This window comes from Pieris brassicae, chromosome 4 (assembly GCF_905147105.1).
Source record: "Pieris brassicae chromosome 4, ilPieBrab1.1, whole genome shotgun sequence".
Classification (NCBI taxonomy): domain Eukaryota; kingdom Metazoa; phylum Arthropoda; class Insecta; order Lepidoptera; family Pieridae; genus Pieris; species Pieris brassicae.
In genome coordinates, this window is record NC_059668.1 from 260867 (window position 1) to 404326 (window position 143460).

General features: G+C 34.6%; 12 protein-coding genes across 21 annotated transcripts; 6 read left to right on the top strand and 6 right to left on the bottom strand.

The window, feature by feature from the left end:
* Positions 1–1443: 1443 nt before the first annotated feature.
* Positions 1444–4123, bottom strand: LOC123708753 (elongin-B). Its single transcript, XM_045659617.1, has 5 exons — positions 4033–4123; positions 3820–3913; positions 3365–3509; positions 3136–3238; positions 1444–3055 (listed from the first exon to the last, which is right to left on the bottom strand). Exons 1-5 carry the CDS (start codon positions 4033–4035, stop codon positions 3041–3043), a joined length of 360 nt encoding a protein of 119 aa, XP_045515573.1. The 5' UTR covers positions 4036–4123; the 3' UTR covers positions 1444–3040.
* Positions 4124–7621: 3498 nt separating this feature from the next.
* LOC123708911 (zinc finger protein 585B-like) lies at positions 7622–11907 on the top strand. Its single transcript, XM_045659920.1, has 5 exons — positions 7622–8176; positions 8574–8701; positions 9174–9306; positions 9383–9667; positions 10768–11907. The coding sequence occupies exons 1-5, from the start codon at positions 7888–7890 to the stop codon at positions 11265–11267; spliced, it is 1335 nt and encodes a 444-aa protein (XP_045515876.1). The 5' UTR covers positions 7622–7887; the 3' UTR covers positions 11268–11907.
* Positions 11908–16904: 4997 nt separating this feature from the next.
* On the top strand, positions 16905–17562 carry LOC123708279. Its single transcript, XM_045658935.1, has 2 exons — positions 16905–17136; positions 17204–17562. Exons 1-2 carry the CDS (start codon positions 16905–16907, stop codon positions 17560–17562), a joined length of 591 nt encoding a protein of 196 aa, XP_045514891.1.
* Positions 17563–17574: 12 nt separating this feature from the next.
* Positions 17575–21559, bottom strand: LOC123708278. 5 transcript variants are annotated; one of them, XM_045658929.1, is made up of 3 exons: positions 20403–21559; positions 19925–20155; positions 17575–19587 (listed from the first exon to the last, which is right to left on the bottom strand). In XM_045658929.1, exons 1-3 carry the CDS (start codon positions 21451–21453, stop codon positions 17636–17638), a joined length of 3234 nt encoding a protein of 1077 aa, XP_045514885.1. In that variant the 5' UTR covers positions 21454–21559; the 3' UTR covers positions 17575–17635. The 5 variants fall into 5 exon arrangements, with proteins under 5 accessions (XP_045514885.1, XP_045514886.1, XP_045514888.1 ...); XM_045658930.1 differs by having other exon boundaries at positions 19925–20042; positions 20403–20510; XM_045658932.1 differs by lacking the exon at positions 19925–20155 and having other exon boundaries at positions 20403–20528.
* A 472-nt stretch (positions 21560–22031) lies between these two features.
* Positions 22032–22536, top strand: LOC123709007 (transmembrane protein 258). Its single transcript, XM_045660081.1, has 2 exons — positions 22032–22133; positions 22202–22536. Exons 1-2 carry the CDS (start codon positions 22128–22130, stop codon positions 22439–22441), a joined length of 246 nt encoding a protein of 81 aa, XP_045516037.1. The 5' UTR covers positions 22032–22127; the 3' UTR covers positions 22442–22536.
* A 4-nt stretch (positions 22537–22540) lies between these two features.
* LOC123709006 (potassium/sodium hyperpolarization-activated cyclic nucleotide-gated channel 3-like) lies at positions 22541–28031 on the bottom strand. 2 transcript variants are annotated; one of them, XM_045660079.1, is made up of 12 exons: positions 27944–28031; positions 27665–27860; positions 27158–27388; positions 26814–26988; positions 26505–26619; positions 26306–26440; positions 24736–24834; positions 24534–24607; positions 24344–24461; positions 24043–24266; positions 23758–23885; positions 22541–22793 (listed from the first exon to the last, which is right to left on the bottom strand). In XM_045660079.1, exons 1-12 carry the CDS (start codon positions 27975–27977, stop codon positions 22637–22639), a joined length of 1686 nt encoding a protein of 561 aa, XP_045516035.1. In that variant the 5' UTR covers positions 27978–28031; the 3' UTR covers positions 22541–22636. The 2 variants fall into 2 exon arrangements, with proteins under 2 accessions (XP_045516035.1, XP_045516036.1); XM_045660080.1 differs by lacking the exon at positions 27944–28031 and having other exon boundaries at positions 27158–27252; positions 27665–27801.
* Positions 28032–28493: 462 nt separating this feature from the next.
* On the bottom strand, positions 28494–44658 carry LOC123709101 (cadherin-23-like). Of its 3 annotated transcripts, none has more exons than XM_045660231.1 (34): positions 44416–44658; positions 42933–43010; positions 42242–42400; positions 42007–42115; positions 41787–41934; positions 40903–41139; positions 40588–40786; positions 40108–40400; positions 39852–40025; positions 38751–38944; positions 38548–38665; positions 38194–38295; positions 37513–37682; positions 37090–37265; positions 36825–36999; positions 36545–36734; positions 36334–36475; positions 35485–35676; positions 35057–35178; positions 34385–34618; positions 34191–34316; positions 33944–34064; positions 33752–33849; positions 33552–33684; positions 33362–33466; positions 33014–33183; positions 32836–32934; positions 32564–32756; positions 32300–32409; positions 32012–32169; positions 31726–31932; positions 30930–31094; positions 29649–29745; positions 28494–29559 (listed from the first exon to the last, which is right to left on the bottom strand). In XM_045660231.1, exons 1-34 carry the CDS (start codon positions 44480–44482, stop codon positions 29467–29469), a joined length of 5154 nt encoding a protein of 1717 aa, XP_045516187.1. In that variant the 5' UTR covers positions 44483–44658; the 3' UTR covers positions 28494–29466. The 3 variants fall into 3 exon arrangements, 2 of the variants coding, with proteins under 2 accessions (XP_045516187.1, XP_045516186.1); XM_045660230.1 differs by having other exon boundaries at positions 33552–33687; XR_006753680.1 differs by lacking the exons at positions 28494–29559; positions 29649–29745; positions 30930–31094 and having other exon boundaries at positions 31792–31932; positions 32012–32152; positions 33552–33687.
* A 6141-nt stretch (positions 44659–50799) lies between these two features.
* On the bottom strand, positions 50800–60319 carry LOC123709062 (putative transporter svop-1). Its single transcript, XM_045660160.1, has 11 exons — positions 60233–60319; positions 58705–58866; positions 58061–58223; positions 57400–57521; positions 56949–57193; positions 56585–56736; positions 55633–55759; positions 53745–53879; positions 53518–53663; positions 52802–52929; positions 50800–51792 (listed from the first exon to the last, which is right to left on the bottom strand). Exons 1-11 carry the CDS (start codon positions 60279–60281, stop codon positions 51728–51730), a joined length of 1494 nt encoding a protein of 497 aa, XP_045516116.1. The 5' UTR covers positions 60282–60319; the 3' UTR covers positions 50800–51727.
* Positions 60320–66218: 5899 nt separating this feature from the next.
* LOC123709059 (chorion peroxidase) lies at positions 66219–80759 on the top strand. 2 transcript variants are annotated; one of them, XM_045660155.1, is made up of 16 exons: positions 66219–66432; positions 67008–67175; positions 68546–68691; positions 68844–68973; positions 70008–70154; positions 70586–70759; positions 71053–71246; positions 72237–72423; positions 72650–72847; positions 73010–73154; positions 73483–73636; positions 73854–74009; positions 74303–74507; positions 75186–75300; positions 78447–78554; positions 80738–80759. In XM_045660155.1, exons 1-15 carry the CDS (start codon positions 66324–66326, stop codon positions 78508–78510), a joined length of 2292 nt encoding a protein of 763 aa, XP_045516111.1. In that variant the 5' UTR covers positions 66219–66323; the 3' UTR covers positions 78511–78554; positions 80738–80759. The 2 variants fall into 2 exon arrangements, with proteins under 2 accessions (XP_045516111.1, XP_045516110.1); XM_045660154.1 differs by lacking the exons at positions 78447–78554; positions 80738–80759 and adding an exon at positions 75486–75610 and having other exon boundaries at positions 66220–66432.
* A 3811-nt stretch (positions 80760–84570) lies between these two features.
* On the top strand, positions 84571–98805 carry LOC123709060 (synaptic vesicle glycoprotein 2B-like). Its single transcript, XM_045660156.1, has 11 exons — positions 84571–84675; positions 85209–85286; positions 88446–88607; positions 90843–91010; positions 91717–91833; positions 93790–94022; positions 94580–94752; positions 94887–95112; positions 95784–96064; positions 96889–97016; positions 97782–98805. Exons 1-11 carry the CDS (start codon positions 84642–84644, stop codon positions 97892–97894), a joined length of 1713 nt encoding a protein of 570 aa, XP_045516112.1. The 5' UTR covers positions 84571–84641; the 3' UTR covers positions 97895–98805.
* A 71-nt stretch (positions 98806–98876) lies between these two features.
* Positions 98877–112250, bottom strand: LOC123709061 (organic cation/carnitine transporter 7-like). 2 transcript variants are annotated; one of them, XM_045660157.1, is made up of 10 exons: positions 112015–112247; positions 107218–107376; positions 105381–105543; positions 102900–103021; positions 102166–102410; positions 101583–101731; positions 100831–100975; positions 100466–100746; positions 99944–100071; positions 98877–99811 (listed from the first exon to the last, which is right to left on the bottom strand). In XM_045660157.1, exons 1-10 carry the CDS (start codon positions 112064–112066, stop codon positions 99753–99755), a joined length of 1503 nt encoding a protein of 500 aa, XP_045516113.1. In that variant the 5' UTR covers positions 112067–112247; the 3' UTR covers positions 98877–99752. The 2 variants fall into 2 exon arrangements, with proteins under 2 accessions (XP_045516113.1, XP_045516115.1); XM_045660159.1 differs by lacking the exons at positions 98877–99811; positions 99944–100071; positions 100466–100746 and having other exon boundaries at positions 100856–100975; positions 101572–101731; positions 112015–112250.
* A 13339-nt stretch (positions 112251–125589) lies between these two features.
* On the top strand, positions 125590–138779 carry LOC123708895 (synaptic vesicle glycoprotein 2C-like). Its single transcript, XM_045659893.1, has 11 exons — positions 125590–125977; positions 127010–127171; positions 129752–129914; positions 130297–130418; positions 133184–133422; positions 135743–135885; positions 136702–136825; positions 137124–137265; positions 137617–137773; positions 138120–138247; positions 138342–138779. Exons 1-11 carry the CDS (start codon positions 125833–125835, stop codon positions 138419–138421), a joined length of 1605 nt encoding a protein of 534 aa, XP_045515849.1. The 5' UTR covers positions 125590–125832; the 3' UTR covers positions 138422–138779.
* The last annotated feature ends 4681 nt before the right edge of the window (positions 138780–143460 follow it).

The following is a 143460-nucleotide window of genomic DNA, read 5'->3' on the forward strand; positions in this document are numbered from 1 at the left end:
AACAGGGATTCCTTGAATTTTAGTGTAGTCACGGTACAAATTAAACAGCACATTTTTTTTAAACAATAATTTGATTCACTTACTCGCGTTCTAGTACGAGGTGGACTTTTTTTGAAGTACTAGTTGTCTTTTTACGGCAGCGATTGAAGTTTTCCGGGTTACACCCGCGAAAACTTACATATTACAATATACATATTTTTCTGCCAACCACGTGTATTGTAATGTCTTTTTGAGTTCTTAAATACTCAGTAAACTCATCGACACTAGTCTCGTTTAAAGTTGAAATTCCACGATCAACCACAACCATCATCTTCAGTTAAAAGTTTATTGCAAATGAAGCAAAACTGGGACATTTTTTCGAGCTATTAAATAGCACAAATAACCGAAATGTTTATTGTAATAATACGTATATTCACTTGAACTGAACCTTTAGCACTAAAAGGAGCAGGTATATAAGCGAGACCTTCAGAAAGCCAGATATTTTCGTAGGCGACGTGGGTAGAGGGGATTCAGTTAGAAACTGACTATCTTTTGAATAAATGTCTTCAGAATAGTATAATATATATAAAAGAGACACAAATAGGTGTTTATACTTGTCTTAAGTGCCCGATTATATACGTGTCTTATATGTACATATCATGTATGTGACTCTTAGCATCGCGATAACTCAGAAATGGTAACTCTTAGGAGAAAAATTGTGAGTACCATTTTAGTAGAGAATATTAAGATCTATAACTTTGGCACGTTTTTTGATAAAACTTACCGTTTTCGAGAAAAATTCAAAAAACCTCAAATTTTGACCTTTGACCCCGAATAACTTTTGTAGCACACATAGGATCGAAGGGGATTTTTAAAACTATATTTGTAATAGGTAAACCCCAGCTCTTCACCAAAATGCAGCATTCCGGGAATTTTTTGGCACAGCATACGGTTTGCCCTAAGAGATCGAAATGGGGTGCTTCAACAAACCCGAAATTAGACAAGTTAGAGGTCAATTTGTGATTTTTTTAGGAACTTATTACATATTTTGTTTTTTATTAGAGTCAACCATTGAAATTATAGTGTTCAACACATATTTATTGATTTTATTTCAAACTTCACATACTTAGATCAAATCAAATCGACCATGAGTGATTTTGGTTAGAGCCCGCTCTTAAAAGCATTTTCGAGCATTCTGGCTGAGCGAGTGCCCATGGGCGGCAAATATTACTTAACATTAGGTGAGCCTCTTGTGCGTTTGTCTACTATTACATTTAAAAAAAAACGTGCTTCTCGTGACCGTTCGCCGTATATTCTATACAAAAAATGTGCGTCTCTGCCATTGACCTAGAGGGCGTAATAGTAGTAAAGTAAGTAATTTTTGATGCAAGTAATAAATCAAATAAACTACATACATTTTATAATAATAGTTAAGGTATAAGGTTAAGACAAAAAAGGTCCAAAACAAATCAAAACAGCTTTATTTTTTGCTGATTCTTATTACATCCCATACTTGCACATGACACTACCTAAGACAGAATAGTCTTTGACATTACCAATTTTCGCAAGTCTTGCCTATTTTTTCATCTTACATGCAATCTAGATAAAAATTTAACAATTATCGCTCATATATATATATTTAGCTTAGTTTAATAAACAAACCAGAACCTAAACCAAGTTGCTTTGCTGCTACTAAAGAAAATACTTAAAAGGGAAATTTTATTACAATATTATTTTAATGGCAAATCAATATCATTTTCCTACTCTAATAATATACCACATTTGTCGCACATCAGTACAAAATATGGAATGGTAATATGTATATATTTTAAATGACTTTTATCCCGATTACATGTAGTTGACGGATATGAACATAGGTTTTTAGACCTCTCATTAAAATAAAGTTCAATGCAAGACTTAAAATTAATGTATTTGCACTGACATAGAGCAGAATTGGTTCATGTTTTATTAAAGTGTCCAATAAACATTTTTATTTCATACAATTATGAGTTCTCATGTAAAAGTGAATTCTAGAATTAGAATTTAATAATCAAACCACAAAGATCTCTTAATACAAAGGTATAAATAAACAATAGCTTTAAGTTTAAACAAATTTTCAACCAATAAGACATCTTCTCATTAAGGAACAAGTATTTTTGGGGCCTACAATACATTTCAATTAAAAATATTATGTATTACGCTAGATTTTAAATGAGCTTTTTACCAAAACTCTTCTTACTCCTCATTCTACATGTGTAAAACTTAAGTAAGTGTTTTAAATTACAAGCCCCAAAATATGTTTTACGCCCTGTTTTAACTACTATCTATAGATTGTCCTATACTAATAGTTATATACCATATTAATGAATTAAATTATAAGAAAATCAAACTACTATGCCCAACTTCCTTCTTCCCCTAGAATTGACTAATTTCTGAGTTGAACTATTCCATAAAACCAGAACTCTGCCATTCTTTAGGTTTTTTTAATTTTATATCAAAAATGTATATCATACTTAAACAAAACAATGTCATGTTGCCATTATAGATAAGTTTAAAATCATTTTTGTAATACTTAACAGAGTAAAGCGCGACATTTATGTAATAAGTTAATTGTTTGTGTTAGTACAAAAATTTTGTGTTGTGAATAAGCCAAGGACTGGTGATTTGAGTAAAGTAGAAGATACACCTACAAAAATATCACGAAACACTTCAACCCGTACTACATACTACACATGACTTGTGTGTCAGTGAGCATGATCTAAACATGAACACGGTTGCAGTGGTGTGATCCTCAATACTGACAACTAAGATAAAATTTTATTATTTTTGGCATTATGTAAATATTAATTAATGAAATGAATGAACTCTAGGATAGTATGTTAGATAAATTTTGTGTATATTGCCAGTAATTGCTTCATGACTAACAATTTGAGTTGCCAAATATAAAAAAGCAACTTCTTGTTGCTGCTATACCCAAACCATAATGCATTAAATATTGCTCATGTATTTACAGTGATACTAAGATGCTGGTTGTATCGCAAGCTTGACATTTGATGCTTATTTAGTGTTGATCCATCTGAAATAAATCCAACATAATTATTGTGCTATTGTTCTCATACTGGGCATATTATTTCCCAGAAACTGCTAATTTTTTACCTGTTCCTGTCCATTGGCTTCCTGTGACTTCATTACATCGGGCAGATCTGGTGGTGAAGAATAGGGAGTGAGATCCAGAGCTTCAAACTCACCATTTTCTTTCCTATGATCAATAAAATAATAAGTCACAAATTATAGAAGCTCAGATTACAAAAAATTATTACCTTTCAGGAAATGTTTGTTACATGTAGAAGAGTAAACAGCAATTAAAATAGATTTCTAATTGTACCTGAGAGCAAGTCCAATTGGTGCGGGGCATTGTGCTCTAGCAGTAACTGAGGTTAAGGCATATTCTGCTAGGGTTTTTTCATCTTCCATCAACTGACTGTCTTTATTAAACAACATCTGACTAGGTGGTGGAACTTTTAGAATGCCTGAAAGAGTTACAGCATTGAAAAAGTAAATTAAAATATTCAAATTGAAATTTTTAAGTCAATTAGATAAATAAGACTATATAAAGGTATTTAATCTTGTTGACAAAAATTATGAATGCTAGACCCATGAACCCTATAAGTTTTAATATTATATAAAGCCCTTAATTACTCGTAGAATTCATGTGCTAACAAAAAATAGTTTTCTTTGAATTAGATGATAAAAACACTGAGTATTACATTAAGAACGCATAAGTTGAAACTCTTACTACTATAAATAGAATTATTGTACGTCAATACATAAACATTTCACCTTCAATCATTTTCTTAAGTTCTAATACAGTAGTAGTATCCTTGGCATCCGTGAAGATGGTTAATTTTTTTCGCCTAATCATTAAAAAGACATCCTGAAAACAAAAAGCGTTTTGAGGTTACATATAAGATCGCATATCAAGACACCCACACCAAGTGAAGCATAAATTTTTTATACACATCCTTAATAAACTTTAAAAAAGGGATTTCTCACCATGTTCAAACTATAATTAAAAATTATAAACTAGATATTTTATAAAAAAACGTTTCAAGGAGTACAAGTAAAATTAGTTCGTATGACAATTTAATAAATACAGATCACAGATCAAGAAAAGGTAACAGATATAATATTTTTGTCAAAGGTTATATTTGTATAGTAAGGAATAAATAGGCCGCTTACAACCAGTGGCATAAAATTTTTACATGGAACTTTAAGAGACAGCGTAATTGTTTGTATTTGTAATTACACGATATTTTTTCTGAAAATGTTAATTGTAATTAAATTTTTACAGTATAAAATATTATTAAGTATGTATGTTTTTTATGCGTACATAATTCTTATTAGTAATGAACGTTCACTTAACCGCGTCCGTCTGTAAACATCAAAATTATCTTCACTGGTATTTGGTATTGAATTTTGGTTGAGGTTCAGATTCTCGGTCATTTAGATAGAAATGATAAGTGGCCTCAAACAAGTTTGGCGTGCTTAGCCATTCGGGGCGACACTTTACTCCGGGCCACCGCTTGCAACTTTATAGAGCGTCAATTTGGTCACACATGGAGTACTGTTCTCTCCTCTATTCAAGAACTCCCTTGTACCAGCTCTATACACTTGGCCCTTTTAAACGAGTGACTGAAGACCAGTTAATTTCTGAGTGGCTTGATCCTTTGGCGTTAAATAAGGTCATTTGGGTAAAAGAGCGTACCAATTTTTAAAAGGCCGGGAACGCACTAGCGAGCCCTCTGGTATTGAGTGTCCATGGTCAGCAGTATCACTTAACATCACATGTTAAAAACTTTAATAATAGAACTTTAGATTTAGTATTCACAAATGTGGCTAACGCAACACTCGAGAGGCCAGTGGATCTTTTAAGTAAGCTGAGCATCAAGCTTACTTACATCATCACCCTCAGTTGTTTGTTGTTCTGGATTTAACAGTCGCGTTTCTGCCGAAGTTGCCGCACATTGGTTTTAATTTTTACCGGGCTGATTATTCGATGATATTTAAAGAGTTGCGTGGGATCGACTGGCGTCTCGTTTTCTCTGTAACAAATAGTATTGAAGAGATGACTGAAATCTTTTATGAACATATTAATAGTATAATCGAACAACACGTTCCTAAATTTCATCGTAAATCTCATAATTACCCACCCTGCTTTAATAATTCACTTCGAAAATTATTCTCGGAAAAGAATAAACTTGGCGTCGGTCACGTAAGTACAATAACCCCCGTGATGAATTTGAGTACAAAATTCTACGCGAACGATGTAATAAGCATTACTCAGAGTGTTACTTGGCCTATATACGTAACACAGAGGATGCCATAAATAAAGATCCCAAAAAATTCTGAAAGTACCTTAGTGAAAGACGAAAATATTCAAAATGCGTTGCCATCGCTCATGAAACATGACAGTGGGACTGGCTCAACGGGCAATGAAATAGTAAATTTGTTCGCCGCACACTTTTCATCGACTTTCAATAACCATGTCTACGAAAAGAATAATAGTACTACCTCTGCTTATACTCATCCTGATTATATCATGGCTCACCTATTATTAAGTTTTTCAAGAGGCAACCATACTAAAGGCTTTAAAGAAACTGGATTCTACAAAGGGCGCTGGGCCAGACGGTCTACCACCCCTTTTCGTGAAGAGGTGTGCTGCCGAGCTCGCTTTCCCTCTCACTCTTATTTTTAATTCTTCCCTGGACAAAGGAATATTTCCTACTATTTGGAAAGAAGCACGTATTATCCCAGTATATAAAAAGGGTGAAAGGGAAAGCGTAAAAAACTACCGACCAATCTCGATTCTGAGCACGTTTTCAAAATTGTTTGAGTCAGTTATATGTGAAATTCTCACTTTTCACGTTAAACCTATGATAAGTGTGAGACAGCATGGTTTCCAGCGTGGCAGATCTGTGTCTACGAACCTGGTTCCTTATGTCACAACTCTCATGGAGCATGTTGATAAGCGGATACAAGTAGATGCGATATATACTGTTTTAGTAGCGCCTTTGTCACCATATATTATTAAAAAAATTAATTACATTTGGTATTTGCGGATCCTTACATTCTTGGTTTGCATCGTACCTTAAATTCAGATCATCAACAGTGGTGACAAATGGTTATGCATCAAATCCATATGTGGCAATTTCGGGCGTGCCTCAGGGCTCTCACCTCGGGCCAATTTTATTTATAAATGATATAGTAGATCATGTTCATTATAGTAAATGTTCATTGTTTGCCGATGACATGAAATTGTTTAAGGCAATAATTTCAACGAATGATATTGCTCTATTGCAAAAGGACTTACTTGCCATACACACTTGGTGTAAAAATAACCTCATGATTTTAAATGCTTTCATATAAAATTTACTAGGAATAAAAACTTATTCCAATCTTCTTACTCAATTAATGGAGTTGCTCTTGAGGAGGTTGACCGTATACGAGACCTTGGTGTGACACTGGATAGTGTCTGTAGTCTGTACAATGCATTGGTGCGCAGCCACCTTGAGTACGCTAGTGTTGTGTGGAATCCCACATACCAAACACACAAGTATTAACATTCACACGGTTCCTAGCGTACAAAACTCCTAAATTTTGCTACAGAAGTGATTATGTTGATCGATTACAGAAGTTCAATTTGCAAACACTCGAGGATCGTCGTATGATTGTGGACCTGGTGTTTTTGTACAAATTGATGCACGGCACGATTATTAGTCCAGATATTTTAAAAAAGATTTACTTTGTAGTGCCTAGAATCAACGCAAGAAGAAGACAGACTGATACTTTTGTCGTTCCACAGTCCTTAACCAATCTAGGTAAACATGCGCCCCTCAGTAGAATACTTAGGAATTTTAACCAATGTAATTGTAGATATTGTCTTGACGTGTATTATGACTCACTTCCTAGTTTTAAGAAAAAAATTCAGTCATTTCAGCCATAAGTCATGTAATATTTTCCACGTTTCAATTTATTTATGTTTAAAGATACAAATACTTAAGTAACTCTGTCCGCTATCATTTATTAGAGTCAATGTTGTGTACACCTATTATTAGATTGCATGCTAGAATAAAACCCAATATTGTTAATTAGAAAATGTATACATGTAATTTGTTGGTGTTCCTTAATAAATAACTAAATAAATAAACATCAGTTAAGCTTCCTGCCCGTTTGCCCCCTGTAAAAATCCCTATTTTTTTATTTGTACACTCGGTTTACAAATATGAATTAAAACACATTTCACATTGAAGAAGAAGAACAAGATAGCTGTTGTAGGTCTAACCGTTAAGCTTAGTTATCTATCTTGTAGTATAAGCCACGCTTAGGAATTATATTTGGTTTAGTTTGAGCATTAATATAAAATATAGACGTTCGTTTTTTTTTTAAAACTTCGCCCTATATTAAATTTTACTTTCGCATCACTATGTGAGCTGTATGTGGATTTTCTTAGCATCTCTGGCCACAGCCACAATTATGTCTATTAATTTGTGATTTTGTCAGTCTGACTTGTTGCCATTAATGTAAAAAAAATCTGTCACTCTGTGCCATTAATAAGATTTGAAGCAATCTGTCCTTTGTTTATTGTCCCGAAATTGACAAACATTCTTAATTCACAAAGTGTTCCTAGTTTGTGATCTTCACTTATGACTATTATGAAATCACAGATGAGTTATTCTTATAGTTTATTTCTTAAACCTCTACAATTATGAATGTACCAATAATTTGTAAAATTCTGTGCCGAGTGCCGGCTACTGTACAAATGCGTTCTGTTCTGTAATCCGTATAATAATCATATTTATTTTTGACAATATTATTATAACCTAGGAACGCCAAGTTACAAAACTCAAAATGAATACACATATATGTATTAATTGCAATAATAGAAAAACAATCAACCGAACTGATAATAGACTAGTGACAGAGAGTTGTGGTCATGTAAAGTGTATGGATTGTCTACTACAAGAAAAATCTGGTTGTGTCGCCTGTAGTGAGTCTAAGATAAGTCAAGTACATGGTTCCAAATTAGAAGCAACTGAACTAATAGATGCGTCTATTGGTAATCCAGAAGAGAAAAAATCTGAATGTAATGATTTAAATAGGATAACACCAGAAACTGCTCATATCAAAGTTGAAACAGGTTAGAATTATATCAATCATCTTTACAAATATTACTAATAAAGTTTGTTTTTGTATAGGGGTATATTCTCAAGAACTATAAAACCTATTCAAATAATTTACCTTTGAAATATTACATCCTTACACTGTTATGGAATAAAAAATTTAGATTTACATTGTAAATGCTGTTGCAAAAAAAAATTGTAACGACATTGTACCATTCTTTTGTATATTTCTAATATTTTAGGCACATTATAAAACACTAAAACTATCTATCCTAAAAAGTAAATGTCTATGCCTCATGGAGATCATAGGTATATGTATATATATTTTTTTTTATTTATTTATATCATATAATGGTACTATAGGTTTGTAATGGTACATTGGGCTTAATACTGAAAAAATATATCTCCTTACAGATATGTCTGGCATAAAATACTATCTGTGTACCATTTGCAATAAAAAGTTACAGACTCGTAAACACACCATTTATCATGCATACTGCAATGGACAAAAGAAACCGTACCAATGTGTGGAATGTAATCAGGTACGTCAACATCATCTGATTATAATGTTTTGAATTACTCACTAATGTACTCCATATATAAATAAATGATAAGTTCATTTTTTATCTGTTTGAAATTGTTCTCTTCTGTCTCATCTGTTAGGGTATTGTATAGGGAAGCTCTATGGGGATAGATAATGGAAAAGACAGTGGGGTTCCATGAAAATTTACATATGTAAGAATATAGTATATACAAGAAAATAAAGTTGAATTGAGGGGTTTGTTAGGCTGCCAGTAGCAGTTAAACAGTAAAGTAGGATGGTATCACTTTTTTGACTTTGCTACTATAGCACAATCAATTGTCAATGTTTTTTTCGAAAACTATTAATTCATGGTTAGCTGGTAGTTCTTGTTGACTGGGCATATGCTAGAAATGTAGGTGCACCGGTCCCCGAGACCCTGCAAAATGGTGAAAGTGGTCTGTGAATATAAATTTTGCTAACCTCTGTTTTAGGGTTTTGTGTCTCAATCTCATTACAAATATCACATGAGGGTTCATCGGAACGAGAAGATATATCCGTGCGACGTGTGCGGTTCGAGCTTCGTGCAGATGTCTAAATTGAAACGCCATAAGCTGAAACATTCGAGTGAGCATATTGTAACATAACGAGAACCGCGGACTTTTTCAAAGGTAAATCAATACCGGAATTATCCAAATTTCAGACGAGAGAACGTTTTCGTGCCCTCAATGCGGCAAATCTTTCAACAACGCGACCGCTCTGCGCAAGCACAGCCTGACCCACTCGGAGGAGAAGCCCTTCGCGTGCGAGACTTGCGCCAAGAAGTTCCGAGACAAGTCCAACTACCGGAAGCACTTGATGCGGCACCGAGACGCGAGCGCGGCGCAGGACGGGCCCCGCGGCGCCGGCCGGAGCCACCAGTGCCCGCGCTGCCCTCGCGCCTTCCACTCCCGCAAGGACATGCGTCGCCATCTCGCCGTGCACACAGGTGCGTAGTCCGCTTTCCGCTCTCCGCTTTCCACTTTCCGCTCTCCGCTTTCCACTCTCCGCTTTCCGCTCTCCGCTTCCCACTTTCCGCTTTCCACTCTCCGCTCTCCGCTTTCCGCTCTCCGCTTTCCGCTCTCCGCTCTCCGCTTTCCACTTTCCGCTCTCCGCTTTCCACTTTCCGCTCTCCGCTTTCCACTCTCCGCTTTCCGCTCTCCGCTTTCCGCTTTCCACTCTCCGCTTTCCGCTCTCCGCTTTCCGCTCTTCGCTCTCCGCTTTACGCTCTCCGCTTTCCGCTTTCCGCTTTACGCTCTCCGCTTTCCGCTTTCCGCTTTGTCGCGTTGAGAGCGCGCCTAATGCTAAATTATTATATAGTATAGCCCGCTAAATGTACGCGTCACGATTTGCTGAAATAATATTTAAAATTATAATAATAATTTAAAAAGTTTAAACTATAATTTAGTTTTCGTTTGTCGTTTCGATAATCACACAATGTCTGTAAGTTGTTTTATATATGCCAACAAACAAATTTATATATATTTTTAACCATAGTTAGTATTATTGATTGTTTTTATCTATTAATTGACACGTGACAACGGCAAATAAACTTATGGTATCACGCTAAATAAGTAATATAGGTATCATTTTAATTTACGTACGCGGTTTGATTTGAAACTTCGTCGATCCTTTTTTTTAAATTAAATAATTACGTATTATACATTCTTACTAATATTATAAATGCTGTACAGTTCAGTTTTTATTTTACTCGTGACAATTACACTCTCGTCTCAATAGAGCGAGATAGTAGGCGATTCTCAAGTGAAACAAACATATTCCCGAAAGTCGCGTGAGATGAGACGGACGATACAGTGTTGCGCGATACAAAAATGAAAAAAATGCTTTTCATTTAAATAACTCGTAAGATCGCTAGTGACAGCCCTCGGCCGAACTAACGGTTCATAATAACCATGGTTGAATTTATCGTAAAGGATCAATACATATTTATTGTTTTTAAATTTAAATGAAACTTCTCATACTTCGATAAAATCAAATCTACTAAGACCGATGTTGGTTAATGTCCGCTCTTAACTCGTTTCGCTTCAGATTCGAAGCCGTTCCGCTGCAAGCTCTGCGAGCGCCAGTTCCGCCGCAAGGACAACCTGGAGAGGCATATCCGCAACACGCATCCCGAGGTGTACGCGCCTTCGAGCGCCGTTCTCTGCGAGCGCCGAGCTCCCGAGGCGCCGGTGGAGCCCGAGGCGCCGGTGGAGCCCGAGGCTTCCGAGGAGCCCGCAGCAGACGCCCGGTCCATCCTCGAAGCCAATAACGCGCGACGGAGCGTGATCGTGGAGAAGAGGAGGACGGCGGCCGAGGCGCCGAACCCCGTCCAGGAGGACGAGTACGTGCACAAGATCCGGAAGGCCGTGGTGCCCCTGCCTCCCATCGACCAGGAGAAGTTCCAGAGCGTGAGACGAGGCATCCCGCCCGCCGACCCGGCGCCGCCGATCAGGAACGTCGAGATCTACCAGAAGATCCTCTACGGCCGCGCCCTGCATAGTCCCAAGGCGCTCTGGCGGAGGAAGATGGAGGAGAACACCGCCTAATTTCTAAACGACTTTTATCTTCGGTACCGCGGGGATCCTTCGTTTGATGGAGTGAGATTTTGGGCCAAAAATGTTAATCGATCTCGAAGTTTAAACATATCATTCATTTTATGTTAATTAATATTTAATAAAGATCAAATATATTCACCTTCCAAAGGAAAAAAATTTAAGAATTCGTTGTCAAAAATGTATTAAATCTTCACGATTCGTTTACATTAGGACTGGCTCTTGCGATTCCAGTATACGGTATAATAATAATCATAGAGAGAACTGATTATTGGGGTAAATTCAAAAACGACTAAACTCTCACTTAGAGATATAAACATACAAAAAGTTAAAGCAAATATCTGACTTATTATTTCATTTGTGTGCAGCAGAGCTGGAGTTGCTTTTTAAATATAATATTTTATTATTATAGGAGCATTAGCAAAGTGTAAGTCGCCAGATTTGTATGTGGAGAACGGTTCTTTGGTGGAGGTTATCGAAAGAATGTTTATGTCCTTGTGTAAATTTTAGCTTGTAATATCGACTGAAGATGATCTCGGACACATTCACTCAGATCTCAAGGAGTTTATGTAAAGTAGGTACGACACTAAGTGAACTATGTATTTTTAATTTAATAATACATTTTGTATATGCATGTGTTTTTTATTTATTGCTCTGTGCTTTTGAAATAAAACGGATAATTCCCGATTCTTAACCATAGATGTTATTACAAGTATCTATTGCTAGTCGAAGTCGAAGACCTTCGAGGACCTTCCGTTATCATTACGGAGTTATTTTAAAACTGTGATACCTTTTTTTAAAAAATAAAATAGGGGGCAAACGGGCAAGAGGCTCACCTGATGTGAAGCGATACCATGGACACTCACAATGCCAGAGGGCTCGCGAGTGCATTGCGGGCCTTTTAAGAATTGGTACGCTCTTTTATTGAAGGCCCTAAATCGAATTGGTTCCGAAATACATCAGTGGGCAGCTGGTTCCACATAGCGGTGGTGCGCGGCAAAAATTGCCTTGAAAAATGCTCAGTCGTGGAACGGCGGACGTCGAGGTGATACGGATGGTATTTTGTATTCTGCCTCGACGTCCGATTATGAAACTCAGCTGCAGGTATTAATCCGAAAAACTCCTCTGAACACTCTCCATGGTAAATGCGGTAGAAGATGCAGAGTGACCCCACATCTCTACGCAAGGCCAAAGGATCGAGCCGCTCGGAGAGGGATTGGTCATCGACGATTCGAACCGCTCTTCGTTGGATACGGTCAAGTGGAAGGAGCTGGTACTGGGGAGCCCCCGCCCAGAAGTGAGAACAGTATTCCATGTGGGGCCGTATTTGCGCTTTATAGAGTTGCAAGCGGTGGCCCGGAGTGAAGTACCGTCTCGCCTTGCTGAGCACACCAAGCTTTTTGGAGGCTAATTTAGCCTTTCCCTCCAAATGACCGCGAAACTGAATGTCGTTCGATATGTTAACGCCAAGTATTCCGATGCTGGCTGTGGCTTCAAGAAGAGTGTTTTCGAAAAGAGGAGTAGCGACAAAGGGTATTTTTTTCGCGGAAAACGCGCAAACTTGTATCTTCTTGGGGTTAAATTGGACTAGGTTTAGTCTACCCCAGTCCGAGACTCCACGTAGTAGAGTTTCGACTTCAGACACAAGTTTGTTCCGGTACTCATCGACAACTGCTCGAGAAATACCTGCCCGGCCAGTGTAAAGAGTATCCCCAGTGCTGTCGTCCGCATAGCAATGAATGTTGCTAAGTTGCAACATGTCATTGATATGCAGAAGAAACAGGGTCAGGGATAGAACACAGCCTTGTGGGACCCCAGCATTCACGGGTCGGAACATGCTCCGTCGACGACGACCTTGATGCTCCGATCGGCCAGAAAGCTGGAGATCCAGTCGCATAATTTCTCGGGAAGCCCGTAGGCTGGAAGCTTCGAGAGCAGTGCTTTGTGCCACACCCGATCGAAGGCTTTCGCTATGTCCAAACTAACCGCTAGCGCCTCCCCCTTGGACTCAATTGCCTCTGCCCATCTATGTGTAAGTATACCTTACACATAGAAGGTCACCAGGCGAAAATTTCAGCGGTAGGAATCCTTTCGAGCAGGGAATCTGTAGCCATTTAGATGTGCTCAATGAGTTGGTCAGTTTCGGAATTTCCGCTATGGGACCTATACAGGCATGCGTAGAATCGCGGATGGTCATCGCAGTCTACGCGCAGCCAGAGGCTAGATAGGTTCCTTCCTTCAAGCGACCCGAGGCGACGAGAACAGATATCCTCTCTGACGTACAAGCAAACTTCCTCCCGCGGCACAAATGAATGTTCCAATTTGTACCCCGGGTAGGAGAGGTAGGAAGTATCAGCCGGGGAGGATATCTGAGTCTCAGTAAGGAAGAATAAGGCCGGCTTCGCAGTTTCGAGGTGAAAGTGAACCGCGTTAAGATTAGAGTTGAGCCCCCTAACATTGGTAAAGTCCACTGAGAGCGTGGAAGGGGATGCCTTCGGTAAATTCTTCCGTTTGCCCCGAGATACCTATAGTTTTTTGCGCAGTTTTTGCCCGACAACCACCGAATACTGATTGTTCCGATGATGGACGCTCAGAGGGGGATTCTCCACAGCGGAAACGTGTGGTACCCCCCTGGGGTAATCTTTGTTTAAACTACATCTTCATATTCTGGGGGGGGGGGGGGGAATTGAGGGGCCCGGTTTTCTGTGAGACAGTGGTACTGCCCCGGTCGTGCCTGCCCGTTTGGCTGAAGCCCGAAAGCGACAGCATGGCACTCCCACTAGGAAGGGGGTTGACTGACTGCACTGGTGAAATAACCACTGTCACAAGTTATTTCACCAGTGGGCGATAGGGTCGTCACGTCCCGACGCCTAATATATTGATTGTAATCAAATTTTTCTTAGGATAAGGATTGATATCATGCTTAAAAAAAACCGTAGTCAATATTTAATGATATTTAAACGAAATTACTGACCACTAAAAAATGTTTTTAATATAACGGGGCAAACGGGTTGACGAGAACGACCTGATGATAAGTGATACCGCCGCCCACTCAATGCAAGAGGGTTTGCGAATGCATTGGCTTTTAAGAATTGGGACGCTCTTTTCTTGAAGGACCCTAAGTTGTATGAGATTAAAAATATATCGAGGGGCACCTGGTTCAAGCGTTGTACCTGCATACTGATAGCTCCTGCGTCCTATCAAAATTTGAAGGAAACGTTTGTGACTTATGTCATAGCACTAGAAAACTACGCTTAAAATATTTCTTTACAATATTTTTTAATAGTTACCGATCTATACCAAAACCTGATCGCTTATTGTAATTGATGAATTATTTAAAATAATTTTTACATTTAATTTACTATCATAGAATAATCTGTCGAAATAAATTGACAATTGAATTTCAGAACCTACATAAAACATCATTCTTTCGTTCATCGGTCTTGCGATTACAATACGTTTCAGTTTATAGAAGGTCATAGTATGCAATAATACGATTTAATTTAGGATCCTAACTCATCAGGGTCTTAACTGGAGCTTTTTATCAAAACTCTTAGCCTCCAGTTCTGTGTAAGGTAATGTACTAATAACGTCATGAATGTAAGGTCGTCACCAATACCAAAATCAATGGTTTTGGTGATTGCAGACAGGCGACATATGGATGCATACCAGAAACCAGAATCGTGTTGCTTGTTACATTCACAGCTCGATTATGGTATCAGACGATTAGTTCTCGGGGAAAACAAAAACATAGAAGATTATTTATAACAACGCGTAGACTATTGTTAAAATAATAAATATTACAACTACTACGAATATTGGACTATGGCCAATCACTGACATCTCAATGTTAAAACACAGGGCCGTATTTTTAAAATTAAATGTGAATTCAGTTAAATTTCTGGACATGGTTACAGTTAGACTATAATATATAAGAATTTAGCTGGTCCCCGCGTGAATTTCTCAAACAATGCGCCACAGTCATTATAAAATATATTTGGGCATAAAAATCTTTAGATTTCCTGCCCAAAAACTACGCCTGAACCGCTTCTACTATTCCTATACACCATAAAGATCGACGTATATATATATATTTAAAATCTGAACGATACTATAATATGTTATGGCGTGATCTGTAATTGAGTTATCTAACTAATTGATGGACTTTACTATTAAAAAATACTTATTATATTAGCTATCACAATAACATTATACTTGGTGAAAATCACGTAAAATTTTTGGGAGCCTATAACTTGCGCTCTTCCGAAAACTATACCCTTGAAATCCCATCTCATAACTCCTCTTTTCTTGGCGATACCTCTAAGGTCTCTGCAATTAGGCTATAGAAGTCACTTCCCGTCCCTATTCGCTTAGCTCCTTCTCTATCTTCCTTTAAATTTCTCCTGTACAAGCATTACCTGTCCACATCGTATCCCTAGCTTTCTTACTAACTACTTACTGAGGTGAGACTTATCTTACATTATCGAGATTTATGTGTCTTTTTATTTTTAATGTATCATCTTTTTAGTTTAGTTTGTTTTTATGTTTCCCGTTTAGTTTTGTCTTTTTTCCACTTCTTGCCTATCTTATGTAATTTAATACTGTTTTTTCTTTACTCACAGTGATTGCCTGGAAGAGATCGCTCGAAAGCGATAAGGCCGCCAGTTGCCCTCCTTTTGATTTATTTACGTAAAAAAAATTTATATTGTAATGTAACGTATTAACACTTTTAATCAATAAATAAATAAAACCGTAATCTTTCTGGACAAAACCCCAAAAGTGACATTTGGTATGCAAATCTCAACAGATTTCAGTTACCGTATCCTATTTCAGCATGTTTGACGTCACTGCTGTCGCGTACATATTTTCACGAAACACTGCTCTTAGTGTTATATGTACTATTAAAACGAAACAGGTTTCATTTTGTTAGCCCAGAAGGAGAAATGTCATGGTAAGTAATAAAAATATAAAGTAATTGTATTAAAAATATACTTATAATTTTAACTTGCGGTTTTGTATGTGAAAATTCTCAATAAATTTATTGCATATTTCTCCACATGCCTTTTTCGTTTCAATTTTATTGCTGTACTAGTCGGAGCTCAAATCCGATATCCCGTGTCGGGCGACTATCAACCTCATCGATAAATTAATTGTTCACCTGATTTTCGTTCATGTTACAAGTCTATTGTACAAAAAAGAGATGAACTGATCTGAACTGACACCGACGCGAGTGTAGCGCTGCAATCGCGCGTTGTTTATTCACATAGATTTACAAAGTAGCGCTGCACGTTGCGGTAAATTTGCAGGCGCCCTAAATGTTTCTTCGTATTACCATTTCTACTCCTTTATTATATGAACTGATTCTCTGTCTTACGTCTTATATGTTCGAAAATACCGAGTTAAGGTAAGTTAACACCTGCGCAAGAAACCCTTAAAACCAACTAATTAATTGTTATTGCGTAATATTTATATTTTTAATTCAACCCTGTTGTCATTTTTGCGTGCATAGATTATAAATGCTCGTACGTAGTTTTTAATTCTGCTCAGTGTCAATGTTAAGAAAACGTAACACTTTGTAGTAATATATTTATTTAATTTCATTTTGTTAAGTCAGTTAAACAAACTTGGCCCATGGAGGACCACTTTGTGTCAACAGTAGTCGAACTGTTCCATAAGGGTGACTGGAAATCGATAGTGAACAGGTACCACAGCCACCCAGCGAGAAACACGTTATTGTGGGTGTTTCCGAGCGAAGATAATTTTCAATTTATTGATAGAAATTTAGCAAAACTAAAGTGCGACCAAGTATTAAGTATCGGCTGCGGAAGTGGCTTATTGGAATGGATACTCGGCCAAGCCACTGGTTGGTTGGTCTATATTTTTTTTAATCTATTTCATTCAACTGCTTTATAGACCTGTGTATTTTTCAGGCATACCGGTGAAAGGCATAGAGGTGGACGGTACTTGGTGGAAGAGTAAATATGCCCCGGCTACCTTCATCGACTTCCTGATCACGTCTCCTGACTTGGACAAAGAGACAATTCATATTCTCAGCACTTCCGACTCTACGGCTATATTATTTTGTTATTTTAACGACGGCGATGCTTTTAGAGGTTATTTAAAATACTTTTCTGGTCGCGTACTGATTATAATTGGGTCCAATAAACACGGCGTTCATACGAATCCAAAGCCCTTCGAAGATGTCGGGCCGGAGTGGACTCTGTGGGATTCGCAGGAAGTCCGCGATAGCCAAGACTTTATAGCTATTTATCTTAAAAGCAATGATTAAACTTTTTTTAAATAAACAACAACAGTCTTTATTTAGACGAACAGTATACGTTTCACCTACCCAATACGTCGCTTTAATTTTTCATTAATTCTATATTTTTGACATTTATTTTATTCGTCGAGGGCCTGACCGAAGTGTTCATCATGGGATCTCTCTTTCCCTGAACACAATTTAGAAGTTCGAGGTCGTTCTGCGTTTCGTCCGCGTCTTTCTGATTAGTCGCGGACACCTCCGGCACCATTCTGTTCACTTCGGTGACTATTTCGGAGGTGTTTCCGTCGTTCTCTAAGAAATGGAAATCATTGTGCATCAAGAAAAGCGATTCGAGGGCGTAGTTCACATCGAATCGCGACAATAGTTTGTTATCGTCGGAATTGTCGTCGATCTCTATGACGTCACTTTGGTCGGGCAGATCCGGCATCACGGCCGTGGTTAGGTCCAAGTGACTCGAGTACTGCTCGGAGAGTAAATTGTCCATCAGATATTGGTCGATGGGCGGATTGGGGGCGCTGTTGTTAAGAGGAATGTTATAAAACGCATCCGATTTCACCTCGTTCTTTATTTCACTTATGTTTTTGTGAATGTCTTCTAAAGGCGGAGAAGCTTTATACTCTATGCTTAAGGCCTGGCCGTTTAACAGGTTCGCAGTGCACATCCTTTCTAAACTTGGAGACTGAGTGTTCTGCTTTATGGTACCTTCGAGTTTGATGTAGCTGGGATCGTTGGTTTGAATTTTCTGGACAGGAGGCAGCATGGTCAACGAGTTGACGTTCATTTGTTGGTTGAATGAGAATATTTGAGGATCATTCGTGAGTTCGTTGCCAACGGAAGGAGTTGTAGCGTCCCCCAATAAGTTTTCTTGACTATAGTTTAAAATATTGGCTGGAGATTCGCTCAACACCGGTTCGGGGGGTAGTTGCATAAATTGTGTAGTTATGAGATTGTTGAATGTAACGGGACTGCCGAGCCCATATCTTTCGTTATTTTCCAGCTGTTTAAAAGCCATTTTTTGTTGGGAATGGAACATGTTAACCTGATCTGGACCTTTCAGTATCAGGTTGCTTTTGACAGATATCTTTGCTTTTTTTCTTGGTAGCCCTTCGTTATCGTTCAATACGTTGATGGGAGAATGGCTGGAGGAGGGAACTGGTAGAATTTGCGTCGGTGTAATAATTGGCCCGGTCACTTTAGGCATGGGAAGAGATATCTTGCCCACTGGTTTCAGTGTTATATTATTTCGCAAAGATATCGGCACCGGGGGCAACCGTATGGGAAGGTTGGCCATTATATTGTTGGTGATACCACTCGAAATCGAGGAGTGATTGGGTGCAAGGGAATCGACGTTGACGCTCGGGCGTAAACTTGGGTCCATTGACAGAGAACTGCCGAGATAATGCAGGTTCGTTTGCGTACTCTCGTACGGCAGTTTAATAGGATTTTGCGACGCGAATTGATGTCTTTCGATAATGTTGAGACCGTCTGAAATTACGCAATCTGAATTATTGTCCTCTTTGCTGAAATCGGTGACCATGTCCCGATCACTAAAGTTGGATGCGGTTTCGTCCGACGGCATATTGTCTGGGAGACTATCACAATCGTACACTTCAATCGGGATCGAGTTCACTGCATCCTGGTTTTCATTTCCTTTATTTCTATTTTCATCGGCAGTCGTTTTTGTGTGTTCACTGGGAATTGTCCAGCTCTTACTTTTGTCTTTTTTCATATCTCGCTGAACGACTTCATTCTCTATTTCACTGCCGTGTGTATGAGTGCTGAGGTGCACTGCGTACTTGTCCTTGTTTACCGTCTTGAAGGGACAGTAAGGGCAGCAGTGAACCTCTCCCGAATCCACGTCCGGGTGAGAGGACAGCATGTGGAAGGCGAACATCGTGGACTGGATGGTGCTGTAGGGGCAGTACTTGCACTTGTAGAGGCTCTCGTTGGAGTGTCCCAGTTTGTGCCTCCTCATAGCATTGTGGTCACCAGATCTATAGCTGCATTGGTCACATGCGTATGGCTTGTCTCCTAAAATATAAATGAGCTGGCATAAATACATATAACAATCTACCTTATCTTTCAGTATACTAATACTATAAGGCTGACGCTTTTTTTCTTTGGTTGAACGCGGTAACCTCAAGAACTACTGAATAAAAAAATATGTTTACACACTTATGACAAATGTGAGCAGGTAATGAATGTTGCAAAACAAGAAAATTCATATTAAGAGCATCCGTCGCTTTAAAATTTTCCGAAAAAAAACCCGAGAATATATAATATATCTACTAAGCATGACTGGCTAAAGCTTAATTATCACAATTAAATTATTTCCAAAGCTTTGATATAACAATAAATATTTTCTTGCCTGTATGAGATCTTATATGTAATTTCAGCTCCTCTTTTCTTGCACAGGAATAATCACAATGGCTACACTTAAATGGCTTTATTTTGTCATGCACAGCAGAGATGTGTAGTTGTAGCCTCTGTTGGTTCGAAAATTCAGTCTTACAGATGTGACATTGCATGGTCTTTTTATGAATAATTCGATGTTTGTATAATTGATTAGCATTTTTAAAAGCTTTTGAACACACTGTACCTGTAATTTGCACATATTATATTAAATTCACTAATGTGGCAATGTTGATATTCAATCAAAATTTGTACTGCTGCTGCAGTAAATTAAAAATTACTTGAGCCAGTTATCACTTCAAAATATGTAATCAGTAAAACCATGGCAAGAAAAATAAACCCTAGATAATGAATGTATTGAAATATGTCTCAAGGTTAGTGTACCACTATTGTTTATGAAAAAGGGCCAAAAAACATCCATTCAATGTACTCACATGGGTAAGCCCTGATTTTTTTGTGACATTTCATGTGTATATTTATCAATCTGTACCGTTTGAAGGTTTTATATCCACATATATCACAGGTGGGTAGTTCTAAATCTATTGAGTGTGATTTCCATAGATGGGAGTGTAATGGTTCAGCTGTTGCAAATACTATAAGACACTCAGGACAGCGAAGTTGGCCATTATGATGACACTTCCTGTGATATGCCATTATCTTAGGTTCTTTCAACCGTATATGACATTTATTTACAGAGCACAATGTTCCTAGCTCCTTAGGATTAACATCTGTATCTTTTGGTTTATACTTATATGGCTTTGTGGTGTCTGGATGTAAAATATCATCTTTAGATGTAATGATGGAATTATTTTTTTGTGGTTGAATTGATGATATTAAATCTGGAGGTACATTGGACATTTGAACAAGATTACATGGCCCTGCAGTACTTGCCTTAGGCATGTTAACATATTGTGTAGATACTTCTTCTGTGTACACAATATTTATGCTAGCTTCTTGTATAACATCCTTTGGGTCTACCTTTTCAAAGTTAGGAGTACTCATTTTATGTAATTCATCCATTGATATGAAGGCTACACCCCTAGGCAACTGTTCATTAATTGTGCTTGATGCATCTGGTACTATTTCTATTACCTGTGGTATCTTTCCAGTTGAATCCTTTGTTGTGAGTCTACATGTTAAAGGTACATCTTTTTTTAATTTCACATTTTTTAAAGCAATTTGTATAAGGCTCTTAACCATTTTTTTTACATCTTTAAATCCCATTTTGTGATGATTACGTAGATGTGTTCTCAGCGTTTCCTCTGCTTCAAATATACTTGAACATCCGGGGCAGTTGATTTGGATATTTTCAGCAAGACCATTTTTCTTGGCTAATTCAGGATGAACAGTAAAAAGATGAAATTTAATGTCGTCTACTGCTAATGCCATGTAAGGACAAGCCTCACATTTGAAAAAAGGTGTAGAGCCTACTGACTTTTCCTCATAGGACATAACTTTTTCTTTAGTGGTAGGATTGCTGTCCATATTTTCACAATAATTCAAAAGGATTTTTACATTTATAACAAAACATTGAGGAGATAGTATCTCCTTAATTAAATTTTCTTTAATGAAAATTCTTACTTCAACCTATAACTAAAAAATAAAAAAAATACCAACTACATAGTACATCGCAATAATAAAAATATTAATAATGATTATAGTGATATTTTAAAGAAATTATGGTGATTAGTGTCAGTCTGTCACTGTCAAGAGAAAGGATAGCCCAGAGGAACCAGTTCAGATTAAATATTTGTAGTATGCGGATGTAACACTCGCAGTGTTAACTCTCAAAATTAATGAGACGTGTTTAACGTATGGTAAAATAGTAATACTGTTCACCTGTAGAGGCGCTGGTATAGCCTTGTTTTTGAGGGACTGCTCAATTTAAGCTGATAATTTTATGATATAATAAAACTATTTTATGAAAAGGCGTTTTATAACATTAGTGCACCTATTTTTTAAATACATATGTGTAAAGAATTTGAGTGTTTGTCTTTTAATGTTTTAAGTTATTCTTAACCTGTGTTCTTAATCATAATCTTTAAAATATTTTAGTCTGTGCATTTAGTTGTAAGTAATGACGTTTTCAAAGTTTATTGGTTCCGCGTTTTCGGTATTTCTTCGTTGATAGTTTTGTGCAAACTAATATAGCTTAAAAGATGAGTGTAAGTATTTAAAATGATTGTAGTTATTTGTTAAAGCTAGGTCATAGTCTAATAGAGTATTTTTTTAGCTGGAAATAGAATCAATGGTTCGTCATGTATCACCAATCAACCCTGCAGTGTTTCCGCATCTTACTCTGCTTCTCTTAAGCATTGGAATATTCTTTACAGCGTGGTTCTTCGTGTATGAAGTTACAAGCACAAAGAGTTCCAGAGATTTATTTAAGGAGCTCTTGTTATCATTGGTAGCATCCCTGTTTTCAGGGTTTGGTATCTTATTTTTATTACTTTGGGTAGGCATATATGTCTAGAATTAAATTATCTGCACATACCGGTTTTTGTAAACTTATGCAAGCAGTCTTATTGTATCTGTATTTTTAAGTTTAAATAAAAGTAATTTGTATAATTAATGTATTTATTACTAACTAGTCAAATGACAATTAAAATATTTGAAGAACTTGATGCCTTTAAAGGTTCTTGATAAATGTAGTTTTCTATAAAGCTGCCTATGAGAAATCATGACTACTTAACACAATATTATCTTCCCATTTCTTCTCTTGTTTTCTACGGAACTCTTCATCTTGCAAAACTGTCACATGCATTCTCTTTGAAGCCAGAGTCTCAATTCTTTCCCGGATGATCTTATTGGACATTAGGTACTGGCTAAAAATATACAAATTTGTATCTAAATTATATCTTCAGTTAGAGGTTTGTGAATTTTAGTGATCTACTAAAATATACACAAGTTCCTCATCAAATATTTGATATATAGAATATACAGGAATTCTTATATTATACTTTCAAAGTAAAGTTCAAAATTACATTATTCCCCTTAATCCTGATTTGGAGACTAATGAAACAAAAAAAAGATCAATGCAGAATATAGAAACTAGAACTAGAAACTTATTAAATATTTTCAGCAAATTGATCTAAGTGACAGTTTTAGCTAGATGACAAGTATTGTTAGATACAGCTATAAAAAACCGCAAGTGCTGCAACCTTTGAACTAGGCCTCAGATATCTATAACTGTTTCTATGATCTATCTGTTTCTATGATATATTTACCTGATCACCTACTAGTGATCAGCCAACTTTCCATTCATATTGAATTTGACATAAAAGATATCTGGATATAAAATAGTTAGTTTGTCCTACGTAAAAATAATAATAATATTTTATATTAGGTCTTGCTAGCTGCTAGTTGGACTTACAACTAGTCAAGGTCTATTCACATAGGAGGAACAGTATAACTTCCCTCCTCGACAGTTTTTGCGTCCAGTTAGCGAATATATAGGCTTGTGGAATATAGCAATCGTAGGCGTTAAATAGAATGTTTTCTTTGTCATCAACCTGTACAAAGATTAGACTGCACGTACGAACCAAGGCCGAAATATCGGAATTAAGCAGGCAGCTTGTACGTAAGTGATTAATATAGAGTGAATATAATATTTAAAGCATCCCGCTGACGCAAGAACCGAACACCGCTTGAGAATGACAAAAAAAACTAAAATAATTTGTGTCAATCAGACAAGTTCTAATAAACATTTAGAAGGAAGCAGCTCATCATCGTCTCATTATATTTAACAAATTGTAGCGTAGCGTATAATATAAAAGATGTTAAACGAACCGGAAGTAAATAGCGTCCAATCGATATACGTGAGTGATCTCAACGGCGACAATTGTTGCGATTCGCTTCGAGTCCTTCATCAGCATTGCAACTGTTCCAAAGTGATCGCCATCCTCTAAATGCGTTATCTAAATAGGAAAATATTTCCTTAAAAATAAAAACCCTACATCTGTACGCAAGGGATCAAGCCGTTTGGAAAGGGAATGGTCGTCGACGATTCCAACTGCTCTTCCCTGAATACGGTTAAGTGGAAGGAGTTGGATCGTTGTTTAGAGTATACCAAACCTCTGCTCCTTTCAAGGAATAGACAGCAACAGTGCCATAGGCAATAAAATAAACGCAATCTCCAATGTCGCCCGCCCGTACGATCAGGTCGTTGGCGAGGTACTCCTCGGGTTTCAGGTAGCTCATCAGTTCGCCCATCAGGTGGCCGGCCAGACCCCTCAGCAGCTTCACTTTCTGGATAAATCTATTGCAGGTGTGCATTACGATTTCATGCCGGAGCTGCTCTGTGGATTTTCAATTGTTGTTAAGTATATTTTAAATCAACGCTACAAGGGTAAGATACTCATTTTTATTTACCTACCTGAGAGACAATCTAATACTGCATCTTCTTTGTAATATTTGTTTTCGTATTTGTAAGTATAAAAAGTAAAGACTCGCTTCTTCAAAGGTTTAGGGAATTGTTTTTGCTGCATGTATGCCTAAAATGAAAAAACGGAATATTTATTAAAAATATGTTGTATTTATATAAGAATTTAGGTTCATTAAATTACCTCTACTTGGTTAATCAGACCGTTGTAACGAATCGTTGAATTATATTGGGTCATGTAAATCTTCAACAGGAATACTAAAATGATTAAAGATTTTGTATAATTTATAAATATTTTTTCTTACTTAAAAATGTATTTGTACCCTCTCCCTTAATAATGGCAAAACAAAAGAAAACTGTTTTATAGAGTAATCCTGGACACTCACCAATTGTGTAAACCATAAACATTGAGGCATATAGTATAATGCAAGAATGAATGATAAATTCGTCGGCATTGTTAACTTTGTACGTAGAAAACCCTGTACCTGTTTCATATAACAAATAAATATTATTATCATACGACATATGAGGCGAAGTATTAGTTACCGCGTACAATGTGGCTTAAATTAATATAGTTTCGACATGTTCTATTCGCTAAGCTAAGATTTTAAGAGCTCCGCCAAACTTGATCGTTTAGCATCAATAAGAGAATGACGCGTTCTTCCTTGTTGTACGGGATTTTTGATCGACGGTCATTAATGACACCCGCCCAACAGAACTGGGCGAATACATATTTGTATTTGCATACACAAAAAGTCTTAAGCTAAACGAAAAAAAAACTAAATGTATTAAATTTGTAACTACAAATGTAAAAAGTAGTAATTCTCAAACAATAATTAAAGGTGAGGGAATAGACTTTGTTGATAATGAGGTGTTCGTGTGTATTATTGGATAGTAAACTTCATGCGTAGGCCACATAGGTCTTTCGAATAGGGTAACTTTTGCAGTGAAAAAGATACGCCATTTTACGGATGAGAATATAGCAAAGCTCGTTTATTTCAGTTATTTTCATAGCATCATGTCATATGGTGTTATTTTGTGTGTTTTTGTTATTCTGCATAAAACGAGTAATTCTTTCCAAGTCAATTGTATACATCAATAAATAAATTTAAATCGTACATTAAAGTAAAACTGCTTGCTAAGGACTATTATAATATAAACGATCCCAGTGCTCGGATCAAGAGGTAACACGACTGAACCTCTCGGCTGCATTTCCAGACTCTGAAGCGATCGTCAACATCCACGATTGTTTCAATGTAAAGTGGGAACAAACCGTGATCCATGTGGTTTCAAAGTATTTCAGTATAATTAGTAATAATAATATTATTTTCTTATGTAGCCAAGTTCACATTTCAAGGATCATCATGCTCGCTTAAATGTCATTGCTTGTGGCGGCCTCCATGCGTCGGGTTGTCACTCTCCATAATCCTAATAGTTGCAGCTCCTTACAAACGTTGTGTAATACAAAAAAAAACTTGGTGATTAAAAAGAGTGGCGGAGAGTTTATTGTCAGTTCTTCTCTTACGTTCTTCGCCCTGGATTTGAGAACTGGCAGTAAATGTAAAATTAGAAGCATTTAATGTATATTTTTTTATTGCCATTCACAAGTGTACATTGTGTTACCCATATGAATAATTGATTTTTGACTTTGACTATATCTTTTATCAATATTCCGCCGGATTAATTCGAATACCATTTGATGACATTTTTTACAAACACTCAACTCAGTTACTTAGGTATAGAGGCACATGGTCACAAGTAAACTGTTACCTCTATTCATAGCATTTCTAGGCTCGGTAGGTACCTAGTTCTTGAAGCTATAAACGAAACATTGACAATTAATCGTGCGCGTCCGTAACCAGATTTATTTGGCGGTAGAATTGTATTATTTTTGATAGTACGTACCTTCATATTGACGCCAAGAAAACATACAATGCGGAATCGAATATCGCTTACCAAAAAAGGTGGATAGACAAACAAACAATGCTTGTAGGTATCTTTGGCAAATAGAAAACTTAGTTATGTCGCCATTTGCATCTACATCCGTCGATTTCAAAAATGTATTATATCCTTTTGGAACACTCCCAGTCCCTGTAAGCGGACTGAATTAAATTCAATTGTTGTCAAAAGATAAAACCATTTACTTCACACTTACAATAATATGTGAATACAACAGGAGTGTAAAGGAAGCAGCTGGACCAATGCATCGACACCGCAAACAATATTAAATGGTGAATTGATCGATGCCACATAAATGACAAAGTAAAAATCTGCAAGGTTTTCAAATTAAAAACGTATTATTGGTAAACTGTTAAGAGCATTGCATTTAAACAAGCGTTTAACTTTAAGCTACTTTATTAATAATAAACGCAGTGTTTACCAATTTTAGTCTATTGACTTCGGAAAAGTCTTACATTGTCTGATGAGTGTGAAAATAAATGTGTTAGTATAAAGCGATACATACCTTTACGACAGTGTGTAAATTTGTTATAGTTGATTTAAGTTTTATTATTCTTAGGAGAGGAAGAACGTGCGCTAATAAATGGAAGCGCCTCATATTGCTTCCGGTAAACAATAATATGAATTGTAATGGCACGCTCGATAAAAAGTCTATCCAAAATTTGTAACGGAGGTATCGGCTAAAATTAGTTACATTTATCGAGTATATTGAAATATATTATGCTAATTGAAACTAATACTCATAAAATGGACCGTTTAAAGCTTGAATATATTCATACAAGGAAATAAGACTCATTAAATTTTATACATAGAAATAGAAGAGCAAGAATGTATAAAGCCAAACCTTACCAAGCAATTTGTTTTCTAAGCATAACCACATTACTAAAGGACTCTTGGAAGAAGCCAGTATTAAATTTGATAATGGTATCCAATAAAGCTAACAGCTGTAGGAAGAGCATAAATAAATCAGTTTTGTGGAGGTGAAGGGGGTGAGGGTAGTCGATGATGAAGCACAGGCGGAACGTGGAGCAGCACATGTGCAGTACGTTCAAAACAGCCATTATGCCGTCCCAATAAAGGCTAAAATAGGAATGTTTATTGTTTATTTGTTATCTGCGCCAACAAGGCAAAATTGTTACACCAAAAAGACTGACGATTTACGATCAAGGCTAACTTGATTATGGTACTGACTTGTTAAATATAATGACTAAAAATAATAATATGATTGAATTTACTGTATGCCAGTTCAGAGATGAGCATTAAAATGCTTTCTCTTTGTATCAGTAGAAAGACCGACCACCGACTGGCAATGAAGCTTAAAGCGTTGGTCTTTCAGCATTTTAAAACTTAGTTGACCTGAAGAGACTTAAAGGGTGTATGACATAGCTGTCTCCCTCGAACAGCTGCTGCTGCTGCTCTGCTGTCACTGCAGTATCACTTCTGTAATGATCAAAGGTGTTCGGATGATCCTGGGAGATCAAGCATGCTTTACGAATCAACTGAGCAATGATGAACTGTATGCTTCTCTTTTTCTGAGTTGTCTTGTCGATATCTGTTGGTGTTAAAAGAAGAAATATTCCAAACAAATAATACACGTTTATAAAGAATTTACTAGTAATGATCATCTTTCCTTACCAAGGCTCAAAGTACATTTATGTTTTTTCAACATTTCGTCAATTCACCTGAGGTGCATTTACAAGTACGACAATTTACTTGTGTCACTTAAAACTGGATCCTTGAACAGCTCAATTTACATTAATAGGAAAATGTCACAGCAATATTAATGCCACAGACCAAATATTGTGTCAAAAACGTTTGATATATTGAAATTATTTCTTAGTGGAATTGAATATTTCATAGATTAGATTAAACTGATTTCTGTTACCAGCAGATCATAAAAATTGGGGTTCTGGTGACTCAGTACGTAAAACAGAAAAGATTATGCGTTTCATTGGATTATGACAACGCGTTGACACATTGACGACGTTGACATGATGCGTCATGTGCTGGTCATATATATCTTCCTTTTGATCGATCATCGAAGTTCGCACACAGTTGCTACTTTTGTCCCACATTATCCTTTCCATGAGACATTTGAATCCTTACATATTTAATGTTCCAGTGGCTTTCTGAATAGCATTTCTATAGATTTCTATAAGGGGTGCTATACAATCAAACAATTTCCTTCAAATTTTTTACGATTTATTTTATGAACATTTCGTAAAAGTAAAATGAATATGTAAATAACTATAAACCCCGTGTACCCCCATACTAATAAATTGTGGTAAAATTTGTTGAAAAATTTAACACAATTGCAAATGTAGTGACACTCGACAGACAAAAACGGTTTCGTCGCTCATTGGCGGTGGGGTTAAAAGGATACCAACGACTGAGACATATAATGTATTATCGCTAAGTTCAATTTTATTTAAATCATAAGAAATTCAGAATAATTGTTTTTTTTTTTATATTGGGTCAATCTACGTTATTAAACATTGTTAAAACCATACGTTGCACCAGACGAGTTTGCACACAAAAAGTAGTTACATTCCCTAGGATCAACGTTTAATACCCCTAAATATCGATTAAATTTAATAAAAACCCCTGAAGTTTTTGTTCTACAATCGGTTTAAGGGGTAATTTCAAATAAGAACTAAACAATATATACAAGTAGTATAAAATAGCTGTTATTTCAATCTTAGAGTATTATAGCTTTTTAAGATTTCAGTTAGTTTGTAGGTTTAGTTGGTTGGGTTCGCCGTTCGAGGCTTTCTATAAATTGTAATTGTATTATAAGTGTACAAAACCCCAAACCCACGGGACTGAGGCTTGAGAGGTTAAAATGTAATACAGAGGGAGAGATGATTTCCTATCTTTTCGCACAACAGCGTAACACAAAACGGCAACGTTGCATGTAAATTTGTCAATAAAAACTATGCATCGTATTTTTATTTCATACAAGTTGTTATTTCAATTACAACCGCATTTTTTTTTCGACCATACAGTTTGTCACGTTGAATTCAAATCGTTTAAGATCGTTGAACCCTTCTAAATTATCAAGGAAGTATTTCAGAATGCGTTGTATATGGAGTAAATTAAAGATTATTATTATAAAATGATTTCCTTTGGTAATGGTATAAAAACAATGTAAAAGTTCCCTATCGTCTGATCGGTGCGGAGGCGAATTCTGGACTGAAAGGTGTCGGGTTAAAAGCAAAGTTGTTATCGTGTGTCGCCAATTTCCGTCCAGTCTGAAAAGAATTTATACAACGCATTATTAAATATAACGAAATTTTAAATAGGTAATACTGATTAAATAATTAGAACGTGCCCTCTGTACCTCTTCTCCAAAGCCGAGAGCGTTGACTGGGATGCTGTCGGTGCGGAACTGCGGTAGATCTTCGATCCCTATCAGGTCAGAGTCGTCGGAATCCTCGCTAGAGTTGGGAGTTTATTATGAATAAATTATTTTTGTCTCTTGAATCGCTTCGTTCAATAATTATGTCTTAATAAGTTCGCATATGTACGCATCAAATTATACAAGAAAATTGTGACATCACAAATTTTTCACATGTACTAATCAATTATATTAGAACACAAGCAAGTTAGCCAGGGACAAATTTAAACAAGAAACCACAACATAAAAACAAAAACTAAATTAAAACTTAAACCTCATTAAGACATGCTCTTACAAGTTAACATAGTTACTGTAATTTGGTAAAATATATCAATATTTTCATCAATGTAAGTAATCAAGTAGTAAGAGCGAGATAGTCTTTTCACTGGACTGGACTGGACTGGATTAAAAGTAGCAAATAATCAAGCCTAAGGTACGTATAGAAGACTCTTAGTTCTAGTACCTAACTCTAGGATTACAAAGAGGGGAACATTTCGAAAGAAGGTTAGTATAAGAATTAAAGTTAAATATTTTCAACAAATCAACTATATCAATGAATTTAAAGTCACGGAGTTTTAGAGTAACTAACTGAAATAGACCAAACGCACCTCGTACGTATGCAATAGACGATTGCGAACTTTCTAAGGAAACATATTTGAACAGTCAATTTACGTGCATTTAATGTGGTGACCACATTTCAGTAGCATACTCTAAAATACGGACAATTGTTTTGTAAAGAGAAACTGTACTTTGAACGTTAGTAAAGGATGAAGTGGACCTTAATGCAAAACCTAGCATTTTATTCGCCTTATGCTGACTGAAATTCAGTTTTTGATCTAAAATTACCCCGAGGTCTCTTCTAGAATATATACGTACAAAATATGATAAGTTTTTAATGTGATAAGAAAATTCGATTGTATCGGCCTTAGTTGTATATGATACTGACATGTATTGACGTTTAATTTCATTAAATTATTTAAACACCATCATGTGTCCAGTGATAATATAGCTTCAAAGAGATAGCCATTAATTGCGACAATTTGTGTGCGATTTTTAATGTTACTTTACTAGTAATCCATCTCAATAAGCTGCCATGTTTACCACAATCTGAAAGCTTCCGAATAAGGATCTCATGGTTAACTTTGTCAAACGCCTTCTGAAAGGCCGCCATCCAAGTTGCATTCTATGATCGACTGCCTCATAATCATATCTAGTTGCACTAACCTTAACGCGTCGAAGTCTGGTGCCTTCATTGCCTCGTTCCAGATAGGGTTGGAGCCCTCGGCTGCGTGTTTGTTGGTGCCGGGCGCTGCCAGACCCGCGCGATTCAAACCAGAGTCTTGCGACCCGTACTTCGTCATCGACAATGCTTGCAGCTGACGGTGTAGTCTAATCACAACGAGAACAATAATTATTATTAGTGCAGGCCGTTTTTCTCGCCTGGCGCCTGGTAGTTAGTAGTACTGGTGACCACCAGAGCTGATGTTTTACTCGCTCAACGAATAAGTATCGCAAGACAGCGTGGAAATACTGCCGGGCAGAAACTCATACTTGTTAAATTTTCCTACCTAAGGTTAAACAAATTGTATATACTGTATTTGATTGTTATGATTACTCATAAAGATTACTTGAGTATAACATATATTTATAGTGTGTGTATGTCTTTAGTGACCAGCTCATTCAAGTTTCTGTTTTTTTTATAGAATAGGGGGCAAACGGGCAGGACGCTCACCTGATGTTAAGTGATACCGCCGCCCATGGACACTCTCAATGCCAGAGGGCTCGCGAGTGCGTTGCCGGGCTTTCAAAAATTGGTACGCTCTATTCTTGAAGGGTCCTTCACGAACGAAACACGTAACCATTTAGCGTAAAACTGTAACAGCCTGTAATTGGGTCTGTAAATTTCTACTGAAATAGTATCTTTAAATGTTTAAGTTGCAAATTTGTTGTTTATTATATCCAGGTCTAAATTAGGTAAATTTTTAAACATATGGCATTAAGTACGGAAGGCACTCCTTACGTTCTGGTCCTAACTATAAAAGTAACGAGCAGCACGATGCACATGAACGCAAGGAGAGCGGCTAGTCCTGCCACCGCATACAGCAGCGCGGCATTGGAGTTGCCGCCGAGACTGGGACTGTCGCCTGTCACCAAGTCTAGTAACGCTAGCAGCTCCGTGCTCAACGTGCGCTGGATGGCACCCAGCAACGCTGTGTCACTTCGCAAACTGTAAAAAGTTCAGACAATATGGTTTAAGGATCCGCCGACGTACGCCGATCAAACGACCGTTTCAAACGGTTGGTTACTTCTCGATTTCTTCGACGCCGACGGGCACGTGGTCGCGCACGAAGTGGGCCCTCACCTCCGTGACGTCAGAGCGGGCCACGCCCTGTTCGTCACTTGCGGGTACCACCTGATCCACGTTGCATGTCATGGAAAAGCCCGAGCTGAAAGTTGACGCGATCTAAAACAAGAGAATACTGAACAATTTGCATCTTGAATGCTTTATGCATAATATTGGTTTTTAAAAAAATGTATGGCTTTTATGAAAACAACTAGTATACAGTCTCCTCTGAACATATGCAAATACTTACAAAGTCAATCTTGCTTTCTATTTGCTCCAATGTGTTGACAAACATGAAGAATACTCGGTTCTGTGATGATATCAAGTAGACTTTTACTTCCACTGTGTCCGTCGCTCCGGCTGCACATTACAATATAAGTATAATATTTTAAATACAATAATAACAGACTATGACATATCATAAATATTTTGTAGGAACTAAGGAAGTCAAAACCGTAAGGACGTAGTTCTGGTTGGTAGTAATTATTGTAGTTTCCGTAAGGGTGACACGTACCGGGGTCCATAGCTATCACGTTGAACTCGAACATGCCATGCATGCTGGACGTGGGCTGAAAAGCCAGAGTGAGAACGCCAGTGCGCTCGTTCAGAAGAAAAGCGGAATCCTTGACGGTCGACAGGCTCGGATCCGCCGACATGGATGCCTCGTCAATAGAGTACGTTATTTCTGATTCGTCCGAGTGCCGAGCCTATTAAGGAAAAGGTGAAAACAGCTTCTTTGCAACTTATAAAACGTTACGCAAAGCGTATTAAGCGGTAGATACTTACGGAGACAGTCAAGAGATTCCTGTTAATAGTGTCCAAAACGGAAATACCTGCGGTGTACACTTCCCGATCGAAGTATGGCCGGGGATTTGCTTCTCTCACCTTTAATAGTTAAGATCATATGAATATTAAATTTTACTTAATTTATATTATCAATTACCTACTATCGAGGAGTACATACGTTTACAGTAACAGTCAGAATAGACTCTGGAGAAGGCGTCGTTGCGGTGTCGGCATTACTTGCGGCGATCCGCAACGTGTGACTCATAGCTGCGGTGCGGTTTAACTCTTTCACGACGTATAAGACATTGTCAGCGCTGTCCAAGCCAAAGTGCCCCAGGTCGTTTCCATCTGTTAAGGAATCTCATTTTGAAGACAGAGATATTTGGAATCTTAGACAAATATACAGTTTTCTGGTTCACGTTACAGATGTAGTTTTGGGAATCAGTTGAAAACTAAATTTTTCACCTAGTGTCGAGATTTGACAATTGCATATTATGTCCTAACTCAATGACGACATACGACTAACCCAATATTTTGTACACAATAATGTGACAATCGTCCTCGCACAAGTAGTTCTTCGGATCCTCGGCGCGACTGAGTTCACGCCTCTCGGAAAGACCTCCGACCTCCTCTGTTTTAAAAGAATATAGTTTTAGTCATATTATAATGATATTGGAATATTACCAACTATTTGACCAACTAAAATTATAACTCACCAACAAAATTGACAGTTTCAGTGAGTTGGGTGAATAGTGGGGTGCCCCGTGTAGGGACGAAAGCAACCCGGAACGAGCTTTCAGACCAACGCGGCCCCGGTGCGGTTCCACCGTCGGTAGCGCGGATTGTAACCTGCCGTACACAGTGCATTACTGTACAGACTTAGTGCAGTCAAATAATTAACTGATGGAAATCTTACCTGAAACTCCTTGACGGTTTCAGTGAACATTTTTTTCAACATGAGTATACCTTGGTTGTAACGATCGTTAACAACATGAAAGTATTCTGCGGCACTATCTGGAACAAGTAAATTACGGATTAATTTATTTCATAAAACTGAGAGTTTGTATTCCTTGAACTATATAACTATGAACCTTATTCCGAAACTCACCGTCGCCTACAATTTGAAACGTGACCGTCCCGGCGTCAAGCCCATCTTCGTCGGTCGCTTCGAGGCGTTGTAAGTCATTTCCACTCACAGTCACCAAAACAACGTTCAAGTCGGCTCGTTCCTGTTTGTGATAATTTTCTTTGAAACTTCATTATTGTACACAAATAATATTGACAAGAAATATAGTGCAAAAAAAAAATTGTAAAATTTTATTAGTTAAATCTAAATAGTTAAAAAACTTACCTACCCTTGCTAGTCGAACGGTGGAGCCGCTTCGTGGAAACACGAACACAGGATCGTGGAAGTTGTAAGGATTAATCACCAGAGAGTAGATCTCCTCTGAAATCTGCTGAGGATCACCGTGGTCGAACGCCTAAAATGCTTATATTTATTAAAAAAAGTGTTCTAGACGCTAAGTTCAACAGGTACTGAAAAGCTCACCCTTATACCGACTGCATAGGTCCCCCAAAAGCCTTTCATATCGATGGTAGTGCGTAGCTCGCCGATATTGTTCTGGAGTTCTTCGTTCCAGGAGGTAACCATTTCAAAGAGTGTGGGCAAAGAGAGATCTCTCGAGGTGAGAGTGACGTTGATGAGGTCGTAGCCCACTTTGGAGTTTGGTGTGTTCGGTGCGTCACGGTCCGGAGCGTTTATTAAGGGAGAAAGTTTGTCACCCTAGAAATATAATACTTATCACTTATGTGGAGAGATTAGTTTTTTGATACATGGTTGGTATACAATGTTCTACACATGTACTAAACTGATACATACCTCAATAAAAAGAAGATACATCTTCTTATAGACTATTTTTTATTTTAAAAGTATCTGTTTCCCGCGGTTCCTTGTGTTAAATACGACCTATACGATGAGTAAATGTGTGTGTGCGTATATGTATTTAAATTTTGTGCAAAATGAAACATTTGAATAAAGCTCTTGTAGAGGAATAAGTTTCCGCTTTTTGGCACTACATAAATTCTTCGTTATTTTCAGTTTAGGATAGTTTCTTTGAAAGGAGCCTTTGTAATCTTAGGAGTCATTGCATGATAAAATATCATCCGCGTTTTATTGAAAAGGCTAATTTCATGCCTTTCAAGCAATTATGAAAACATTTACCTTCTGAACAGCTTCACTGATATCCCAACCGAACTCCTTCTTGTCGGGTAGCTCCGGTGCGTTGTCGTTCTCATCTAAAAGAATGACTAGCACCTCGAGTTGTTCCTGGTTTCTGTTACCGTCTGAAATTTTTTTTTTTTAATTATCTTAAGAGATCATAAGCATTAAACTAATATTATTAATTAACCAATGATTTAGATCAACTAGGGAGGTTTGATTTCTTTTATCCTATTCTATGTATAATATTTGTGATATTGAACTTGGCTTCTATTTGGCGTTGATGATTTGTTATGGTAAGCATTATTAGTATTTAAATCCAAAAATTGTCTAGTGCTATATGATCCAACATGTATGACAACATAACTTGCAATTGTAACTCCAAAGTAGACTAAATAAGTCGTAGTCGGAAAAACTTTTACTGTAGGTACCTCCGACAGAATAGAAGTTGTCTATAAGTGTAAAGAATATTTGATGTTGGGGTTCATCTCCGTCACGATCGAGGACATCGTTGGTAGTGTAGTGCACGTACACACGGCCTGTGTCCAGGTCTACAGCGAAGAAGTCGCGCAGTCGACTATTTACCGCGTACTGGATCTGGTACCGAACTGTATTGTATATATCTGAAAGAAAACCCGGAGTTCGTTTTTCTACATTAAAAAAAGAGGAAAATATTTAAACACTTTACTTGTACTTTTCGGGAAGCAGCTGGATTAGAACATTTTGCTGGTAAATTAATTTGGTTGAAAGAAAATATTGGGCCGATAACACGTTCTATAAAATCCAAAATAAATCAAGTTATATAAAAAAAACATATGTTTATTATGGAATATTAGGTATCAATGATTCCACGTCATTAAATTTGAATCGATAGACATCCCTACTCATCGGCAAAGAAGACAGAGGGTGTAGGCCGAGAGAATAAGTCCGTGTAAAAACTCTCGGTACTTTTTTAAAATAGCAAATCATCATACAAAATGACTATGGTAAACGACACTTATTTAAGAAAAAATTATCGCAGTTTAATTAGAAGCAGCCTGTCCAGCACTAGGCCCAGGCCCTTTTATCAACTGGATAATCGTTAACTTTATAGTAAGCCTTTTTACACAGTTTTTCTTAAATATATTTCCTAAATTTATTCCCTAATTCCCTTTAACCAAGAAAGAATTACCAACTTTAGATAGTCATGGACGCGGAAATTGTAGCCTGCGTTTGTTCCGAGTTTTAACATTTATTGTTGTATATACCTATATAACAAGGAAAGAAACAAAGAAACTCACCATCTCTATCCAGGTCTATAGCTGCAAGTAAAACAACGTCAGTGCCGTTCTGTGCATTCTCGTAAATTTCTACAGTAATGTTAAATTTCGACGTGTCCGGCATCGGTGGTTTGTTGTTTGTATCTATAATCGCAATCGCTATCTAAAAACATTCGTGTTATTAAATATATATATCAATTATATGATAGTAACAATAAAAGATATTAATCACCTCCTTTCCCTCATTATGGCAATTGCGATCGGGCGGGCAGTCGTCGAGCAGACAGCAGTCGCTGGCAACGACCGTGTAATAAAGGTTGAATCGAGGCTCGTCCGCATCTATGGCGTTGTCGTCGTCTACTGTCAACTGTCCCGTCCTCAGGTCAATTTTTACTAGATTCTTCGGCGTATCTCCACGTGGTCTGTAATTATTCATCAAAGCCTATTTTCTTGTCAGTTTAAACGGATTTTGGTTAATTTTTTATTCATGCCAAGTTTTTACTCGGTCTCACCGTAAGGTATACCGCACTTGATTATAAAGAGGTCCGTCGATGTCCGTAGCTAACACGGAGCCGATTACAACGTCGGAACTGGAACGTTCTCTGACGGTAAAATGCTGTGACAATGTGTTCTCATCCCAAACTGGCGCGTTGTCGTTCAAGTCAATTATTACCACCACAAATAATGCTGCGAAGGTTATTATTTTATAAATTAATTATATTTTTTGCCTATTTTACGTTATTAATCTTGCAAGACTGAAAGAATAAAGAGCAAGACCTTCATCGTAGGGATCTCCAATCACGGTGTTCCTATCTTCGACCCTGACACTCAGGTACAGCATGTCGAACTCCTCGTAGTCGATAGTGATGCCCTCCCTGATTTCCCTCACTAGCAACGTGCCCACAGCGGAGCGGTGATGCCCGTCAGGATAACTCGTTTCGATGGTTACAACCCTAGAGCGGTTGGCTTTGTTATAAACGATTCTCAAATATTGTTTGGCACAAAAACAAAAAAATATAACGCCGTTGGAATCAGAAAATACCATGATAAATATCTTTAAAATTGACAACATTTTTATTTCTGTGTAACTTGTGTTCTAACCTAAACTACTCGCAAAGACACAAAGCGAACCAATAAAATGTTGATGTCATGAAACAGTTTTTTAGTTGAAGAAAGCAGGATCAAGACTATTATAATTACTCCTTGTAGTGCGAGGCGTCCACATGTCGGCCTTGCTTGGTCGCGTAGGAAGCGTCCCATTGGATGTGGTAAAGCAGGTCGGCCGTGGAGTCTGCATCCTCAGCGCGGATGTCTCGCGTTACTACGGTGCCAGCGACCACGTTTTCTTCCACCTCTGGGCTTCGTCGGGGCTAAACATATAAATAAGTTCGCCTTTATAACCGTCTAACAGTTATTCCTATATGTCTAGTCAGAATTCAAAGAATCTCGCCAATTAGAAAAGCTTCTACTCTTGTAATTATTACAGATATTTGGCGCTGACCGGCCTTTTAACAATTGGTACGATCTTTCCCTTAGTGAAATCGATTCGGAAATACTTCAGTGGGCAGCAGGTTCCATATTGTGGTGGTGCGCATAAATTGCCATAAATTAAATCAGCTGTGGAACGAAGGACGTTGAAGTGATACGGATGGTATTTTACAGATATAATTATATGAGGTTCTGTTAAGTAATACTAGATTTTTTTTAAGACGCCAATTTTCTGTACACTTAAATCACATTTTTTTAAAATTATTAATTAACTTTATCACTATAAACTTTAAATTTATTATCCACGGATGAATTCGAAATTAGCATAATCGATGTTGTATCCGTAATGATTAGTAATTTTAATTTTTGTTAATAAGTTTGAATATAACTAACCAGTGTGAGCCGAGGGGGGGTATTGTTGATATCGTTCAGTTTGATGACGAGCTGCGCCGTCTCCGTGTTGTAGGGCTCCCCCAGAGTGTCCATAGCTCGAACCTAATTTAGATTATATTATTAAAATTAAACTGTCTGACATTTCGAGTCTTTTAGTAGAAAATAGGCTTAATAATACAGTTAAAGCGATGCGAAGCGAGCGTTTTTCTATAGGTATATACCTTTTAACTGTATTGAAAAACCGTGACAAACTATACGAAAAACGGGGCAACTGAAGCGAATGTATTTCATTTCTTTAAAATAGCACTTAGTTATAAGTGAAAAATGAAACTTGAAATCGTAAAAACAAATTACCTGAACGAAGATTTCGTTTTGTCTCTGATAATCAAAGGCGCCATCTGCCGTCACATGCACCTGGCCTGTGTCTTTATCGATGTGGAGGTAGCTCTGAGCGTTGCCGAGGAGCGAGTGCCTGAAATGTTTTATATTATCACTTATGTGAACTTCATGTCAGTATGTGTTTTTACGATTGCGAGACACTTTCGTCGAGCACTTACTCTACTCGGTCGTGAACGTCCCTGTCGTGAGCCTTTACTGTGCCGACATAGAAGCCGGTTCCTTCAGTTTCATCGAATTGAACCTCTTGCACAGTTTGCTCAAAAATGGGCTTCTCATCATTCCAGTTAATAAGTGTGATGTTCACAGTCGCCTCTCCGGTGAGGTCAGGCCGGTCTAGGTTCGTCGCGACCACCTGCGAGCGACGATATCACTTTATATGTGGTCCTTACAAATGAAATTGGCGGTTTTTATGGGAGGAGCAAAAAGTAGATTTTTTATTAAATATAATTTATTTAGTTAATCAAAGTATGTGTATGTGTGTGGTGTACGTAACTATCTATGCACATTTGCCATCTTATAGGTAGTTCGATGATCCCTTTTATTAAGAAACCAATGTGGTCGAGAATCAATATAATCTTTGGAGGCGGTGTCCCATCAAAGAAGTTTGAAGAAACTTCTTGGATAACTAGCCACATTTCCAAAAAAAAATGGTAATCTGTTGGACAAAGATGCGGGGAGTACGTTGGATGTCTTAGACATTCCAATTACGGCTATTCTAATTTGGTAGAATCTATTGCGCAGCGTATGGACTTGCGGTGAACCAGTAGTGGCCTAGAGCGATTGACCAGCCTTGATTGTTTAGCAGCTATCTTTTCCATCATGGTTTTGCAGTTGCTGACAATAGACATATGCCGTCTGGCCAGATTTAAGAAAATTATAGTGCATGAATATAGCACTGTTAGAAGTGTCCCAGTAATTGAGTTTTTTTTTAAAAAGAAAGCAGAGTTCAGGATACAATTGAACTTTTATTTGATTATAAGAATTTATAGAATATTTAAATGAAGCCAACAAATGTGTGTCCGCGACGAAGGATACCGAACTAATTTCATATTTTAAGTATCGTTTCACCTCTCGGTGGGTAATGCTGACTAAACAGAAGGTATAATATCAGCCAGACAGGGTGCATGGTTATAATATAACAGCAGGAGTAAATAGCTTTAAAAAATTTAATCCCTAACCAAAGAAGGCATATTTGAGGTCAAAGTGGCCAGTACGACAAAACGAAAATTTCATTAGTAAGGATCTAATAATGAACTTGCCTTTAGTTGTATGTTTTGAAATTGTGGTACTTCAAAGTCCAGCATGCTATGATTTTGTGTGCCCAGGATGAAGGTCTGTCGCTGGTAGCCCACCTGGGGCGCAATAAAGAACGCTTGCTCCACACCTGGAGGTCTTACACTTTCCAAATGAACGGAATACTGCGCATTTGGACCCTGTCGGTACATATAGGTTTAAATAAATTGGTGGCGTTTTTTTTGTCCTCGTCTTTTTAGTTAGTTAAATAATTTTACACACCAAATCCTTATCATGAAAACCAATCTCTTCATCGAAGATAATCGTCTGCGCGGTTTCTTCCATTATGCTGACGGAGTATTCCGTTTGCAGAGGCTTGGGAGGACTATCGTTGACATCGTTAATGATTATGACGACGCTGGCCGTGCTCGATAGTGATTCGTTATTGCTCTTATAAGCCGTGATTGATATTGGGAAGAGTTCTCTCTGAATTGCGTCTCGATCAATCGGTTTCACTTCTAATGTAGCGCCATTGTAGCCTCCGTCTATAGTAACTATTTTAAAAAACTCAGCATCTGCAAATAATATGTTAGAGAGAAAGTTATTTTCTTTTTTAAGATGTTTTTTTAATTTTTAACTTTTACTTGACGGTAGTTTGCGTAATTACCAATAAAGTCCCCATGTTGTTAATATTGGAAAAAAGGTCTCCATTGAACCATGGCAAAAACGACCCACGGGGTAGGAATATGAAGTATGACTGACCTTCAGGATTAGTCTCGATTTTGTAGAATATGGGCCTGTTGATGCCGGTGTCTCCGTCGATGGCCATAACATTGAAACTCTGAGCAGTTTTTTCATCGAACTGCTGCACCGCGAATATCTCCACCCAGCGAGGCACCCGGTGCTCCACGTTCTCTACTTGCACCATCATAGTTATCTGGTGCTCATTAGGCAGAGAGTCCTACGTGCAAAACATCTTTATTACATTACATTTGGCGGTAGGAATGGAGGTATACTATGTATTTTTATTCTCCTGGTGTATTAAAAAGTTTAAAAATTGCACGTTTCGTAACTTACCAAAGCCGTAACTCTGAAGATATGAAGCGCGTTGAGTTCATAATTGAGCGAAACGTTTAGGCCTATGGTCATGGTCATTTTCTTCCAGTCAGGTGATATGTTCCCTCCGACGATATGAAACATGTCATCGTCATTTCGGTCGCTGCTGATTTTAAACGTCATTTGTGTAGTACTGATCCGTCCATCATCGTCTGTCACGTCGTACACGCAATTGGTGAGACCTATATCACTCATCTCCTATAACAATTTAATAAATCATTGTCACAAGTGAACATGTGTTACTGTCAACTGCATGTTATATTATTGAACAATGCCACTGGGCTTATTAATCAAAAACGCTAAAGTCAAATCAAAAACAATGAATACTAATAGAATGTTTGCCTATAATGCTAACGGCTATTTGATAGTCGTTTAATAGTAATTTTATAAATGATATGATAATCATTGTCACTGCAACCTTTGTAGGCCTGGGCCTCAGATATCTGTATCAGTTTTATGATAAATTGTTTTTTCGGGTGCGTTCGTGTAACAGGTACAACACAGTCTCATTGGACTTGATTGTCACAGATTCGGGTTGCTATTGTCGGCCATTGATTCAGCTACAATGTAGCCTACATTGTCTTGACTTTAGTCGAAATTAAACGTCAAAAGTAAATAATAAATAACTTAACAATATATACGTAGCATGTGCTGGTTCTAATATAATAAATTTATTGCAGCAAGGTCCACCTATGCCAGTGAAATCCGCTTAAGAAACCTACGATATATCTACTACAGTTAAAGCCTTACTGTAAGAAATGATGTCGTTTCTTGCCCCCATTAGTCAATGGACACCTACAACCTTTATGTTTCTAGGGCTTGAAATAAATTAAAGAATTACTTACGGGAATAACACAGGGATCGAAGAACTGTATAATTGGTGCGTTATCGTCAATATTGACCACTTCCAGAGAAATGATGGCCACCAACGACTGTCCCAGGGCTTCGATTTCAAACATATAGTTTTGCATGGCTGTAATCTCGTAGTCCTGTCTGCAATGCAGTATTATTAATTAGGGGTGATCTTCCAGACTCAACTCATATATACCTAATGTAATCACATACCTTTGCGTGATATAAATAAACCATTCTTCATTCACTTTTCTTATTTCTGGTCCAAGCATTGCGAACGAGCCAGATACAAGTGGTTGCAGGACCACCGGTGTTTCGGTTCCTAAAATTGTATTGTAGGTCACGAACTAGTAATCCATTTGGCGAATGAATATGCTTAAAACCTTACATTATTTGAGTGTCGATGACATTTATCAATAACTATGTATGGTATGGTATAATTCCTCACCTTGATAATTCAACTTTGCTATAGGTACGGGCTCCTCTATTTCCTCATCCATGTATATGACTTGTGTCCCGGAAGTGGCCGAGCCCGGAAAGTACGCGTCCATACACACGTCCTCACGCTCCAAAGCGGGGATGAGGGGACGCTGGCTCCATGGTATTCCTTCATTATTGTTCCTTTTATAACTCCGTTTCATACATAATAATCACATTATGTAATTATTAAAATACAAGAAAGTTTCATATGCTATTTTATTTCAGCTATGTGTATGTTATAAAGAACAATCTTTTATGAGATATTTCAGTACTACGCCGTAGAAAAACTCTTTGGCTGGCAACTCCATCAATTGGCATTACTATAATTGTAAAAGCAGTGTTGGCCTAGTGGGTACAGCCTGCGACTCTCATCTCTGAGGTTCGATTACCGGCTGTGTAGCAATGGACTTTCTTGCTATGGGCGCATTTAACATTAGCTCGAACGGTGAAGGAAAACATCGTGAGGAAACCGGCTTGTCTTAGACCAAAAAAATTGACGGCGTGTGTCTGGCACGGGAGGCTGATCACCTAATTGCCTATTAAATTGAGAAATGATAGTGAAACAGATTCAGAAGTCTGAGTCCCAGACCTAAAAAGGTCGTTGCGCCACTGATTAATTTATTTTATTATAATAATTGTAAATTAATAAATATAATCACCATCAAAGTCCAAATCGGGTAAATCATCAGGCTTCGGCAGTCTTGGGATATGAGTCATGTAGCCACATCGTTCTGGTTCTGAAATTGGAGATAGGGTATCTTTTTTTTGCATCTTGCACTCGAATCCAACCAAAGCAGTTCTCAATTCTTTCCTTAATATACATTTATTGGACGTTTTAACAAGAAAATTTATATTCATATTCATATATTTATTTGCATTCCATAATGTTACAATAGATGTTTAAGAGACTTAAAGCTAGGTACAATATTATGGACCCTGTTAGGGCACAGCAAAAGAAGACATTACAAAATTTATATTACATCATTAATAGTAACAAAATAGTACATAAAATTTCACATTTCAGGTTAGTATTAATTATATAGAACATTTTTTTATTTATTTAATTTGGAATATTTAGGGATTAATTATTATGAAATTAAACTATATTTTTATCTTCTAGGTACTCATTAACGCTATAATAACATTTACGTATAAGAAGTTTTTTTAATTTGTTTGTAAATATATGTATCTTTTTTTCATTTCTTAGTGTCTCAGGTAGTTTATTACAAATTTTGATTGACATGACTAGTGGGCTAGATGCATGTATTTGTAATCGGGAAGATGGTAGGTTTAGGCGTTTTTTTATGTCGAAGTGTGTATCTTGTCTGTATGTCTTTGAGTGTGGTGTAAAATTCTTTGTGGGTATTGGCAAATTTACAGATTTCCAGATTTAACTTATAAGATGTTAAATTTTCTTGTTAAAACATCTAAGAAATAACTAACTCCGCCAATTTAGTTTCGCCTGGATATGTTTTTTTACTTTATGTTTATCCAATTTCCTTAGAGTTCAAGGACGAAATAAAAAAATCCTTTTATAGGGCTACCCGTGTTTGAGATAATATTTTGTGATTCATTTTTATTTATATACTTGTAGATTATTTTTAGTTAAAAAACTGGATTAATTATGCGTTCAATTTTGCTCATCTTTCATGAGTTCTCAAGTTGCAGTTGCAGTCAAGAGTCAATTTTAAATAATTTATGGTATTATTATATGGTTGTTATTATAGAAAAGTTTAACGTCATATTTTGTGCTTTTGTAATAAATTGCATAACTTTTGTTTTTGAAAGTGGACTAATTACGTGATCCACATGACTTTAGAATTTGTTGAATTGGAAAATGTATGAAGAGGAATTGTCTTATATGAAATGTCAACAGCATAATACTTACATATTACTTCTACATACTTCAGACGTCATTATAAAGATTGGAATGAATGATGAGTACCTAACTGCGCAAAAGGCGCCACTGTCGATTTAACTTAATTTAACTTCAACAGGATTGCAGCCATTGCTTTGTTACAACGCAATACATTGCTTTTAGTACAATTAGTAATAACAAATTTAGATATACAAATCTAGTTCCATGAATTTAGTTAATGTTTGTTCGATTTGGATATATATCAAAGAGAGGATGATACATACCGTTTGCATTCGCCCAGATATCATTAGGGAGCACCAGTGCTAGAGCTAGCACTACAAGATGATTCATCTCTTATGATCATGTGAGCAGTGAGCCGCGAACAGGGTGCTGTAGACGGTTGAAAAAAGTAATAGCACAAATGATTGAAATTGATTTCGAATTCACCTTTTACACAATTGAATTAATTTTCACGATTGAAGTCCTGTTGAAAACGACTATACGTATCACTCGTTTATAATGTGTCGCTTTCGATAAGATCATTTGATAATGATAAATATTTTCATCGATTAACAATACTCACAAAGGTTTATCAGTACGATTATTAATTATCGTCTAGATATATTTTTATAAAGGATTTTAAATGTATTAATGTCTGATAAAGAAGGACATTGTCTTAATGGGCTACCTTTGGTGCAGTTTAGTGATTGGGCGTGTAGTTTCCGACATTGAGAAGGAGTAGTAGGAGTACGTAAATGACATGTTCTAGTTACGTACTACTTACGTATTTACGTAAGCATTTCTATGATCGATACAGGTTACTTCTACTAACTACTAGCTAGCTACTAACTAGCAGGTGCATGTCGAGCAACATAGAAAAGCGAATCACAAAACATAATTAGTTAACTGTTTACAGAATAAAGTTAACCTTGGTTTTTGGAGTCAGTTTTAATTAAAAAAAGGATATGTCGCTCGCATGGATGTGTGGCTCACACGCTACTCATATTATAAAAGAGGAATTTCTTTTTGCATGTTACGAAAAAATATTTATAAACACTACAGGTGTACATACATTTCTAAAGGCATCTATTGATATATGACAACCAAGTGAATATTTATTTAAAAAGACAAGAGACATCAAATATTTTTATATATGTTTTAACCCACAAACCTCTGTTTGCGCTTGCAATAGTAGTACAACTATGTACTAAAATATGATATGATAAAAAAGCAATTAAAACCCATAAATATCACCACCCATAAATTATTAATAAAAAACTCGAAAAGTATTTTTAGATTAATATATTTCTTTAGATTATAAAAGTCTATTACATTTATAGAAAATAATATAAAAAGCTTAACAAATACCTAATTTATACCTACAATGTGTACTTGTCTAAAACAGAAAGATGTTTTAATCCAACATATTAATGTTATGTCTATATTTACAAAAATATAGAAACTTAAATTAGGCTATGAAAGCAAATCATTTATTGCTTATAATCAATTGAAGGATAGTGGAAATTTGACAATTTCTACCCTTGGTTCTTTATCGAGGGGCCTTGTAAAAATACGAATATGTGATTTACAAAAACCTAAATATAAAAAAAAATTGCCGTTTACTAAATTTTAGTTCCGCGAAACGCGATTATCCGATTCATCTCACGCGAACTTCAGATGTGACTACACCTACTACTACTAGAGATATTGCTAGCCTAATACGTTTCTTTTACAAAATAGGGGGCAAACGGGCAGGAGGCTCACCTGATGTTAAGTGATACCGCCGCCCATGGACACTCTCAATGCCAGAGGACTCGCGAGTGCGTTGCAGGCCTTTTAAGAATTTGTACGCTCTTTTCTTGAAGGACCCTAAGTCGAATTGGTTCGGAAATACTTCAGTGGGCAGCTGGTTCCACATAGCGGTGGTGCGCGGCAAAAATTGCCTTGAAAAACGCTCAGTCGTGCTTTTCGTGCTCTTAACAATAAATGTTAAGTCATATTCCTTTACAAAACACGTGAGTAGTTGGACATTTTAGGCACCCTGCACTGAAATCCATCTGAAGAAACTATTGATTGCGGTCGTCTTGCAAGTTTATTTTATCGATCTATTGGACCTTGCGACGCCAGATTTTCATAGGCTCTGTTTTAATTGCTGGAGTAAGCTATGTCTTTAAGGTGCTTGAAGAAGATTTTTTTAATACGCCTTTTGTAGTACTTATATATTTGCGAGCAAGCAAGTATAATATTATTCTCATTGGCACAAATAACTGCCATTTGTAGCATCGCATCTTATTTCGTCGACTTGTATCCTACATCTTGCATGTAAAAACAGTTATTTACTAAAACGACTAGTAGAAATGCTTTAAATATACAAACCTATGGTTTTAACTTTATTTTAAGAACGTTTTACACTTCATGTGTCGTTTATTATATTATTTATATTATTTATTTGTAATGCAACTACATATATTTATAAAATATCTTCATTAATATAATAGTTTATCATTTCGGTAATTGTTAAAAAGCAAGGTTTTATGATGTCTCGTTTACTATATATATTTTAATTTCAGATCTTGCACAAAGTTTGGGCTTCATGTTAGATCGCTTCGTTTCTCTAAATGCTGTCATCTTAATCGGAGGAACTATTGTAATGTTATTTTCTATACGCCTGCTGTGTTACTGTTATGTAAGGGAATTCTAGCTATCTGCCGAAGCTGAGAATAAATGCCAAGAGCCTTCCATTCCTTATTAATTTACTAACTAGTAATTATTTTACAACTGGAAAGAGTTGTAAAATAATTACTGGGACACAAAAATATTTTCTATTAAGTTTCCTATCAAAACAGACCTCGCCAAACGATTGTTAGCTTTTTAATCATACAAACCCTGTTAATTTTAGTTAAAGAAATATAATCATGCTATTAAGGTAAGAGCGCATGTGTCACAGTTGTTCAGTTTACTTACTCTGTGCTTATACGGAACTGACGTCATAGTCATCCCGGAGAGGATCGTGTCGAAGTAGGGAAAAGGATATAAAAACAAGCTGCACTGGCACACCCGGGGCTCACGCTCGATAGCGGCATGTCTTTCCGAAAGCACATAGCCGCCGTTCGCAAGAAGGCCCATTTTGTCCTCTCTCGCCTTCATTTCCTCCTAAATAAAAGGAGTCACATGTCTCTCAGATACAAGGTCACCCTGTACAAGGCCTGCATCCGACCGTGCATGACATACGCTAGCGTAGTCTTTGCACATTGTGCCCCCTTCTATATTCACCGGCTACAGGTGATTCAGTCGCGATTCATGAGAATCGTCGATCTCCACCACGACCTGGAGCTCCCTACCATAGCCCAATGGATGAAGTTGGCGTCCACACGCTACTTTGACAAGGCTAAACACCATCCCAATCCGCTGGTGCGTAATAGCATCAACTATTACCCCTTCCCGACAAAAAAGGCTCGTAGGATTGACCGACACATACTAACGGATCCGGATGATCCAATTACCGTAGCAAACGATAAATTAAAAGCCGCCAGCGCGGCCAAAAATAATAAAAATAGCCAATCACAGATTAGGGTAAAAAACCGCCTTCACCGGGGTAGGCGAGGACCTTTACTTCGCACTTCGCTCACTCCAGTGAGCTTCCGTCCTGCCCTTCAGGCGATTGACCACCCCGCGACGGCCCAAGCCGAGGTTCGAGTCTCACAGGAGACGCCCTTGCGCTAGCCGCGGGAAAATAAGCCATTCGCCAAAACAGCCCGAGCTGAGCTGTAAAGGCCCTTAAGGCCAACAGCGAGATTCCATTCTAAAAAAAAAAAAAAAAACACCCGGGGCTATTACTAAAATGTTAAAGTGAATATTGAATCAGTGAAGAAAAGTGTAAACAAAAGTGCCCAACTGAAGTAATTCCAATACTACCGATATCAAGTTAACACGATATATCAATCTGACGGTCCTGTAGAATTTCACTTCGTAATACCATTAATATGATTTAGAATTAGCACGTCTTCTATACATATTCAATTTATTTATTCGACTGGCTAGCGTTGTCTTATTACTTCCATTGGACATCCACGAGCGAGCATAACGTACGACATAGCTATAATAAATTAATCTTTACTTAAAATGATTAATGTTATTGTATTTCCCGAAGATTTATATATATATATATGTCTCAGCCACGTAGCTAAGCCGTTTAATTAACAGCGTAGCTGTTTAACTAAACAGCGTCATTTAACTAGCGGTCTTTAAAATAATCAGCCGTAGCGCTTGTGAAACTATTTAATAAACTGGCTGACTAATGCATGCTTACTCCGTTTATACAATAGAGTGATGGTGCAGAAATAAAAATGATGAAACATCTGAAATAAAAAATATTTTTTTCAAATTAATTTTTATTGCTTGAGTCTGTCACTGTATTATTGTCACTTTTCGCTTCCATTGTACTTGTTGTTCTTCATTAAAATTTGGAAAACATCTTTGTTGGAAGTGAGAGTTCCAGAAAGTGATACTAAATTTAAATTAACAGTCAACAGACTGGGCAAGTAATCGATCCAAGTCATCTGCCTTAGATCAACTGGCTGTATATCTTTCAGGCCGCTAGTTAAACAGCGCTGTTTAGTTGACTGCGACAAATATTAATATATATATAAGTACCTGTGTTTTAATGAATATAATTGTAAGTACGTGGGTAACACTGCAAATGTTTAGAATTGTCCAGTTAGAAACATTGCTTATGAAAACTTTTTTGAATATCAATTGTAGAGCTATTTGGTAACCTAATGTAGTATATTGCATTCATTTGTCATTCGTCATTTGTTTTTTGTGAATTGGCGGCAAATCTAAAACTATTGTTACACGTAAAAATTAACATAACGCTAGAAAATTTTCGGTCAATGATTTGTTATGACTTTCGTTGTGGGTTTACTCAATATGTGCCTCAATATATCAATATATCAACCTGACCGCGTTCATGAAATATATCATCGGCGAGCGGTACGTTAAACAAATGTTCCAACTTCGATCTATCAACCTTAGAAGTGGGTAAATAATCAGTAACGAAACTATATTCGTTGTCCTTATTATATCATTCGAACAGCCACCAAACCGGTTCACATACATTGCTTAGGAAAACTTATTGTAATTTAATAGTAACTTTGTACAAGACTCAGTTGTTATATAATGATTTTGAGAGCCGTTGACTATAAGACAACGTAAAATATGCGGGTTACAACGCGTATCAAAAGTACATACGCGGGCAGTACCAAGTAAAACAGTTTACGGTTGTGATATCAAAGTATTCGCTTCATTCTGGAATGAAGCGGCGCGTGAATGTTATTAGGTTCGTCTAAGGAGCCAGATGCGACATGCTGAGTACTATCGACTAGCAATGACTCACGCTGCGGCCAAAAATAAAAACAAAAAATCCAATTTATTAGGTATTTCTAGTTTTTCAAAAGCTGCGGGTGATGTAACATAATTATCAAGAAAACTATTTGAACCGTCTGTAGACGACGTTGTTAGTGTTTTAAAATTAAAAATATTACCCAAATAATAAAAGCCAAGTGACCGTATGTCTTGATATTTGTCAATTAAAGTAGAATAAATTAAATCATAATTATTTGGCGTTGAGTTTATGCCGGCGATCACAGTAAGGGCCTTCCCTGTTAGTTGCCCCCACAGGTAGAACAACTTTTCGGAATTTGAAATTTTCCTATGTTTGTGCACTAAATGGTTATAGGCTTCGTAGAATGAAGTCCAATTTTTTGGGTCGCCATTAAATTGTGGTAATTTAATTGGAGACAATTTTAATTTTGGATGATCTTATTTCTCCTCAACTGTAGTACTTTTAATTTCCTGTAGCTTACCCTGTATGGTTGCGTACAGGTCCTCAAAGGACTCCCATGTGTGAAAAGAAGGAGTGAATTGAGGATTATGCTTCATTTGCTCAAAATTTAATTGAGATACTAAGTCATTAAATTTAGTACGAAGTGCTTGAATATTAGACGTTTTGATTTGGAAATTTTTTTCGTCTTCCTTACTATTAAGGTCATAGTTAGCTGGGGTCGCGATCTTTGGCACCTCCCCACCCCTAAGTTCGTTTTAAATAGGGGTCGCAGTCTGTTGAAAATAATAAATAGAAACAAAAGATTCGTTTATTAAAAGAATAAATAATTATAGTTTTGTGTTAAAAAAAATATAATTTTACAGTGACGGGGTCGCAAGACTGTTTAACTTAACATTTTGGCTTTTTCGTGGGTCGCGTGGGTTGCCCATACGCACAAAGAATTTTACACCACACGCGAAGACATACAGACAAGATATACACTTCGACACAAAAAAACGCCTAAACCTACCATCTTCCCGATTACAAATACATGCATCAAGCCCACTAGTCATGTCAATCAAAATTTATAATAAACTACCGGAGACACTAAGAAATGAAAAAAATATACATATATTTACAAACAAACTAAAAAAACTTCTTATACGTAAATGTTATTATAGCGTTAATGAGTACCTAGAAGATAAAAATATAGCTTAATTTCATGATTATTAATCCCTAAATATACAAAATTCAATAAATAAAAAAATGTTATTCTATGTAATTGGTACTAGCCTGGAGTGTGAAGTTTTATGTGCTGTTTTTTATTGTGTTGCTATTAGCTATGTTATATAGGTTTCGTAATGCCTTCTTTTGCTGTGTCCTAACAGGGTCCATAATATTGTACCTAGCTTTAAGCCTCATAAACATCTTTTGTAACGTTATGGAATGCAAATAAATACATGAATACATAAAATGATTGCGAAGCAATTGCATAGGTTATTTGACCCTGGAATCGATAACCGAATATATTCCACAACAAAGTAATGGTAAGGTATTTCGTCCGTTTTTCTGATGTGTACAGGTCTCGATTAACCCCAGGTTAACTTAACTTTCATGTTTATTTACAATAATTTTCTTAATACTAACGAAATATTTAAGTTAAATATTTAATAATCACGAAAAATATCTTTGACGACACACAATCTAGTGTGGGCCTACAATGTAGGATGCTCCCTCGGTGAAATAATATGCGCTGGTTCTGCTGTCGCGTGTCAGTATAATAAAAAATGAATCCAATAATCAAACAGCCTAAGACTATCACCGACCATTAACGGTGGTGTGACCCACTCCAAACACTGGATCCTTAACTAATTATGGTAAATAAAATGCGGTACGATATGCGGTCTATACTCAGTGCTTACACGACAGCGGTTAAAACTTTACTAATTACTATGCCCTGTGCCATTACGCCTACCATTTTCGGTTAGTGTGTTAAAGCCGAAATCGAAGAAATTATCGTTATTCTAAATTTTCAATTTGCACACAGTTATAATATAGATTGTCAATTTTATTTCCACTACAATCACAAAGATATGTTTAAGAATGTAAGGTGTCTTAAATAAATATTTGCTCGTGGATAAGAGATCGATGGAGATACTAAAAGATCTTGGATTAAAAATATTTGGGACCTGGTCATTGTCCCACAATACACGGCCCGCAATTTCACACTTCAGTGTATTCTGTGATTTTCAAAATGCACGAGATATGCAACGTTAGTCTTCAACTGTTTTTGGCTTTTTGTTGTCTGTTGGTAGAAGAAACGATATGAGGCCACCGCCTGTAAGAGAGAAAAGGTTAGGTATAATATATAATGCTTTAGGAGTAACTAGACCCAAAACAGACTAGACCCTAAAACAGAAGTGGCGATGGGCGCGGCAAGATGTATTGACAAAAGGTGGACTTCAAATCAAATCAGGCTTTGGTTGGTTTAGCTTGTCTTACATACAATGACATTCTCTACATGGCATTACATCCACTTTCAATAATGACAACAATTAAGTAATAAAGTACTTTTTAAATTGATAAAATTAGTAAAAAACTCCGCAGCTGTGTACGTTGTTTTGTCGCTATATTATCCTAGCCCGCAATAAACTCGACTCGGCATCATGCATACGAACTTTCTAAGAAATACGTTCTGTTATTTACAAATTGGGATTGCTTGCATGTAAAGACTGTTGTTGACCGTGACCAATAAGTAGGAGTCATGGTTTATCTATACCTTATAATATAGCATTCAAATAAGATCTTTTTTATGGAATATAACTACTAACACTAGTCGGAAATAAACTTTATCTTTTTTAAATTCTGATTTTTCTTCGCTTCATTAAATGGCAAGTTTCTATAACGCCACAAAATGCAGTACCTTCAGTGTCGTTATATAGAGTTTACTGCATATAGAAAGGACCAGGCAAGAAGCGAATGGAGAAAGAAACCCATGGACGAAAGAAGCCAAAGTAGACAAGAGGTATTTTGAAAAAGCTGGAGGTGGTACTGAAGGAAGCTACGATATTAGGATTTAGATAAAATGTGTACATATAACAAAACTAAGCTGTATATTTTACTTTCGTAATGATTGGACATAAATCGTGCTATTATTATTATTATTAGGTGTAAAATGAACATTATATTAAAGGCCACACAAAAAGCAAGGTGCACACCTGTGCACCTTGCTTTGCACCCTGGCAGGTGCTGCCACCTGGCAGGTGTTGGTTTAAATTGTCTAAAAACTATGAAATGTGTCTGTAATAGGGAGATACAAAATAAAATACATGCAATCTGATACTTACATAATGTTAAACCTCCAAAGAGGTAGAACGCTAATTCACAGTCATAAGTCAGAAGCGACTTTAAAACATTAATGCCGATAGCTGAACTTCCACGTCCCACCATCAAGGTCAGGCACACAGCCATCGCTCTGAAACGCAAAAGAGTTACTTTAGTGTTTAATACGTGACAATTTATATAATGAGTTGTTTTATACATACATGAGAGGTTACTACTATATTTCAAGCCTAAGATCCTGTATTCGAATCCCAGAATTAAATTAACAATGTAATCTTCGTGTGATCCTATTTTATATTTTATTTATTTACTCAAGCTTACCACATAATACATAATATTATATCTACGGTATACATTACTAGCTCTTTTATCTAAAATATATGACAATTTATATAAACATAAATGTTATTAAGAAAGTACAATAAAAATATGTTATAGCAATTTTTGTTAAGTAGAAAAATAAATTACGGTTTGAGATAGGCACTTAACAATGCTTTGTTTAAATTTGATCAGCCTACTATCGAATATATCCAGCTCCGGATAAGTTCTGTTTAATCCGTTATACAATATATAATTCAAAAGAAAGGTGCCTGGTTGGTTATTGCTGACAGCATTTGGAACGCTCTTGGTTTTAAAGATATAGTGTAACTCCCTTGTTTGCATGGCAACGGCCTAGGCTAGTTTGCCATATTTATTTCCAATACATACAAACTATACATACTTGACATATGTGGGGTAGATGTCTACGGTGTAGATTGATAGGAAACTAAAGTTGATCGCGCTAACTATGTACAATGTGAAAAGAATACCACTAATGATATAATTATGCAAGAAGTTAATACAAATCGCACACGTCCCGGACATCATCTGAAAGGTTACAATGATAATGTTATTGAAAAGCAACTGTGGTTTCCTCGAACCCTAATAGAATACAAAATTTAACATTACCATAAATCCAATCAACAGCCGCTTCTTCCCGAAAAGATTAACACTGGTACTAAAGATGGAATTTGCGATCGCCAAGAACAAACTTACACAAAACACGGATGTCATAGCAACGACATTCAAACTGCAATCCTTGCTCTGAAAATTTAAATTTAAAATGGTTTTTTTAGCTTAAAGTTACTAGCCTCCAACCAATAGTAGCACTGACTTGTTTGGGTATAAGTTAAGACGTAAGAGGTAAAGGGAAAATACATTTTCAGCAATTTCGCTGTTTTCAGTTAAACGAATTGTGAGCTGAAGGCTCATAGGTGGATAAGTAGTTGGGGGCGGCAGGCTTCACTCCGTTAAACATGAGAAACCGTCAAAGTCTGTTTGATTTCTAAGAGGTAGCAAAAAGAAAAATCGTTCCCCAAATATGCCGCGCCAAATATCTGCCGCCCTAAGCTCCAGCCCACTCAGCCTGCTACTGTATGCCTCATAACGAAATTTGACGTTAATAATTAATATATTAGGTCCTTACATATGAAATTGGCGTTTTGTCTTACTGGCCACTTTGACCTCAAATACCTCCTCTTTGGTTAGGAATTTCAAATTCAAATGATGACCGTCATTCATTTGTTTTTTTTCTGTTTGCGTCACTCATTTTACAAAATGGAAAACTTAAAGTATCGCATTATTTACGAGTACGAGTTGCGCCGTGGCACTAGTGCTGCGGAAACGACTCGAAGGGTGAATGATGTGTATGGCGGTCATGTTGCAAAAAAAACACAGTTCGTTTTTGGTTCCAACGTTTTCGTTCTGGAAATTTCGACCTGCAGAACAAGCCCCGTGGACGGCCTGAGACCCAAGTTGATAATGAAGTATTGAAGGCTATTGTGGAAGCGGATCCATCGCAAACCACGTCCGAGTTAGCTGCAGGCTGCGGTGTTAGTGATAAAACTGTTTTAATTCACTTGAAGCAAATTGGGAAGATTAAAAAGCTTGAAAGGTGGGTCCCTCACGAATTGACTGAAGCAAACCGGCAAACGCGCGTCGACTGCTGCGTTACATTACTGAACCGGCACAATAATGGAGGTATGTTAAACCGAATCATTACTTGTGATGAAAAAGGGATTCTTTACGATAATCGGAAGCACTCAGCGCAATGGTTGGATCCTAGCGAAAATTTACCCAAAAAAGTTACTGGTAAGCGTTTGGTGGACTAGTGCCGGTATCGTTCATTGTATTTTTCTTTGACCTTGCTCCAACAGACTACCACTTTTTTCGAAATTTGGACAACTTCTTGCAAGGGAAAAAAATTAACTCTGGTGGGGCAGTACAAATCGCCTTCACAGATTTTATTGATTCCCGTCCGACTGGTTTTTTTAGTAAAGGGATCAATGAACTACCTATGAGATGGCAAAAGTGCATAGAAAACAATGGTTCATACTTTGATTAATTAAATATATTATATTTAAAAATATTCGACTTTTTGTTCCTCCTATATAAAACGCCAATTTCATATGTAAGGACCTATTATTTAGTGTATAAAAAAATAGGTAGGGAGGATTCAAAACGGCGATACTTTTCATCCATATGACTTTGTAATATATAAAACTTTTAATATTGTTTATTAACAACAATATTAAAAATTTAAGGTCTAAATTTGGATTAACATTTCCCAAATTAAGGTCGTCGAGCGGGGAAGAGACACAGCAAGAGACTTTCTGCCACTCTTTTTAATCGCCAAGTTTTTGGTAAAATTTTTAATGACCTACAACCCACTTTTACTTGACATATTGGAACAAAATGTCAATAGTGAAATAACAAACGCCATCAACAGGTAAAATAGTATTATACTGGTCAGCAAAAACTTTAATTTTATGCACAAAAATCTCGCTGTTAATCTCACCTCAGTCACGGTTTGATTCTGTGAATATCTTAACATTTCACAGAAGGTGAGACTCTTCTCACCCGACTCTAGAGATCGCATAAATGCATCCGCAATGAATGGCATCCATATCACGAATGGCTGCATTCTGAAAGTATAGTTTAACATGACAGATAATTTAAATATTAAAGCCTTAACTTGTTTACGCCATCGCGGAGTATGCTTTAAATGAGTATCAAGAATATCCACAGCCCTAAATCTCCTGCATCATGAGCACACTCAAATACACACCCTCACTTTTACACAATCACACAACACAGCCAAATTATGTATGGTTTGGCTATATCTTTAAGATCATTGTTTTTTATTAAAAATAATATATGATACTTATACATACATTACATATACAATACAGATACTCCTGACATTCAATGCATATAAAGATTAAACACAAATTTCACAGTCCACACAGTAGCTAGCAAGCTGTACAATATCTATAGGATTACTAAAGAAGTATATAAAGAATCAATTAGAAATCTGTTTTTAAAATATTAATCGCCCATCAGTACGCCGCCAATCACTCATAGAGTTTTATATTATTTATATCCATACAAATAAACCCTATATTACTTGATTGGAAATATTGCTGCATTGTGAATATTGATATTCCTACGCAGTGATATTATTAAGGTGTATTATTTAAACACAACAACTTTAATTTACACAAATTATTGCAGATTTGTGTAATTGAAAGCTGACAAGACGCTGATTGTGATATAGCTAAATAAACAACTTGGTTTTGTAGATCTTTAATGATTTTTTCTTACATGTCTTAGCGGCAGATCAGACCAAACTGGATATTGTTCTAAATATTCTTTAGTGCGTAATTAAATTATAACTATTACTTAATAGAAATAAATGTGCAGTTTTATAAGGTAAGTATGTATAAAATCGAGACAAGTAGAAAACTTACCCAACATAAGCTATAACAAATAACGTCGAAAGAAGCAATGTACTTTTCAGTAGAGGCGGTTTAAACATTGGAATCGTTTGCGAAGCGAAAGAAGCCCACAAACTGTCACATTTTGCGTGGGCGCCATCTTCATTCAGTGTCACGGATTGGACCTAAAATGTTATTTTAAAGTTACGAATTCATGTTCATAAGCAAAGTCATATTTCTTTTACTCACTTATTAAGAAAGTTGAGGACTACTTCCCACCGCACAGCAATTATTTATCGATAAAGTTCGCTTTCTTGTAAAACTTAATAGTGAAGCCCAGTTCTATTCTACGTATAGTATACGAGTATGAGGAATAGAAAGTTGATAAACGCCTTACTTCATACTCATCCTGGCTCTTTCCAGTGTTGATCACAAATATGGCTCTCAGCACGTTAAGGGCCTCGTCATCTTTTCCCTCCTTTAACAGGTATCTAGGGCTTTCGTAAACGAAGAAGACGCTTATTGCACTGAGGGCACACGGTAAGCAGAAGAGGAAGTTCAAAAGCCTCCAAGACTCCATGGATATCCCCAAAAAGGGGACATAGTAAGAGAAATTCAACCGCAAAACGGGTATCGACAATACTGAAAAGAAATGTTAATAGTTTTTCAATACGATATTTCGACTGAAGCATCTGACGAACTTCCTATATCTAAAATGCAAATAGTAATTTCTAGGAAGCATAATTCATTCAGGTACTGAGTACGCTTATTGCGTAAACTTAATACATTATTATTATTGTTATTAATAGTCCAGTCTAATAATCATATGTGGTATTAAACAAACTTACGAGCCATAATTCCTGATCCCAAAAATAACTGCGTGTTAAGGAAAGCTATAATGACCGATCTCTTGTTCTGTGGTGTTGTTTCTCCGAGCAACGTAATTACTAAAGGGTAACAACCAGCTAGACTGAAAATACATATGTATTAAAAACGCAATGTTAATCTTCAGCGTATGTCTTTCATTCATGAAGATCCATCCATCCGAACCCAGCCATGTACCAATGGACTTACTACAATTTCTGTCTATGTGCACTTTATCACTCGGTCGTACCATGAAGGAAAACATCGTGAGTAAACCGGCATGTCTCAAAGTCAAAAATAGGATTCAATCTGGGGCCAAGACACATTTAGGGTTATAGCGCCATTGGATTATAATTTTTATTATTTCCGATACTATTGCGCAATGTATAAGATTGACTAAGTATTTAATAAAATTCAATGTTATGGTAATATCCAGTTGTATAAGAATAAGTGAGGTCGTATTTCAAAAAAACAATATCTTTAAATTAAAATATGACACCATGTACACGAAATACATGTTAGATCGGAGTATGTAATATTACAAATTTTATTGAGTAAATATTTATTGTATAATGATAAAGAGGTTTTCATATACTGTACACATAAAATTCCTCTTAATAATACAGCATTCGAAAAATAACATACCCAGCCGATGATATAAATTTAAGTACAGCTAGAACGATCCAATTCATTGAGAAAGTAGCAAGAAATCCTGCGCAGAATCCAAATATCATAGACCAGAAAAGAGTTTTCCGCCGACCTTTTGTATCAGCTAGGTAGCCCCATATGTGAGAAGTTGCAATTATACCTGAAAAGCAAAACTCAATAATACTCGCTGGAGTTCAGGTCTTTAAGGAATTTTGGACCTCATGTAGCTACGGGCCGGTTGGATTACTACCGGATTACATCTGTATAGTGCCTCAGGTGCAGGGTTAAAACAAAATGTGTTTCAACTTGTAACTTGCCAATATTACTTTAAACAAACTAATTTGCCGAGTGTCACTGTTATCTCTACATAAATTGTTTTTACGTAATAAGATTTATTTAAGCATTTGTTACTTGATAAGAATTTTTTATATTGGAATAAACTGGTGCAAATTAGTTATTTATAATTTCCGCATTTGCCCTTACTTAATACAGGTATTTTGTAAATTATATTGTAGTCAGAAGAGGTAACCTTCTGTTTATTAATAATAAATAATATAGAAAACTCCCTATAATATTATACCTTTTCCCTCAGTTATACCTTCAACAACAACTGATAACAGCTGAAAAAGCCTAATACCAACCAATCAAAGGCATCCCAGCTATCAAGCCTTGCTGAAACACGGTGGTGTTAAGCTCGCAGGCACTAGCCGGTACCAGATATGACACTGAAAACACCTCGAATGCCATCCCAGTCACCACCAGCACACTTAGCAAAAACATTATCAGATTAAACTTGCCGAGACCTGGAAATGTACATTTCTTTAACTTTAGATTAGAAATTATCTAGTTGTATATAGTTAGTTAGTTACATTATTGCTACAGATTTATCAACAAAATGTTAGGCTTTTTCAACAGTTTTAACACCACCCATAGATAATATACACCTGCAACTCCAGGAGGCTTATGGGTATGTTGTCGTTCTTTAAAAATATATATTTCAGTGGTCGTTTGTTACATTCGTTGGCCTTAGTTTAATAAAGTAAATAATATATATTTATACGAATACTAATCATGATTTTTTTTCTCTTCTCACATTGGTTGCCTGGAAGAGATCGCTCCAAAGCGATAAGGCCGTCAGTTGCCCTCCTTTTCAGGTTAAATTTTTGTATTGTCAAGCAACGAAGTCTTAATAAATAAAAAGTGCGTGCGTACAAAGTACACTGTAGAAGTGAAACTTTGTAAATTAATTATTACTAGGGTAAAACCCCCAATAGATCCTGTTCCAGAATATGATCACTCCATGTATATCTATATTCACACTGTTTGCACAGTGTATACGTGCTAATGATATATAAATAAATAAAACATCTGCGGTTACTGCACAAGTCGTTATGCGACAGAATTGCCATCTAAAGTTCTATAATATGTAACTACTAAACGAATGCATCAACCAATAGCGTGATTTTTTTCGCGATCCTCCTCTCACTCTCTCTCAATCGGTCTTAATCGCTCTCTCCCTTATCTTCGACAAAAAGGCTGCACATCTTCGTGACCGTAAAATTTTACCCTCATGCGCCTAAAGAAGTTTCACATCAGCGTAAAGCTGTTAAAAGTATCGACAGAGAAAAATGTTTAAACATTGCATTTTTTTTAACTGTATTATTACTGCTTATTTAATTTTGTGAACATTGTGCCATGTGCTAGGGTAATTCAGTATTAGATAAAGCTTTAAAGATTATGTTTAGTTACAAATGGCTAGAGAAGCGTGTAATTTATATAGCTATGATAATTACATTGAATTACTGACACATCTCAGACAACATTTAGCCTTGACATTGATTCGTTCATAATCTAAATATTATTATAGTAAAAATAGATGATTGCTGCTGTATGATTGATTGCTGATGTCTTATATGTTCATTTAATTTTTATAATTAAAAAATTAAGCTAAAAATATATTTATCAGTGATTTTTTGTCATTCAAAAACATATATTATGTAAACTGTGATAAAAAAGTAAATATTGTAATCGAATTAATTTCAGTAACTAATTATTGAAGACATGTTAATGAAAATTGAATGTTAATGAATTGTAGTTTTAATTAGAAATTGTTTTGATGAAATAGATAAATTAATTATACATACAAATTAATATTTATCTTAAATATACCTGTCATAGACAAAGCCTCCTCGAAGGTTATCGTATTTATTTTCGCCATGTCCCACGCACAATTTACTCTAGTACCACCAAACACATGACACTAACACTCGCGAATAAGGTAACTTTTTGCGTTTTATAACATATTCTTATCAATTTGTAAGCAAGTGTTTTATGGGTATTAATTACGTCAGATTTTTGTTAGTTTATTATTTAATATTTATTTAACTGTTACTTAAGCAATTTAATAAACGTTTATTGGAAGAAAATGTAAAAAGGTTTCATGTTGTTCCAAAAATTTCTTTTCGTTTTTTGTAGTCTGATAAAATTAATACCTTACTACTTTTAGGCTCTATGCACACTATGATGCCGATCACGCTTCCTTCACGCTCCAGCCTCAGTCCGTACCCGGTATCGCTCCAGTTCCGATTCGATATCGTACCGTAATCGGTTGGTCGAATAGAATATTTGACTGTAGCGAGATCGGACCTGTCGTGATTTGTACGGACATTGTGAATACCTTTTTGTTTCAATACATTTTTTTAGTCATGGCTAGTAAGGCTCGATACACACTATAATGCTCCTAGCGGTCCGATCTCACTCCGGTCTCGGTTCGACCAAGTCTCGCTGTATTTACACTACTTGTTCCAGAATCAGTCTGTCGTGATGTGATCCACAGCATTGATAATTCTGCCAGAGACCACAACAGTTAGTTAGGTAGCTTAACCTTAGACGCAAAAAAAAGAAAATATTGTAATAGTAGAAAAATAATAATATTAAAAATTTACAGTGTAAGCAAAGAAGTCTTGGAATTACCATTCATTGCCATTTTTTTAATGCCACGATATATTACTAGCCATGATGAGAAAAAAATGTAACATCACAACCACCACAACCGAAGAGAGGCTGGAGTTGAAATAAAGACGTATTCACACTGTCGGGACCAGTCATGACAGGTCCAATCTCGCTCCAGTCAAATATTCTTTTCGACCAACCGGTACCTGCACGATTTCGAATCCAAACTGGAGCGATACCGGGATCCGCAGCGAGCTCGAACCGTGAATGGCATCATAGTGTGTATCGAGCCTAATCATTTGTTAAATTTTGAAATATGTACAGTATGGTGGTTTTTGCTAAATTTTTAACTCAACAGCTATATGGGATACTTGCTATATTATTTGAGAAATAAGGTTTTAGTATCTAAGAAAATCCAGTAACACGCATTTGACAATTATGTTCATAAATATTTACTCTATTTTGTATTGTAACAATGTTGTTAGACCATTTCTTAAAACAAACTTTCTTCGATTTTTAATCTAATAATAAAACTTTATAGTTAATTTATGCATAGTGGAAACCTTGATTATAACTTGAATAACTGTTACTATATATCCATATATGTATTTAGTTACCTCTTTCACTTTGTGGCATTTTGTATATAATGAAATTTGTTTTCTCTGGATTGAATTGAATTGAGATGAGACTGTTTTTAATATCTTATCGATGCCAAATATTTAAAGTTGTAAATTAACTAATTATTATTATTCTGGAATGCTCCTTGTGTGGACACTTTAACCCAGGGTCACCTTCCTCGGAATAGCACAATAATAAACGGCTCAAATTTAGGAGTTTTTCACCAAATTTGATGTTGTTCACTTGGCCATGGGGTTAAAGTGCTAATTAATGATTTAAGTTGGCGCCTGGTAGATAGTACCGGTGACTCTAGACCTGCTGCTTTCCTCGCTCAGCGGATAAGTATCGCAATACAGCGAGGAAATACTGCCAGCGTTAAGGGTTTAAGCCAACCAAACTTTTAAGTGTGTTTTAATTTAATATTAATCAATATGTAGGTTAATAATAATGTAAAAACTATATATTTGTGTGTTGGAAATAAACATAAATATTCATTCTTAGATATAATTATATTGTTAAATTTAGATGCTGATTGATGTGTACGTAGTATTTCGACTGTAACATATGATAAGTCTTTAAGACATTTTAAACAGCCATCACAATTTTTTTTATGTTTTTCCAAAGTGAAATCCTTATTAGCTATTGTAACTAAGCTGTTATATTTTGTAAAAAAATAGAGATAAATGAGAGATAAACGTAAAATCATGGAAATAAGTCAATGGAGTGTCATACCCAATGCATCTCAAATGAGATAAATACATTATCGGCATCAAAATGATTATTTATCACCAAATTTAAACATAATCTTATAAAACGTAACATATTGATGCAATATTAATAATATTTATCAATTTTAAATGTTGGCCACACTGAAAAAAATAAGATTATATGGACTACAATTCTAAAATAATAAAGGTCCTATATCAACATTGGTTAATGGGAAACATCAAAATGCCACCTAAGATAAGGTTCATTAGTATAGTATTGTACGGCTCTGTTTTACAGTGTACGGATAAGTTCTACATAAGTTCCAAATAAGCTATTTGTTATTTATGTATAGGATAAACACTATTGTTGCGTTTTACGATTGTCGGATAGCCATCATAAGTTATGAGTCCGATGAAACGCGAAGTTTCTTACTATCTTCCACATAATATATGTGTTGCATAGCTATTTGTTACTTTATCCATACATTTTAAAACAGACCCTAAGTATTGTAAAAGTTTGGTACAGTATTATTGAAAAGTCATATTTATTGTATAGGCTTGATTGATCGTCCTTCGAACCATACTATATAATTAGAAAATATTTAAGCGATTCCAAACTGCAGTAAAGTTATTAACAATATCTCTTATCACTATTAATTGGTCCCGTATTACAACAATAATTAAATGTCAATCTATTTATTTATATATAGAGTACGAATATGCTTTTAGTTTAATTCTTGACAGTCATTGCTATGCTTAAACATACACAAAAAAATACACATGGAATTGATGACCTGATTCGGATTATTTTTGATGTGTGTCAAAAATTCGTGGGCAGCAGAACAAGATAGATCTAAAGTAGATTATGCAGTTATGTAACAAAGGAGTGTGAATAAAATTGTCTCCCAGAGATTCTACGATGCCCGTTTCATTCAGGTTTCTTTGAACGTTTTTATACAAATTTAATAGATTATAGATTATTTATAATATTTTTTGATTAGACTTTACCATGCATTTCTTACAATATAATCCTTTACCTGCCAGTTTTAGGCATGCACTTAAGAAATATTAATCAATATCCGAGGTTCAAACGCTTAACATCAAAATGACATAAATTTAAAATTACCAAATTTTGGTGTAACCTTGTGAAGTAAAACATACTTTTCTTACCTCGCGTTTGTGATAATTTGCAGTATTCTTATCAGTCTGGTATTTTCCCTTAGATTTCCAAGGGAACAATATAACTGTTAATCAGTGAACATTGTCAATGACATGTATTCAATAAGGCTAAACCAAATGTCTCTATTTAAGTTTAGTTTTTATAATGTATTTGTTTTCATCTCTTCGTGTATGTTATGTTTGTCACATTAACTATTGTGTTTTATTTTTCTTGTGCCAATGTATCAGCTTTTGACATAAATTAATAAGGTTTAATATCGCTTTTTCAAATATTATTATATTAGATACTAGAATTTGGAAGTTATATTTTAAATTACTGAATCCGGATGTTGGGTCTCCGAATATTAGCCAAGGATCACAGGACCTATCAAAACCTGTATTTATGCTATCATATTTTTGATATGGAGACGTTTTAGTTAAAAATATTTTATCTCAGACATAAATAACTCGTTGTTTTTGTGGATCTACTCAAACTCATATCATTTGATTTGAGCCGTAAATATATTTGCATAGTTCACTTATCAATTAAATAATTAACACGCATGATATGTTTTTTTTTATTACAGAATCACTGAGTGAAATATAAACCTAATAATTATATTTTTAAGCTACTTAATATTTATTTACTCTAACACCCTTTCAAACAAATCTATATCTACAGGGCCATTATTAAGGGAAAAGATTTCGGTTTTGTTCGTAATCGATGAACTTAAAAACTGATAAACCAATTTTTTATTTTTTTACCACTAGTACCTAGTTGCCTCTTATCAGTGAGTTGCATATGACTTAAAATTAGGCCGATAGCGCTTTGTCAAGATTAAGAATTGGAAATGACAATTTTTATATACATGTATCTTTACTACGACATCATGGAACATTACGATCTAGCCTAACTTAAGACTAATAAGTAATTTAAGTCTAACCTAATTTACTTAAAAGGATTGTTATCATAAGTAAGTGTCCAATAACGCTACTTTTAGTCTCTATTAAAGGGGAAGGCACTCTGTTCTTGTGTTATTTTTTTTCATTCACAGTTTAGCACTTAATAATAAAGTACACTAAGTATATAGGCTTTATTTTTTATATAAAAAGTATGGTAAACGGGCAGGAGGCTCACCTGAAGTTTAGTGATATCACCGGCCATAATGTTGCCAGAATGCTTTTAAGATTTGATATTGAATTGGTTCAGCGGGCAGCTGGGTCCACATAGTGGTGGTGCGGGGCAAAAACTGCCATAAGAAATCCTCAGTAGTTGCATGATGAAAGAAGTGATAATGGAGTAATTTCGTATTCTGCCTCGACGGCTGATGATAAAACTCAGCTGCAGCTATTTATCCGAACAACTTATATAGACACTCTCCGTGGTAAATTCTGTAAATGCAGAAATACTATTCTTACATTACGATCCTGTAAAACTGCAGGGCACAGCTTCCTTCACCAAAGCAAGATAAGTCGTAAATATTAATTTGAGGAATGTAAATTCACTTAAATACAAAGGAATAAAGCAAATCAAGATTCAAAGTATTAATGGACTCAATTCAGAACCACACAGAAATGTTTAAATTCACAATAAATTATATGTATCTCCATAATAATATTTTATTTTAGTATAGTAATTTTTTTTATTCTAGGCTCATGGTCTTCATGGGAATTATCAAATCAATGTATACAAAATATTGTAAATACTATTTTTATAGTAAGTATGTAGTAGTATAAGTTTAAGTTTAGTATAAGTTTCTTGCACATTCTTCTCCAAATGAAGGACCTATACCTTTTGGACATTACATACTAATTGCATTGCAACTAGAGTAATTTTTTTTTAATATTTTCAACTTGAAATGTTCACTTTGAAACGGTGCTTTCTTAATGGGCCTTATTGAAATGAATGATTTGACTTTAACTTTATATACACATACATATTTAAAGAAATGATTATGAGTATATTTTCTTACAATGAAATGTTACTACAAATTTAGATGTTTCCATATTCAGTTTTTATCTTCATCAGTACAACGTACACTGATATGTTAATAATATTATGCAATACACTTTATGTATTGTCATCCTACGTCATATTTTTACGTACCCTTTTCTTTAATGATAACCATCTTTAAAACAGGTTAAGGTAGTAGTTAATATATAACTAAACAGAATAACTATAATATGGAAGCGATTGTGCGATCGTGTTTTCCTTTCAATCCTTAGAGCCATCAATTACTAAAATACACTATTGTACAAGATTTATAAAAACTAATTGTCAAATTTCCATTTCGAAGATTGACCCGCGTTTTGTGTATTTTGACAAGATCATTAGTTATCGGTGAAATAGAAAAAACAACCATTGCGACAACGTTTTAGGTCTTGACCTATTTTTTATTTCTCTAAAAGGTAGGTGTGATCATAATTCGCGGTACGCTCGAGTGTAAGCGCACATAGACTGAAACGGCATTGGTCGAATCTACGTCCTCAGGTATGAGAGTCACCCTGAACCTTTTAAACCATCACAGCATATTACAACAGCATATTTATCGGTGAAAACCGTAAAAAAATCCGTTCCTGAGGTTTTGAGTTTATCGAGTTAATGTAGACCATGGAACTTGGTTGGAAAAATATTTGGCACAGTTAAAAACGCATATTGAAAATTGTGTTATTCAAAGTTGTAATTTTTTTTTACCTACCCTCATTTCCTCTAACTAATTTCAAGCGTGGTTCATCTGCCATTTAATCCGTGATCGACAATGAAACACCACACGCAATTGATTTTTGTATTTAATATTAATTATTCGTAACTTGTATGTGTAATTATGAAAAAACTTTCTGCCTCCCAGATTTTGTTGAGTGTTATTTTCTGTCCGTTGTTTGTGATTACACATGAGGAGGTGTTGGGAGGGCATTATGCGATTCCCAAACAAGGTAAGAATTCACTATAACATAATATTAAATTAATAGGCTAATTGTAGTGATTTATTTGGGTTTATTCAAAATATTGTTTCCTACTACAGAACTAAAGTAATGATATTTTTTTTGTGTTGCAAATCTGACGAATAGACACGTTACATGAGAGTGAGTGTTTACTAGTTTTTAGACTAAAAATTATTAACTTAAGTAACTTATTAATAAACGAAAGATTTGTATATATAACCGATATAGCTATGATTTAAATCTATTCAGTTTAAGGTTATGTATAAAGGTTACATTCATTCATCATATGTTTATACACGTACCTTATAAATTCAATTTTAAATATTGTTGAAGTATCGACCTAACGGACAAGAAAGCTTCCCGATCGGGATATATCCAGCCTTTTCAACCACGTTATAAAAAACTGAGTATTTATTAGGATTTATATAATAGATACATCTCATGTAGTGGACATGAGATGTATTTTATGATGATATGATTATTTATAATAAGTAATATTTTCGTAAGATCGTTTTGAATTTTATTTAAGCAAATTATATCTAAATTAAATTACATAAACATTTCAGAGCACAAACACACTATCGAGCCGCCCTGCGCAGTTTGTCCCAGAAACGGCGTTTGCGTCCCAAAAATCCAATGTCCCGCTCACATTCGTCCCGGAGCATACAACCCTAGGTGTCATTTAGACAAACAGCACATTGGCATTTGTTGTTTCACTGGATACAGTCATGCAAGTACGAAAGAAGAATGAAAATTTAGGCCTATATAGTTTGACTAAAGATAGTTTGATTTGTCTTTAAGTAACTCCGATTTTGTTTTCTGCTTCTTTCACTCATCTATAATATTAACCATAATTACTACGTGTAGTTTTTTTGCAGAAGATTGTGATATAATGCTATTTATAGAAAATTCACAGTAATAATAAACGCTTTTAGCTGAGTTGCTCGCTTGATAGAAAATTCACAGTAATAAACGCTTTTAGTTGTTGATATATCGGTTGTGAATAACAGGAGCCTTTTCAATTTAGGTAGGGATTTCTTTGTTTAATAGAGGCTTTCAACTTAAATCATTTTACTCATTCAATTGTTGTTAAACATCCTTTATATATATATATACTTTATACAATTGTATAAGGGTTCGTTCAGATGACAGGCGCATTGATCACGCGTGCGAGATTTTTGTATAGTGTTCATATGACACGCCCTTGTCAGGCAATGAACGCGCTCACTTGGACTTCAGTAAAGAAACAGTTTGAGCTGTGATTTTATACTTGTGGCAGTAACGACGCAACGTAAGACGAATCTATCGTAATTAATCACAATTAATCATAGATGACACTCATAATTTTTTTGCAAATAATACGCTTCATAATATTGAAATATCGAACGACAAAACGGTTCATAATAACGTATTATAAACATATTTTTAACCTATATATTAATAGTAATCATAAATAGATAAAAAGAAAATTCCTCTGGCAGTGTACCTTTAACGCTTGCGGCATTGCATAATTCTGTATCGCAATACAACGAAATCTTTTTATGATTCTACTAATCAATATGTGTCGAATTATAATCCTTCAGGTGTGTGAAGACAGTTAAATAACAATCGTAGATCTAAATAGAAACATCCTTGAAAGAAAGTTGTATTTTCTCTAATAATCTAGATTGTTTGCATGAAAATTTCATTCCCGAGTCTTCTGCGTAATAATATTGAAGTGAAAATATTTACGTTTGTCTTGTGTACAGCAAAATTAGTTGATTACAATAGAAGCTCTTATCTTTTATATAGCACTACTGATACATTGAAAAACAAAGATTTTGTAAGGATAGACAAGAAATATCAATATTTCATACAATTTTGTTAGCAAAACTTTAGCAAATTTAATGTAAATGCTGTAGAAACAAACGGTACAAATATCATTTAGGTAAATGTCGTATATAATCTTTGTTTGACAGTCTTGATTTCCAATTTTCCATTATGATATAACACATCATCAGCCATTTATTAAGGCAATTTACCACCACCAATATGGAAAATATTAAATTTATCTATATTTATATTTTTCAAATGTGTCTACTACAAGATTGCTTACAATTCACAGCTGAGTTTGAAATAATTCCCGAAATCAGTAAGGAAGAGATCAAAGCTGTTCACAACATCTCCAAACAGAAACTTGATAACTGGATTAAGAGGGCGGATCTTCTAACAAAAATCAATGTCGAGAAAAGACATATCCATCATCACGAGGTAAATATTTTATGTATTCAATTCGTGTCGGTTCTTATTGAACACTGAGGGACCGACACGGTAAAAAATAACCAAGGCTGCTAGTGTCATACAGCCAGCATGTTACATACATAATAATTTAATACATTGTAATTGGAAAATAACTTTTCCAGGCAACAAACAAAGAGACGAATGACTTGGGACACGGTGGGCTGTTGAATGTCTTCGTTGCTCAGGAATTGCGAACGCGTCTGGCTATAACAGAGGCAGACCTTGCATTAGCATTCACGGGGAATATAGACGGTAAGTTTATTGAATAAACGCATACAGTAACTCGGAAGCCAGTCCCGGTGAAATAATAAGTTTCGGGTCGGTAGTCACTAGGCAAATTTATTTTTCTTTAGGGAATCACTAGGTCGGTAAATTAAAGTCTTTAGACTTATAGTAAAAATTGTATTATTCCTTATATATGACCTTTCACTAGTCGAGTACAACTAGAAGTATGAATATGAAGAACTAGAAGTTTGCGTCGCCCCCCCCGCCGACCTTACAATAATAATTTAATGTTGCGCCTGGTACAAAACTTGAGCAATGACGCAACACAGACGAAGGTTTTTTATTTGCCCCGGTCCTGTCAAAATGTTCACCATACAAGCACGTTTAACTTTCCCTTTTTCCAGTATGGTCTATATCTTCAATTCCTAATGATCAATGAACGCTGTAATCAATGAAGGCTGTAATGTCACAGTCCTATGCACTAAACGAATATTGTTTACGGGATATCATGAAGCTGATTACAAAATACTAAATAATGTAACAGATTTACTATTACGCAATCACGCAAAACCTTTTACTATGAAATTTATTTTTCGTACATTTAAGTTCATCCAGGTTGTATTAGTAATCATAACAATCGAATATACAGAATATACAATTTTCTTAAACTACATAGCAATAATAAAAATAATAAAAAAAGAAAATTTAAACACATTTAAAAGTTCCCCATGGCAGTGTACCTTTAACGCTGACTGGAGTCACCGGTACTATCTACCAGGCGCTAACTTAAATCATTAATTAGCGCCTGGTCACTTGAACCCCACGGCCCAAGAGTCTCTAACTCCAAAGGGAACAAAATGGAAGTTGGTCAAAAGTTGTATAATTTTCCATCTGCTCTGCGACCGCCCCATTTTTTTTGCTTGTCCGAGGGAGGTGAGACGGGGCAAATGTGTCCACACAAGGATAATCCCATACCAAAGCCCATCACATCTTCAAAGGGGTCAACGACATCATATATATTCTATAATTGCACTGTATCAGATATATTCTGTCAATTCCAGGTCCGTTCTGTCCACTGCCACCAACCTGTCCAGCTGTGCCAAGTAAATACAGGAGGGTTGATGGCAATTGTAACAATAAACAGCAGCCAAGTTGGGGAGCAGCACTCACTGGCTACGAGAGAATACTACCACCTGATTATAGAGATGGTATAGAGATTTATTTATTTGTTTTTTTTATTTACTTCTACATAAACAATTACACTAATGATATAGACAAAACGGTATACATAATATATAAAAAATAAAATCAACAGGAATTATTAAACAAATAATACCTAATTCGGCTGTGTTGTGATGCTATGTTCGTGAGATTGGACGGAGTATATTATATCTATATGCCAACGGACCCACAGTTCTAACACGCATCTCAGAGAAGTTCTCCCTTCACAATTTACCGAGATATATATCGGATATGGATACATAATTTGTGGGATTTTGGATAGTTTTTTATCGGACATTAATTACAACTTGTTTGCGTTGGTGAGGGAGTAAAACAAATTTAATTGTTAAGGGACAAATTTAATCCCTTAACGATTAGGGATTTCTTAATAAATATGTATTATGTATTGATTTTCTAGGTATATGGGCGTTTCGTCTGTCTATCACGGGTTCACCATTACCCAGTGCTAGAGATGTCAGCTCTACTCTTCTAGTTGACGGAAGTCATCCCAGTCGGTCACACAATTTGTTGTTCATGCAGTTCGGACAATTTCTAGCTTATGACGTGAGCGCTGGAGTACTTTTTTCTACGGGTAACTATTATTAAGAATATATATTACTATATATAAGATTTCTGTATCTGGTTCTGGATCTAGGTGATCAGCCTCCTGTGCCTGACACACGCCGTCGACTCAATACAACCTCAAGGATAGGTCGTACGCTGAATTCGCTGGTACTCGTTGACCTGACCTTGTATCTCTTGACAACGTTTAATTCCAGTTCATTGTGTTGTTTATATCTGAATATTTACAAAATGGAGAGATCCTCATAAGCATTACGACCCTTTATTAATTTATCACTGTACAATACAAATAATACCTTTTAGCAAATGGCACCGCTGTCTCGTGCTGCTCAGCTGACGGTACCCACCTCCCAATCGAACACCAACACTGGGCATGCGAAGGTATCGATGTGAGTCCTAAAGACGCATTCTATGGACAATTTAACAAGCGTTGTATGAACTTTGTACGAACTCAACTGGCGCCGTCAGCTGATTGCTCGGTTGGATATGCCAAGCAGGTATTTTTATGTGTTTTTTTAAATTTAAAAACAACTGTTTTTTATATATCCTATTGCTACGGAGATTTCCAGCAAAACGCAGCGTCGGTTTGGTATGCACAGAATACTATAAAAATGGTTGATGAAATAGGCCCTAGTCCCGGAATCCCAAAGTCACCTTTTCAATCACATCTCTCTCGTCGGTATTTAAATTCAACATTTATAATATTGTTACGAGCTAGGGGATCGGATAGAAAATGCCGTAGATTTATTCAAAGGTTTATTTCTTGATTATTCAATGAGGAATTTATGGGCACAAATTAATTGTAGAGATGCACTAATAACACACAAAAACACAGTCACTAATTACTTCACTTATGCACACTTCACACTGTACTTTATCACTTGTATTCACTTTATCGCTTCGGTGTTTCTCTCTTGTTATCGCATTCAAAACTAAAGGCGACTAGTCGCGTTTCGGCCCGCTTATATATCCCTGGGAATAATTCTAAACAATATTCGAGAACTCTCTAGGCGGGATAGCTAGAACGTCCGTACTCTTTGTCTCTTTCGCACGTTGCTCCGTCCTTGTCGTTCGGCGTTTTAGAGTGCTCAGTCTAGTTTCGAGAAAGTTCCAATCTTCTCTCTCTCTCTCTCTCATATCATTTCGTCCTTGTCCCACACCTACAAAGTTCGGTCCAGAATATTCCTCAATCAAAGGGTTATAACTAGGCCTGAAAACGCCTGAAAACGGGTCTCCTGAAAACTGCACCACACGACTACACATGTTCTGAAACTGACTGAAAAAATGTTTCAGCTTCCTGAAAACTAGGGTAACATTATGGAAATTACAATTTTCTAATATGTGATTGACCCTCTCCTGAAACGGTCAGAAATCATATTACAGCCTGCTGAAAAGTTCTCTAACTAGTGGAAAAATCTAGAAACATTGCAGTCGACCCATCTTCGTAACAATATATATGTTGTGTGACTTGTATTATATACTTTCAGATGAATGGTGCAACCCATTACATAGACTTATCTCCGCTGTATGGAAGTTCATTAAAGAAGCTTCAAGAGTTGAGGGTTGCAGGGGGTAGGCTTAAATCATTCCACGATTTTGGAAGAACATTACCACCTCTCACTAATAGAAAAGAGTGTTTAATTGAAAAGCACGGCGCCGCTTGTTTCGATTCAGGTTAGATACGTGAATATTATTAGCGGTGACATGCTCAGCCATCTCATTAGCGATTTTGTTTCTAGGAACAATGCAATAAGAGCTGATCATATGTCCGTGCTTCTGTTTATTTATTGGTCCTGGTCATGTAGCCCTTTGCGTCCATCGGTATTTATATACATAAATACACTTTTACCCGATTAACCTATCATTTAAGTTTAAAGTTGTGACATTTTAAATCTTTCAGGTGATAACCGTGGAAATCAAATAATTTCACTAACGGTGATGCATACCTTATTCCTTCGGGAACATAATAGAATAGCTCGAGCTCTTTCTCTAATAAACTCCGAATGGGATGATGAGCGGGTCTTCAACGAAGCCAGAAGGATAGTGCAAGCAGAATTCCAGAATATTGTCTATTACGAATGGCTACCGTTGCTCTTAGGTAATCCTAGTAATCCTTGGTGGTAAAATGACACTCTTATACTACTTTAAATATGTCAATTGGTTTCTTATAAAACATTAATTATTTATATTCTACGTCGCTAATTGTTAAGTATAAATGTGACAATTATACAAATGTATAAAAACTTCAAATATATTTCAGGTCCGAAAATCATGAGGTTATTCAAAATGTCATCACCAAAGGGTTACTCCACAGGATATAATCCAAGTGTCAACCCTTCAACCACAGCAGAGTTTGCAGCTGCAGCCATGAGATTTGGGCACTCCACTGTCGATAGTAATATCATGTCAGTGTACTTCATAAATTTATTTAAATCTAACTAAACCAATATTTAGATAAATCCAAATTAGTGTTAGGAAACATTCCTTTCATTTGGAATAGTCAGAAGCCTGCTTTCAGTAAAATTATTAACAACAAGAACTGGAATAATTCTCCCTCCTCCACAGGACTGTAACCTCCGTTACAGGACTGTAACATCTCAAACGTCACACCTCAGTGTGATGTTTGAGCATAAATAAAATAACATAAAAATCATAATAATTAAAGAATGGTTTCAAGCCTAAACAATGCATTTTTAAAGATCTTGTATTCGAAACATTGCATCAACATTCCAGGATCCCTCAATCCAATGATGTGGTAGAAACACTCCCAATATCAGAAGTAATGTACCAACCTTCCCGGATGAGATTTAAGCCTTTTTTGGATAGAGTTCTGATCGGGATGTCCTGGCAGCCGATGCAAAATGTCGATCCTTTAATTAGCAACTCCGTAAGTGCTGAATTAAGATTATAATTTTACTAAAAACATTGCATATACCTAGAAGGAAATTAGTTGCCGTCCTTCAATTGGTTTAATTAGAATGTTAACTAATGTATTTTATTTAAAAAGTTAACTAAAGTTCTTAATGTTTTCCGATGGTAACTGAAAAGTAACATTTGAAACAACATTTGTAACGTGTGATAACAAATAATGTGTATACCTTCAGCTCTCTAAATACCTATTCCATGGTGGACATCCCTACGGACTGGACCTGGCTGCCATCAACATACAACGGGGAAGAGACTATGGGCTGCGTTCCTACAATGATTACAGAAAATTGATTGGCTTGGAAAAATTGGGATTTACTCAATATTCATTTAATGTAAATATTACATTTTTATTTTATTCTCTGTACTTACAACAGCGATACCGATTTTAATATTGAACATTATACCATCATTCATTATCGTGAGCGCTGATTCAACAGATTTAAGATCGCGTATATATATACCTACCACAACTGTAACAGAGTACCTCAGTCATAATTTAATGAATTCTCACTTTTAGACAATAATGTAACTTTCTTTGCTATGCACCTATTTAAATATATTTTATAGATTTCTTTAAACTTTACTGCTGAAGTTGTTATATTTTCTATACGTTTAACATTTTCAGGTAGCAAAACGCTTGGCGTTAGTGTATCATTCGCCACAAGACATCGATCTTTGGATTGGTGGTCTTCTGGAAAAGCCAATTGATGGCGGTTTGGTAGGGCCAACGTTTGCCCAAATTTTAGCTGATCAATTTACAAGATTTAAAAGGGGGGACAGGTATTTTTTCGATTACGGGCCAGATGTTAATCCTGGAGCTTTTAAAATCGGTAATTATACATATCAGTTACTGAGTATTTTTCTTTTAATAATTAATTAATTATGAACACTTCGTTGCATGTATACTGAAACGTAGTACAGTTAAAATAAAAAGGAAGGCCACTGGCGGCCTTATCGCTTTCGAGTGCTCTTTTCCAGACTGTGTGAAAAAAGGTCTGCGTAATAAGTGCAAAAATACTCAAGAAATATAGTTATTTAGACAAAACTGATAGAACAAAGAAAATCAATGAAATGTTGAAACGGACTGTAATAAAGAAAAAGTGCAGATGAATCACGATAATTTCAGATCAGATCATTAATGCTTGTACTGATTTTAAGAAAGATAGAGAAGAAGCTAAGCGGATAGGACCGGATTTATTTCCATAGCCTTACCACAGACACCTTAAAGGATTCGTCATGAAAGGAAGAGTTCGCCAAGAGAGAGATGGGATATCATATAGTTTTCGGAAGAGATTTCGTAGGCCAATACGGGCATTTAATAATAGTCTGTCGGAACAGATCTAAATCTCAGTATTAGTATAGATATTTTATATTTAGAGAGAAGGTTCTTTGATATAATTTTAATTAACACTTCATAGTGCCATATGAGCGCGATAAAGGAGTTCAAAGGATTTTCTCACGTGAAAACTTTATTTAACGATATTATAAATGGCTAATATATATTTTAGATCAATTACTGGAAATCAAGAAGGTCACATTTGCAAGAATAATTTGTGACAACAGTGATCATATTGAACTAGAAAATCAAGCGCCTGATGCTTTTTTGCGAGCAGATTTGCCTGGGTGAGTATTATTTTTATTTAATAAGTAAGTTATTCATTCTTTACTAACCTTTAAAGTATATCTAAATTTTTGCGCCGTCTTAATATTACTTATTGTACTATATATACAAGTCGTAAGTAACGGTAGAAAAAAAATTGGAGCCGCTTAAGGTGAAGTATATTTATAGTTTGAATGTTTATTTACAGAAATGAGCCAGTACCATGTACCAGTCCTCAGATCCCAGCAATAGACTTAAGAATATTTAAAGATATATAAATAAATATTTAGAATGTTAAGGAAAGGTATAATGATAGTTTTTTTTAAAGCAGAGTTCAAGAAATCCGTAATTATTTGAAAATAATAGTATATGGGTACAATACAATTGTTCGATTTTATTTTAAAAGTGAGTGTAATGTACCTTTTAAAATAAGTTCAATTATTGTAGGGTGTTTCTGGAGTTAAATTTAAACTTATATTAATTCATTTGATTGTTTAAAGTAATTTGGGTTGGAGGGATAAAAAAATTAAATTTCGTACTATTGAATTCTGCTTTGAAAATGTCCGAATATGTACCTGGTTAAGTGGTTTTTTCCGTAAAAAATCCAGAAATCGGGAGAGTAAAGACTGATTAATATTAGCAAAAGGAGCAGTTTGAAAATAACAACACTTCAGCCCTTCATCTGTAACTTCTTTAGAAGTACTCAGAGATACAATCTGTCACTTCAATTCTTTGGCATAATACTTTTACGTTAGGCTTTCTTGTGTCAGAATAAATGGAAAAACAACAGGCGCTAAATTTGTTAATGAAGTACATCTGAGTTTTTTTTCTTCGATCAGAATTTAAAAAGCTCCAGTGGTTTCTTCTATTTCATTAAGCTTACTTCTAGCCTGAGAATTTCCTCCTAGACGGCGGAGCGGTGTTGCCATATTTAAATTCTATTTTATACTTGTCTTATTAACACATTTATTTTATTCCTTAACAATTTGTATTTAATAAGTTTGTTAATTTCCGTGTAAATACGTTTTAGGGGAATGTGTGGTAACTATTGTAAGCGGCATCGTGATAGGAGCTCCTAAGCATGATTAGATTTATTTAAGAAAAATTATGATTTTGCTATGTTAAAATGAAATTAATAATGTAATTGGTTGGCGCCACCATTGTAACTTTTTGTTGTGTAAAACGTATGAATTATTTTTAAATAAATAAAATGTACGTACATAGGTTCTTTGTCAATTTGTCAGCAATAGTTTTAGTCCTACCTTACCTTATACCTTTTCTAGATTTCTTTTGTATTTCGTAAAAGGACCAACATCTTATATTTGAATTAGATTTGGGATCACTTGTCCAGTCACTGGTCAAGACTTAATGTGGTAAAGAAAAATCGTCGACAACTTTAGCCTGTCTAACTCCGCTAGCGGTAAATTGTTTCAAGTACAGATTTCGTAGAGATGTGGGGTCTCTCTACATCTACTACCGCATTTACCACGGAGGCTGGAGAGTGTTTAGAGAAGTTGCTCGGACTAATACCTGCAGCTGAGTTTCATCGTCGGACGTCAAGCCAGAATACAAAATACCATCCGTATCACCTCGACGTTCCACACCTATGGGTTTCTTAAGGCAGTTTTTGCCGAGCACCGCCACTATGGTACCACCGTCTGCCCACTGATGTATTTTCGAACCAATTTGACTTAGGGTCCTTCAACAAAAGAGTGCACATATTCTTAAAAAGCAGGCAAGGCACTTGCGCACCTTCTGGCAATGTGAGTCCATGGGCACTTCATCAGATGAGCCTCCTGCCTGTTTGCCTCCTGATACATAAAAAAATGATTGTGTTTGTTGGTTCTCCGCTTTGTTTAGCACAATATAGGAGAGCCTCTGCCTCTGCGATACAAAAACCAAGACAATTTTCATAAAAGTCCACTGGGCAAGCAAGTCCTAGCTAATGTCAGTAGTATATTATAATGTATACCTGAAAATACTTTTGCACCATTTACAGTTGAAAACATTAAGTAAACACTAACTCATGACAAAATAACTTTAAAAAAAAATAGTTAAGTTCCCCATTACCTTAGATTCTGAAGGGTGAATGATCGGGCTGATACTGCCATACGCGTGTATCACTCGAAGCTGTCAAAATGTTTGCCCATTAGAAAATTATACTTTAATTGATTGGAAAACTTGTATTTTGTTAATAAACCTAAGAATAAGTGCCAGTTTTAAGTGAAAAAAGTTAATAAATCAAATTACTTAATTAAGTTGAGAACGTTTAGAGGTCTGGGACTCAAAATTGGGAAATAGACAAAAGACGCTTCCTAGAAAAAACCACGTTAAACTAATAACAGGTCGTGCTGGACATCGCCACTTATGAAATAGAAAGAGGGTTTGTCGTTGTGGGCTTGTTATGTCTTTGCGCAAATTTAAATATATATATATTCCGTGAAAATAACCACAAACACTGGTAAGTTAAGCCTTTGCTGTGTATAGAAGATTTTGATACAGCATTTGAGCCCTTGCATAGTTAGTACGCATCGATTTTATGGATTCCTCATCAAAAGTTCCAGGTTCAGGACCAGGTCGACTGATTATAAAAATATATTTATTTTATTGCATTGGTTTGGACAAAGAGAGCAACTCTTTGTTTCGATAAAATATATAAGAAACTTCAAGAAAAAACTTTCGAGCTTTCGATGTTACTAATGAGTAATAGCCTAGTCTTGCGTACTGAACAATCAAGAGTCTCACCTCGCTAAGTGTTGTGTTAGACAATTAAGTAAACAATTGTAATTTTGGCCTCAATCCCTAAATTAAAAAAGTGAACGACGTGAAGCGGTACAAATATCATGTACCGTTTCCCGATAAATCCTCAACAAGTCGATGATATTATTTTCTTTGAACTTGGATTCGTCCTTGGAATTGGTCGCTTGCAACATAAATTATCCACGAAATTGAAGTGTGACTAAGGAGTTCTCATATGAGCGGCCTATTTATAACGCTAAAAACATTTCAGTATCTTCGTTAATAACACAATGTAATTCCAAATTCGGCATCCTTATTCAATATTTATATTAATAATAATAAGTCTTTATTTAACCACATCTTATCAACATACATTATACAAAATTAATAGATATATAATTTTATTAATAAGATATTTTGCCATTTTCAGAACGTCGGCCCATCGCTCTTTTGGTCATCCAGTTACGGCTTTTGATTATTTGCCATCCGTATAACTATATATAAACGATGAACTCCGAGCAGTTTTCAAGTTTGAGAGGTTGGTTGGTTGATTTGGTTTTCATTGCCAGACGTCGCATATTGGCGGGACTAACCAATTATTTAAATAAATATTAAATATCCCGCGTATAGGACAGGGTTATTCTCGCTTTTTGGGGATTACTCAACCCTGTCTGGTGTCATTAAAGACACTACTTCCATGCATAGCAATGGCATAAGCTCTTTCAAAAGCTTCTGCTTTCCTGAACGACTTTTGCACGCCCAAATGAATTTACAATGGGCGGCCAGAAATAAATTGTACGTAAATTAAAGAAGAAGCTCATCCAGATTAATCTACAGCTATCCTGTGAAGAGTTCGTCATGTTATTAAACGAAAAAGGAAACTTCACGGATCAGACACACATCACAATCATGAATTAGTAATTTTCAATTTGTAACAGACTTGTCAGAATATTGCAACGCCATATTTTTCTTGTCTAAATAGTTTTTGATTACGTTTTTTTTTATTGAGAAGATAATTAAGATTAAACTATTTAAATCTTAACTAAAATATCATATTTTTATTAAAACACCTTTTGTATGGCTGCGACTTTTGCTATCTATTGTCACGTAAACGTTATTCGAACTTAAATAAAAAAAAAATTAAAAACTTCTGACTATGACGTTTGTTTACTATGTCCCGCTTTTATCAATCAACAAGTTCCAAAATCCCGACTTGGCAAAAATTATATGGCAACGCTGTCATAATGTTACATTTTGAACATAGATGTAAAGCTCGTATGAATTGCCCTAAAAGCAAAAAGTATGGTAGGCACATAACCGTACATAACGTATGAACACTTTTGGGCGCGACGCAAACACAATTGGTTTTACTTTTGTTTCGGCGAAAAATTCCAAGATTGTACGATGGACTGTCGTTCCCATTATTCGTATTTCATGATAATTCAATGGTGAGATAACGTGATTGTCCATCCATGTCGAACATCTCATTGGAGTATCATAGTTTAGAAAACTTTGCAGTAACTACATGACTCGGTATATTACGCATGTTAGTCGTTTTTAATGTCTTCTATCAGTCTTTTGAGTATTGGAGACTTTTAAATTTTAATTTGATTATTTAAATACGCGACTAAAACTACATTATATTGAATTTTGATAATGTTCACTGATTAAGGTTTTTGAATACATAAATAATATTTAAAACGCTTTTGTCCGCGACTGTCCAAGTTCAAAGTCAAGTCTTGGATGATTTACGAAGGCTCGATACTCGTTTTTGATTCCTGGGTACTGAGTAATTACTTCGTACTTACTGTTACAAAAGATTTAAATTTGATTTTTGACACTTTGGCATGAGGTCAGTGGCCCCAACACAATGCTAATCATAATTACAACACAAAAATATTTTTAAACGTAATTAATTTCTTATAAAAAAAAATCATCTCTACTTAGTGTTTAAAGCTTTCCAGTTATATATAAATCATTAAAATATGTACATTAAATCACAAAATTTTAATACAGTACTTTCGTATTTAGTACCTAAGTGTGGCAAGTTGATTGCATTTATAAGTATCTAATGAAATATTACAAGACATAATTTGATTTTAATACATAGGTACGAGTGAAAGTTAAGACGTAGGACTCGCGACTGTTTGACGCCGTCATTACCTAGACTTTTATTTATTTACTACCATTTACTAGTTTAGCGTTAACCAAGACGAATTAGAATAAAAAAAAAACAAGTATTTATCACCAACAGTATATGGTGTAGGACTGGTCAAGTAAAAAATCCGTCCTATTTTAAGCCTTCCACTTCCAAGAAATTTCTTAGACTCGGACGTCGGCGTTCCGGCCTGGCATGGTGGCCTGGCTAACCTAGAAACCTTCAACGTAATACACATAAGGCTACTTGCCTATTCGAAAAATGTATTTAACTAAGTACAGAGTTAAGTTAGACATAAGGTTGAATAACTGCTATCATTTTAGCTCAGTCGACACTGGATAAAACACTTATTAAGTTGCAATCAATGTTTCCAACAAAAACGTTGTGTTGTGAAGCTTAACGTCCTCTAGGAATGTCTAAGTGTTCCATAAATAGACTTGCAGACGATTTATATACCGCCTTGTCACAGGACGAGATCTCGGCTACAGAGTAGGAAGATGTATAGTAAATAGACGTTTGATTAGAATTTAGGTTTTAACAATCATATTAATTATTCGTTACAGATTTATGGTATGACGCAGGTAGCTGAAATGAGAACATACTGTATGCTATGGAATTATATCTTATGAATAAAAACAGATGTCAACAACAAAAAAAGTTTGTATAACGTCGATATTGGATTTGTATTGTTTAATAGATCTGCCATTATATGTTAATATAAGACTTGGTAAGCTTTTTAAAGAATTACTACAAAGATGTATGAAACGCTAATTTTAATGAGTTTATGGCAGATACTGTAGATGAATCTCTACAGGTCCGTGTCTATTTATAATTTATTTATTATAAGGAAACAAATAAATACTAAAATTAGTAGTATTTTTATTCTATTTTATATATGTTTTATTGTATTTTAATTATTTGTAACATTTATATTTACCAAAATTGTCATATATTTTTTGAAAAAGATAGCTCGTTGCTTATACTGTAAATATAGTATGATGTGGTAAACTTCAATAAATAAATTATTATTATTATAACTAAAAACTAAAATGGGAAGTATAATATTTTTAATAAATTTATTGTAGCATTTATGTTTACCATAACTGTTTTGTGTTTTAGAATAGATAACTTGCAACATATACTGTAGAAAAAGTGTGATATAAGATTTGGTGAACTTTAATAAATATAAGAAAATAATTTGTTAAAAAAAATTTTTATTCATAGCGCGTTTGAGACACCATCTCAACGGCTAATTAATTCACTTTAATTTTAATTTACCATAGTATCTAAGACTAGTATGGATCAGCGTATGGCCTATACAAATCGAAAATCTTGTAATTTCTATGGTAACTATAACTTACTGGACAGGGCTGTAAAATTAATCTTAATTGCGGAATTATATCTTACAAAACATAACGTTTTAAAGCACTAATAAATTTTCAGATATTACATATAATTTTACCTTTCGATTATATATTTTTAGTAGATAATACAGGAGCCTAAGAGTATATTAATCAGTCTTGAATAGGTATTAATTAAATAACATTAATATATATCTAATCATTTAAAACATTTCAATAAAGAATTAAATTAATTTTGATTTAATTAACTTAAGACATCAATTGGGAACCCTATCAAGTGGCTAGGTTCCTGAGTTATTAATGCGGCTACAGGCGGCGCCAATGACTGGAATCTTCGCAAGAGAAAAGGCGGAATGTGGAAAATACTAAAATTACCTCATGTATTTTTAGAATAAATAACTTAGATTAATCACATGATTAGTTAATCTCTGTAGCATATTTAGTACGAATATTATTTCTTAAAGGTGTGTCAATTAACTAAGACTAAGTTCAATGTAGCAACAATATTTTTTCAAACGCTTTACAGTGGTCCTGATAATGAAATTTGATAGTTAGATAATTATTATCTAAAATATCAATAGATTTTTTTGACAGTATTGAGTATGGTGATCAGGCCGTCCATGGAGACACACAGCAAGGAGGGGAGAGCGTTGCCGGCATTTTAGGATTTGAAACGCTCTTGGGACTTACGACCCTCAGTTGAATTCGTTATATATACATATCTCTCAGGTGGGAATAAGATAGGGTATTTTATTTGTAATATTTCTGATTTTTTTTTTAGGTCTTGGCCTCAGATTTCTCGATCTGTTTTATGATAATTTGTCAATATAATAAGCAAGTAGGTGATCAACCTCCTGACACACGCCGTCGACTTTTTGGATCTAAGGTAAGTTGGTTTCCTCGCGAAGGTTTCCTTCCGAAACCAAAAGTTAAATGCGCACACAGAAATGAAGTCCACTGGTGCACAGCCGGGATCGAACCTACGACCTCAGGAATGAGAGTCGCACGCTGAAGCCACTAGGCCAAAACTGCTCAAAAAAGTAATACAATATAATATAGAAAAAAACTTCGCTTTATTCGCACTAGCTTGATAAAAAATGATACAGAATACGTCACGGAAACGTTCATAACTTAACATTTTTGTAATTCTTCTAAGACAATACCATTTTAATTTTAATTGTTACCTTATATTATGTTATGTCATAATCATATGTTTAAATGTTAATGTTTAATAATATGAAAAAAAATATGTCGCAATAAAAAATACTTTCAATGCTAATTGTACAAACGCTGTTTACTTTAAGGACCCTTAGTCGAATTGGTTCCGAAATACTTTAGTTGGCAGCTGGTTCAAGATAGTGGTGGTAAGCGGCTGAAAAACTGTCCTGTACCGATTTGTCGTAATAAAGATATTTTATTTACATTAATAGGATTATTTCTCAGATTAAGCTTAGCTTAGCTTGAGGTGACGAAAAATGTTTTTGGCTTTTTACGATAACACTGCATGCCTGTTAAAAAATCATAGCAAAATAACAAAATGATTTCATGATGACGCACGCATGAAAAAGTAATGATTCTAAAGTCCGAAATAAAAATAATATATCTCTACAAAGCGAAGGCCATTAAAAGCGTAAATGTATAGCGAAACCTTTAAAATATAGAACTTTTAACTTTTCACATAAAAGAGTTGTCGTATGTATCCAGAGAGAACAAAGGTATAAAAGCAGTATCGCTGTTGACTTGGAGGTTACTTAAACTTAAAAACAACTCGATCACAGACTTCCCTATCACGTTGCACCGCATCCTAAATAAAAAAATTACTATAAGTGACTGAATTCTTCAAATTGTCTAGGAAACCGAACAGATTCGGACTGATGCAGATTCGTACGCTGTATTAAATGTACAGACATAGAAATGTACCAGTTGTGTTGGGTACATAACTTCTACAGAGTATAGTAAGTATTAAACAAGATGATTCTACGTCACAGATTGTGTATTGTTGGTTTTGATTTTTATTGTATTTTTTTTACATATTCACATTAATTATATAAAGTTACCGTCAAACAATTCATATGATGAACCAGCATTGTTTTAAGTACACTTTTATGCAGTTAAAATTAAACATCTTATCTTAATTTAGAGGGTAACAAAACATTTTCGAATTAATTGCGGGTAGATTGTCGATAAGCTGTCTGTGTCAATCGTTACGTACGTCCAACTGTCAATTGTTAACTCATTATTAGACACGCGTCGCATCTATTTCTAACAGAATTGTATCGGAACAACAAATAAGTGAGAAAATGTCGGAATGGAAAGTCGGAAAAAATATGAAAATTACTCGTAAGTTAACGCAATTACGTAGGTATTTGTAGAAACCTTTCAGATATTTATAGTATATGACATATTTTAAATATTCTTTATACAATGCAGTAGAAAACAATACAGAGGTAATAGAAAACATTGGTTTTTCATGCCACAGTCGTGACGCCTAAGCGTAAATTTATTTAGATTTTTTATAGGACGGGGCTAACGGGAAGAAAAGTGATACCGCCGCCCGTGGCATTGTATTTCGCATATCAATAGGCTCCCGATTTAAGGTTTCATTCCTCGTTATATATATATATATAGAAAACTATATATATTATGTGTATAGATATTTATAGTTATACTCTTTTTACCATTAAAATTTCCAGGTCTTCGTTATGAAGGCGGGAAGCGCCTCGTAGTAGTATGACAAGAAAGATTTATCCCGTAAGTCGAAGATTACACCCAAATCCGACCTCTTAACATCTATTTGAACGAATTTTTGAGAATGTCCAATTGAAAAGCAGTGAAAAGTAATATGTTTAATTATCAAACGTCCTTTCGATAATTACTATATTCAGACCTTTATGCCTCGCGGAACTTGACTTCACATATATATTATTCGCAAATCATCGGATGTGACCAAAAGGATATTATTATGATTTATGTATCCACTACACTTTCTCTGTGTATGATATGTGATAAACATTAGTAGCAATGCCATGGTCGGTCAGTGCCTGGACGGACGCAGTCATACACGCACGCCGAGGCTTCGTAAATGCGTTTGTGAACCAGTGGCAAAATGGTGTGTAAGGTAGCGCCGAAGACCAGTAATCGTAAGTTATACATTATTATTAATTATTCATTTATCTTAGTTGTATTAATAATTTATATTGCATCTAGTGTGGTATAATTGATTATTAATCAAATAAATTTATTTATATTTCATAATTATTTTATTTTTTGTATGTATTGAGTATTTAGAGAGTATTTTTATATTGTTAATTTTGTTTCTCAAACTTTAAACTCTTTAGAGAGATTATTTTGTAAATCATATATTTAAATATTCAAGCGTTCGGTCAAAGAATAGCTCGACAATTTCGTGTATTAAACAATTTTTATCACGAGCCAAACAACGCGATAAAACAATTGTGAAGTTTGTAAACGCAACTGGTCATTGGGCAAACTTCAATTTATAATTACATTTATTTCAACAAAACAATTCAAGAAATAAAATATTGATTAATGAAGAAATGGTGATAGTCTAGTGCGTGTATAGATTATAGTCTATTAGCCAATATTTTTGGCATAGGTCATAACTAAGTCACAAAATCTGCGTGATTAAGTTGAAATTTTTTATTCATTACAGCTTCCCAGAGAGTTAATGGGGAGTCACAAGAAACGCCGTTGGAAATTGCTGATTTCGAAACTGCGTTAGACACAGCTGGTGAGTTTGCAACACCCCAATTTGAAATCCATCATAATTATAAAATCCTATTAAATATTTTTATGTATTAAAATATATATTTTTTAAGAATTTACAAATCTCTCGATACTGCAAGACAAAAATCCTTCTCTACCTAAAACTAATCAACTATAGGATCTGATGTTGACGTTTGTTTCATCTGTGTTATTTCGGAGGTAGAGTAATGTTATGTAATTAAAAATAATAACTTTATTTCGAATTAATGGATCCTAAGATCGATCCGATTGCTAGTGCGTTCAACCAAAGAAACTGTCCCTCAATTCTAAAAAAAGGTTTTTCCGCGAAACGAAATATTATAGAGCCTCGTTACTCGCGTAAATGCGGTGATACAATTAAATCAGTCCAGTAACTGCGTTTATCTATTTCAAATAGGAAATAAGCATATTTGTGGTTGCGCGACGCAATTTCTATACACAGTACAACTGTTAATTAATAAAGCCGGCAACACCACTATCAATCAAAAGTTAAAACTCTCTTGGGCACTTTGACAGCTGATGCAATAAGATCCTCTCCGACGTCATTAAACGGTATTTAAATTCCCGCTCTTCTTTTCTGAAATAATTGTGACAGGCTTTTCTTGTATTCCCTTTCAAAGATAACTGGTTAAGAGTCAACCAACTGTGTAAAAACTAATTATTTCGTTCACTCTATACTAATAAGCTGCATTGTATTTTACATTATTTTACATAATACTTTTAATAAATTAATGAATATTTATTAATATTTTTTTTACTATTCTAATAATTCATCACTATCAACATTATTTGCCTAGAAATGCGTGTTAATCAATGCTTTAAAAACTGCTGAATTGTATGAACTGGGCGTAACTCGTAATATGAATGTAGAATATGCCTAAATATTCGCTTGAAAATTGACACATTTTTTTTAAATAATAAATCAACATTTTAAATTTTAATATCAATAAAAAATATCGGTTAAATATATCAGAAACATGCCTTATAACTCGCCAACATGAGGCGTTATTAAAATCTAAAAAGAAAGATCTAAAAAATGAAACGTAACGTTGATAGTGATTTTTTTGTTTATATTAACGGCTGGATCAGCACGTGTGTCGGAAATACTGCACGTATCCATAGATAAAAGCTAGTTTGTGTTAGATTTGTACCGTCTTATCTTCTATTAACTTATTGCGTAACCACACCCCTTTTTTAAGCTATATCTACCGACCGCGGCTTCGCCCAGATATCGTCTAAGATTTTATCAACCTATATTTATATACATGTGTGAAACACCGAAAATAAGTTCGCTCATTTTTGAGTTTATCGCGGAATTTTATTATAATATGTAGAGATGTTTTTTATTAGTTTTAGAGGCATTACAATAAATAGAATTTCAGTTTAGAAATGAATTTTCTAATATGCAAGTAAATAATCAGGCTTGACTTGACACACGCCGTCGATTTTTGCATAGCGTGCCGATTTCCTCAGGATGTTTTCCTTCACCGTACGAGCGAGTGTATTGGAGACAGAATTATTGGTGCACGGCCCTCGTTTGAACGTACGGATGAGATTGATCACAGCACAGCTACAACCGATATTACTGGGGTCATTTCTAATGTTTGAAATTTTATTTTGCTTTAATAAATATATTTAAAAAACAATATTTATAATAACAACGTACCCTCTAACCTTGACATTGTGTGACGCTGCAACAAGCTTAAATATTTACATTTTATTAAAGCTGACTATTAAGCTTACGATTGTATAATCTTTATTTTTATAACATCTAACAATGCACCTGACGATAGTTACGTAGATAATTGTGTTTTAACAAACTTGAAGTGGATGCAATAAAATATTATAATTAATTAACAAAGTAACTTTAACTAAATAAAATGCTATTTTTAGTAAGTTTCTAAGAAGCTTTCTGAATAGTCCTACTGACCTCACATTGGCAAACAAACTAAATGTTTTCATGACCTTTGACACGACCTCGGAATGCGTTTTCAGTCGTAAAATGGACAAACCTTTGCAGTTGCTGGTTTATGACACTTGATTTTTATTTATGACCGCGCACCTGTTGCCGTATGCCAGTCCGTCCTTTTTTAACCTACTTCTAAAGGAAGGAGGAAAGAGGTCTTTAGTACAATGTTTTTTATGGAAATTTGTATTATAATATAATCTGTGTAACATTGATCTGTCGCTTTTGCCCTAAAAGGGGCCATACACCACTAAAAAGACCACACCACTAACTTAAATCCTTTTTTTAAAACTTATACTAACACAACTAACACTAATGTTAAGGAATATAAACTAACCACTTGTTGTATGGATTAATTAATAAAGCTTTAATAATAATAATAATAGCATTGATCTATAAAAACAATTTATGAATATTATTTCGTTTATATGAAATTAAATTTCACGTCGCCAATTTCCTTTTGCTAATCTTGTTGTGACTATTATTATTTGGATCTTCGTGTCATCTCAGACAATGCTTAGTTATATAAACACGGTGAGTGTGTCATTGTTCGATATATTATTGTTCAATAGGATATGCGGTGAAGTTTATTGCCAACCCAATTGGCCGCTAATCTTAAAATATATTGTAAACCTGCTTCCCCCTCTGACTTCGTTTCGCCTTTATATGTTTTAGCCCACCTTTTTCGTAGCGAAATACCAACATATGGAACTTATTATATGCTATCCCATAGGGACTGTACGCTTTTCCGGTATAGAAAAACTGGTTTTTAGGTTTTTCCGTGCAATTTTCTCTCAATAAAAATCCCTAGAATTCCTGTCGTCTTAGAGTTTTGCGCTTTTTAACATATTTTGCGATTTATACGCGTTTTTGTTATATAAAAATAGGATTCTAATGAAAATCAAATTCTATATATATATTCAATGAATATATTATATATATATATATAATATATTCATTCATATTCATTGAATGTCTCTATTTTACATTTATCAGTTTTCAAATCAATGAATATTTTTATTTTTAATAACAAAGATTTTAAGTCTAAAAAGTAGAAAGATAGTTATGCACAAGAATGTCAAGTGTATGTTTTTGGCTCCCATATGATATACAATAATATAAATAAGGAGTTCTTAAAATAGATTATTATAAGGATATTAAATGAGGAATTCATTGCAGGTTATGGCCGCTTCAGTCGCAGCGTCCTAGGGGCGTGCGCTTGCGCGTTCTTCACTACAGGCGTGCAGAACTGTGTGATGTCATACGTCCTTCCTGCTGCACGTTGTGAGCTCCAACTGACCACTTATCAGGCCGGATTAATTAACATGGCTTTTATGAGTGGTAAGTAGATTTGATGAAGACCAGCGAAGCAGCTTAGGGTTATTTATCTCCAGATTCGATTATCGGTACTTATTTTAATCTTTTAAATATACAGTTGCCTTTGCAATAATAAGCGTAATGTATGTGTGTATTAGTTAGTATATATTCTCATGTAAGTGACATGTATGTTTTAATAACAATAAACATCATAAATATACAGTTCTTATTATACTTATACTGTACTACGATATCATATATATTATTATTATATATACTATACTTATACTACGGTTTACAGCTGTAGCTGTAGCTGTAGCTGTAAATCGTAGTCATCAGACTTTTTGGTTTACGATTACTAAACATTAAATAAACACTTCTTTGTTTAATTTTTAATAATCTGGTACATTCCGATTTAATTATAAGTCCTGAAACGACATGTATTCTGAAAATATATAACAAAATATGTCTTCACAATTTTCACACATTAGGCAACCTCAAACAAAAACTTAAACTTCATAAATACACAATATTACAGTACAGGACGATCGATTGGTTATAAAGAAAACATGCTTAATCAGCAATAGAAAAATAGAATGTGATAATAGGTGATGAGCTTCCTGTGCCTGACATACACCGTGGACTTTTTGGGTCTAAGGCAAGCCGGTTTCCTCACTATGTTTTCCTTCACCGTTTGCGAATGCTAAATGCGCACATAGTAAAAAGGCAATTGGTGCACAGACGGGGATCGAATCTACGGCTGAAGCCAGCTGCTAACACTGCTATAAAAGAATATTAGTTTGATATAACTTTAAATATATATTGTACGACTCATTGAAGTGTATCTCAGAAAACCTAGAGCTCCAACGCGTCGCAGTTATCTTGAATTTAAATCAATTGATTGATAGCCAATTAAACCCTTCCGCCAAATGAAGTAAACAACGTAATCGTCAGAGACGTCTGTTATACCTAACGCATAACGTAAAAGTTATAATTTGGTTTACAATTATTGTTATATGAGCGTCCTTTGAAATAATTGTAAGACAACCTTTTGTTGGCCAAAATTCAACAAAAGAATATTAAAAATCTATTGTACGGACGTCTTTCACGGTCTGCTTTAGAAGTCACACTAGCGAACTGTGGAGTCGACTCCCGTTGGGATCTTCCCTAAGAGATGCGATCTCCAATTGTTTAAAGTAATAGTATAGTCCTCCTTCAAAGGCAACACGCCTATCAAATAAAAAGTGTGTGCGTGTACACACGTAAGAAGTGAAACTTCCTTATGACCTTATTTTTCGAAAAAATATCTATTATATGCAACTTCACAGGAGTTGGTTAAGAAAAGTTTAACACCGTTTATTATCATAGACACGAATACAAACACTATAATTATTTCATTTTACCTTATTACTGCTAAGATTATTTCAGAATTTCATTAATTCTAATAGAATTATTACTAATCATTGTTATCGTTTTTATATATTTTTGTTATTAATGGCTTCGAATCTCTTCGAATCTACCGTGGTGGGGACAAGAAAAAGATGGAGCGTAATGGAATAATGTGACGCGTAACCGAAAAATGTGACGGTAATTTTTATTACAACGCCGATAAAGAAGTTTCACACCAAAAATATTTTTCTATCCATTAACTATTAATAAAAAAATATAAAAAAAAACAACTTAATTTTACCTCATGTACTAACACAACTAATACTTATATCAAGAAACGTTAACTAACCAATGTATGGATTCATTAATAAAGCTATATTAATAATACATTTTTAAAGCATATAAGATACATACATGAATCGTCTGTGTATATTAAATAGTTCGTAGTTACTTATGAATAAACTTATTCAATAATTTTACTATTACAGGAGTTAAACAGTTTTTGTCAATTTTACTATACACTCGCTAATAACTCCAATTAGGGAAATTCTGATTATTTTAATACGAAATTACTTAAAAGGTGCGCTTGGGTGCTAATTTTACTATTATTTAGTCATTATTACGTCATACGATTTTTTTTAATCTATATTACCCACTCTTAAATAAGTTAAGTCCTCTTGGAAGTCACGCTCGATACTATTTAACATACCGGAGTCTGTTGACTATGTTTTAACTAGATATATTTAGATCAATAGTTAGTAGATTAGTTTCACTCCGAATATCATGTAAATTTACATAATAATTTTTACAGTTACAAGGACCATGTGACATTACATTAAGTTTTTATTCACTACGACGTTTTCTTCACAGGTGGCGTAGCGTCTGCATTTTTCTGGGGCATTGTAGGAGATGTTTTTGGCAGAAAAAATATACTTAGTATCACACTCCTAATAGATTCTGCTCTATTGCTGGCCCAGAGTACTGTAACGGACTACAGATTGCTTTTAGCTGCTAGATCGATTAACGGATTTTTAATTGGTAAGTTTAAACTACAAGGCCTAAACTTACTATTACATACCATTGCCAGTTATTATAAAATATACAACATATTTTTTAATAGGTCAAAATACAGGAGGCGGAAATATAAGAAAATAAATTCTTAAAATTTGGCCTTTAACAACAGGAGCTCTACTATGAGTTTAACATACATTAAACACCATTATAAACTTAATTTTTGTATGCACATGTGTATAGTTTTTTTCTATGAAAAATCTTTCAGTCTGATAGTTAATACAAACATTTGTCATCAGTAAGCCTCCTTCTCTGGTATAAAGAAAATTATATTTATTTTTACTCTCAAACATGACACATGTTACAAGGACGACGATCAGATACATATGAAAATATGTTATAGAAAGAATATACATGTATAAAAATGACATGAGAACTTAAGCAGCGCTAACAAGATCCGCGCAACTTCCTCATAATCGGGTATAGTCCACAATATATCACAACTCTCGAGGCTGCCTTTTGTATTGAAGAAGTCGCAAGGGGTCAGCCAAGCATCCGCGAATATACAATTTAAATACATAATTATGTAGGAATAAAGAAAATAATAATAATAGCAAATAATTAACACAGTAAGGTTTCTAAAACGACTCGGAGAATGGTCTCCATGGAGTCGCTGAACATGTCCACCTAGTCATTTTTCATCACAATTTTATTCTATTGTAATTTTCCTTAGGTGCGCCTTCCACACTGGTGTTTACATATCTATCAGATCTGGTAGGTGTTAAGAGACGGCAGTTTTATTTGGACATAGTTGGTATGAGTTTTGTCGCAGCTTGGCTCATATTACCAGGTAAATTTTACATTATATTATATTATTGGATTTTTTAATTCTTGAATAAAACAACTTTGAATATTGGCTAAATAAAAGTCTGATTGACCATACAAAAGAGCACATCAAACATCGGTACAGTTGTATATATTTAAACCGGACTGAAATAATTGTAATACTGTCTGTATTTCATAAATATTCTGCAAATATTTACTGAGCAATATAAATATTGGTAATGACTTTAAAGAAGCTAACATAACGTGGGTAGACTTTCACATTTGAATAAAAATAAAAAGAGAAAATCTACTCTAACAACAATTAATTTTAAATCTGGCATTCATAAAACTGTCAGGATTTACTCGAACTTTTTACAGTTAAATCCAATCCAAATTGAATGCATACATTATATTAACAGTTAATCATACACGGTTTAGTACTCAGATAAAAACATAAGATTAACATACCTGTCATTCAAACAGCGATCTAGAACTTTCTAGTAATATAATTCGGCACTTGCTGACACAACGGTAAATCAATCATGCTTATAGATTTTGCTGCATCATCGCCGCTAAACCTACGCTGAAGTTAGATCCTTAATTTATTTGAATGTTATATATATATAATATGTTTGAATATATCCTAGCACGGAAGCGTAGTGTCTAAGGTGATGTGAATTTACATTTGTCGTTATCTTACGTATAATATAAACAAACTAAACAAAAGTATGACCTAGCTGTGTCTATCAGAGTCCTCTGGAACTTGCTTACTGTAGTCCTATATTTGAAAGGTTTCTTCAATATAGGCCCGAGCTGTAACGCAAGTTTATGCTCTGTACTTCGCGAGCAAACAACGTCTATGTTGAGAGAACGTTGAAATATTTGCTGCTAATAAATGGAATACCCGCTATGTTATTATATAGCATAACGTTAGGCCACGTAAAAACATGTTGAATAATTGTTTTCATATGAATTTGTCGCGCTCCCGGCAAGACTGCTGTTACGGTAAAACAAACAACAGTGGTTTTCAAATATTACATACTAAGATTTAGATTATTCTGTAAAATAAATTAATAAAAAAATGATCCAGTTTTGTATCTAATTTATATCCATAATTATTGTAGCAAAAAGTTTATATTAAATGCATGAATTACGCATTAATACACTGACTGACGACTTACGAGGAGAAACGTGATGTCAGTATAAACAAAAACTAAATATTAATTATGCATTACATTTATAATTGGGCGTATTGACTATTGATACAATAATATCTCGGTAACCTAGACTTTCTATGCTCTTGAGTTCTAGATCTTCTCAAAATAAATGTCTTAATCGATAGTATAATAAGTTATGTATTGATGCATTTGTGACGATGTTTTTAGTGATATGAAATAAATCTGTGCCGCAACACTTTTTAGGTCTGGGCCTATGATTTTTCTATCAGTTTAAAGATCGTTTGTCAATCTAATAGGCTTAGTAGGCATCAGCCATCAGCCATCAGGCAGATCAGCCTACTGACACACGCTGTCGACTTTTTGGGTGTAAGGCAAGCCGGTTTCCTCATGGTGTTCTCATTCGCCGTTCGAGCGAATGTTAAATGCATAGAAAGAAAGTTCATTGGTGCACAGCCGGGATCGAACCTATATCAGGGATCAGAGTCACGCTGTAGCCACTAGGCCAATATTGTTTATACTTAGTGATATAATTACTCAAATAAAAAAATATTGAAATTATATGTCAAAATATTTTTTTTTTTAATTTTATCAGTCTTACCATACAAATCCATACCTCAATCAAATGACGACGCTAGTTTTAACTGACTGCGTTTAGATTTTTGATTATTGCATTAATTATAAGCAAGTACGTTTTAAGTACCTATCAAGTTTACGTTTCTATTAAAACAGCATTAATTGTATTTTTTTAAAACTATATATTGTTATTTTTAAACATTGTTCCACTATAATATTAAAATTCACAGCTGTAGCATGGCTAGTCATTCCTTTCAACTCTGGAGCATCAACAATCCTCCCCACTCATTCCTGGAGGCTGTACATTGCTGTTGGAAGCATACCCGGGTTCATCGCAGGCCTTTGGTTGATCTTCTTGCCCGAAAGCCCTAGACTTTTGACTGATACAAATAGAGCTGATGAGGCTTTGAACATTTTGAAGCATATCAACGAGAAGAATAATGGATCTGATACTCAGTTCAAGGTACGTTGTAAGGTCATTTCACTGGAGTCACGAATAGCAAAAAGGTCTTAACTTATATTTATTTCGTAATCCTAAGATATCATAAATTATATATAATAAAACAATTATATTAAACATATAGCCGAAGGTAGAATACATAAATGTATATACGAAAAGGTTTGAACATTGACGAAAGGAAAAGATTGATAAAAATACTAAATACGTAATACCTAATTGGGCTGTTCTATGTGATGGTGTAAAAGTGAGGGCATGTATTCAGGGGATTTAGCGCTATAGGTATTCGTACTCCTAAGCATATTCCGCAATAGCCCAAACAAGTCTAGGCTTAGTGGTCGTTGTAAGTCCCGGCTGAGCTATACAAAACTGAGCTGTTTGCAAATGTGGTGTTGATCGGACAAACGTGAAAAAGAACATGATTACGAGTCTGGTAGGCAGGAACATAGAAGTGTATTTTTTCTAGAAGCGAGCTTCTACCAATTTTATTTGGGATGTTCGTATTATGTAGCTGTAGAATCCTCGGCCAAGTTGCATTACAGGTGTACTTATTGCCTTTTCAGATAAAGAAGATAATTCAAGACAACATATTTGTGACTAAATCTCTAAGCGGAGAAGAGAGTAGAACTAAAGCATTATTTGTAAGCGTACTGAAAGATTTGAAACTGTTTGTATCCAAGGCATACGCAATGAAATCTTCTCTTATTTTATTCATTTTCTTCGCGAATATGGCAGCGTAAGTTGTTTTTATTAATTACTTAGACTCACTTCTGAGTGAATGTCCTTTTCTTGCATAATTAAAACTAATTGTTTAATAAATACATTTTCGAAGCAAATAAATTGTTACTATTATTATCTATTTATTTTAAGTGGTTTCGGGCTCAACCTTTGGATCCCAGAATTGCTTCTTCGAATGCAAGGCAAGGACTGTAAATCATCATTACCTGAGCAAGCCAAACTGTTCAATGCCACCAACATAGCTTGGAAAGATTTGCCTAAAATTTACGATAATTTCGCTACTGAAGTGGACAGGTACAATGGCAGTACGAAGTTTGAAGACTCTCGCGAACCGTGTCATGAGGGAATTAACGAATCTGTGAGTATTATGTAATTAGACTAAAATTTGTTTGGTATTTTGGACACCTTAAGTGTTAGGCACAGATGGTTGATCAGCTGTGCCTATTTGAAATGATTATGGAACAGATATAAAAAAAAGGTTGTAGAGTGGGTGTCATGTGATTAAAGTACGAGCAAGTGAGACACGAATAATTATCGTACAATATTTAAGTTAGATAGATTTATTTTATTTTTTTAGCTAAAATTACAACGAGCAGCGAGCAGGTTCTGGGCACTGAACTCACTTTTAATCATTATCTACTAGACCCAAATCGGTTCTCTTATCACCACAATGCTCCACACAATACTCAATCAGTACTACCCCGTGTTTTCTGAACGCATTATTCAAAGCCAAGATGGCGGTTCGACCCCACTCGAGGCATATGCTCTGCTCTGATAGATCGTAACAATATTCGGACTTTGATTCGTTAAACTATGACTCAATTATATAATATGAAAACACATCACAAAATCATACACACCGTATTATTTTATTCGAAACGGTGGGTAGTTCCGTTTCCAATCACAATAAAAAAAACGAAGATATTTTAAGGAACTTGTAGTTGCGATATCTTCAATACTACTAATAAACTTTTAATTTTGAACAAAACAAATTTTTTTCAGATGTATTATAATTCATTAAATTTTTAGGTGTTTACTTCGGGATTAATTGTGGGGGCATGCTGTGTCCTTGGGAACGCAGCGTGCGCCCTAATATCCTCCCGCGGTGGGGGCCAGGGGGTCAAAAGAGCCGCAACCATTTGCACATTAGCTTGCGCACTGGCGTGTGCCTGTCTGGCAGCATGTGTGTGCGCATGTACTGCGTCAAGTAAAATTGCTGTTGCGGCGGCTGCAGCTTTGAATGCCGCATCATTAAACGGGAATGTCCTGCTTATAAGGCTGTTGTTACATGCACTACCAGCGAAACTAAGGTAAATTTAGTTTATTTTCTTATTTGCTAATAGATCGTACATGATCGTAAAAATCGAGGCCAATACGTGACTTTTGTGAATTGTAAAATACAATTATTTTGGTATGTTTTATTTATAAAAAGATGCTGTTTCATGAGATTTCAAAATAAATAAATCTTTCTAACAAGGTCAGACATCTTCATCTTCATGCACATATACTTCTCTCTTTTTTTACGATTTTGTTTAGTAAAACACCGTTGTGGATTCACATAAACTCTGTTTTGCGGTGTAAGTGAAAGTCATAGTATGAAATAGTTAACTGTTTCGTTAACTTTTAACGTCCTCCTTAACCTCATCCTGTTGAATGACCCAATTAGTATAATACGTTTGATCTAATCTTTAGATCAACTGCTCAGAGAACAAGACAGCACATTCCTACGAATTAGCGCTATTCCGTAACATATGCTACTTATTTGTTAAGAAAGTCTTTTATGACCATTTTTTATACAAAAAAATAGTACAAAAGTGCGATAAATAATTTCCTATGTGGAACCAGCTGTTCACGGATGTATTTACAAACCAATTCGTCTTAGGGCCCTTCAAGAGCGTACCGATTCTTAAAAGGCCGGCAACGCAGTTGCGAGCCCTCTGGCAATGTGAGTGTCTATGGGCGGCGGTGTCACTTAATATCAGGTAAACCCTACTTCCCGGTTGCCCCGTGTTACATAAAAACAATATTTATGTATGTATGTATGTATGTATATTTGAGAGTTAATGTAAGGGTCACCGTACTTCAGTATTCGTATTTAAAATAAATCCTAATAATTGATTTTGTAATTTTTCAGTGGTCTCGGAGTTTGCTGGGGTGCGTGGTGGGGTCGCGCTGGAGGAGTTGCCTCCAACCTTGCTGTGGGTGTGTTGCTTGACTACTCCTGCCCAGCGCCGTTCGTGTCGGTTGCTGCGTTACTAGCACGTAAGTATTACCAAGACTTTAAATGTCATTATAACTTATTTAATCGTGGACATAATACTGTTGTTAAAAGTATTTTTGATAATATTTAATTCCATCTATGGTGTACATATGTGTATGACCATTACCGTGGTTCATATTGCACTCTGAATATATTCTGCGGAGTGACTAAAACTGTTTCTCTATATTTTATTGCGCCTGTCAAAATATGTATGTCAATTTTGCAGATGTAAATAAAAATTTGTTCAGTCGCAATTTTCTCCTCTTGTTTCCTGAATTTAATGCAACCAGACAACTTTGTATCTATTTACGGAGGACTAATCCTCCGTAAATAGCACTTTATATGTAATAAAACAACTTGAAGTGCCATGTTTTTGGAAATATATGTAGTATTAATTTTCTCTTTAAATTACTCAAATCTTGTAAAAAGCTGTTAGTGACTTAAACAAACGTGCTTTAAGCTTTCTACCTAAAAGTTTAGTTGAGGTTACTCAATGTAGGAAAGAAATAACTCCATCCCAAGGTCATATGTTCGGATTTTTGTTCCGATAAGAAAAACATCAGTATTTAACTCAAAAGTTGACTACGTCATTCCGAGTCCTTGCAGGCTATACATACATATAACAGTTATAGTAGTCTCCGAAAGGTCTTGGGTTTACGAGAATTTATACTTATTGAAATATATAGAATTGTATTGTTAATCATAGTATTGTCGTAGCTAGTTATGATTACGCCTCTAATAATGTATAATAAAATACATTGTTTCAGTATCCATTGGTGGTATAATGATGATAAAGCTAGAAGAGACAAAGGACCAAGAGGAAAGGACGGATACAGAAAAAACATTTGGCTTAGAACGATACATATCAACACATATGTAGTAATAATATGATGGTCTGATAGTTTATCGGAGATAGTATTTATAGCCATTGAATTGGGATCTCGAACCTAATTTAACCTAGTGCCTTTTGCGTAATTATCTTAAGCCATGGGTTTGACAATGTACAATAGTTGCTTGTATAACTAAAACGTTTTATACTTTATAAAACTCGTGGTGGCTCTTTTGTTCAAAATAAGCCGATTTTCAAGTCTTTAAATTATATAAAAAGATAATTTAGAGTCATCTGTATTTTTGATAAATGTTTATACATCACCGTTCGATTCGTAGTAAATAATTAGCACCACAACGAATTGGGAAAGTGGATAAAAAGCTTTTGGAAAATATATTCTATGTTTGCTATTTGCATAATTTTAGAAAAATTATACATATATATATATATATATTGACATTAATATAGTAAAGTATTAATCACAATTATATAGTAGCAAATATTACGAGATTATCAATTTTAATTTGTATCCAGCAACTATTATAAAAATTATAACTGATTTTAGTATAATAATAATACCACCAATGACTACAAAAATTCAATAAAACTGGATATGTAAAACAATGCAGTCTATAAGGTGGTGACAATGTTGCTTGTAAGATTTCATCAGATCAGACATCTCCTGGACAGGCATCCAATAGGTAATCTTCCTTAAAATGAGATGGTATTGTGGCCAAAGGTCTGTATAACAAAAGGCCGCGATGCAAGCATCGACTGTTTGTAGTAGATTTCTAAAACAAATATTGTTTCGTTTAAAAAATTCAGTAGTATTGTCTAGTTTCAATTTTTATGAAATTGTTTCCATAAACGTTTTTAACCATGTTGAGGATATAAAACTACTTAAAATATTTATTCATTTTTATTACCTTGGATTTGAGTATATTATATATATTGTTATAAAGGTGTTAACATACAATAATGCTGAACAGAGCATAGATCTCTTAAAACTAATTAAAATATTTTAGTAATAGGTAACTGTGATAGGTGTAATATTAAAGTATGTAATTCTTAGGCATTTATAATTTTAATATATGCTTTATTTCATATTTGTTTTAATTCCTAGTAATTTCTATTAATTACTTTCAAGATTAAATATTTATTTTTTAATTTGTTCAATATCTTGGACATATAGAATATCTAATGTTATCTTTAATTTTCGAAAACTACTAACATTAGATTGTTATTTTCACTGGATAAATTTGAATTTAAATTCAATAATATTTATAAACAGGCATCTCCAGCATTAGCTTACTTTTAACATTAAATCACAGATAGTACATTAACTAGATCTGAATTATAATAGACCGAAGTAACTTTATAATTGGCATACTTAAAAAATAAATTAAATGAGATTTCTTTCTTCGATTTTCTTTTTTATTATATAGGTCTTTGTATAGAAGTGACACTGCTTTCAAATATTCATGTTTTGTTTAAAAAAAATATATTTATTACACAGAATTGTATCGTGCTTAAATTACACTGGAAAACTGACTAAATATATTATGTACTCTTTACATATTTCACTTTATAACGTTTAATATATATTGTCTAAATTTAGTTAATGAGGCGCAGTACTTTTGCAAAAGTGGAGTAACTTCATATATTCCAGTGTACATTCCAGTATACATTTCGCATTTAATTTACGTCTTGTTGCAACTTGTTGGGTAAAGTTTTACGTGAGTCTCTTTTCTAGAAGAACAGGCCAGACAAGCACGCACCGTGAAAGACCGCTTCCTTACCTCAACCCAAAATTGTTTTGGAAAAAAAGGCAGGCATCAACGCTTCATATTACACAAATTTGTTCTAGCTACAAAATATGTCTACTTAAGAATATTATTCAATTAACATTTTAACTATGAATTTCTTTGACTTTGTCCGGCGGAAGAAACCAAGCTACGAGAGCGCTACCTGTAATTAAAAATTGATAAATTAGGGAGAATTCCAAAGATAAAGCCACTGAAGCCACGGTTTGATGGAATGGAATATTAAATTAAAATTTCTAAAATACAGATCAAAGTTATTAATGGTTATATTACTTACTTAAAACCAATAGAGCCCAGAGGTAGAAAGTTACTTCACAATGCGTAAAAATTGTGTTCCCAACGATATTGATCCCAATAAAACTACTAGTTCTTCCGACCATTATACTGAGGCAGGTGGCCATTCCCCTGTAAGTATTTAATTCAATTTGTGAAAAATATGTAATAGAGCAGTTTTGCCTTAGTGCATTCAGCGTGCGACTCTCATCTCTGAGGTCGAAGAATCAATATCCGGCTGTGCACCAATGCACTTTTTCTTATGAACGCATTTAACATTCGCTCGAAGGGTGAAGGGAAACATCACAGGCCTAGACCTAAAAAGGTTTTAGCGCCACTAATTTAATTATTTTTATTTTAAAAATATTACGTTACATTCAATTACGCACCAATAAATGATCATAGCAAATATTATAAATCAAGAAAATGTTTAAATGAAACATACAACAACAGCAGGGACACAGCTCTGCGTGTCTCAGATTAATAATACAAATACCATTTTAAACCAATATTTAAAAGCACTCACCTACAAGAGGTAGGGTATAGATCCACGAAATACGATGCCAAAATGCCCATACCCAAATTGGTACATGTGAACATCATAAATAATACTACACTGGATATTGGTTCTGGCATGAAACTGATCAGCAATCCACTTAGGGTTGAAAGGCTTAAGATACTTAGAAGAACCAGCCGTCTCCATTTCATCAGGTAGGATATCACGAAGTTCAGGAAAGAGAAAGTGAACTGTGAGATGACGAGAGTGAAGATTATGTTCTCCTCTATGTAGCCGAGACACGGTGGACCCTGCAATACAACGTTACAGGTTTTGTTTTGATTCCCGTGCCAGTTATTATTTTTCACATAGTTTTTCTATAAAGACCAACAAACCTCAGTCGAGTTGTCATGGATGTATGTTTGATTGCTGGAATGTGTTGATATAAGCTCACAGAGATTGTTAAAATCACTGGTCTTTTCCAAGGAAGCTCTCACAAGGTTCAGGATGTAAGGGAGCCACACGAGGAAACTATTGTTACTGAAATAAATGTTTTATTTTTAAATTAAAGTAGAAATACACTTAGAAAAGATAAAAACATGGCACGTGAATGAACAAAAAAATAGCCAATATTTTTATTTTATTTTCGAGCTTTGTGTTTGGGCAATCTGAGTGAATCCCCATTTCTATTTTTGTACATATCAAGTAACTTATTATACACTCATGTAATCAATTAATAAATTAACTCTAGATTTGCTAACTGTCATTAATTGCATATTCTCAAATCATATCGTAGAGGAGAAGAACTGATAAGAAAGGCTCCGCCAGTTTTTAAATCGCAAAGTACATAATTACAAGATGTTTTTAATGAGTTCCAATCTTTACTCCACATGTCATGGAACTCTTGTCACTAAGACTTTATTCCTCTTTGTTATATTTTTTTATTTTCCATTAATCAACCCATGACCGTGGGTTTAATCTAATATTAAATAACCACCGACTTCTTTATCACCAAGTATTTTTTTGCTGTAGTGACAATATTAACCTTTTTCAAATAGATATGTACGTATTTGCGTTAAAAACCAGGAAATGTAAATTACTTTGCTTTTTAAACTAAGTTAAATTAAGAATAAAACCTCTATCTCACGTCATGTACACGACGAAGACAATGAAGTAGAGTTGCACGGTCCGAAATAGAAGAGGCGGCTTGAAGAGAGGGGAGCTTTGCTCTTGCATGGCGCGGAAGAGAGACTTATCGGTTTTTGGGGCGACATCATCTATCACTAAGCTTGAAAGCTGAAATTAAATTTTCGCTTATTAAATAGTTTACTATATGAACTGTTTCCGTAATTTCAACATAACCACCCTCTTTTTGTTAAATAGTGGGCCAACAGGCAGGAGGCTCACCTGATGTCTGCCACCCATGGACACTCTCAATGTCAGAGGACTAGCGAGTGCTTTCTGTGGAACCCTAACTTGAATTGGTTTGGAATAATTTAGTAGGCAGCTGGTTCCACATAGTGGTGGGATGCAGCAAAAACTGCCTTAAGAAACACAACGTGGAACAACGGACGTCGAGGTGATATTCGCATTGACGTGCGATGATCCTTCAGTCGTAAACAAAACTACAGAGGCAGTTAACTAACCAATTATACTTGTCTGCAATATTATCGGTGATACAAGTCCTGAGTGAAGGACAAAGTATCACATCCATTAAAGATTGTGCTCACCTGCAAATCATGTTTATTTTTTCCGTGATTTATGCTATAAATCGATTTCAATACAGAAACTGCCTCCTCTTTTCGCCCACAATTTGCAAGAAACTTGGGTGATTCGTTAAAGAAGCATATGGCGACCCCTCCTAATCCAGCCGGTATTGCCAGAACGACGTTTAAAAAACGCCACGGTGTGAATGAAATTCCCAATAATGGTATGTTCCACTTGAACGAGAGCAGGAGTGTTGGATATGTAAGTACTAAAAGAAGGAATGGTTTTAATTTTTAAAATAATAATAAAATATAAAATGAAAAGAAAAAAGTTTATTATACATAATAAACTTATCCCTGTGTCGTGGGCAGCTAGTCTCTACCATTTGACATAATAATTTCTACATAACACTTACTTTTTACACTTAAACTATTGTTGCATAATAAGAATTTGTTACCTACAACCTTTGTAGGTTCGGGCCTCTGATTTATTTATCTGTTTCACGATAATTTGTCAATCGAATAGCCAAGTATGCGATGTAGCCTCCTGTCATCACGATTTTTTCCTTCACTGTTCGAGCGAATGTTAAATGGGCACATAGAAAGTCCATTGGTGCACAGCCGGGATCGAACCTATGACCACTTGGATGAGAATCACACGCCGAAGCCGCTAGGCCAATCCTGTTCATCACTGACATGATTTATTTACCTATCATTAATCTAGAATCTAAACACATTCAAGTTCATCAAATACTCACTGGCTGCGACTGCTGGTGAAACAATAATGAGACATGTTATTATAAGCATGTACTTGCTACGAACGCGTGCAATACAGGATTCCCCCACTAGTGTGTACGTTGCTGAGTTTGCTGCGCAGGAGCTGCAATATTTTAATAGCCAGAAATATGATCTACGCTAAGAAACAATTATTATTATGTTATGTTTGAAGCCTGAGAATTTGTTTTAATTAAAAGAAAGATTACATTCATTAATACTAATGCTACTTGACTATTATATTACTTTGCATAATACTTATAATAATAATAAACCCAGTTTGTATCAAATCTTTACAAATGTGAACCTAACTTTCTACAAGAGCCGAGAGCCGATGGACTGGCCATTCAAGGCATTGGTAGAACAGGCCGGCTCCCGGTGGCCACAGAGACCAGTGCAGGGCGTATAAAAGGAAGATGGAACCTACGTCCTGAAATGGACCAATAAAAGAGGCTGATGATCAGTGGCCCAGCTAGGTAACCAAGGGCCCTGGGGCAAATTAAAAAATAGGTCCCCACTGCTATGTAAACTGATTATGTTTTATTAAATAGAAATCCTAAGCTACTTAAGCTATTTTTTGTGCACTGTACCGTTCCTGAATCATCAGACGCTTTAAATAATAGAGGATTTTTGGTTTACTTTAATTAACCACTCGCGTATAACTATAGAATACGAGCGAAATAATGATGAATAATAAACGAAACAATTTAACAGTCAAAGAGAGTGCCTACGTCTGGCTATGCTCTCGGGGTGTAACTCCGACGATTTAGGAAATCGTCACGCTTATAAGTGATCAAATTGTACAGCCATGGCCACGTACATGCACTGCTGGTAATAAAAATATTGGTTTGTGCTCGAGTAGGTAGCAAAATCTATAGATTTGACACGATTAATTGACATAACGGACATCAATATGAGTGGTAAAATCATATAAAATTGAACCACTATATTGACCAGCAAACTTACTCCTGATTATTTTTTTAACCGTTCTCGAAAGAAAAATCTTAACTCGATTTCACAATAAAATGCACATCGATGAATAAGAAAACGCACCTAGCACTAGCCGTCAAATTGACAACACTACCAAAATTTTAGGGGAATTCCCTAGGCATAACTTTTGAATTTCTCACAACTGAGTTGTCATGAATAAAGTGAGGTTGCAATCTGTCATATTTATTTTGAAAATGGAAGTAATTTATGGAAGTATTTAACGAGGGCCCCCTGAGCTTGAGGGCCCCGGGGCACTGCCCCGCCTAGCACCTAGGTAGCTACGCCACTACTGATGATGATGATGACTACACTACATATTACTCAACAAAATATTTTATAAAATGAAGCCTGCGTATAAAAACGTGACTCACAGGCCGATAATATCTATTAATTTATATTATCAATACTCGTAAAAAGATAAGATTTTTTTATGTAACAGGAGGCAAACGGTCTGGAGGCTCATCTGATGTAAAGTGATACCGCTGCCCATGGGCACTCACATTGCCAGAAGCCTCGCAAGGGCGTTGCCGTCCTTTTACGAATTGGAACGCTCTTTCGTTGAAGGACACTAAGTCGAATTGTTTCGGAAGACTTCAGTGGGCGGCTGGTCTCACAGTGGTGGTTCGCGGCAAACACTCTTAGTCTTAAGAAACGCTCAGTTGTGATTGCTTGCCTCCTGCCTCCTCTCTAAATTCCTCCTATGCATATTATTTACCCCCTAAATGATTTATACTGCACGATACAAAGTCGCAAAGTAATGGAATATTCAATTTCAATTAATTTTTTGCTGCAAAACAAATGAATCATATTAAGTATCTTGTGTAAGAATGTAGGAATTAATTCGACCCACTTTATTGATGAGAATGTTCCGGAGACGAATGTCAAGATCGTTATAAACATTATGTTTGAAGCACGTGTATAGTTGTTTTTTATAGTATGAGAAAAATTAACTTAACTAAATTACCGATATGAATTATTCAACGATAAATCAGTCGGAATTATGTGTTTTTATTGATTTTATTCACAGAACACAATCAGGAATTTAAATGGATCAAACTTCTATATCATCCGTATGGTAAAACCGTCAGTAATTGCTACGTACTCATTTATTGTTTCTTTTGATGGCCTGGAAAACCTGTTTTTAGCTCTAAAGAGTTTCGCTCTTTTTGCACTCTGATTGTTATTGGCTACAGCCAATTGCTCACTCAGGCTCTCTTAGTTTTATAAGCGTAGAAATTACCGAAATCGTTGGAGTTACATTCTTTTCAACATTTACAATACATTTATTTAGCATTCGTATCATAGCAATTAACGTTTAATTGTTGTTAATATAGAGTCAAATTAATATCCTCAATTATTTAAGACACGCTGCAGAAACCAAACACTCCTGATTGCCTGAACATTCTCTTACGCCGATATCCTTCTAATTGTAACTTTTGTGATTAATATTAGGTAATGTAATGAAAAAAACTTACAAGCAAACAGACACGAACTTGATTAGGCCGAGTAGTATCCAATTAGTAGCAAGACTGGCGACGCAGGACAAAACAAAAGCCGTCAGGACAGATACTATGAGCACGAACCGGCGACCACGAGTATCTGCCACGTAACCCCACGGATAAGACACGAGAAGAATACCTGAAAACAATTTTATTAGTCAGTTCAGATGTGGTTTAACTTTACTGTAGGCAAACTGTACTGTTTTTCTTAAGATAGAGTGTAACTTTCTTGCCAATTCTTCTCCACACGAATCTACCTTTTGGAAGGGGCAACCTGTATAATATTGTTACGAGCTAGGGGATCGGATAGAAAATGCCGTAGATTTCTTCAAAGGTTTATTTCTTGATAAATCAATGAGGAATTTATGGGCACAAATTAATTGCAGAGATGCACTAATTGCACGCAAAAACACTCACTAATTACTTCACTTATGCACACTTCACACAGTACTTTATCACTTTAACGCTTCGGTGTTTCTCTCGTGTTATCGCATTCAAAACTAAAGGCGACTAGTCGCGTTTCGGCTCGCTTATATATCCCTGGGAATAATTCTAAACAATATTCGAGAACTTTCTAGGCGGGCTTGCTACTGAGTAGCGATTGCACAATTCTAGAACGTCCGCACTCTTTGTCTCTTTCGCACGTTGCTCCGTCCTTGTCGTACGGCGTTCTAGAGTGCTCGTCTAGTTTCGAGAAAGTTCTGATCTTCTCTCTCTCTCTCGTATCATTTCGTCCTTGTCTCACACCTAGAAAGTTTGGTCTAGAATATTCCTTCATCAAAGGGTTATACCTAGGTCTGAAAACGCCTGAAAACGGGTCTCCTGAAAACTGCACCACTCGACTACACATGTTCTGAAACTGACTGAAAAAATGTTTCAGCTTCCTGAAAACTAGGGTAGCATTATGGAAATTACAATTTTCTAATATGTGATTGAGAGGATTCAGGAGAGGCCTGAAACGGTCAGAAATCATATTACAGCCTGCTGAAAAGTTCTCTACGTAGTGGAAAAACCTAGAAACATTGTAGTCGACCCGTCTTCGTAACAATATTTATATTTTACTTAACGTTCAAAAGTGCCATTTTAGGTTGTCTAATTGGAATAAATGATATGAATTGACTGGACTTCATTTTATGCTTCCGACTTTGAAAACTAATTTATGTCGTCTGATTGTTTATCAAATTATGCATGTACAGCAACGGTAAATCTTTGTCAGTTACGAACCATAGTAATTAATGCAAAAATAGCCTTTTTGCTTATGTATATGATATTTGAAAATTGTACAATTTTATATGAATAGATATTCCTTGATAACTCATCAGACATCATTGTCATAATACGCAAATAAGATTAATTTGTAACAATACTTAATTATTAAAACAAATACAAAAATTGTGAAAATAATGTATTTATACAGATGCATTTGTCACTATGATTATTGAATTTAAATTTAATAAGAATTATTAATTTAATTTTTTATCACATTAAGGACTCTAAATAAATAAACTGAGACAAATCATTGTTTTTAATTTATTTTATTATTATTTATTACATAAGATTTCATGTGAAACATGGTATCATGGTTGCAGCTCCTTACAAACGTTGTGTAATACAAAATAACGTGGCGATTAAAAAGAGTGGCGGAGAGTTTATAGCCAGTTCTTCTCTTCCGTTCTACGCCCTTGATTTGAGAACTGGCAGTAATTGTAAAATATATTGTATTAAGTATTATTAATAAGTGTACATTGTATTACCTATATGAATAAATGTTTTCTGTTTTTTTTCTTATATTATATATAAAATAATAACTTACCAATAAAGGGCAAAGAAGTGAGTATGCCTTTCTGACTGACTGATAAGTTAAGGTCGCAGGCAGCAGCTACTACGAGACTAAATCCAAACAGATCAGCACCGATACCAAGGAGTATCAGCCCGCACGTAGCCACGAGCAAAATGTTATAAAGTCCATTTCCTGCAATAAAACAGTATTATTTAATAGAATATAATCCTTCTGTGCCTGGGATATGAACCCAACACCGTGAGACGCCGTTGTATATTTTTGCCCTGCAATTTTTGATTAAGTTTTCCTTCCCTTCAGTTGCCTGTGAGAATTTCTTTGTTGTCTAATGTAAAATGTGTGAATGTGTTAATATAAACTTACTGGAATAAAAAATAATTAATAAATCTTGGTAATAAGTAGTAACTAAAATACATTTTTTAAAAAATAGTCAACAGATTCACACGTTTATAAATCATAATGACTATTTTCCTTGATACTACATTACTACGAGTATGTTAATAAAAATCGAATGACGTTGTAATTGCTACATCTTGATAAGTTTTTAACTGTTTCCATAATATAAGAAAGAAATAAAACATAAAAAATAAAAGTTATGTATTTATAAATAAGTTCAATATATATATATATATATATTATATATGTATAAAAAAAATCTTGATTTATAGATATTTTGGGCGTCTTAGATATTTTTTATAAGGAAAAACATCGTTCACACAATTGTACAAATAAATTTGGAGTATCACTCTTGGGCCGTGATATTAAAACATAACTTTTCCGGGCAAGATAAACAAAGAAAATGCCTCAATGAATTTCCCCGAGTACAATATTAAAGATACCTTCAGCTGCCTAAAATATTACAATAGTATTCAATTGTAAATTAAAAACCACATGCAGACCACAGATCATAACATTCAATAGAACCAAACAATCACTCATTCAATAACTTATACTTAATATGTATTGTTTATTATGTGGTTGATAAATTAGAGTAGTTTGTGTTAACGGAAAACACGCTGGGGAGACATATCTGAAGTGTTATCTCTTCAAAGAATTCAAAACTAAGCGCTGAATATGACTTCCGTTTATTAAACTTAATACATTATGAGTTATATAAACTAAAAGTAAATGCTTATATATAAGAAGAACATTATTAATTGCGCAATAAATTGTCTGCCCCGTGCCCCATTGGTTCCGGATTAATAAAATAGTTGTTCTGAGTTAGACAATAAGTTAAAACATTTCCACGTGACAATGAAAGGGACGATACTTACTAATGAATAAGGTCTAAAGAGCTACCAAGATCTAAAATCAGAAAAAAAAACTCCAAATTCCTTCTGTAAAAACTAGAATTCTTCGAGATTTTAACAGATTAAACAGTACTTATTCAGAACTGGCTATATTCGGTAGTGGGCTATTAAATTTAAAAAAAGCGTTGATATGTACCAATCACATACTTAACCCGCTGTTTTGATAGTATTTTTTTTTCAGCTTAACAAAAAAATCTGGTATCTTTATTTTATCTTGTATATATTGTGTTTAAAAAAATAACGTTTACGTACATCGTCTTACATTTTAGATAAAAAAAGTGTGTAACATATATAGTATATTAAATATTATGTATGATGTTGTGAACTTAAATAAATAAATACACCCCAATTTAAAATGTTATTTTATCCACAAATATCTATGGCTTGCTTATAATGCCTTATTAGTAAACGAAAGCTGCAATTTCAATTTAAATATGCGTCTAATTTGTATACATATTCTTTAATTAAAACAATTGTATTGCGAAATTTTAAAGCATAAAAGTTCAAAATTTAATTCATCTGAAATAAAGTAATCTTAAAGATTATTGCTAAGTATGTAATTTAAATTCATGTCAGAGCTCTCAAGCGCGTGTAAGTATAATTTATAGATTAACGTTTAGTTACTTAGCAATAAATACCTGCCCATCAATGATTGCTACTGATATTCGATATAAACAACAAATACGAGTGCAATAAGGATACTTATTCTACTTATAGAGTAGATTTTTTTTAAATATCTGTAACTAACGTATAAATATGCGTATTTGGATATGTATATATTTTTTATTTTATTAGATAAAAAAGATTTATTGCCACACACAAATATATACAATTTTCTTAACCTACATAGTAATAATTAAAAATTGATGAATAGAAAACAAATTCAAAATGTGTGCGTGTACTAGTGTACACATGTAAGAAGTGAAACTTCTGTATGACCTTATTTTTCGAAAAATGATCTACTATATGCAACTTAACAGAAATTGCTTGAATAAAGTTAAATAAGATAAAGTTTAACAAAAGGCTTTTATTATCATATAATTGAATACAAATAATACAATTATTTCTTTTTACCCTATTACTACTAAGATTATTTCAGAATTTCATTAATTGTAATAGAATTATTGAGTTTTCATGTCAACTTTCTTTAGCTGTATCGAAACTAACGAAAATATTCATATCATTATTATTATTTAAAACGATTTCGAGACCTAGATTTTTCCTGGATAGCTTTCAAACGTTTTCCTTGCGCTGGGAAATATGAAGGCGGAAAATGTATAAGGAAAATTAAAAAGCTAAGACTGGAAACTCTATACAACTTCTTTGTATTTAGATTTTTTTCCCTAATAGTTGGCAGGCGTTTAGTATAAAATATAATGTTTTAGATTCCATTTAGACGAGCCACAACATTCTTCTTTTTATTTATCATTCTATTTATTTATTGACGTCTACTATATCATCCTTTTCATTCAGTTGTCGCGAGAAGATGGCCCCCAAAAACAGGTGGAAGAAGCCAATGGAGAAAGAAAGCCATAGACGGACCCATCAAAGGGCTTCCGATCGATGGTACTGTATTTAGCTAAGATATAGGATATATAGGATGACAAGACAATGTTTAAAATGTAAAAAAGTCTAAGTTGTATATTATCTTTTTTGTCATGATTGGAAATTAAACGGGCTTTATTATTATTAACTCAAACCTTAAAATAACTTTATTCATACAAGTACACTGAAAAATGTCAGAAAAGAAGTTAAATTAATTGCAAATTTACATTTACTACCAGTTCGCAAGGCGTAGAGCGGGCAAGATGAACTGAACTGAAGAATTTTTAATCGCTAAGTTTAATTATTATTACTTTATCATACACAATTCTATATCTACGATATATGTTACACGCTCTTTCATCTAAAATATGTATATGATAATTTTGGTGAACAATAATTATCATTTAGTAACGGTACATCTTTGACCTTACACAACACCAGGTCAGTAACTTACTTTGAAATTAAATAACTGCTTGCTTATGCTTGCAGTTTTTATAGACAGGGGTAAAACGGACAGCAGGCACATCGGATGTTAAGTAATACCACTACCGATGGACACTTACATTTACAGAAAGCTCGCAAGAGCAGAGCCGGAGCGGCCCTTTAAAAGTTGGTACGCTCTTGTCTTGTCCAACCCAAGTTCGTCCTTGAAGTACAATAAATAGGTTTAAATTTGACCCAATAGTTTCCACAATCCGGCTTCAGCCTATATATACCGACATAGTCTAGTGCAATGTATAATATCACTTGCCTTACGAATATAAGTAAATAGTACGTATATAAAGGAATAATAAAACGGAATCCACCCCAGAATGTCGGTTTACTGATTCGATGATGATGAAAATACACAAGACCAATCTCCCATCTCAAAAAATAACCAATAGCCGATAGTGCCATATGTTACATTTATAATAGATTGCAATGTGTTTGATTGTGGCTTCATTTAAGGATCGCATTGGCACTTTAGTTGCTATGCTCATAATGCTGATGGAAAGGACTGTGAACTAGTTAACGTTGTGGTGGCGTAGTCATTATAACACTGCCTTTATAACGTATTTAGTATTTTATATATTCCAATTTAACACCATATTGTCTGTTACATCTGATAGAATGTAGAGCAAATTAATAAATACATCTTGCTGATTAATTATGAATGTATTACGTCATACATATAAATCATATATTAAATTAGATATTTTGCAGAATTTAGAGATAGTTGAGCGTGGTCAGTGTGCTTCGGAATAATGGTTTAGCTGTTTGAACGAACGCTGTCGACGAATGTTCAGAAATCATAATTATCAATGCTCGGATGAAGCATAACCACCGCGTGCCTACATAGACACATATAAGACTTATGGAATATAATATAATATTAGACTTATGGAATGAAAGTCATGGATAGCATTTCGAATAAAGATTAGCCGTGGCCACATCGTTTTATAAAGCTTTATAATAACCTGCTGTGACTACGAATGCTGTAGGTAATAATCGTGAAACAACTGTACACGCTTCGTAGCAATAATAATAATTTTAATTAAAAAATGTATTTATTCATGTCGAAGTATGCGTTAAAAGCAAAAACGAATGGAATAACAATAATTACAATGTTGATAAAATAGTTAAGTGTTTTCATAACATGAATTATGAAGCTATGTTTTATTATTTTCGACTTTTCTAACGCTGTCAACGTACTGTATTAAAATATTATACAACCATTTTTACAAGAAAACTAATAATTCACTTTTCAACGATATAGCTTTCAACGTGAGTGAAATGAGCAATACTTATCAATTACGATCACTCCACAATGGTAACAAGCCACTATACATGACATAATAATTTGTTGAAAATAATTTCATAAACAATATATTTCATAACAGCCATTAAAAGTAATTATGCCAAAAACTCATCTCGCATCAAACAGAGATAGAAACTTTATAAACAAAGCAATATTCACCAGTCCTCTCCAAAGCCGCCTCGAAGGTTGTTACATCTTCCTTCGTGGTCATGATCACACAACCGTCCACCGATATCTTCTAATTGGACTGAATGAAACTTCTGAAACGTTCGCAGTCACGGTATGACGCACAATAAAGTTGAGAGACGCAGCGCAAACGCGTCGTTTTCCGTCACACGATTTTTTTTTGTATAAATATAGTTATATAATCTTTTATAGAGAACTACAAAGCTTTTTAAAAAGTCGAAGAGGACTTCGCTGCCAACCTAAACCTATTTGTCCGGAAGTTTAGTTATGCACAATAAAAATATGAGGTTTTTGGATCTTTTAATAAACACGACACAAATATGTTATTGTTGCTAAGGAAAATACCTACCAAGTGTTCTCCTTTTGATTTACTGACTGATTATTAAAGGAAAGAGATGGTTTATCATCAGATGAAAGTCAGAATCAGCAGAATGAAATTTTTGGACGATGTTTTGTTCAGAGAATTACTTTTATCGTTTCCCTTAAATCGTTTGTAAAATCGTTATTTACCGTTATTACACCGTATGCTATGTGTATCGCGTATTTTAATAGCATTTCTTTAACTCAATGTGAAAATTTACTTATAGGGATAGGAGGTTTCATCACCACGATCAGTTCACATAACTAGCAATATTTCTATATGAAACTGCGGGAGTAATGTACGTTTATTATATCTTTGTTTGAAGATGGCGTTCGGCCAAATAGGTATGAAATTGTAAATACAAGGTCGGGAAAGCTACACGTTCGAACCAAAATATCAATACGGCATGGCTTGCGTGTTGCCAGAAAGCTGAGATGTTTTTGATGGATGACGTTTGAGATGCCAGCTGTTGAAAACAGAGAACTACACATATGTATAGATGGCTGTATAATATAACTAGCGGAACCGACAGACGTTGTCCTGTTTTATCTATGAATATTGATTTCGAATTGGTATAATTAACTAAAAATGCTTTATGATATAACATTCTATGATTGTTTTTCTGGCGCGTATATAAATAGTTGTGTTGGTATTTCGACTTGGGAACAGGCGACATATAACGGGCCATGTGAAAAACATGGATATTCAAGATTAATGCCACAAACAATTAGCGACTGTAATAATTATTTAATATGTGTTTTATCACTATAATAACTTTTCGATTTGCGACTAAACGATATTCATTTTCCTTACGTCCTCTTTGACGACATTTGCAGCACGCATTCTGTCAATGTTATGTCAAACGCCATAAGGTTGCATAAAAAAGTTTGAATTGTAAAAGCGCTATGCACTGAAACAAATATTGCAATCGTAACAAAAGTCAGGATTAGTTAATATGGTGGTTAGGTACAAAATAAGAATTTGCGAAATCGGTCCAGCCATTCAGGCGTGATGCCGTGACCAAGGGAGATAGGGATTTATTTTTATATATATAGATAGGTAGATGGAGACAAACTTGTTAAAAAATAATTCCAGTAATAAAGTATACTTCGGTAATGAATCTCAAATTTAATTCTGAATATTCAACAAACTTCTCACTTAATACTACTTTTAAGAATTGAACAATGGCTGTTATGATTTTTTCTGTAAATGAAAATTCATGTGAACCAGTACAAAAATTAACGCCTGATAAAACTTAGTAGCAATTATAGGTAAGGAAAGGGACGAAAATTAAAAAAATAATGTTTCTTATTTATAATTTTTTTGAATTTTATAAAGCACGTTTTTTAGTTTTGCAAGGTATATCTTGATTTAAAAATAATGAAAACTTTATCTGCCTAAGTAGTCTCAGATAGACTTTAGAATGTTTCATTTGGTAATCTGTAAAACCCAAACTGTTAAGTTCCTACAACGCAGGATCCTTCCCTCTAAAAGTTGTAATGTGTTATCAATTTATTAATTCATAATCAACATAATGTTAATACATTATGACTTGGGTGTGCAGGTGTTTTTTGCAGTTCACAATTAAATCTAAAAAGATCTGCAAAAAAATCATTTTACCTGAGTCACTTTACAAAACCTTTTAAGCACTGTTTACACAAGATTTTTTTTTAAGTTATAAACGTTGTAATGAATTGAAAGAGTTTTTTAGTTTTGGACTTTATAACTGTTTTTTTGTTTATTTTATGTTTTATTTTGTGCTGTCACTCTTGTAACAATCATTGTCTGATGTTGTTTGCTGTGTTATATATTATTTCTGTTTGCTTATGATCTTGTCTTGGGGTCCTTCTTTTTATACTTCAATAAGACACACATATGCACACTGATTGAAGTGAATGTTAATTAAGGTACTGTACTAACATAACGCCTGCTAATAATATTTTAGCAAGTGCATGTTAAAGAATTTTGCTATGTACATATTACTAGTGAGTTTTGGAATGTATACAAAAGTATTGTGATATACAATACCCACGTACAAACACCTGTCCTTTGAAATAAAAATGATGAAATGAAACGAAATTATAGGGAGTCTCTCTCTCTCTCACATCTGAATCACAACCTTAAACATTTAGAGCTCCTGTATGTCAAAAACCTATTGCATTTATATTTTATAATTGCATACAATTTTTTGTAGTATTGCGGAAATAATTATATTATATGTTATATAAGAATAATATATTCGTTACAAGCATACACACGTACAAACACCTGTCCTTTGAAATAATTATATAGATAAATGACTATTTGTTGCAATATTCAATTCTGTAGATAATTCAATAGTTTTCCTAAGAATATGGTAATAAATGTCTGTGCCCATTAGTGGGGCTGCATAACAATAATAATTGTTAAACACAAACTCAAAATAACTTTATTCATATATGTAACCAAGTAAACTTATGAACGTCAACAACAAAGATGTTAAATTGATTATAAATTTACATTTACTACCAGTTCGCAAATCAAGGGCGGGCAAGCGGGCAAGAAATTCTCCTCCACTCTTGTTAATCGCTAATTAGTTTTGAGTCATACAAATTGTTCGAACTAGAGCAAATCAATCCCATGGATTAGGACCATTCAAGTCAAATTTATAAAAAGCTTTATTGATTAATTAACGTTTAACGGGATTTTTCAATTCATTCACTGATAATTTTCTAATTTTGCTTGGGAGCTTGTTGTAAAAACTAATACAATTCCTATATAAGGAGTGGTTTATCGTCTAGAGCCTAGTTGTCGTACGTTAAAATTAGTTATGTTTCGAGTATTATACTGTTGAAAGTCACCGTTTAAACTCGTTTATATTTTTTTGTACATGTGTTAGGTACTCGACCTCTATTTTTATTTTATAAATAAATTCAACGCTTTGGGTACACTAGAATCGTTTTTTGTAATTCCAGAGAAATTTTTAAAAACAGACTTTGTTTAACAAAAAACCACGTTAGAATCCTTATTAAATACGCGAACTTTTAAAGCTGTTTGCCAAACTGGAGTAGTAAATTCAGGACGATCAGTTGAACTAGTGCGAAAAATTAATTTTGAAAACTTGGTACGGTATAAAATGACATTTTCCTACAAGTTGGAGTCGGCACAGGGTTTAGAATCATAGGTTACATAAAGCACTATTCGGGATGACGTAAGAGAAAAAACATTGGCAAAAAGTAAATATTTGTAACAACAGGAATGAAAAAACTGTCACATGGTGTACATTTTCTGGTATAAAAGGAAAATTTCCATAACTTCAAAAATACATGACTTAATTTTTTTTTAATTTTTCTGATAACTGGTGTGGCATTACCTATGAGAAAATTTCGACTTTACGTCGACTTTTGGGACAACCTGTATGTTTAAAAAAAATAATTATGTGTTAAGGTATGTTTGTATTAATTCGCGTTTCAGATGGAATATGAAATATGGATCGTCAATTACTTTTATCTTGAATCACGGCTCTTGAAACTGACAGATAATTGTGTGTAAATCCCCATATTCTCAGCCCTTTATACCTTAGCTTAGTGGTTAACGCAAATGGCGAATATACCGGAAGTCTAAAGTTTGATTGACGTCAGATATTTAAAGGCTCAAGTACGACTTCATATGGAATACTGCTCACATCTCCAAGGGCAAGTGAGTGAGGCGAAAGGCTGGTCGAATTGTCAATCTCCAATGTACTATTGATCGGCTTGACTTTCTCAATCTCTAGACAGAGACATTGTGTCTCTAAGCGTATTCTACTAACTGGACTGGCCGGAAGGCTGACAATCCGCTTCACGAGATATTTTATTTTGCGAACGTTACTGTGGAATCGACTCCCGGTGGGCGTCATCCTTGGGAGATGACCTCCAACTGTTAAAAAAAATCATACTAATCCCTCAAAGGACGGCAACGCACTAAAATGGGTGTCCACGGGCTGCGAGTACTGCCCTTTGGGCGTCCCATAGGCTAGTTTAGTTTAGGACTTCGCTTGTTTTGAAACAATCATATTTTCGTTTACCGGAATTCAACCAAGTGTTTCGATTTGTATTTTTTATTAATTATATAAAATATTACCGATGCAGCCGGGGCGTATTTCGCGACGCCTGCCATTCGCGAACTAGTAGAATTAATTAAATGTATATTGTTTTTATTTTTGGAAAAAAATGTGAGATAAAAAGTCCTTGGACACTATTTTGTTATAAATTTAAAAAAAAAGCATTATGACGTTCGATCTGCAAATTGACGTAATAAAATAAAGGTTATTTCCAAGTTTATTTAAATCACAATCACGCATAAGTTGTACGAAGAAAATATATAAGAATTTTGATTATTCTCTATATTATGACTCGCTGCTCAAGGTGGAATAATGGGCAATTGGTTTAACAAAATACAACGAAAAATTATAATATATATATATTTATTTATTTATTACGTAATCCTACAGCTAACATAAATTATATATAATAACAAACACATACACCGAAAATATATGCAGAGATGGAATACATAAACATTTAACTACAAAAACGCTCAAAAATTAACAAAAGAAAACAAACAAACAAAAATACAGCACATTTAACTAAGATAAACTAATGCAGCTGTCTTGTGTGGTTGTGTGAAAGTGTGGGTTTGTACGGTGTGCTCATGATGCAGGTGATTTTGCGCTATGGATATTCTTAATAATCCTTTTAACCATATTCGGCGATAACTGGGCTGGTCTGGGGTGCGCGATACAAAACTGAGCTTTTTTGCATAGTTAGTGTTGATGTGAGGAACATGAAACAAAGTACGATTACGAGTCTGGTAGGCAGGGAGAAGGAAGGGCTAGAAAGGAGCTGCAATTAATTATATTTAAAATGATATCATGTAGCAATAAATCATATTGTTTTCGTCGAGAGGCTAAAGTATTAATTTTAAAATGTTCACACGCGTCTTTATAGGTATTAAACTCATTATAGGTCTTATAGGAGATAAAATATATATTGATTATATATTAGTATTTCAGGTACATGTAATTATGAACACATCCTACTAAATTAATACGCAACATAGTGTAATTGACATTCTTTAATTTTGATAAAATTTTCACTAATTGAGACCTATCGTTTGCTTCTAAGTAAATCGTAACTAAGCTTTCTATATTTATACGTATGTACGTGTCAAAAACTGCAAAATGTAATTTTATTTTATTTAAGTCCTAAATCAAGATGTATTCTTTAAATATACAAACAATATGACATTACAATTTTACACATTAATCATATTATAACATAAATAATTCAAACTAGCAACTAAACCTTAAACCTCATTAAGGGCCTATGTAGTGGCCAAACTCCAAAAAAGCATATTGTTTCTTTCCATTTTTTGTCATCGTTTCTTGAAGTATGGCGAATGGAAAAAATATATGGCGGAGTTGAGTAGTTTATGTATCCATTTGAAAGATCGATACACGATTTAAATAACTACACTCGATAGAAAAAAAACCAAACATAGCCAATTTTTGACACTTTGAATTCATTTTATGAGTAAAATGTATATCGAATACGATTTTGAAATTAACACGATATATTTTATCGTAAGTCAACTAATCCATTTCAGAAAAAAAAAATAAAAATTATATTAATTGAATATTTAACATAACCAATTGCTATTACGGGCCGGGGCGCCTCAGAGCTCCAGCTCTCAGCTCCAGCAGGAAATTATTTATGGGTTAAGTATAAAGGAACAAGCCATTGTATTCAACTTCCGAGGTGACTGGTCGAGGATCCTGGGAGCACCTTGGCAACTGGCACTCTCTACAAAACTGCAATAATTTTGTCGTTATAATATTATTATTATAGCTTTATTAATGAACCCATACCACTATTGGTTAGTTTACATTCCTTAATATTAGTATTAGTTGTGTTAGTATAAATTTGATTTATTTTTTATTGGTCTAGTTTTTGTATGGCTCCTATTAAAGCTCCCTCCATATTTTTCCATTTCTCTTTGTCTTGAGCAACATTCATCCAGTTTTTCCCTACTAGTTCTATAATGTCATCTGTCCATCTTTTCTTTTGTCGTCCTATAAATCCCTTTCCAGTAGGTCTAGTCCATTTTGTTTTTTCTAGTGTCCATCTTTTCTTTTGTCGTCCTATACATCCCTTTCCAGTAGGTCTTGTCCATTTTGTTTTTTCTAGTGTCCATCTTTTCTTTTGTCGTCCTATACATCCCTTTCCAGTAGGTCTAGTCCATTTTGTTTTTTCTAGTGTCCATCTTTTCTTTTGTCGTCCTATACATCCCTTTCCAGTAGGTCTAGTCCATTTTGTTTTTTCTAGTGTCCATCTTTTCTTTTGTCGTCCTATACATCCCTTTCCAGTAGGTCTAATCCATTTTGTTTTTTCTAGTGTCCATCTTTTCCGCGCAATATGACCTGCCCATTTCTATTTAAGCCTTAGAGCGTGTACTAGTGCATCTGTTGGTTTTGTTTTTTTACGAATGCTTCTTTTCATTGCATGCTGGCAAGACAGGATTTTTCTTGCTGTATTATTGCTGAAAACCCACGTTTGACTTGCGTATGTCAGACAAGGTAGAATATTTGAATCCATTATATAACGTAATGTAACGAAACAATAACTTTCTACATCCGTAAATCTGCATTTTTAATTAAATATACTTTTGTGGTACCAAAATTGGAAACAAACACAATATTGATGTTAATAATAAAAGTAAGTAACAGGCCTGAGCAGTGTTGGCCTAGTGGCTCCAGCGTGCGACTCTCATCCCTGGGGTCGTAGGTTCGATCCCCGGCTTTGCACCAATGGATTTCTTTCTATGTGCGCATTTAACATTCGCTCGATCGGTGAAGGAAAACATCGGGAGAAAATCGGCATACCTTAGACCCAAAAAGTCGACGGTGTGTGTCAGGCACAGAAGGCTGATGACCAACTTGCCTATTCGATTTACAAATGATCATGAAACAGATATAGAAATCTGAGGCCCAGACTTAAAAAGGATGTAGAGCCACTGATATATATATATATGATATATATATCCATTATCACCTTATCAGCTATTATTACCCGCCGTGGCCTGTTACTTATATATATATATATATATAAGTAACATATAACAAGTACTTATATATATATATATATATATATAAGTAACATATGGAAAGGACTCACTGACTTTCAATCGCCACTAATTTGGCGAAGTTGAGTTGGATGAGAGGCAAGGAATTCCCAAATTACCAAAACTACTTCACGTTGCATAATATTTATGCAATTTTACAGGTTTTTGATAGTACTTTTTAATTCTAAAATTAGGTGGACAACTTTAATTGTCAATAATTAAAAACATCCGTATTTATTTTAAAATAAAACCATTTTGTATTAAGCGTGCCATTTAAAATAAACTTTAAGGAATACGAGGAGATTTATTACGTCAGTAAATGTTTATTTACAATATATATACGTATTTTGTTGATCAAATTTTTTTTTAAAATTACAAAACATAAATTTGGATATTACAGATTTCTGGGTGTAAGCCATTAAGTGTATGTTTTAATCATAAACATGCCAGTTTCCGCACATAAACTTCCTACTTTCCTTCAATATACGCGCTTGAAGAGACAAAGATTCATTAGTGCTGTTCGAAAAGACGACCTCGTGCTTACAAATCGCAAGAACACTAAGCGAACATTATTAATACCTTACTTAGACAATAAACATACCGCAAAGTTTGCGGTCTTATAATTTCCCGGGGCCGTATTTGCCACAAGCTACTCAACTTACAAGATATTGTTTACGCTTTCTTCCTACTTTTACTCATATTATATTTAGCGCACAATTGAAAGGTGTTATGACCAGCGCAGCTTTTTGACCAAAAATTTAATATTTTTTACTGATGGTTTGTGATCATGAATCTAATATAAATAAAAGGATGCATCGATACCGATACCAACGCTTAATGAATTAAAATTAAATTAAAGTAAAATATACCAAGTAACTAACTATGAACAAGATTAAAGCTTAAGTTATTAAAATTAAGAAGAGTAATTGTACAGCCTGCTATCTAGTGGACTCTGAAATGAGTGTTTAATCTTTATATGTATTGAATGTCAGGAGTATCTGTATAGTATAGGTAATGCTTGTATGAGCAAGCTGCAGTAGGTAACTAAATATATGAGAGGGTGAGAAGTAATAACCTAACAGCCCTACGGATCCCAAAGCCCTACAGATGTACCATAACACATTAATAAGTACGGGATGTCTGCACCAAGAGGCCTAAGGTAACAGACGGAGCCCTACGGATAGGATCAAAGGTTCGATGTGATGGGATTATCTCAAAGCTATCAGGCAGGCTCACCACGATAATTAAGGGCTTGAAGTAGTCTTCGCCACTTTGAGAGGAAGCGAGAAATGAATACGACAGAGCAATATTCAAATCAGATTTATTGTTCAAAGACAATATCTTAAATACTACTTACACATATTCACACATACATAATATTAGTTTAGTGAGCTGTTGTTGTATTGCGCACCCTCAGCTATTAACATTTTGGAACACACGTCAGCAATTAATCAATATTGGAATAAAATATAATTCAAAATTACTTTTCAGCTAATAATATTTGGCAGTTGGTCAATGTTCAAATGAAATCTGAACAGTAATAATTACATTCAAATAAAATAAATCACTGTTAATAATTAGAATTAACATTGATAATTTTTTTGTAATTCTGTATTTTGTTTACACATACTACGCGTGAAATTGAATAAAACGCGGGGATGGCCAATCCTTCATCGTTTGCAACAAACTAGATCAAACAAGATGCGCGTTTGCAGATACCAGCAAACTTCTTGAGCATTAAAAAAGGGAGTGGCGGAAAGTTTACGCAAAACTTCAACTGATTACGACGTACATTTGAAACATTTCAACATTTCGACTTTTAGTATCCCAATAATTATTTAAATACATATTCAATGGCGATTTAACTTGGGTTGCGGCTGTTGGAGGGTATGATGAATTAAACTCTTTTTTGCGATGATTCCTAACTTTTGGTTTACGCTTCTAATTATTTACTAAAATATTTATATATGTATATGTAACGTTAACTAATGTTAGGTTACGTAACGGGCGCTACCTCGGTCTGAGCCTTAGATTTGTGTGTCTGTTTAATGATCATTTGTCACTAATAAGGAAGTTTAGCCTCCTGAGCCTGACACAAGCTATCGACTTTTTTGGGTCTAAGGCAAGTTTTCTTCTACGTTCGAGCAAAGTTAAGTGCGCACATAGAAGGGTAATCCATTTGTGCACAGCCGGGGAATGAAGCTACGACCTCAGGGATCAGCGTCACACGTTGAAGCATCCCTGCCCAGATTTTTCAGATACCGGCAAACTTCTTGAGCATTAAACAAGGGAGTGGGGGAAAGTTTGCGCATCGTACACAGTGCGGGACACAAACGTCAACTGATTCACCAATCACGCGATCGACACGTCACTCTCCCGCCGCCACCCCTCCCAGTAATACCTAAAAATCGCTTCTGCTCAGGCAAGGACATTTGTTCAAGATGTTTGCCGGTATCTATAAAATCCGGCGTTTCTCGTGCCACGTGTGTATTGGTAATGAAATATTTAATGGGTATTGTTATCGCAAAGATGCGCAAAAGACGATTGTTAATTGCAACTATGTAATCTAATACACCTGATATCTTGAACACGTGGCATCTTTATACAGGGATATATATACATTGTTTAATAATTGAAATCTGACGACGTAGTTCGCGTAGACTGTTTGTGACTCGAATCGTAATAAGTAGTATCTATCCCGTGGATAAAAATTGAATATTAGGAACTTACCTATTATGCTAAAAATATATCAAGGTTAAGTGTTTATATTTTAAATTATATGGCCACTAGCGGTTAAAACTAATAATGCGCTAAATCAATGACGCACTGTTTATCAGTTAAAAGTTTAAAATTATAATTTAATATTATTATTTTCTAAAGGTTAATGTGGAAAATTTAACTGTTAATCCAAGCCAAATAAGGATCTGTATTATTTAAAATGATTTAAATATTGATTATTGGTAAGCAGGTCCGCATTACCGTTAAGATTACACGAGAATAGTGCGTTCTGAAAGACATTATTACGCCTTTTATCCAAAAAGGCTGGGCAGATACCACGGATCTCCACTTGCTACTGTCCTGAGTAGATAGACCTGATAGACCTCTCTTCCTTTATCCACGTTCATGACACTCACTTTGTGCTCGTCGGTTATGGATGCAAATGAAACAAATTAATTGAAACCCAAATAAATAGAATAACATTAATAAATATGCTTAGTTTAGTGTTGGCCTAGAGGCTTCAGCGTGCGATTTTCATCTGTGAGGGCGTAAACTCGATCCCCGGCCAATGCACTCTATTTTTATGTGTGTATTTCTCTCTATAAACATCGTGAGGAAATCGTCTTGCCTTAGACCCAAAAAGTAGACGGAGTGTGTCAGGCGCAGGAGGCTAATCACCTAGTAGCGCCGCCGATTTATTTTAATTGTCTGCCTGTAAGGACCTTAAACTCAGGTAGTTGAATTTCATATATTGTTCACATAAGTTTTTTTAAGTTATATACATATATTAATTATATTTGGTAACGTAGTGAGCGAACTACCTCACAACATGTACTTTGACATCGATGGTGGCCCATTTCAATAATGCGGAACTGATCCAATTACAAGATTAGGAGCAAGGAAGTTTTCATAAAATTGATTAACGTAGACCAAGACAAATGTACTGCCAAGACGTGGTTACTTTTATAACTAAAAAAGCCTACGTTTGAAAGCAGTGAAGACAAAAATTACCAGTTGATACTGATGTTGATTAACCACTCGGACTAAATGCGAGTTGGTGGGAGACATATGTGATTTACTATAAGCCAGTTTTTAGATTTTGTACTTCAGGGAGCAAGTCTCAATTTTGCACAGAAAAGCTCCAGAGAGTCAACAGAGGTGCGTACCATGTCAGGCTTTAGAATCACTGCTACTGCAAAACATCGTTCTTTCATTTATTGTAAACAATTACATAATCGCTACTTACATGTTAGACTTAAACGAATTTGATTTTAACAAAATATACTACCATTAGTCCAATGCGATATAGATAACATTTACATCACATACGAAACAGTACATACAAAAAAAAACAACAACATACCATCAAACAGTTGGAATTGACATGAAGCAGACCTTTTGTAAGTTCGCTCAACTAAAAACATCTTTTATCTATGCAGTCCATTAAAGATTTTCATAAATTTCATGTGTGTCATGTATGAATAGCGACGGCGGTGGATGTCGCCTTCTCACCATCAGTAACCATCATCACCCTTGAACAGCACCATCCGACAAAAAAATCTTAGCAATGTGCGTACAGGAACCGAAGAAACAAAACAAGCGAGACCTTGGAATGTCAACCAAAAAAGGGTGTAATGTGCGCCCAGATGTCCGGTGGTGGTAGAAAACGTGATGAAGGAATCCGGTCGTAGAGCTCTGATGCATACAATCGACAGAAAATTGAGTGATTCGCAGAAGCCGTCTATCATAAATTAATCACTCTTCTTGTTCCCCAATAAGACTGCTTGACGACCATATTCCATATATTATTATATAGTAAGGCAAACGAAAAAAATTAAACGGGAAATGATTTGTTCTATGTTTGTCGTTAGTATTAAAACTAATCAAACCATTAGCCTCATTTCTTTTAGGCAAGTTACAAGCTGGACGGAAGCCGTTCAAGTGTAAGCTTAGCGAAACAAACGGATTTACTTTCTTCAAAGATATCTTACTAATATTAATTATTAATTATTTACCTCAGGTTTCCTATGCAAGGGCGAGGCTTCTTTGAATGACCATGATTGTAATCCCATTTACTGAAACCGGAAACATGGTCATATGTTTAAATCCCTATTTGAAAATCTTAATCTAAACCTATATTATATCCGTTAGTCGTGTGGGCAAAACGTTTCGGAATATAAAGTTTCAGTACATAATCTTATATACCTGAATTATAATTATATTAACAAATTCTGTGTACGTACATGTAATTTAGTGCGAGAGGACTTATCCTCCTAATTTAAATAAGGAATTGATCTATGTAAGTACGCATATGAAAGTTTCAATGCATTTTTTATCTGATTATGCGACACTTTTGACAGTTAAACCTCCGAATATTTATGCAAGATAGCTAAATATAACGTTCACTCGTTTAAAAATAACTTAATAACTTTACATAAAATTGCACAACTGACCATTCTAGAAAAAACGTAATCTTAATTTTTAAAAATGAAAGCCAGTGATGTGTTTCATTAATATATTTCCCACACACACATTTATGGGTCTTGGTGGACGGGTATCCTCACCACAGAGACATTTACAGAGACATTTACAACTATTAGTCTGGTCAACATTTATTATTTTATCTTCAGCGTTGTCCAATATGTCAAACTTCATACAGAAAAAAATCCCTTGAAATTAGATTAAAGCTTGCTTGACATGGACGTTGGTCATATCATAATAATTATACATTTTGTGAATACGACCCAAAAAATCTTCCGCTACCAAAGTATTTCTCTATGTAATTTCCTTTTCTCTCTCAAGAAAACACACGCATATTGGTTTTAAGCACCACTGGTTTATAATTGTTTCAGACATTTTGTGACATCAGAGTTGGATAAAATCATAATTATAGGTTAACTGGATTAAAGTATGAGCTCTTGTAACAATGTTACTGGCTTATACATAATTATCCTACACTTTTAGTTATTATTTTATAAAATTATCCAAATATGCACTTAAGTAACACAATTTAAAATAAATTAATTAACATAATACTTAACAATTATACGTTAAGTAAACTTTAAACGTATCACTTACATTTAATTAATTTGACCGATCCAAATATCACAATTTATTTGCACTTTCTCAAAAGGTTATAATATTTAACTTCCTTAAAACCAATATTTTATTGCGTGTTAAACCTAAGGTATGTGCTTTTTAAATAATAATAAAACCTATGACACTGTCTGTAGATCTAGTTTTGACTGCACGTGAATTCCTTGACACACGCGGGTGTTATTTATACGCATAACCTATATTTTTGTTTAGTTCATTCCTGACTATCATACAGTGAAGACGTAGAGTTTATAAAAAGATAACGGTTGAAATTTAAAAATAATAAAATGATAAATTAAATCATCCCGCAAACTGGCTGGAAATAAAAAATAACGGCGAGTTTGGAGTTTTTTGTTTTAATGACGGTTTAGAAGAGACACAATAAAATTGTTATTGTAGCGATTAGATAAAATGGTGTCAAAGATACGCACATTAACACGTTTTTGAGTTGCGTTAATTTTTATTAGTGGATTACAATGTCGGCAAATAATTCTCATAGTGATAGACTAAACGAAAGTTTGAATTTAAAAAGAAATATTGATAATGATCGCTCCAGTGATGTCGAAAGAAGTTCAGAAAAATTAAATGAAGTTTGTTTCGAAGATGCATTCGAGTTGACTGGTATGTTCCCATTTATTAAATTTTGAATCTTTAAGAAAAAAGTATTTTGATATAATCCTTAATTACGGAATTATTTTTGAGTCATGTTTTTAATCGACTTTACAAAATGATGTGGTTATTTATGCGTTTCATTGAAAGTGTTCGCGGGATATTCAAAGACGTCTTGAGGTTTTGGTTAACCCTAAAAATGTTATGTGTATACTTAATACTTGTGTCGATTTCCAATTTTTAATAGTCTCTCGTGTAATTACTTTATAATACCTTGACCGAGTTGAAATAGGAGATCAAAAGGGGCCTTATTAAAAGGTGACAACAAACATTTTCAAATCGAAATTTTACTGACTGTTAAGATCACAAAATGGTACCAAAACAAATGTATGATTTTGTTATGTTTACAACAAGACAGTTGTGAAGGAGGAAATATTGTATGTATAACTGGAACGCAGCATTTTATTTGTTGATACATTGCTTATTAGAATATAATTAATTATAGAATTTGTGCTAGTAGAGCATTTATTCCATATAATACGGGTGATAAATGCGATGCAAACACTTTTCTGCCGACGTTAATTTTTGTTGTAATTGTCCTCAATTTATAACAAATTATTAAATTTCTTTAGGCCATCAGAGACCAAACTATTTTATTTACTTTGTTTTTTTATACGTTAGAAATACGCTATAATTTTAATATAAAAAACTGACATACTAAAATTTATAAAAAAAAACATGCGTCAGATAATAATTAGTAAACACTTACTTTTTCATCTGCTAGTTCTAATCTTATATGTTAATTATCAGTACCGTTTATATTATAGACTAAATTTTAAATAGGTACCTTATATATACTTGAGATTAGGTATTTATGTTTATTTAGACAATATTAATAATTACTACATAAAAAATAAATTACGAACCTCACCATTCCACCAAGACCTTCAATTACACGAATCATGGATTCTTTATTCCGTCGAAGAAAGTATGCATACTTTTTTATACGTATAAATTATAAAATCGTTTTCATATGGTTTCCAGGTCACGGCAAGTTCAATCACCTGGTACTGCTGACATGTGGTCTGATCATGCTGAACGTGTCTATGGAGTCTGTCGGTATGAGCTACGTCATTACAGCTGCAGAATGTGAGCTGGAGCTGACGAGTGAGCACAAGGGGCTGGTGAATGCTGCTGCGTTCATTGGTAAGATTAATAACTATCGCATTGGTTTTTTTTAAAGAACATGGGAGCCCTCTGGCAATGAGAGTCATTTCTAGAAGATAGCTTATCAATGTTAGAGAGAAGACGATTCTTCGATTATAAGTGGAGTTAAGGAGTGACAGGAACTTCTGTTTTTATTATTAAATTTAACGTGTGAAATAATATCAACAAATATGTAGTAATGTGAATATCGTCTCGTCGAAGATAGTTAACAATTTAATTGCCTGACTTTGGTTTCATATTGAACAGGTCTCCGAAACTTAATCAAGTCGCCAATATCGACAGTTATTTCTCTGAAAGAGTTACTACAGCAAAATAGCTGTAGTGGCGCATAGTGGCGCTTGCTTGGTTAATAACTTTGTTAACAGCCTTCATAACTCAATTCTCAAAATTGATGTATTCAATAGGTGCAATCAACCCTTAATGGGTAGAAATTCCTAAGCTTTTGTCTGGTTTGAAGGGTCACAAAATGCTTTCCCATAAGGAAACAATATAAAGATACAATTTAATATCCCATAAGGAAACAAGATAAAGATACAACCAAAATTGGTAGATGGACTCTAATGTAATAATTTTTATTTTTTTTATCATATAAGTGACAGTTTTTGTTTTATAATAAACTTCTTTAAACCTAAGGTACATAATTATATCTGTCACTTCATACATAAGTTAGCAAAACTATCTCAATAAAATTAACAACTGTATGTACTGATAACATCACAAGTGAATATCACAGTTTTGTTGATAATTAAAGAGAAAATCTTGAATTAATTCAAATAAAAAGTAGGATGTTTTTTATTGTTATCTTTATGAAGTAATTAAAAGGTTGTTGCATCACTGCTATGCCACTGGATTTATCGTTCGATGACCACGAGACTTTTATAGCATTGGATACTATAGTGACCCTTCTAATATTAGCCGTTATTCACAATAATATTTTAATCTTCAAATTTGCAATGTATTGCTGTCAGTAAAAGGTTCGCAATAGAGGGACAGGACTACAGAAACTAATAGACCTTAGTGATTTTAAGGAAAAAAATCACGTATAAGATGAATTTTGGTATAAACGCCTTGGTTACAAGCGATGTCAATTTTGTTTTTAAACTTTCACTATGAAAGTTATTGACTAGACTAGCCTCTTTTTGTTTTATTGGCTCTGCAGAACGACACAGTTTAACATTACGATCTAGCCAAACTTAAGGCTACTACGTGATTTACTAAAATTGATTTTTAACGCAAGAAAGTGTCCAATAACGCTACTTACAATCTCTATTAAGGGGAATATACTCTGTTCTTATGTAATATTTTTCCACTTACCTCTGTTTAGCTCTTAAGACTAATGTGCATTCGAATGGTTTTATCCTTTTCAATCATCACCATTGCCAGTGTGTGTGAGCAATCGAGGGAAACGACTAGCTACTAATTCTATAAATAGATCAACCAGTGTCGAAGACCATATCACACAACAATGGCCAGGGTCAAAGTTTTAAAAATACAAAACCGGTTTGTTCAAAATTAAACGTGAGACCAATGACATTTCTGAACCCGTGTTTTAATGTCTGATTAATATTGTGTAACTTTCAATTACAGTTAGGCCGTTGAACTTTCGTACAGGTTAAAGTTACAACATAGTGCCATAGTTCACACATACTCTGTGTTCGCTGTTCCCATAACATAGATTGGCATTGTTTTTTTTTGTAATATACACATACTCTAACTTTATTCACATAGGTAAATAAGTGAATGAATTTATATTTACTACCTCAAGTCAAGGGCGTAGTGCGGGCAAGAAGACTGGCAAGAAACTTTCCGCCACTCTGTTTAATCGCCACGTTTTAAATCATACATATTGTTTGAACTGGAGCAATTCAATCCCAAGGATTACTATTTGAATTTTGAACGATCCATGTTTGTACTTCCATGTATGCCCCTATTATAAAGGTTATTAGCACCCGGGAGAAACTTCTCACGAATAAAATAACAATGACATTTCGTTGACTGTTTGTTTAAACTTCTTGGGGTGACTTGGTTTAACGGCTGTTGCTGGCATTTTGCACCACAATGTATTCAAAAAATTATTAGGGCTATGAAACAATTTAATCACCTTGCTAGAAGTTGTGGATCACTGCCATGTTATGCTTCCAAGCGGAAAGCGTGATTTAAAGATTCCTTTACAGCGTGGAATAGTCAGCATAAGATTAGATTATAAGTATGACAACAATTACAAATATCATAACTTATATGAGATTTGCATGCCTATTTTTATATGGTTCAATATAAACGATTATTATTATTGCAAATTTATTCTTGCTTGTCTCGCTTGACAAAAGTCTTGTAACTATTCTCATAACAGACTGCAACCTTTTCTATAAAGCAAGTGTTTGAGAGCAGATTGAAAAACATATTTTTTTTTATCCCTAACTAGAATTTGTTCGGAAAATTCAGTGGTCCCATATAGTGGTGAAACGTGGCAAAAATCCGAACGAAATAGACCAACAAACATGACGAACGAAAATATTCATGAGTCTGATATTTAAAATAGTAATTTAATGTTTTTCATAGGTATTATAAGCACATCATTTCTATGGGGATACCTTGGTGACAGATTCGGCAGACGGGCGGTGATGCTGCCATCGATGGTAGCGTCTGCCGCCCTATCCATTACCTCATCGTTCTCAACGAATGTGTGGATGCTACTAATTTTGCGGATACTTACGGGCTGTTTGTGAGTATACATTGTAATATCATTGTGATAGTTTGCGTTTGGAGAGGCATGTTAGTTTTTGTATAATGTTTTCGAACTGCATAACTTTAAGTTTAAACTTACGAAACGTACAGTGTACGCGTAAATGTTTTTAGTTTATTGGTTGAATATTTTTGAGCATATGAACTACATATATGTTATAGCATAGCAAACATGGATTAGGTGTTGTAGTATATAACGTTTATATTGGAGATTAACGAAAGCGTAGGTTAAATTAATAAAACAATTTAAAAAATCTCATTTTGCAATTTGTATTTTGTATATATTAAATGCATAGTTTTTGTATTTTTACTTCCGAATAATACCGTTCTTATGTTTGCTAATTGTTTATGTTTATTCTCAGGGTGTCTGCGTCAAGCGCGACAGTGTATGCATATCTTGGTGAAATGCACACTGGATCCCGTAGGGCGGCAGCTATAGCTTGGGGATCAGCCTTCATATCCTTCTCATTTATTATTCTACCAGGTACATTATTTTTTACTACAGTTCTTGTGAGACCATAATTCTTTTTTATAGGTTAGATTGGATTACCCGTCTTGGTGAACAATAATAAAAACATTATCGATAGAAAATGATATTAATTGAACCACAAACGGAAATTAAATATTAATAGTTACAATAATGATATTTATTTATTTATTAATCCTAAAATAACATTCACGCTTTAAAATTTTATACGGCATTAATTTTTTTCACGCAATCATTTAATTACTAATTTGAACCAAATCGGCATGTTTTTTAAGCAGTTACATTAAAATGTATTAATATGAAGAGTTCATTTATAAATTGATTTGTAATCCATTTTTTTGAAGTGAAATTTTCTTTATCGGTATTGGAAAAAAAAATACCGTCACACTTCTGCGCTACGCGTCACATTTTTCCGTTACATGTTTTCTTGACCCTACCACGCTTGATTCGAAGAGATTCGAAGCCATTAATAACAAAAATGTATAATATCGATAACAATGATAGTAATAATTCTATTACAATTAATGACATTCTGTAATAATCTTAGTAGTAATAAGGTAAAATTAAATAATTGTATTATTTGTATTCATGTCTATGATAATGAAGACTTTTGTTAAACTTTATCTAATTTAACCAATTTCTGTAAAGTTGCATATAGTAGATTATTTTTCGAAAAATAAGGTCATAAAGAAGTTTCACTTCTTACGTGTGTACACTAGTACCCGCACACATTTATTTATTTATAAACAGCTCGCAGTTTGCCTCTCTGCTAACGTAGCGAGAGCTTCTTAATGAATAATATAGTATAAAATGTTGTGTGATGACAGCTGAGATGCGCATAAAGGTTAAAATAACATTTTCCTAATGCAGATCATATCACGATTAATGTGTTATTGCAATTTAGATTCAGTTATCTATGGGTCAATATGAACGTTGTTACGAAGATTTCGTACGAGCAATGTCAATGTGCTCTGAAACTGTGTTATAGCCTAGTTCTATTTACTAGTGTTTACCACATCATACTACGTACAATCTTTTCTGAAATAGATGACAATTATGGTAAATAATGTTACAAAACAATTAAGAAAATATTAAGCTAATTTTTAATAAGTGGATTAGGTATCAGATAGGCACTTAACAATGCTTTTTTTAATTGATCAGTAGTGTTTTTATATTGTTACGAGCTAGGGGATTGGATAGAAAATGCCGTAGATTTCTTCAAAGGTTTATTTCTTGATTAATCAATGAGGAATTTATGGGCACAAATTAATTGCAGAGATGCACTAATTGCACGCAAAAACACAGTCACTAATTACTTCACTTATGCACACTTCACACTGTACTTACGTTTCGGCTCGCTTATATATCCCTGGGAATAATTCTAAACAATATTCGAGAACTTTCTAGGCGGGCTTGCTACTGAGTAGCGATTGCACAATTCTAGAACGTCCGCACTCTTTGTCTCTTTCGCACGTTGCTGCGTCCTTGTCATACGACGTTCTAGAGTCCAGTTTCGAGAAAGTTCTGATCTTCTCTCTCCCTCTCTCTCGTATCATTTTGTCCTTGTCTCACACCTAAAAAGTTTGGTCTATAATATTCCTTCATCAAAGGGGTATACCTAGGCCTGAAAACGCCTGAAAACGGGTCTCCTGAAAACTGCACCACTCGACTACACATGTTCTGAAACCGACTGAAAAATGGTTTCAGCTTCCTGAAAACTAGGGTAACATTATGGAAATTACAATTTTCTAATATGTGATTGACCCTCTCCTGAAACGGTCAGAAATCATATTACAGCCTGCTGAGTTCACTAACTAGTGGAAAAATCTAGAAACATTGCAGTCGACCCGTCTTCGTAACAATATGTTATATTCGCGAAGATTTCGAATAAGAGGTATAATTATCATAGTTGTCATTAAATAATTCTAGATAAATAAAATATTTCTAGTTAGATATGTCGCAGTAAAGTAGTTAAATCAGAGAGTAAATTGAATCTTGAATTGGTCTAGCCAATTACCTTTAAAGTATATTAAATCATAAAATGGGCACATGCAGTCCATTGCATTGACCCATGTAAGGGTAATCCAGCCTTCCGCTATAACGTCAATTAGGTGTTAGGGCCTCAGACCTCCTTACCAGAGAGACAGCTCGCCCATATAGCTTTTAGACTCCTTGACATGCTTTGTATAGGGGTAAAATATATTATGTTAAATTTTGTTTATATTTATTTTTTATGATTTTTTTACTCACAAGATATATCTCTATAAATAAAATAGAAAAACTAAGTATACTTGTCAAACGAATTGAACACAATGTACACTAAAATTAGTTAACCCACTTAGATATTAGGCAGTGGATGACTTTAGGTTCATTGTTAACTCTGATACTAAATGAAGACCTAGACAAACAGATAAATGAGAAATAAATTGCTCTAATCAGTTATCAGTCAAGTAATGATATTAACGCCTGCACGTGAATGCAGTTAGTGATATAGGTGACGTAAAATATTGTGTTTCAAACTAATTATTTTTTAATTACTTTATTATTAAATAATGTTGACTGCTTTTATTGATTATGATTTAAATAATAATGCTATATATAATACAGGTTAATAAACACATACAAGTGGTCTCTATCCTGGTAGTTTTTTGTAGTACAGGGGGCGACAGGGGGTACCTACCAGGGGGGGGGGGGGGGGGGGGGGCCGTTATACTAAAATGATACGTTGATTGATTAAATTATACTTTAAATATTCGTTCTAGGTCTTGCCTGGATCATAATTCCTGGACAATGGTCCTGGTCGATCATTGGCTTCAGGATAGTGCCGTGGCGAGCCTTCATGTGGTCATGGTGTGCCCCTGGTCTCATAGCCTCGGTGTTCCTGTTCTGGTTGCCAGAAAGTCCGAGATACCTATTGTCTGCCAAAGGTCCTGATGCCGCATTGCCAGTATTGGCGAAAATGTATGCGTACAACAAAAATGCTGGAGAGGATAATTTTCCCGTAAGTAAATAATACATGGGGTTCCTACATTCTTCGAATAAATACATATTTGTTAAAAATACTCAAAAAGCATGTTCGATTTAAAACCAAAATTGTACTCGCGACTTGTGGGTCATTCATTAATCACCGTCTAACTGGCTACAGTAGAAATTACCCAACGCCAACATAATTTATAACCTCAAATATGTTTTACGAAAAACATGCTCGGCTCATATAAAAATGAAGAAAGGGAGATTTTTTAAATAAATACGTAAATAAATGTCCGCTAGCTGAGCACTTTTTTTTTTTGAGATGTCATAGAAAATCGAGTTCATCATGACCCGAGCTGTAACGGCTCTGTACTTGAAGAGCAAATGTCCGAATAATAGTGTTACGAAGATGGGTCGACTGCAATGTTTCTAGATTTTTCCACTAGTTAGAAAACTATTCAGCAGGCTGTAATATGATTTCTGACCGTTTCAGGAGAGGGTCAATCACATATTAGAAAAATTTAATTTCCATAATGTTACCCTAGTTTTCAGGAAGCTGAAACCTTTTTTCAGTCGGTTTCAGAACATGTGTAGTAGAGTGGTGTAGTTTTCAGGAGACCCGTTTTCAGGCATTTTCAGGCCTAGTTATACCCCTTTGATGAAGGAATATTCTAGACCGAGCTTTCTAGGTGTGAGACAAGGACGAAATGATACGAGAGAGAGAGAGAAGATGAGAACTTTCTCGAAACTAGACGAGCACTCTAGAACGCCGTACGACAAGGACGGAGCAACGTGCGAAAGAGACAAAGAGTGCGGACGTTCTAGAATTGTGCAATCGCTACTCAGTAGCAAGCCCGCCTAGAAAGTTCTCGAATATTGTTTAGAATTATTCCCAGGGATATATAAGCGAGCCGAAACGCGACTAGTTGCCTTTAGTTTTGAATGCGATAACAAGAGAGAAACAGCGAAGCGATAAAGTGCGAATAAAGTGAATACAAGTGATAAAGTACTGTGTGAAGTGTGCATAAGTGAAGTAATAAGTGATTGTTTTTGTGTGTTATTAGTGCATCTCTGCAATTAATTTGTGCCCATAAATTCCTCATTGATTTATCAAGAAATAAACCTTTGAAGAAATCTACGGCATTTTCTATCCGATCCCCTAGCTCGTAACAATATTTAGTACCGCGGCTTTTAAATGGTCCGGTCAGTTACCAACTAACGCTTACGAATATAAATAAACAAGTTGAAGAATTATTTTTATATGCTATTGTTGCATTAATACAAACTACATTGGTTTTTAAATGTGATGTGATTCAGATTGTTCTGTGAAAAAGTATCATAATAATAAAGTGTATGCGGCTCTATTTCCCCTTGGTCTGCAATTATTATATTTGCGATTTGTCAATCACAACTAGTGAAACCAACGCTTCACTGGTCGATCCTCGTGACTATAAGACCACTTAACAATAAAAGCCGGTTTAATTTAAAATAATTACAAAAGAATATACAGCTCAGAATGTTATGTACAATCTAAAGTTCGCATATTCTATTATTGTCTTTTGTTAACATAGCTTTTACACATTTAAAGAAAACACATATTTACCGGATTGAAGCTTTATGTATTATTATGCCACACATAATGCGAATGTATCTTAAAGGTAGAATAGAAGTTACGATTATATTATGAGTAATATCATTACAGTCAATTCTTATATTATTTTATCACATCATATATTATATTTGTTTAGAAAATCTTAAATAACTTGGTAGATTTACCTAATTCCTTAAGTCTAGTAAACTTCCTCTTAAAGACGAACACAAGAAACACTTCAGTCCTTTTTTAAGTTCGATCTCTATCTGCATTGAACCACGCTCTGAGTACATGCGAAGCAGATCCATTTAATGACAGTCTCCATGTCTTCAGACGTAAGATGCTGCAGCCACTGTTCGTCGATCCGTGACCAATAGTGACAATTTCATAGTAGAAATATATTAAAATGTTAAATTGCACAATTGTATTTTTTGGTCTGGTTTATCTTTTACTTTTAATGTTTAAGTTTTCTTCTCTTTGTCATTTTATGCACATGCATGTATTGTGTTGTTGTATGTCATGTGTTTGTATGTGTTTCGTTAGTGTGCCCTTTAATATAAGTAAATTTTTATAATTTTTTATTACCTTATCAAATTTATATTAATTATAATGTTTCACGTAAACAAAAAATCTTTTAAGATCTTTTTTCTTATTATCATAATACCCTAGCTACTTTTAGTACCCACACACCCCTTAAAGGATGCTTATATAGGCTTAAAACAGTATTCATACCCTAATATGTATTTAATTTTATTTTTAGGTAGAGAAAATTGTTACAAGCAGCATAGAATCGAGATCTGGTGGTTTCGTTGGAGCAGTGAGAAACATTTCCTTGCTTTTCAGACCACCACTGCTTAAATGTGTCTTCATATCGCATATATCAATGTTCGCCGTGTTCATGCTGTAAGTGCATCTGTTTATACTTACTAGAAACTAAATAGTGTGGTCTTGAAAAAACTATGTAATTTCATTATTGTAATGTGTTTATTAGGAGAAATAAACGGATACTTAACACCAGTAAATGTTAATTAGTAGATAATTAAAATTTTCTGAATAAGGCTGGGATTTACATTGTATTTTCGCGGATGCTTAGCGAAAAGCGAATTCTTCAATACAAAGGGTACGTTAGCTGCGGGCTACTCGATAGTGAGGAAGTTGCATGGATCTGGTTAGATCTTCTTAAGTTCTCATGTCATTTTTACACATGAATATCCTTTTTATAACATATGTTTATAAGTGACTGATAAAATATATATATAATAAATGATGTTTGATGACAAAAATAAATTAAAATGTCACATAAACGACTTGAATATACATCGGTGAGACCTTTTCCGATTTGTAATCTTCTCAAAATGGTTTACCGTTAATTTTTATTAAACAAATCTGTTGGACTGTTAAAAATACCATCCGTATCACCTCGACGTCCGTCGTTCCGCAACTGAGCGTTTTCCAAGGCAGTTTTTGCCACGCACCACCACTATGTGGAACCAGCTGCCCACTGAAGTATTTCCGAACCAATCCAACTTAGCGTCCGGCAACGCACTTGCGAGCCTTCTGGCAATGTCAGTGTCCATGGTATCGCTTCACATCAGGTGAGCCTCTTGCCCGTTTGCCTGCTATTACATCAAAAAAAATCATTAGGACAAGACCACTATTTTGTGCCGTTAACTGGAACTAAAAAGCCTACGAATTTTAGTTTTAGCGTCATTCTTTCAGCTCAAGCGGTTTGTACGTGTGGGTACCGGATATCCTAAATAGCATGCTCAGTAATACAAGCGAAAAGAGCATAACTATTTGTGAAATTATACACAATAAGTTCCAGGCGACTAGAAATTCTTCAGTAAGGGTTTGGTACATTTTTCATAATTTAATTATTCATTACTGATCACTCAGTCTAATTAAAAAAAAAATAACCTTTCCACTTTCTTGATTTACATAGGTTAATCTGTCTCTTCTAATAATTATATATGTATATCTTGTCAATATTGTGATGGTGAATTTAAGCAGTAAATATTACAGTCTGTAACATGGGTGGGGATTTTAATAATTCTCATTATAAAACTCTGGATACAAATCAATGAAACTAAAAAAAAAATACTTCGAATGTGGGAACCACAATGTTTTTTTTACAATTCTAGTTGGAAGTAAGCCACGGACTATGCAAGGCTCACGTATCGACAAGTGTCTTCTCTATATCAATGGGTATGGGTGCAGTGTTCGCAGTCACCTACCTGGCTATAGGACTCTTCATCACAAGGGTTGGAAGAAAGACATTCTATTGTAAGTGTTAATTGTTTAACACACATTATACTGATAATTTTATTGGTTTCATTAATTCTTGAATTTTATATTGTTCAATAAATAAATAAAACACAACTACAAACATAGATACTATATAAATACTTTTGTCAGATACTTCAAGAAATAGCATTAAAAGCTAAAGCTTAAACTTAAGCTAAAATTAAAATCGAAGAGTAGTTAGTGTAAGTGGAAACTACGACTGTCAATCCTGAGGCTCGAACCCTCCTTAATAATTGTCCGCTTTCATTGGCTTAATAATAAAAAAGTGTGTCAAACTAAGCCTAACTAACTAAACTAAAAAACTAACCCGCCTTCTTAACTCTCTGTTAGGTTGCATAATGTTCGTGTGCGGACTCGCCACTATCGGTGCAGCCTTTGTACCGCAAGGTGGCGCTGCAACGGCGCTACTAATTCTGGCTCTATGTGCTGGATGCGCTGCTTCAATTCTCGCCGCTATTGCTGTTGACGTGTTTCCAACATGTTTGAGGTAATACAGTTACCTGCATTTATCTACTTACAGTTGATTTTTAGCTCTTTTCTTAATTATTCGAAGCTTTTACAAAACTTTTTCGATAGCCCAAATCATTCGATGCACCGATCTGGAGCTACGTGTTATCTCATCGTTCGGTTTACAGAAACACCAGAACAGAGTGTTTGTTAAAAAAACAAGGTTATTTTATGGTCTCACAATATAGGTCAATGGTGTTTTTTCATGAGGGGCGCGATATTCTTTGCCATTTTATGACACACTGCATTGTGGCAGCCATTATTTTTAACTATATATAAAATAACAATAATATATAATCCTCTCTAAAGTTGGTACTATTTTACAGAGCGATGGCTATGTGCGTAATGTACATGGTGGGTCGGACGGGAGCGGCTGTGGGTTCGAACATTCTCGGAGCGACGCTGGACAGGCACTGCCAACTTGCGTTCAGTGTATTCGGCGTGTTCACTGCTGGTAAATTATATTGATTTAAAAAAACCTCACTAAAACCCTTCAATTCCCTTTCAATTATGAAATTTCATATATAGATATATTGTTCCTCTTTTAGGTTCAGTGATACTTATAATATTTTGGCCGAAACCAGAGAAGATCCGCGATGAAATGGAACGCAAAGGATTGAATTACTAAGTTTAGACTAATTAAGACATTTGTTAATTGATTTTTATTACACTGCATTCGTTAGATGCGCAAAGAATGTAAATTGTATCTAGACAACTACTCGAGTACTACTGGTTCGAATTGAAAAATTTGTGTGTATATTACTTTAGTCAGTTTATTAGGTTATTACAAAAATTCAGATCACAACCAAATAAACGTGGGTGAAACTGTGGGGCATGGCTGTAGTTAAATAATTACGATTCAATCTTACTTTATACTTTATAACATATTCCTACCAATTATGTAGCTAATACAAATCAGTAAGAGACTGATAATTAGCCATAATGTTGCTATTTAGTATGTATGTAATTAAATATATTTTCCTACATTTGTTTTATTATTGCCTTTTCCTTGTTAAAACTGCCATCTAGCTGAGTACAACGCTACACGTGTCACTTCAATATTTATAAGTTAGTGTACTTCCGAGAAAATACAACAGGTGTCAGCAGTAGTCTTACAACCACATCACTATCATCACAAATGTATATAATGAATGTAAATAATAAAATGATATTTATTTGCCTCTTTAGTATAATAAAATAAATTTGATACATTCCGTTCGATTGTAAACAATTTGATAGCGTTAAACACTAATTCAAGTGAATTATTTTTATCTTCATTTTATTTATTTTCTCACAAAAACTTACAAAAAGTACATAATTATTTATTATTATAAATAAGTAATTGTCTTTCCTCTATCCAGGGAAATGCTTGTTTGTGTGAGACCGATGCGTGCTAAAGGTAAGAGACCTGTAACACAGGTACATCAGGCCTTCACCACCGGTTCGACAGAAGATCATAAAAATGAGAGAGAATAAACAATTATTATGACAATAGGATGTGACATTAACAAAAAAATATATAAATAAACCACATGTGTATGTGAGTGTGTGTCCGTGTATGTAGGTATTATTAATTGTTAATCTTAAAATTTATACTATTATACAATAAATTATTAATTACCATATAACATAAAATTTAGTGTCAACTGTATAATCAACTATTTAATAATGGTCAACATTATTTCTGTATAGTAATAGTTGAGGTCCAGTAGCCACAGTGCAGATGTCTTCTTACACTAATATTTCGTTAGAGGATATATGGAGAGGGTACGAAAGGGTTTTGTAGTGCCTTTTCTACGCTAATTATCTTTGAGATGATGGTCGTAGTTGATAATTATTAAAAAAATAATTAAAATTATCACAACCATAACTTTCGTATATCTCAATATTTATATTTTGATGTTCATAAAACTTAAGAATAAATTACGCATTAATTACGAAAAGTAACTTTGTAAGGAATATTGAACATTATATAGTATATGAAAATATCTAATTCCTTCGATCAATGTTTTTCTATTTATTGTATTGTGTGTGAAAAGTTTTTTATTATTGAAAAAAAGTAATGGTATAAGGATACCCAAATACTATTCGCCGGAGATTATAATTAGAATCGTTGCGTCGGAGTAAAAAGTCGCCCATGGGATAAAATTTTAGGGTCGGTGACGTTAAATCTAACCCTTTACCTTGTTAAGAACAAACCGCTATGATTAGCTTTTCTTATTTTTTCCAATTATGTCACCTGCGAAAGGGTTTGAGGGTGACAAATGACCGCGATTATTTATCTATCAGTTTAATGTTGATCTGGATGGTTAAACATCACCTTTGACTACTTATCACACCTTTTTACGAGGTTTCAACACAACTGTAACTGTAATCATTTTGTATGTTGTTAGGATTGATGTGTTGAGTATATCTGCGTATTTGGCGTTTCCACTATTGCCAAATAAAAGATAGATTAAATAATATAATATAGATTTAAAAATTCTCACTAAAAGCTGTTTCTCTAAAAAAATATTTAGTTATTTTAAATTCAATATAAACAATTATATATTTTTATAACCCTTCAACAAATTTTTGATATAATACAAAACAAAGTCGTCGTTTATACACTTTAGATCTTCTCTATACTATAGTATTTTTACGGTAATATGACATGACTACAATTATGGGTTTCTTAAATTTATGAAATGACAATAAAATATAATAGTATGCGTATTCATATTAATTTACAACATTCTTCTTAATTTAACCAAGTTGGTGGTGAAATATAAAGACGGATAGTCTAATTAAATAATTTGTTTTAACTGAATTTCAAGTTCGTCGTTCAACAAAACAAAGTCGTCGTTTATACACTTTAGATCTTCTCTATACTATAGTATTTTCACGGTAATATGACATGACTACAATTATGGGTTTCTTAAATTTATGAAACGACAATAAAATATAATAGTATGCGTATTCATATTAATTTACAACATTCTTCTTAATTTAACCAAGTTGGTGGTGAAATATAAAGACGGATAGTCTAATTAAATAATTTGTTTTAACTGAATTTCAAGTTTGTCGTTCAACAAAACAAAGTCGTCGTTTATACACTTTAGATCTTCTCTATACTATAGTATTTTCACGGTAATATGACATGACTACAATTATGGGTTTCTTAAATTTATGAAACGACAATAAAATATAATAGTATGCGTATTCATATTAATTTACAACATTCTTCTTAATTTAACCAAGTTGGTGGTGAAATATAAAGACGGATAGTCTAATTAAATAATTTGTTTTAACTGAATTTCAAGTTTGTCGTTCAACAAAACAAAGTCGTCGTTTATACACTTTAGATCTTCTCTATACTATAGTATTTTCACGGTAATATGACATGACTACAATTATGGGTTTCTTAAATTTATGAAACGACAATAAAATATAATAGTATGCGTATTCATATTAATTTACAACATTCTTCTTAATTTAACCAAGTTGGTGGTGAAATATAAAGACGGATAGTCTAATTAAATAATTTGTTTTAACTGAATTTCAAGTTTGTCGTTCAACAAAACAAAGTCGTCGTTTATACACTTTAGATCTTCTCTATACTATAGTATTTTCACGGTAATATGACATGACTACAATTATGGGTTTCTTAAATTTATGAAACGACAATAAAATATAATAGTATGCGTATTCATATTAATTTACAACATTCTTCTTAATTTAACCAAGTTGGTGGTGAAATATAAAGACGGATAGTCTAATTAAATAATTTGTTTTAACTGAATTTCAAGTTCGTCGTTCAATAAAACAAAGTCGTCGTTTATACACTTTAGATCTTCTCTATACTATAGTATTTTCACGGTAATATGACATGACTACAATTATGGGTTTCTTAAATTTATGAAACGACAATAAAATATAATAGTATGCGTATTCATATTAATTTACAACATTCTTCTTAATTTAACCAAGTTGGTGGTGAAATATAAAGACGGATAGTCTAATTAAATAATTTGTTTTAACTGAATTTCAAGTTCGTCGTTCAATAAAACAAAGTCGTCGTTTATACACTTTAGATCTTCTCTATACTATAGTATTTTCACGGTAACAAGACATGACTACAATTATGGGTTTCTTAAATTTATGAAACGACAATAAAATATAATAGTATGCGTATTCATATTAATTTACAACATTCTTCTTAATTTAACCAAGTTCGTGGTGAAATATAAAGACGGATAGTCTAATTAAATAATTTGTTTTAACTGAATTTACTCAAAATAAATAACTTTAACGAGTGAATCTTTTCATGGCCAATTTCGTCAAAGTACAGTAATAATTACATTATGTCGGATCAATGGCACTGATACGGTTGCCATATATAATGTAATTATTATTGCTATTGTTAGAAGCTACATTTACGACTAGGTGTGTCTCGTTTATCCAAAAGTATTTAGTTAATATAATAGAAATGAAAACATTTCAGATATTTATTTAGAGTTTAAGTTGTATTTACAAATTAATAGAAAAAAATCCTAAATTCAAAATGTTATATGTTAAAAATGCAATCGGTAAACCTATCCCAAGTAATTTCGTAAACGGTTTATGACAAAATAATAGCGGTAAGATATTAACGTAAAAAACCGACGTGAAATTAAGAAAAAAAACTAGAAAACGCCGACCCAGGTAGGACTTAGCGGTGCCTTTGCGTGGCGTAGTTGCACACTTGACGACTGTTTAACGTCTTCAACGCTTTAATAGATATCACGGAAATTTTTACAGAAAACATTATAAATATTGCAATCAAATAAATTTTTAGTACTAAGATTTGTTAAGAATAAAAGTCGGTGTCGATTCCTTATAATAGTTTGAGTTTTTTCTCTGCGCGTATTTGCAATCAGTCCTAAAGCCATGAGCGCTCTGTGCTGTGGTGTCATGTGGAGTAGCTTCCCTTTGTAGCATCTACTTATCTTCTACCAGTCTTCTAGCTCTAGAATATAGTGACGTTTTAGGCCTGAGTTGGCGAGCATGTTCGGGTGACAGATTAACCGTCTTTGTATTTAACTACCAGTCTCTGGATTTCTCTTTGATTATGTACCGTAGTACTATTGCAATTGCTCTTAGGATCTTCTTCTATTGTCGCTGGAGTGTTTGTTGGTATCACTTGCGGTGTCCTCGAAATTTTTTTACTAACACTAACAAAAAAATTTAATACAATTTTTTTACAATTAAATGTTAGTAATAAATAAGGAATTTTATTACTAACATTTAATAAACTAAGTAACATATTTATATTGTATGTCCTTAAACACTATATAATCATTCACGAACAATGTTTTTATTTTTGTAATGAATACACATTCACCCCAATTAATCCAGTGCAATACTTTTGACCTTGACATTAGGAGGGCTTCAATGTAAGGGTCGCACCCGAGGCCTCCTAATTAGCTTACAGTCAACACTTAGCATCGTGTATACATATGTATAGTATGTATAGAAGGTTGTAGCTGTAACTGGCTCGACTTATCGACTAGTGCTATTTACTTTAACATAAATTTATAACATATAAGATACACATATTGAAAAATTTTAATGTTTAATTTATAATTATGTATTCAATAAGTCATGTAAGTAAATAAAATATCCATTGTGTGTTTAAGATTTGTACCG

What these genes read in the sequence shown, in the direction of transcription:
- LOC123708279 (XM_045658935.1), top strand. Translation starts at nt 16,905, where the DNA reads ATGGAGGACCACTTTGTGTCAACAGTAGTCGAACTGTTCCATAAGGGT. An exon ending in GATACTCGGCCAAGCCACTG is followed by an intron (nt 17,137 to 17,203) that starts GTTGGTTGGTCT and finishes TGTATTTTTCAG; the next exon opens with GCATACCGGTGAAAGGCATA.
- LOC123709060 (XM_045660156.1), top strand. Translation starts at nt 84,642, where the DNA reads ATGGTGTGTAAGGTAGCGCCGAAGACCAGTAATC. An exon ending in GATCTGATACTCAGTTCAAG is followed by an intron (nt 94,023 to 94,579) that starts GTACGTTGTAAG and finishes TTGCCTTTTCAG; the next exon opens with ATAAAGAAGATAATTCAAGA. An exon ending in TTCTTCGCGAATATGGCAGC is followed by an intron (nt 94,753 to 94,886) that starts GTAAGTTGTTTT and finishes ATTTATTTTAAG; the next exon opens with TGGTTTCGGGCTCAACCTTT.
- LOC123708753 (XM_045659617.1), bottom strand. An exon ending in ACTTAAGAAAATGATTGAAG is followed by an intron (nt 3,510 to 3,819) that starts GTGAAATGTTTA and finishes TAACTCTTTCAG; the next exon opens with GCATTCTAAAAGTTCCACCA. An exon ending in CCAATTGGACTTGCTCTCAG is followed by an intron (nt 3,239 to 3,364) that starts GTACAATTAGAA and finishes TATTGATCATAG; the next exon opens with GAAAGAAAATGGTGAGTTTG.
- LOC123709061 (XM_045660157.1), bottom strand. Translation starts at nt 112,066, where the DNA reads ATGACCACGAAGGAAGATGTAACAACCTTCGAGGCGGCTTTGGAGAGG. An exon ending in CACTTCTTTGCCCTTTATTG is followed by an intron (nt 105,544 to 107,217) that starts GTAAGTTATTAT and finishes AATTGTTTTCAG; the next exon opens with GTATTCTTCTCGTGTCTTAT. An exon ending in TTCACCAGCAGTCGCAGCCA is followed by an intron (nt 102,411 to 102,899) that starts GTGAGTATTTGA and finishes TCCTTCTTTTAG; the next exon opens with TACTTACATATCCAACACTC.
- LOC123709006 (XM_045660079.1), bottom strand. Translation starts at nt 27,977, where the DNA reads ATGTTGAAAAAACATAAATGTACTTTGAGCCTTG. An exon ending in CTTAGAAAACAAATTGCTTG is followed by an intron (nt 26,989 to 27,157) that starts GTAAGGTTTGGC and finishes AACTAATTTTAG; the next exon opens with CCGATACCTCCGTTACAAAT. An exon ending in ATTTACACACTGTCGTAAAG is followed by an intron (nt 26,620 to 26,813) that starts GTATGTATCGCT and finishes AAAACCTTGCAG; the next exon opens with ATTTTTACTTTGTCATTTAT.
- LOC123709059 (XM_045660154.1), top strand. Translation starts at nt 66,324, where the DNA reads ATGAAAAAACTTTCTGCCTCCCAGATTTTGTTGAGTGTTATTTTCTGT. An exon ending in TCCTGGAGCTTTTAAAATCG is followed by an intron (nt 74,508 to 75,185) that starts GTAATTATACAT and finishes TATATATTTTAG; the next exon opens with ATCAATTACTGGAAATCAAG. An exon ending in TTGCGAGCAGATTTGCCTGG is followed by an intron (nt 75,301 to 75,485) that starts GTGAGTATTATT and finishes GTTTATTTACAG; the next exon opens with AAATGAGCCAGTACCATGTA.
- LOC123708911 (XM_045659920.1), top strand. Translation starts at nt 7,888, where the DNA reads ATGAATACACATATATGTATTAATTGCAATAATAGAAAAACAATCAAC. An exon ending in AATGTGTGGAATGTAATCAG is followed by an intron (nt 8,702 to 9,173) that starts GTACGTCAACAT and finishes CCTCTGTTTTAG; the next exon opens with GGTTTTGTGTCTCAATCTCA. An exon ending in CCATAAGCTGAAACATTCGA is followed by an intron (nt 9,307 to 9,382) that starts GTGAGCATATTG and finishes TCCAAATTTCAG; the next exon opens with ACGAGAGAACGTTTTCGTGC.
- LOC123708278 (XM_045658929.1), bottom strand. Translation starts at nt 21,453, where the DNA reads ATGGACAGCAATCCTACCACTAAAGAAAAAGTTATGTCCTATGAGGAA. An exon ending in AAAAATCAGGGCTTACCCAT is followed by an intron (nt 20,156 to 20,402) that starts GTGAGTACATTG and finishes TGCAAATTACAG; the next exon opens with GTACAGTGTGTTCAAAAGCT. An exon ending in ACATATAAGATCTCATACAG is followed by an intron (nt 19,588 to 19,924) that starts GCAAGAAAATAT and finishes TTTATATTTTAG; the next exon opens with GAGACAAGCCATACGCATGT.
- LOC123708895 (XM_045659893.1), top strand. Translation starts at nt 125,833, where the DNA reads ATGTCGGCAAATAATTCTCATAGTGATAGACTAAACGAAAGTTTGAAT. An exon ending in CTGGAGAGGATAATTTTCCC is followed by an intron (nt 133,423 to 135,742) that starts GTAAGTAAATAA and finishes TTTTATTTTTAG; the next exon opens with GTAGAGAAAATTGTTACAAG. An exon ending in TGGAAGAAAGACATTCTATT is followed by an intron (nt 137,266 to 137,616) that starts GTAAGTGTTAAT and finishes ACTCTCTGTTAG; the next exon opens with GTTGCATAATGTTCGTGTGC.
- LOC123709062 (XM_045660160.1), bottom strand. Translation starts at nt 60,281, where the DNA reads ATGGCGAAAATAAATACGATAACCTTCGAGGAGGCTTTGTCTATGACA. An exon ending in TTTGTTATAGCTTATGTTGG is followed by an intron (nt 55,760 to 56,584) that starts GTAAGTTTTCTA and finishes CTATACTTTCAG; the next exon opens with AATGCAGCCATTCGTGATAT. An exon ending in GGCTGTTGATTGGATTTATG is followed by an intron (nt 53,664 to 53,744) that starts GTAATGTTAAAT and finishes GTAACCTTTCAG; the next exon opens with ATGATGTCCGGGACGTGTGC.
- LOC123709101 (XM_045660230.1), bottom strand. Translation starts at nt 44,482, where the DNA reads ATGAATCATCTTGTAGTGCTAGCTCTAGCACTGGTGCTCCCTAATGAT. An exon ending in TCGATCCCTGTGTTATTCCC is followed by an intron (nt 41,140 to 41,786) that starts GTAAGTAATTCT and finishes AAATTGTTATAG; the next exon opens with GAGATGAGTGATATAGGTCT. An exon ending in GGAATCTCTTGACTGTCTCC is followed by an intron (nt 32,757 to 32,835) that starts GTAAGTATCTAC and finishes TTTCCTTAATAG; the next exon opens with GCTCGGCACTCGGACGAATC.